This window comes from Lithobates pipiens, unplaced genomic scaffold (genome assembly GCF_037356315.1).
Source record: "Lithobates pipiens isolate NorthernLeopardFrog02 unplaced genomic scaffold, aLitPip1_a1.2 Scaffold_10, whole genome shotgun sequence".
Lineage (NCBI taxonomy): Eukaryota > Metazoa > Chordata > Amphibia > Anura > Ranidae > Lithobates > Lithobates pipiens.
Genome location: NW_027507686.1, coordinates 215520704 through 215641399, shown reverse-complemented (window position 1 = coordinate 215641399; position 120696 = coordinate 215520704). Strand labels below are relative to the sequence as shown.

The following is a 120696-nucleotide window of genomic DNA, read 5'->3' as shown; positions in this document are numbered from 1 at the left end:
ATAATTAGTAGTCTATAGGCCCTGTGGGCTCATTCACAAGTGTAGCAGCCCTTGCCACACCTCAGAAAAGCAATCGACAATAGATCACTTATTAGATGTGTTTGACAGACAGTGAGGAAGCTTTTCACTGGCTGATGTAAGGCAGATCTTGCTTGCTCATGCAGATGCTGCTTTCTAGTATCTCTCTTAGTTCAGCAATCAAGTTACCTACATTGATTCACACAGGAAAGCCTTATTTTTAATCCATTCAAGTTTCACGTTTTAGCTGAAGCTCTGATGAAGGCGAAGTGTTTGCCCCAAAACGTGTTGGATGTTTTTTAGTGCAAATAATTACTCTGGACTCACTTATCATTATCATTTGGTCTGGTGCTCCTCCCATTGGTGCATGTTTTTCTGGTAATCTGCTGGGTACCCAATGGTGAGGTCTCTGAATGTATTTTTCTTCTCACTACATTGTATGAACTCACATCAAAGTCCCAGCACCTTTTGGATGCTTTATTCCTCATTGGAGCCTTTGTTTGATTAGCCTGCCTTAACCCAACACATGAGGACAATAAACAGTGAAAGGGTCATTTGGGTTACAAGCAGTACAGATGGCACCTGAGTGTGATGTAATGAAAATGCTGGCCCAACTCTGTATATATGTATTTACTCATTAGATTAGCATTTTGCCTAAGGAATCTTCCTGTTTACAGGAAAACTCCCTATTTAGTTTGTGTGTTCTTTCAATAAAAAGTGCAATATTACAAGTATGTTGTGATGTTTTTTAGGTAGATTTATAATGATTTTCACCAAAGAGTGACATATCTTTCCTGTTGAATCTTAGGTGAAAATGTGTGAATCTTGAATGTGTGAATCTTGGATATAAGTTGTGTGGATCTTGTGTAAAAACACTGATATATAGACTCCATGTGCATTGCAAATGTATTAGTGAGTAAAGAGCAAAAATCCAGGCTAGGAACCAACCAAAGATCTTAAATTCAACTCCACCTTTGTGAAAAATTTGGCACACATTTTAAAAATACATAGTTAATAATTTATCTGTAGACCTCAGCAGACATTTCATTCGATAACATAGGGGCTCAGGCTATAATTATCAATGAAAAGATCAACAAAAATTTATTTATTTAAGGAAAATATTCTTAGCATGAAAAAGTAAAGCAATGCATCTACCTTATGTAAAAAATGGCTAGCTGCAGTATATTATTTTTGTTCTTGGCCAGTGAATGATAACACAAAAACTTTTCTTTCACTCATGGTTAGTGTTTGGCTGAAGCCATTTATTATCAATCAACTGTGTTTACTCTTTTTAAATCATAATGACAACCGAAACTAGCCAAATGACTCTGATCAAAAGTTTACATACCCCAGTTATTAATACCATGTATTGCCCCCTTTAACATCAATGACAGCTTGAAGTATTTTGTGATATTTGTGGATGAGGCTCTTTTTCTTCTCAGATGGTAAAGCTGCCCATTCCTCTTGGCAAAAAGCTTCCAGTTCCTGTAAATTCTTGGGCTGTCTTACATGAACTGCATGTTTGAGATCTCCCCAGAGTGGCTCAATGATATTGAGGTCAGGAGACTGAGATGGCCACTCCACAACCTTCACTTTATTCTGCTGTAGCCAATGACAGGTCGACATGGCCTTGTGTTTTGGATCATTGTCATGTTGGAATGTCCAAGTACGTCCCATGCGTAGCTTCCTGGCTGATGAATGCAAATGTTCCTTCAGTATTTTTTGATAACATACTGCATTCATCTTGCCATCAATTTTGACCAAATTTCATGTGTGTTTGTAGCTCACACATCCCCAAAACATCAGCGATCCCCCTCTGTACCTTTCATCGTAGGCTTTGTTGACTCCTCTCAAAATGTAGCGTTTATGGTTGTGGCCAAAAAAATTAATTTTGGTCTCGTCACTCCAAATGACTTTGTGCCAGAAGGTTTGAGGCTTGACTCTGCGCTGCTTGGTGTATTGTAAGTGGGATACTTTGTGGCATTTTCGTAGTAATGGCTTTCTTCTGGCGACTCGACCATGTAGTCCATCTTTCTTCAAGTGCCTCCTTATTGTGCATCTTGCAACAGTTGTTCACATTTTTTCAGAGAGTCCTGTATTTCACCTGAAGTTAATTGTGTGCTTTTCTTTGTATCCCGCATAATTTTCCTGGCAGTTGTGGCTGAAATTTTAGTTGTTCTACCTGACCATGGTTTGGTTTCAACAGAACCCCTCATTTTCCGCTTCTTGATTAGAGTTTGAACACTGCTGATTGCCATTCTCAATTTCTTAAATATCTTTTTATATCCCTTTCCTGTTTTATACAGTTCAACTACCTTTTCCTGCAGATCATTTGACAATTCTTTTTGCTTTCCTCATGGCTCAGAATACAGAAATGTCAGTGCAGCACTGGATGAAAGATGCAAGGGTCTGTCAGGAGTCCAGAAACTCACTGACCTTTTATACACACACACTAATTACAAGCAAACAGATCACAGATGAGGATGGTTACCTTTAATAGCCATTCAAACCCCTTTGTTTTAACTTGTGTGCATGTTATCATGCCAAAATCAGGGTCATCTGGGTAGTTTCTGTTTTAATTATGATTTAAAAAGAGTAAACACAGTTGACTGATAATAAATGGCTTTAGTCAAACACTAACCATGAGTGAAAGACATGTGTTTGTGTTATCATTCATATTCTCTGAAATATTCTACAAAATGGCCAAGAAATCATAAATTCTGCCAGGGTATGTAAACTTATGAGCACAACTGTGTATCTTCTTCCCTCTCTATTTGGATTCCAAAATAGTGACTGCTGTTACCTAGCTCTTTAATTCCAAAGCTCTGTTTCAGCTTGTAACCGATCTGATTGTATTCTCCTTCTTGTTCAAAACAGGTTATAATGTCATCAGCATAAATTAGGATATATACCCATCTAATAATTATATAACAGTCATCGCATCCCATATTACTTTCTACCAATATAATATAAAATAAAAAATGTGTTGCTAGCTATAACACTGTGAGCTGATTCCACAACACCCTCTCTAAAGAATACATTTACAAAAATTTTGTGAAGCGCAGCACTCTTTTACATCAATTCATTTTTTAAAGCTAAAAAAACTAAAATGTGATTATCAGTCCATGCATGAATAAAAAAATCTTAAAAAAATATGTAAACAGTCCAGCACCCCCAAGTGCGATAAGTGACCGACTTTCTTTACTTCTCCAAGTGACCTGTGCACCTCTACCAACCAGGTGAAAAACCTGCTCACTTCAAGGAAACTCAAAATGGGCTCATCTGTATCATCCAAATGGCAATAAGCCCGAACTCAGCAGACCCTCCACAGTTTTTCTCAGACTCATGGTGGATAAAACCTCCGGTTCCAAATACGCTCATGAGGCATCAAACATAAAACATATGGAACAGAAAGGCAAAAACATAGTGCTCTCCACTAACCACTTGACCTCTGAAAGATTTACGCTCCTTCATGACCAGGCCTTTTTTGCGTTATGGCACTGCGTTACTTTAACCACTTCCAGACCAGCCGCTGCAGTTTTACTGTGGCAGGTTGGCTCCCCTGCGCTAAACCACATTACTGTACGTGATCTCCCAGGGTCCGGATAGCAGGCATGCGCACCTGCTGCACAGCGGGGGTGCCAATGCTCGTGGCTGGTGGTCACAATGACCGTCGGCCACGAGTGGTCGTGACCAGGAGACACAGAACAGGGATGAGTGTAAACACACACTTTCATGTTCTGTTCTGTTCTGACAAGAGTGACAAATCGTGTGTTCCTATTAGCTAGGAACCACAATCTGTCACTTCCTGTAGTTAATCCCTCCCCCTTCAGTTAGAATCATCTCCCGGATTACACAGTTAACCTCTTCACCGCCCCTAGTGTTAACTCCTTCACCCTTCACTGCCAGTGACATTTTTACAGTAATAAATGCATTTTTAATTCGCTGATCGCTGTATTAATGCCAATGGTTCCAAAAATGTGTCAAAATTGTCCGATGGGTCTGACATAATGTTGCAGTCCCGATAAAAAAAAACGCAGATCGCTGCCATTACTAGTAAAATAAATAAATAAATAAATAAAAATGCTATAAATATATCCCCTTTTTTGTAGACACTATAACTTTTGTGCAAACCAATCAATATACGTTTATTGCAATTTTTTTTACCAAAAATATGTAGAAGAATACATATTGGCCTAAACTAAGGAAATTTTTTTTTATATACAGTCAGGTCCATTAACCACTTTCAGACCGGACCATTTTGCTGGTCAATGACCAGAGGTCTTTTTACAATTTGGCACTGCGCTGCTTTAACTGGTAATTGCGCGGTCATGCAATGTTGTACCCAAACAAAATTTGCATCCTTTTCTTCCCACAAATAGAGCTTTCTTTTGATGGTATTTGATTGCCTCTGCGATTTTTATTTTTTGCGATATAAACGTAAAAAGACCGCAAATTTTGAAAAAAAATGATATTTTCTACTTTTTTATTAGAAAAATCCAATAAACTCAATTTTAGTCATACATTTAGGCCAAAATGTATTCAGCCACATGTCTTAGGTAAAAAAAAAGTCAATAACTGTATATTTATTGGTTTGCGCAAAAGTTGTCACATCTACAAACTAAGGTACGTTTTCTGGAATTTACGCAGCTTTTAGTTTACGACTGCCTATCTCATTTCTTGAGGTGCTAAAATGGCAGGGCAGTACAAAACCCCCCCCAAATGACCCCATTTTGGAAAGTAGACACCCTAAGGAAATTGATAAGTGGCATGTTGAGCCCATTGAATATTTTATTTTATTTTTTGCCTCAAGCGATTGAATAATGACAAAAAAACTTTTTTTTTTTTTTACACAAAGTTGTCACTAAATGATATATTGCTCACACATGCTATGGGCATATGTGAAATGACACCCCAAAATAAATTCTGCTGCTTCTCCTGAGTACGAGGATACCACATATGTGGGACTTTTTGGGAGCCTAGCCGCGTACGGGGCCCCGAAAACCAAGCACCGCCTTCAGGCTTTCTAAGGGCGTAAATTTTTGATTTCACTTCTCACTACCTATTACAGTTTTGAAGGCCATAAAATGCCAAGATGGCACAAAACCCCCACAAATGACCCCATTTTAGAAAGTAGACACCCCAAGCTATTTGCTGAGAGGCATGTTGAGTCCATGGAATATTTTATATTTTGCCACAAGTTGCGGGAAAATTACAAACTTTAATTTTTTTTAATTTTTTTTTCACAAAGTTGTCACTAAATGATATATTGCTCACACATGCCATGGGCATATGGGAAATGACACCCCAAAATAAATTCTGCTGCTTCTCCTGAGTACGGGGATACCACATATGTGGGACTTTTTGGGAGCCTAGCCGCGTACGGGGCCCCGAAAACCAAGCACCGCCTTCAGGCTTTCTAAGGGCGTTACAGTTTTGAAGGCCATAAAATGCCAAGATGGCACAAACCCCCCCCAAATGACCCCATTTTGGAAAGTAGACACCCCTAAATTTAGGGGTACACTAGTGAGACTAGGTAATAAATGGCAGGTGCCCTGAAACTATAAAAAGAAACTAACCAATCAGCGTCACCTGTAACAGTTATATGGTGATCACTGGTGAAAGGGTTAACTAGGGGGCAATCAGGGGGCTTTATGCGGTAGTATATGGGGGTCCCTGGCGCTATAAAAAGCTGCGGCGAACCAAAATACCTACCTGCCTAACTAGCGTCACCTGTGACACTAATACAGCGATCAGAAAAACGATCGCTTATTAGGCTGGGTTCACACTGGAGCGATGCGGGAACGCCACGAATCCGCGGCGGGTTCCCGCATCGCATGCCTCCCGGCGGCAGTTCACACTGCCCTATGCGAACTGCTGGGAGTGTCAGTGAAATGTTAATGACACCCCCAGATCAGTTCGCATATCGCAGTGCGATCTGCAAACTCGGATCGCATGGTGTGAACACCCATGCGATCCGATTCTGCTGCGGACCAAAAAAAGGGTCCCGTGCGAGTTTGCGGCGGGTGCGGCGCGAATTCAGCCATACTATCTGTATGGCTGAACTCGAATCGCACAGAGATCGGATGTGATTTGCACTGCAGTGCGGTGCGAATCACATCCGTTCTCATAAACCGCTGCAATGTGAACCCAGCCTTAGTGACACTGGCGACGGGGGGTGATCACGGGGTTAAACCTTTATTGGGGGGTTAGGGGGGTACCTTAGAACTAAAGGGGGCTAACCCTAACTGCCCTAACAGTTATTACAGTCACAAATGACACCCGCCGGGTCATCAGGGGGTTAAACCTTTATTAGGTAATAAATGGCGGGTGCCCTGAAACTATAAAAAATAACTAACCAACCAGCGTCACCTGTAACAGTTATATGGTGATCACTGGTGAAAGGGTTAACTAGGGGGCAATCAGGGGGCTTTATGCGGTAGTATATGGGGGTCCCTGGCGCTATAAAAAGCTGCGGCGAACCTAAATACCTACCTACCTAACTAGCGTCACCTGTGACACTAATACAGCGATCAGAAAAACGATCGCTTATTAGGCTGGGTTCACACTGGAGCGATGCGGGAACGCCACGAATCCGCGGCGGGTTCCCGCATCGCATGCCTCCCGGCGGCAGTTCACACTGCCCTATGCGAACTGCTGGGAGTGTCAGTGAAATGTTAATGACACCCCCAGATCAGTTCGCATATCGCAGTGCAATCTGCAAACTCGGATCGCATGGTGTGAACACCCATGCGATCCGATTCTGCTGCGGACCAAAAAAAGGGTCCCGTGCGAATTTGCGGCGGGAGCGGCGGGTGCGGCGGGTGCGGCGCGAATTCAGCCATACTATCTGTATGGCTGAACTCGAATCGCACAGAGATCGGATGTGATTTGCACTGCAGTGCGGTGCGAATCACATCCGTTCTCATAAACCGCTGCAATGTGAACCCAGCCTTAGTGACACTGGCGATGGGGGGTGATCACGGGGTTAAACCTTTATTGGGGGGGTTAGGGGGTACCCTAGAGCTAAAGGGGGCTAACCCTAACTGCCCTAACAGTTATTACAGTCACAAATGACACCAATGCAAAAAAAAAAAAAATGCAATTGGTGTCACTGTGACTGGGGGGGGCAGGGGTGATTGGGGGGGTGATCGGGGGGTGAAGGGGGGGTGTGAGTGTGCCTGGCATGCTCTACTGTGAAGTGTCGTGTTGGTGCAACTCACCGATCCTCTCTCCTCGGTGCCGGAACGAAAAATACAGACACGGAGGAGAGATTACATCACTTCCTCTCCTGTGTTTACATTACAGGAGAGGAAGTGATGTCACGCCTCACTTCCATTCGTCAGGAGCGATCGAGAGGGGGTGGCCGTGAATGAATGGCCGCCCCCTCATCCCGGATCGCTTCTGAACGAAAACCGACCGCCGCTGGCACCGGGGGGGGGGCCCGATCGGGCCCCCCACCCGCGGGAAGGCAGGGACGTACAGGTACGCCCATATGCCTGCCCGTGCCATTCTGTCGACGTACATCGTCGTGCGGCGGTCGGCAAGTGGTTAATATTGGGACATCTACACAATTCTAATCTTTTTGGCTCTATACACCACCACAATGGATTTGAAATAAAACAAACAAGATGCAGACTTTCAGCTTTAATTTGAGGGTATTTACATCCAAATCAGGTGAACGGTGTAGGAATTACAACAGTTTGTATATAATGTGCCTCCCACTTTTTAAGGGACCAAAAGTAAGGGGACAGATTAACAGTCATCCATCAAACTTTCATTTTTTAATACTTGGTTGCAATAGAGCACATAGACATCACCAGACGCTGAGTTTCATCCCTGGTGATGCTCTGCCGGGCCTCTACTGCAACTGTCAGGAAGGGCATGCCAGCACCCAAGATGGCTGCCGAAGAAGATGACCTGTTACCTCTTCATGTCAGGAAGGGCATGCCAGCACCCAAGATGGCTGCAGAAGAAGATGACCTGTTACCTCTGCCCCTGTCAGGATGCCATTGGTGTGCACGCACCATGTGACAGCTTTTGCTGCCCAAACAGGTTATTTAAACTCAGCCAGTTTCCAGGCTCAGTGCTGTCTGCTCTACAGCGTTCCCTGTGTAACCTGCAATTACTTACCTGCATTCTGTTCCTGTTGTGACCCGGCTTGCTTCCTGACGTTCCTGTTTCCTGCCTGCATCCGACCCCAGCTTGGCTTGTCCCCCACTCCGCACCTGCCTGCTCCTTCTGTCACTCTGCTGCCAGCCTGTTGACGACCCACCCTGTAATCTGATTCTTCTTCTGTTTCAGCCCCTGTTCCTGACGTGCCCCTGGTGTATGACCTAGACTGCCTGTACATGCCTTCTCTTCAGCCTTGAGGGTGCCACCATCCCTTCTGCTGCATCTGCACTCCTGCCTGTGGGGACTGGTTGTCTACTTGTTCCAGCTACCTGCCTACCACTGCTCTGGGATTTCTACAGACACCTCTACAGCCCGGCCGAGTGCTCCGAGCCAGCTCCAGGTTCAGCGATCCCGCCAGGCACTCGTGCGACTCTGCATCTCGGTGCTTCCTGTCAGCTCTATCAGGAGCCCCAAGTCAGAGTTGTAAGAGAGGCCATCCTCTGCATATCAGGCTCCATCACCAGGTACATGACAGTAGCAGACAGCCATGTCTGCGCCTGTGCGAGGACCCTCTCCTATGGAGGAACTCTGCCAACGCCTAGCCGGATTAACCCAAGCCGTAAAGGACTTACAACAGGGTTATACCCAGCTGGAAGGCCAAATACAGACCTTGTCTGCCTCTGCTCCTGCTCAAGCACCTTCCACTTCTGGGATGCCAGCAGCCCCCGCAGTTGTTATGCAACCACCTGACCCCAGAGTTCCAACTCCTGAAAAGTTCCAAGGAGAACGCAACAAGTTCAGAGCCTTTCGCAACGCATGAGAACTCTATTTTGCGCTACAACCACGCACCTTCTCCCTGGAAGCCACCAAGGTCGGGTTTGTAATTTCCTTGCTTCAGGGGGAACTGCAGGCCTGGGCCCACCGGTTCCTTGAACAAAAGGCCACATCTCTGACGGACTTAGCCTCTTTTTTTTGGAGCCATGGCTCAGTTATATGAAGACCCCCAGCAAACCGCTACTGCGGAAGCTGCTCTTCACACGCTTCGGCAGGGTCACAGGGCCGTGGAGGACTATGTTTCTGAGTTCAGTCGATGGAGTTCCGATACCAGCTGGAACGATGCTGCCCTGTGTTACTAGTTCCGCATGGGCCTTTCTGATCAGCTCAAGGACGAGCTAGCACGAACAGGTGTCCCTTCCACCTTGGAGACACTTATAAATTTGTCAATCCAGATTGACCGTTGCCTAAGGGAACGTAGGTCGGAACGAGCCACCGACCAGTCACGGCCAGTATGGATGCTTCCAAGAGTGCCTGGTTCTTTCAGTCCCGCTTCACCTGCTCCTGCCGCATCCGCTTCAGATGCATCTGAAAACATGCAGCTTGGTCTCCTCCGCCCTCCTTTGACTACGACAGAACCATTAAGGGCTTCTACGCCTAGATGCCATTGCCTCCCCTCTGTTCCCAATCATTCTGGGTATGCCTTGGTTAAAAGTTCATAACCCTCACATTAACTGGGTTACAGAAGAAATCAAGTTTCTTTCCCCCTATTGCCTTCAGCATTGCTGGCAAGAGAATCACCAGAACCTGCTGTGCATCGATGTGGAGTCTGAAGCTCACCAAGTTGTTGCAGTGGCATACCACGACTTTTTGGATGTTTTCAGCAAAAAGGGGGCAGAAACGCTTCCTCCTCACAGGGCCTATGACTGTCCAATTGAGCTCCTCCCTGGGGTTGAGGCTCCTTTTGGCAGGATCTTTCCTCTATCTGAATCTGAACTTGTTGCTTGGAAAGACTACATTGATGACAACCTTAAAAAGGGGTTCATTCACCCTTCCACGTCTTCTGCCAGTGTGGGATCTTCTTTGTAGAAAAAAAGGACCACTCATTACACCCCTGTGTGGACTACCGTGAACATAATAAGATCACTGTAAAAAAACGTCACCCTCTTCCACTTGTGCCTGAATTATTCCAGCGACTCGGTACGGCCACTATTTTCACGAAATTGGATCTTTGGGGTGCTTATAACCTGGTTCGCATACGAGAGGGGGATGAATGGAAGACGGCGTTCCGCACACGGTTTGGGCATTTCGAATACCTCGTAATGCCCTTTGGACTTTGCAATGTTCCCGCTAATTTTCAACACTTCATCAACGATGTCTTCTGAGATTTCCTGGATCTTTTTGTTGTTGTTTATCTTGATGATATACTAATCTTCTCTCCCTCTCTAGATCACCACCGTAGTCACGTCAAGAATGTATTGAGTCGCCTTCGACAACACGGACTTCATATCCCCATTACAAGTTTAACCAAGCAAGGTGCAAGATTCTCTTGGTCTCCGGAAGCTCAGAAATCTTTTGACATCCTAAAAAGACTTTTCACATCTGCATCAGTCCTGAAACACCCAGATCCAGCCCTGCCCTATGTCTTGGAAGTAGACGCCTCAGAAACAGCGGTCGAAACAATATTATCTCAGAGGCAGGGAGCTAAGGCTCTACTGCATCCAGTTGCTTTTTTTCCCGCAAGCTGTCAAATGCTGAAAGGAACTACAACGTCATGGACCGTGAACTTTTGGCCATCAAAGCCGCTCTGGAGGAATAGAGGTACCTGCTAGAGGGGGCTGCACATCCAATCTTGATCTATACAGATCATAAGAACCTTGAGTATTTAAGAACAGCAAAAAGATTGAAACCCCGACAAGCCAGATGGGCACTATTCTTTTCTAGATTCACTTTTCACTTAACATTCAGGCCCGGATCGAAGAATACAAAACCCAATGCGCTATCACACATGTTCAGCAAATCTGAAGAAATCTCATCTCCCGATACCATTCTATCCCCTGGGAACTTCATGTTGCTTCAAGGAGAGTTAATAAAACAAATTAAACAAACTCTAGTAAGGAACCCTTCACCAGCCGGGGTCTCTTTACTGGCAAAGGATGGGCTACTTTGGCACGAAGACAAGGTCTTTGTGCCGGAAGACCTCCGAATGGCCATCTGGGGCGATGCCATGATCATGTGCTGGCAGGTCACTTTGGCATTGGTAAGACAACTGAATTAGTACAACGGACATTTTGGTGGCCGGGGGTGGAAAAAGATTGTAAGAAATATGTGGAATCTTGTACCACTTGCATCCGCAATAAAACCAGCAGATCCAGAGCCTGGGGTCTGCTAAAACCCTTAACAGTCCCCAGTAGACCTTGGAAGATGATCTCAATAGATTTTATTGTAGAACTCCCCCCATCTGAGGGCCACGACACCATTTTTGTAGTTGTCGATAGGCTATCTAAGATGGCACACTTCCTGCCTGCCCATGAAGGGCACACCATCTGCTCGAGAAATAGCTCAAACCTTTGTTAAGGAGATCGTAAGGCTTCACGGGATTCCGGCCAATATTGTGTCCGACCGTGGGGTGCAGTTTACATCCAGATTCTGGAGAGCCTTATGTGATTCACTCGGGATTGAACTTTCATTTTCTTCTGCATATCACTCACAAACGAATGGGCAAACAGAGAGGACTAATCAGACCCTCGAACAGTACCTGCGATGTTTCTCCTCATTTTCTCAAGAGGATTGGGCTTCTCTGCTTCCCCTGGCCGAGTTTTCTTATAACAATTCAGTACACTATGCTACAAAGCAATCTCCATTTTTTGCAAACTACGGTTTCCACCCTTCTTTTTTGTCTAATACAATTCCAGATTTCCCTGTACCAGCTGTTTCCAAAACTATAAATTTCTTCATCGCCAATAACAAACTGCTACAGGAAACAATGGCCAAGACACAGGCATACAATAAGGACGTTTTTGACAGGAAAAGAAGGGGAGAATTGATCTTGAACCCTGGTGACCAAGCGTGGCTAGCAACTACTAATTTGATACTGGCCTGTCCCTCGAAGAAACTGGGCCCTAAATTTATAGGACCCTTTCCGGTGAAGAGAAGGATCAATGAGGTTGCGTATGAATTAGAGCTGCCTGAGTCATTTAGAATCCACCCTGTGTTCCACATAACCTTGTTGAAACCTGCCATTCCTGACCCCTTTCCAGGACGAAGTTCCGGCCCGCCTGAATCTGTAATTATTGACGGGGAGGAAGAGTTTGAGGTAGAAACAATCTTAGACTGCAGGAAGAGAAGAAACCAGATCCAGTTCCTGATAAAATGGAAAGGATATGGGCCAGAGGACAACTCCTGGGAACCCAAAGCTAATATCCATGCCCAAGATTTGGTTCAAGCTTTTAAGAACTCCCATCCTGACAAGTGGGCCAAGTTGGGCATCCGGAGGTTGCCCTTTGGGGAGGGGCAGTGTCAGGAAGGGCATGCCAGCACCCAAGATGGCTGCAGAAGAAGATGACCTGTTACCTCTGCCCCTGTCAGGATGCCATTGGTGTGCACGCACTATGTGACAGCTTTTGCCGCCCAAACATGCTATTTAAACTCAGCCAGTTTCCAGGCTCAGTGCTGTCTGTTCTACAGCGTTCCCTGTGTAACCTGCAATTACTTACCTGCCTTCTGTTCCTGTTGTGACCCAGCTTGCTTCCTGACGTTCCTGTTTCCTGCCTGCATCTGACCCCGGCTTGTCCCCCACTCCGCACCTGCCTGCTCCTTCTGCCACTCCGCTGCCAGCCTGTTGACGACCCGGCCTGTAATCTGATTCCGCTTCTGTTTCAGCCCCTGTTCCTGACGTGCCCGTTGTGTATGACCTGACCTGCCTGTACTTGCCTTCTCTTCAGCCTTGAGGGTGCCACCATCCCTTCTGCTGCATCTGCACTCCTGCCTGTGAGGACCGATTTGTATACTTGTTCCAGCTACCTGCCTACCACTGCTCTGGGATTTCTACTGACACCTCTACAGCCCGGCTGAGTGCTCCAAGCCAGCTCCAGGTTCAGCGATTCCCGCCAGGAACTCGTGCGACTCTGCCTCTCAGTGCTTCCTGTCAGCTCTATCAGGGGCTCCAAGTCAGAGTTGTAAGAGAGGCCATCCTCTGCATATCAGGCTCCATCACCAGATACGTGACAGCAACTGTCTTCAGTTCCTGCTTGTTCTTGGGGCATTTTCCCTTCAGTTTTGTCTTCAGCAAGTGAAATGCATGCTCAATCAGATTCAGGTCAGGTGATTGACTAGGCCATTGCATAACATTCCACTTCTTTCCCTTAAAAAACTCTTTGGTTGCTTTCGTAGTATGCTTCGGGTCATTGTCCATCTGCACTGTGAAGCACCGTCCAATGAGTTCTGAAGCATTTTGCTGAATATGAACAGATAGTATTGGCCAAAACACTTCAGAATTCATCCTGCTGCTTTTGTCAGCAGTCACATCATTAATAAATACAAGAGAACCAGTTCCATTGGCAGCCATACATGCCCACGTCATGACACTTACCACCACCATGCTTCACTGATGAGGTGGTATGCTTTGGATCATGAGCAGTTCCTTTCCTTCTCCATACTCTTCTCTTCCCATCACTCAGGTACAAGTTGATCTTGGTCTCATCTGTCCATAGGATGCTGTTCCAGAACTGTGAAGGCTTTTTTAGATTTTGTTTGGCAAACTCTAATCTGGCCTTCCTGTTTTTGAGGCTCAGCAATTTTTTACATCTTGTGGTGAACCTTCTGTATTCACTCTGGTGAAGTCTTCTCTTGATTGTTGACTTTGAGACACATACACCTACCTCCTGGAGAGTGTTCTTGATCTGGCCAACTGTTGTGAAGGCTGTTTTCTTTCACCATGGAAAAAAATCTTTGGTCATCCACCACAGTTGTTTTCTGTGGTCTTTCGGGTCTTTTAGTGCTGTTTAGCTCACCGGTGCGTTCTTTCTTTTTAAGGATGTTACAAACAGTTGATTTGGCCACACCTAATCTTTTTAGTCGGATCCTGGTCGCCTGAGGCAGTCGCGCTGCAAGTCGTGCTGCCTCAGTGTGAACCGACTCTTAAGGTATGGACACCACAGCACAACCACACCCCTGTACATCATTTCTAATGATAGAGAATGAATATATGATGTTTTTTCACTGTTGTACCAATGAGAATGTAAAATAACAATGAATCATACTCACCTAGGTGGATGCAGCATCAGTCCAATGCTCCATCTTCAAGAAAGAATCTGATAAGTCCCAAAAGTCCATCGAGGTAAAGCTATACTGCCCTCTTGTAAGTTGCCAATTTGTTGATTCTTAGTAAAAGTACCTTCATACTACCCTTAGTAGGCGTTGATTCCTCTTTTTGCCTGCCAATGCTGCATCTGTCTCCTGCCACCTCTAAGACTGAGAACTGAGCAATCAAAAACCACAGATGGCTCAGTTCTCAGTATGCAGTGAGCCGGTAACTGTCAGTCACCAGCTCTCTGCTCTGCCCCTCCAGCACTCACTGGAGCTCTGGGCTGTAGAAGGGGCTGAAGTGGCTGGCTCAGGCTCTCAGCAACTCTCTGAGAGGTGAACTCTCTGAAGTTCTGCCTCCTTGCTTCAAGGGTCTATACGACTATAAAATAAGCAATGACAAAATGTATAATGTTTTCTTCATGTCTTGCTGTGTAAATAAGAACACAATCGTCTAAATGTCTTTTACATGCATGCTGTTATCGTTGGATCCGATTGTTATCTATGATTTACAGTATCATTGTGATAATCACTCTTTGTATCTTTCTATCTTAAACCTAATAAATTTCTTGTAGAAAAAAACGTGTGTTTATGATGCACAGTGCTTTAGCAAACTACATTATATATATCAATCAGTTAAGGTTTATATCAAGAGTGTCTAAAGTCTGGCCTGTGGTCCAGTTTCATACGGCCCCACTTGTAATTTCCATATATATATCTTTTGTGGTCCCCAACAAATTCAGATTAGTTGGGGGGGCCACAAAAGATATATACTGTATTTATCATTCCTCAGAGGGAACAGGGAGGGGGCAGGATGTGTGCCTTCAGATTACATACAGAAGAATCTCCTGTTTACTCAGCGGCCTCTGTAATAGGATGTCCCGTCTCCTGGGCTGGCATTGGATGACTGTTCTGTCTATTATAGGAGGTGGGACTTTGTATTAAAGAGGCCACCGAGTAAACAGGAGATTTTCCTGTATGTAATCTGTTGGCGCCTCCTCCGAGGCTGCAGGTGAGCATTGATCAGGCTGCACTGATGGCAATGGTGAGGCTGCATTCAGAGGCTGCATTCATGGCGATGGTGAGGCTGCATTCATAGCAATGGTGAGGCTGCATTCATGGCAATGGTGAGGCCGCATTCATGGCAATGGCGAGACTGCAGATGGGCACTGATTAGGCTTCTTTGATGGGCACTGATTAGGCTTCTTTGATGGGCACTGATTAGGCTTCTTTGATGGGCACTGACCCTTATTTTGCTTCACAGTTCTTTATTTAACATTTTTGTTTTTTCCTGAAAATTCCCTCTTAAAGTGAAGGTACATGTTATACGCCTGTGCCGATAAATACAGTATATCCAAATAACACTCCTGAGCTCATCCTTAGAATCTTCGTCAGACATAGCCACAAAGAGAAGAAAATTCTTGTTGGACAGTGTATTAGTTCATTTGCATTTAATTTTAATGGTATAAAGACTGTCAGGCAAAATGGTCGGCGCTCATGCATGTTCACTTCATCAAATCTGGTCCTCTTTGAACACCCCTGGTTTGTATACTGTATACTTAATTACTGAATATTATGTTGCCATGTGCAAATGATTGTTCCTTGTTGCACAGGAATGTACAGGATTAACACAGATGCAAGTTTATTGTTTTACTACCTTTTATGCTGTATAGTGACAGGAAAGCACTGATAGTTATGTTATGACACCTGTTATATGTCTGTGTAAAACTGCTATTACCTTCCCTTTTTCTGAGTTGAATTCAGCTGCACAGACTGAAAACATAAAATCTATACACAAACGTCATACATCTATGATAATAATAATCTGAATTAGGTATCTTTTGTCTATATATTTATTCATGTATGAGTTATTTTAATGCAAATTTTAAAGCAAAATACAATATAAATATATACAGTATCTCACAAAAGTCAGTACACCCCTCACATTTTTGTAAATATTTTATTATATCTTTTCATGTGATAACACTGAAGAAATTACACTTTTCTACAATGTAAAGTAGTGAGTGTACAACTTATATAACAGTGTCAAATTGCTGTCCCCTCAAATTACCTGGCAACAAAAGTGAGTACACCCTTAAGTGAAAATGTCCAAATTGAGCCCAATTAGCCATTTTTCCTCCCCGTTGTCATGTGACTCGTTAGTGTTACAAGGTCTCAGGTGTGAATGGGGAGAAGGTGTGTTAAATTTGGTATTATCACTCTCACTTTCTCATACTGATCACTGGAAGTTCAACATGGCACCTCATGGCAAAGAACTCTCCAAGGATATGAAAGAAAGAACTACTGCTCTACTTAAAGATGGCCTAGGCTATAAGAGGATTGGCAAGACCCTGAAACTGAGCTGTAGACCATACAGCGGTTTAACAGGACAGGTTCCACTCAGAACAGGCCTCGCTATGGTCAACCAAAGAAGTTGAATGCACATGTTCAGCGTCATATCCAGAGGTTGTCTTTGGGAAATAGAGGTATTAGTGGTGCCAGCATTGCTGCAGAGGTTGAAGGGGTGGGGGGGTCAGCCTGTCAGTGCTTAGACCATATGCCACACACTGCATCAAATTGGTTTGCATGGCTGTCATCCCAGAAGGAAGCCTCTTCTAAAGATGATGCACAAGAAAGTCCGCAAACAGTTTTCTGAAGACAAGCAGACTAAGGACATGGATTACTGGAACCATGTCCTGTGGTCTGATGAGACCAAGATAAACTTATTTGGTTCAGATGGTGTCAAGCGTGTGTGGCGGCAACCAGGTGAGGAGTACAAAGACAAGTGTGTCTGCATATATTCATGCATGGTGGTGGGAGTGTCATGGCCTGGGGCTGCATGAGTGATGCCGGCATTGGAAAGCTACAGTTCATTGAGGGAACCATGAATGCCAACATGTACTGTGACATACTGAAGCAGAGCATGAACCCCTCCCTCCCTTCTGGGTCGCAGGGTAGTATTCCAAACATGATAACGATAATGACCTCAAACACAACTATATGCATCCAGTATATATATATATATATATATATATATATATATATATATATATATATATATATATATATATATACTTCTCTTCTACCACCAGCACAATCTTGCTTGTAGAACTACATCTCCCAGGACCAGCTATCACTGACAAATTGATCCAACACAGACAGTCAGATCCAGATCCATTGCCCTTTGCAGGCAGGAACTGCAGCCCCTATGGGTAGTGTAGCAGAAAAATAGGTCTTAGCTGTCCTATTCCTGGGACTACTGTTCAGGCAGTGCCAGCACACTTGGCTGCAGCTGCCCTTTTCACTAGTCCTTCTGGCTACTTCAACGGAGTCCTCCCAGACTGACTCTGCATCCAACCCAGACTGCTTTTACCCAGTCCCTTCAGGCTGCCTCTCAGTCTTCTAACTGTAACACTCACCAGCCCTCACCAGCCCTCATGGCTGTCTTTCTCTCTGTGTTCTTCTGTTGTCCTCTCCTTGCTCCTGTGCCTCCTGGTCAGGATCCCTCCTTGTACCATAAGAAGGGATGCCTCCACACCCAAGCCCAGGCCCGAGGTCACCATCCCCCCACCCCCCAGACTCGGGGCTCCCTTAAGGGCCACGATAGCCTAACACTCCATCTCCATCTTCCACCCAAACTCCACACTCCCCAGCTGGGCTGACCCTGACCATTTCAGGGGGCCTGCCCGCTGCCAGCCCAACTGTTGGGGATTGGTCGGAGCCCTCAGAATACTCTAGGCAGCTCCTCCTCCCAGTGGCATATCCAGGGTATGGCACATATGGCAAATGTCATGGGCGCCATATGAAGGGGGCCCTCGTGAGTGGGTGGTCAGCAAGGCACTGACTTACCAGGTTCTCTTCTTCCCAGGGCCAGATTAACGTAGGAGCTATTGGAGCTGTAGCTCCAGGCACCTACCATAATATCGGCCTAATACAGAGATCCTACACACAATTACCGGCTGCCAGCCGCTACATTGCCTTGCAGTCTTGCCAGACAGCTGAATTATAGGCCCAAGACAGCGAGCCGGCCCGCCGCGGCAGCCGCTATATACATTGCTTTATAGAGACTGCTGCCCTGCATAGCCTCTGTTCTAGTGCGCTGAGGCTGAGCGTGCTCCTCCCTTTGATGTCCCAGATGGCATGACGTCATCCAGAGGCCGGCCCGAGAGGCTGATGGGAAAGGAGTGTGGGGCAGTGCCTCTGCAAGCAAGGAGGAGGAAGCGCCGTACAAGTACAAGAACAAGTAAGCTCTGCCTCTGCATGGGGCTGGGGAAGTCAGGCAGATAAGTGCAGCTCAGTGTACTGGCTCTGGCTGAAGTGGGTTAACTGTTTGGGAGTAGGGATGAGCCAAAAACCCCCTGGTTCGGTTCCCAGCAGAACGTGCGCACAGGCAAAAAATTTGTGCGAACACTGTTAAAGTCTATGGGACACGAACATGAAAAATCAAAGGTGCAAATTTTAAAGGCTTATATGCAAGTTATTGCCATAAAAAGTGTTTGTGGACTCGGCTACTGCCTTGTGCATCAATGCAAAAAAAGTGCAAAAAAAGTTTTTTCAAACTGCCATTTTTTCAGGAGCAGTGATTTTAATAATGTTTAAAGTGAAACAATAAAAATGAAATAATCCTTTAAATATCGTGCCCTTAGCTTGCCTGCAAAGTAGCGCATTTTCCCATGTTCATAACAGTCCCGCAGCAACAATTTAAAATTGCTCGCGGGTGTAATGTATTGCCGGATCCTGGCAATATACATAAAACAAACTATGAAAAAAACTGTATGGATATTAAGGGGAACCAGACAAAAATAAAAAATAAATGGCGTGCCCCCCCCCCCCCCCCAAAATCCATACCAGGCCCTTCAGGTCTGGTATGGATATTAAGGGGAACCCCGCACCAAAATAAAATTCAAAAATGGCGTGGGGCCCCTCAAAATCCATACCAGACCCTTCAGGTCTGGAATGGATTTTAAGGGGAACCCCGTACCAAAATAAAAAAAATGGCGGGGGGGGGGCCCACAAAATCCATACCAGACCCTTATCCGAGCACGCAACCTGGCAGGCTGCAGGAGAGGGGGGTGAGAAAGCGGCCCCCCTCCTGAACCGTTCCAGGCCACTTGACCTCAACAAGGGGAGGGTGCTTTGGGGTCTCATGCCCACAACCACCGGGCAAGGGTTGTGGGCATGAGGCCCTTGTCCCCATCAAAAATGGGGACAAGGAGCCGTAAGGAGTCACAGCCAGCTTCTCACTGTAAACATGCTGGCACCAGGGATCCAAAGACCAACCTAGAACCTAGTCGGGTGAGGAGAGTGTTGGACCCCTGGACAGGTAAGTGTCCTTTTGTTAAAAGTTAGCAGCTACAGTATTTGTAGCTGCTGTTTTTTTGTTTGTTTTTTAACCATTTACTTACTAGGCACTTTTACCATCCTGCCCAGGCCAATTTTCAGGTGGAAGTGTTTGGGCGGCCCCTCTGCTATGTATCCTGGGGTCCACTTGCCCATCTTCAGGGCCGGGACTGGCACTGCGTAGGGAAAGAGAGGAGAGAAGATGCATGTCCGCTCTCCTCCCCATCTTGTGCCTGACACAGAAGCAATGTGTATGATATCACTTCTGGATCCCCGTTGACAGTTTCCCTGGCTGCCATGGCTGGGAAAGAATTTAATGCAGTGCGATTTGCACTGCATTACATTCAGTGGAGCACAAGGGAGACCCCACATGTCTCATTAAAGCAAATCTGTCACCAAAAAAGAATCACATGGGGCCCCCCCACCCCCACATATATGCACACATAGGGTCACATGAAAACATTGATTGCAAAACACGTTACATATTGCCACGCACGCGCAAAAACTGGCTCCTGATTTTTTTAACTGTGTCGTAGATTCAAAGCAAATTTGTCAAGCCCTGCTTTAGTAACATTTTGCCACATGTCATAAAAATGACATACATTTTGGTGCTGGTTATTGTCTCCATCTCCTCCTCCACATGGGTAGAAGGGAGTGGAGGGGGGCACAGTTTGCCATCTTCACCTTAAGCACTGGATGACCTTTCAGCACTGAGCACATATAAGGTCAGATACTGATGTTGATCAAGAAGACCAGGCTCACCTATAGCATTCCAGTTCACCCCAAAGGTGTTCAGTAGGGTTTAGGTCAGGGCTATGTGTAGGAAACTTGAGTTCCTCCACACCAAACTCAATAAACCACGTCTTCATGGAGCTTAACTTTGTACACGTGAACTAAATAATTTGGAGGGGTATATACTTTTGGCCATATAGTGAGACTACCTAACTACAAAATTTTAATTTTTGTATATTTGTAGATATATTTAGTAGCTCTAATTAAAACGATGTTCTTTGATGTTTAGTGGGCCTTTAAATAAATATAGACAGCTATGAGTCAACCAACTCTCTCAGGAAACATGTACAATAGTAACACCTTGCTAGTACCGGGTTGGACCCGGGACCAGGTTACTGGGTTGGTACCCTTTTGCCTTCAGAACTGCATTAATTCTTTGTTTCAAAGATTCAACAAGGTGTTGGAAACATTTTTCAGAGATTTTGGTCCATATTGACAGGATAGCATCACGCAATTGCTGCAGATTTGACGGGTGCACATCTATGATGCAAATCTTCTGTTCCACAACATCCCAGAGGTGCTCTATTGGATTGAGACCTGATGTCCATGGAGGCCATTGAAGTGCAGTGATCTCATTGTCATGTTCAAGAAACCAGTGGTGAGCTTTGTGACATGGTGCATTATCTTGCTTGAAGTCGCAAACAGAAGATGGGTACACTATAGTCATAAATGGATGGACATGGTCAGCAACAATACACAGGTAGGCCTTGGCATTTAAAGTAACGGTGCTCAATTGGTACTAAGGGGCCCAAAGTGTGCCTAGAAAATATCGCCTACACCATTACACCACCAGTCTGAACCGTTGATACAAGGCAGGATGCATCCATACTTTCATGTTGTTTATGCGAAATTCTGATCCTAACTTCTAAATGTCACATATGAAATCGAGACTCATCAGACCAGGCAATGATTTTCTAATCTTCTATTGTTGAATTTTGTGGCACCCGGTGTGGTCTTCTCCTGCTGTAGCCCAACTGCTTCAAGGTTCAATATGTTGTGTGTTCAGAGATGGTATTCTGCATACCTTGGTTGTAACGAGTGGTTATTTGAGTTACTGTTGCCTTTCTATCATCTCAAACCAGTCTGCCCATTCTCCTCTGATCTCTGACATCAACCAGGCATTTTTGTCAACACAACTGCCGCTCACTGGATATTTTCAGTTTTTTGGACAATTCTCTGTAAACCCGAGAGATGGTTGTGCATGAAAATCCCAGTAGATCAGCAGTTTTAAAAATACTCAGACCAGCCTGTCTGGCACCAACAACCATGCCACATTCAAAGTCACTTAAATCCCCTTTCTTCCCCATTCTGATGCTCGGTTTGAACTTCATCAAGTTTAGCAAAAATAAATAAACTATCTTACATTATATACATTGTACTTGTGTGTATGTAGATAAAGGAACCCAAAAAACTCACACCCTCTAAAAGAAGCAAAAAAAATTATATTTTGACACCCCTTTAGATTACATACATCTGTCAAGTACAAATGCAGACAAAAAAAAATAGGATTTTTATATACAGCTTACCTGTAAAATCCTTTTCTTGAGAAGTACATCACGGGACACAGGAGCTCATTACATAGTGGGTTATATAGACACCTCTGGTGATTGGACACTGGTTGACCCCAATTAAGGAGAATTCCTCCCCTATATAACCCATCCCATATGGGAGGCACCTCAGTTTTGTAGCAATAGGAAGCCACGTAAAACCCAAGAGGGGCGGGAGCTCTGTGTCCCGTGATGTACTTCTCAAGAAAAGGATTTTACAGGTTAGCTGTATATAAAAATCCTATTTTCTTGATCATACATCACGGGACACAGGAGCTTCATTACATAGTGGGATGTCCCAAAGCAATGCTCAGTTTGAGGGGAGGGAGACACAGATCAGAATTACAGACCGCCATGGACTGGAGGATCTAAACTGCAGCCTGCAGCACACTGCACCCAAAGGCGATATCCTCTTGCCCTCTGACATCCACCTGATAAAATCTGGTGAATGTGTGGACTGATGACCAAGTTGCAGCCTTACAGATCTGAGCCAGGGAGGCCTGGTGATGCACTGCCCAAGAAGTACTTATAGCCCTCGTTGAGTGCGCTTTCACTTGAAAAGGAGGGATCTTCCCCTTTACACTATAGACCTGAGAAATAACCTGTCTAATCCACCTTGAGAGAGTGGATTTTGACACCGCCTGGCCCTTCCTAGGGCCTTCCGGCAAAATAAATAAGCAATCGGTTTGTCTTATCTGGGCAGTTGCCTGAAGATAGATACTGATTGCCCTTACCACATCTAAAGTGTGCAAAGATTCTTCTTCTGTGGACTGTGGGTCCGGGGAAAAAGGATGGTAGGATTACATCTTGATTCAGATGGAATCCTGAAACCACCTTAGGCAGAAAGGACCTGTTGGGACGCATTACCACCCGGTCCTTATGAATAATTAGATACGGTTCCTTGCTGGAGAGAGCTGCTAGTTCTGACACTCTTCTAGCCGAGGATATGGCTACCAAGAAAACCAATTTTTTAGTCAAAAGAACTAATGAAGCCAGATGCAAAGGTTCAAATGGTTGCTCCTGCAAAGCCGAGAGAACCAAATTCAGATCCCATGGGCATACCGGAGGTTTGACTGGTGGCCTTAACCGCATAGCCCCCTAGATGAAAGCCCGTACCAGGGAATGCGATGCAAGTGGCTTCTGGAAAAATACTGACAAGGCCGAAATCTGCACCTTGATAGTGCTTACGGCCAAATTCATTTCTAGACCTGACTAGAGGAAGGCCAAGACCCTGCTAGTGACATACTTTCTAGGATGCCATCCCCTGGGTTCACACCAGGAAACATATGTCTTCCAGATTTTGTAGTAAATAAGCCTGGAGGCCGGCTTTCTGGCATTGACCAGAGTAGAAAGGACTGGCCCTGAAAGCCCACGATCTCTCAGAATGTGGGTCTCAGCAGCTAAACCGTCAAATTCAGACTGTGTAAAGCAGGATGGTAAATTGGACCCTGTGAGAGCAGATCTGGCCGGAGAGGGAGGATCCATGGCCTGCCTACTGCCAACTTCATGATCTCTGCGTACCAAGGTCGCCTGGGCCAAGCCAGGGCCACCAAAAGAATCGACTTTGATTCCCTTTTGACTCTTCCCAGGAACCGTGACAGAAGCGGGCACGGGGGGAAGGCATAAATCAGATTGTACTGACCTGATCGCCGCTGGGGTCACAGAGCTGAAGAACGAGGAGAGATCCGAGTAGACAAACCTCTCCCCGTGCTTCCTACTGTGGCTGTCACCGATCGGAAAGACAATCAGTGACGTCACATGCCAGGCCACGCCCCCTAAAATAAAAAAACACATAACGTCATACATAACACCTACACTGCCCCTTAGTGGTTAACACCTTCCTGCCAGTGTCCAAAAATGTGTTAAAAATGTCCGATGTGTCTGCCCAAATCTCGCAGTCACAATAAAAATAAAATAAAAATCGCTGATCGCCGCCATTACAAGTAAAAAAAACAATGATTTTTTTTTACCAAAAATATGTAGAAGAATACGTATCGGCCTAAACTGATGGAAAAAAATGTTTTTTTCGATATTTTTGGGGGATATTTATTATAACAAAAAGTAAAAAATGTGTTTTTTTCAAAATGGTCGCTCTATTTTTGTTTATAGCACAAAAAATAAAAACCACAGGGGTGATCAAATACCACAAAAACAAAAGCTCTATTTGTGGGAAAAAAAGGACATAAATTTTGTTTTGGAGCCACGTTGCACGACTGCGCAATTGTAGCGACGCAGTGCCAAATCACAAAAAGGGGCCTGGTCCTTTGGCTGCAAATTGGTTTGGGGCTTAACTGAGATGGATTAATAAAGAACCTAATATGAATAATTTTTTATATGCATAAAATAAACACCAATCACACATTTTTAAAGCCAAACAAAAACTTTATTTTTTTTATTTAAAATATTACTGAAATATAACTTTTTCTGTTATAACTTTTTCTGTTCGTTTGTTCGTTTTGCACATATACAGCTCAACAAAGAAATAGAGCTAACGTAGCTCATAAACCAAAAAAAAAAATTAGAGGCGATGGAATGTTTAGGAGGAGTTGACTCCCTCATTGGGTGTATTCACCACATTCATTGCATGGCCATATTGTGACCAGGTGGAGGTAGAGGGATTCTTTCTCATTTTGCTGCCAATTAGAAGGTGGTGGTGGTGTTGGCAGAGGAAAGTAATTTGAAGGTGGTGGTGTTGGCAGAGGAAGGTAATTAGAGGGTGGTGGTGCTGGCAGATGGGGCGGGGGGGGGGTGATTTGCATAGGGACCATAAGGTGGCGGAGGCTCTGAGGACCTATATGTGGCGGTTGGTGGAATAAAAGTCACAATATAGCATATGGTACTTGCCAACATGTCTGCCTGGAGTTCTGATGGTACCTTCTCCATCAGACATTCCAGACATCTTGCAGAAACCTGCACATGAGACCTATTGTTGTTCATTTTTTCAGATACTGGCCATAATGTCCAGCATGCGGTTGAAGTCAGGTTCAGGAGCCCTCCTTTTTTTTTGCTCTAGCAGGTACACGAGCAGAAATGGATGGTGGGGACTCCTCATCTCCCACAGGTGTCTTAGATGTAGACCGTGCTGGAGTCGACAAATGGCTCTCTAGATCTCGGCCTGCTTGATCATTGATGCTTGGCTTGCTTGCTGACTTTGATCACCTGATGCTTGGCTTGCTTGCTGACTAGCATCTGTGTCCAAATCATCATTTGGAGTGCTGTCATCCCAGCAGTTTTCAGTCCTGAAAATAGAATTGAATTATTATAACTTTCTCTTTACATTTTGTTTAATGATATTCGTACAGATGATAGCTTACCGCCCCAAAGCCAGCAATGGCCGAAGGAATTCCATTTCTTTTGCATGCAGATATTCTCTCGGAGCACATTCCCCAGATCCACTCCTAAATTCCCTTTGCAGTCTTAGATGTCGAGTGTAGGCATCACGTATACTCTTCCACTTTATTTTGAGCATGACCAGTGTAGTTCAGAGGTACCCAACTTGCCTCTTACTGCTATACCACTTGTACTCCACCATCCCCATTTCTTACCCTTCTAAAATGATGAGACCACACCTTAATTTTGGAGTATAAATGGCCATAGCAGCCTATTTATTATTCACACCATATAAATAACTCCAATATCAAATATATACCAAAATATCACCTCCGTAACAACTTGTTCAACTCCAGTCTGTTGGTCTTTGACGGCACCCCAGAACTCCAACACATATTCCACCAATACACTGCGGGACCTTTTTCCACACGATAGGCCTCCAGCGGATAATAAGCTCAGAGACAACCCCCTTCCCGCAGTGCAACCATTACAGTATTCCAGCTAACCTTTCGCTGGAATACACCGGAGGGGCACATACTACCAATGAGCCCCCCACCCCTTTCCATCACATATGTTTACTGCCACCGTCAAAGACCAACAAAACACTGCCAATCCACAGCTGCCATGACGACCATCTGCCATGCTCCTGAAAGAAAGAAAACACATAAACCAACAAACACAGACAACATATAGGGAGGGTGGGTGGGCAAAACTGCCTCCTCATTTCTTTCTCCACAACTTTCTGTTTCCCAGCCCAGCCCCGCCTCCTCCTTATATATTACCACTCCCCCTTGGACTTTTCTCACTGTCCCCTCCCCTCTAATCTCTTCATATTAAACCATGCATTGTCTCCCCTAAACACATGGTCATGCCCGGCCCTGCACTACTTTTTCTTTTCTGTCTTTTCCGTTTCGGGCCTCACTGTTTAACTGTTAAAAAAACACATTAAAATATATATGTTTATTTCTTTGTAGGTACCTAGCAACCGGACAATCTATATCGAGTTTACACTATGCCTTTCGTGTTGGAAAATCCACAGCAAGTTACATAGTTCGTGACACTTGCTCTGCTATTTATGATATTTTAAAGGATATTGTTTTCAAAAAACCTACAGCGGAAGATTGGTCTCAGATCTCAGATGTTTTCTGGCAATGCTGCAACTTCCCCAACTGCGTTGGAGCCATCGATGGGAAACATATTCGTGTCATAAAGCCCATGGGTAGCGGAAGCCAGTATTTTAATTATAAAAAATATTTTTCATTTGTGTTAATGGCAGTGGCTGATGCTAACTATTGCTTCAGCTACATTGACATAGGATCATATGGCAGCAGCGCTGACTCTGCTATTTTTTCCCATTCTTCATTTGGACACCTGCTGCATAACAATTCTCTGGACCTTCCAGAAAACAGCCCACTCCCCGGCACAAATGGCCCTCCCCTACCCAGTGTTTTTGTGGGAGATGAGGCCTTTGCTCTGAGTGAGCATCTTCTATGGCCTTACTCGGGGCACAACCTGACTGTACAGAGGAGTGTGTTTAACACGTCGTGTTGTCGAATGTGCATTTGGCATATTCGCAAACAAATGGCGGGTACTGCACACTCCCATTGTTCTGAACATGCAAAATGCAGTCTGTGTTGTTAAAGCTGCATGTGCCTTGCATAATTTTGTTCGGCAGCGGGATGGATTTGACTTTGAGGACCCAGTACATGAGAACATGGAAAGAGCTCATTGGACCGGTGTTCGTGGAAGCAGACAAGGGACACAGGTCAGGGATCAATTTGCCTCCTACTTCATGTCTCCAGCAGGGCAGGTCCCATGGCAGCTTGAGGCAATATAATAAATTAAAAACTTTAGTTCTTTGTAAATACGACCATATACTATGCTGTACTGAATTATTGATAAAAATGCTTGATGTATTGATAAGAAGTCCCATGTTTTTTGTTTTTTTAAATATATATTTATCTTTGTGTGCAGTATCCTTACAATATCAACTAGAGGTCAGAGTGTGTGATCATGTATTTATGACATTCTGCTAATACTATACTCATACTCCTATGCATAGGCTCCTTTCACACTGAGGCATTGTTCAGGCGGAGCAGTGAAGGAGCGGTGTATTCACTAGCTAGTACACCGCTCCAGTGTGAAAGCCCTCCGGCTTTTACAATGGAGAGAAAGGAGCCCGTATAGCACCTGAAAAAGCGACTCCTTTCACTCCACTGTGAAAGCAGGAGTGCTGGAGCGGTGCGCTAGCAGGACGGTAAAAAAAGTCCTGCTAGCAGCATCTTTGGAGCGGTGAATACCGCTCCTACCCATTGAAATCAATGGGCCAGCATGGCTATACCACCGGCAAAGCGCCTTTGTGTGCGATATTAACCCTTTTTCGGCCGCTAGCGGGGGTTAAAACCGCCATGCTAGCGGCCGCTAAAACGCTGGCAAAGCGCCACTGCAGCAGTGCTTTGTGTGCGATTTTAACCCCTTTTCGGCCACTAGCGGGAGTTAAAACTGCCCTGCTAGCGGCCGCTAGAACGCTGGCAAAGCGCCACTGCAGCACTGCTTTGTGTGTGATTTAAACACACAAATCCACATCCTGTCAGGGGAGAGGAGAACCGACCCTATGTTCCATGTATATAGGAACACTGATCGGGCTCCTCCACTCATAATTCCCCTCCCCCCCACAATTAGAATCACTCCCTAGAACACACATTTAACTCCTTCAGCACCCCCTGGTGTTAACCCCTTCCCTGCCAGTGACATTTATACAGTAATCAATACATTTTTATAGCACTGATCGCTTTATAAATGTCAATGGTCCCAAAATAGTGTCAAAAGTGTCCGATCTGTCCACCACAATGTCACAGTCACAATAAAAAAATGCAGATCACTGCCATTAGTAGTAAAAAAAAAAGTTAATAATAAAAATTACATAAATCTATCCCCTATTTTGTGGATGCTATAACTTTTGTGCAAACCAATCAATATATGCTTATTGCGATTTATTTATTTATTTTTTACCAAAAATATATAGAAGAATACATATCGGCCTAAACTGAGAAAAAAATATTGTTTTTCAAAAAAATAAAAAATTGGGATATTTATTATAGCAAAAAATTAATAAATATTGGAGGTTATTTACGAAAGGCAAATCCACTTTGCACTACAAGTGCAAAGTGCACTTAAAATTTAGCTTGCACATGATTGGATAATAAAATCAGCAGAGCTTCCCCTCATTTCAGATCTACCCCTTATTTTTACAGCGACTGCACTTTCAAGTGCACTTTCAGTGCCATTTTAAGTGCACTTTGCACTTGTAGTGCAAAGTGGATTTGCCTTTCGTAAATAATCCCATTTTATTTTCCAAAATTGATGGTCTTTTTTTGTTTATAGCACAAAAAATAAAAGCAGCAGAGGTGATCAAATACCACCAAAAGAAAGCTCTGTTTGTGTGGGAAAAAAATGATCAAAATTTAATTTAGGCACAAGGTCGCATGGCCGTGCAATTCAAAGTGTGACAGCGCTGAAAGCTGAAAATTGGCCTGAGCAGGAAGGGGGTGAAAATGCCCTGTATTGAAGTGGTTAAGCAATTACAGCAATGTTTTTTTTTTTCTTCTGGGATTAACGTTTTACATAAATGAGTTAAAGCTGATTATTGTAAGCACTCCTGTCAGTGGTACATGATTTGTCTCAAACCTCTTACTACTGCTTTTGCTGCACAGCTTGGTACTTATAAAGAAAGTTGAGAATCAACAGACTTACTGGCCAAATGACCAGGTGAAAATAAAAGGAAAAAGAAACTAAAAAATAAACATAATTCAGCCATCACATCTAAGAATTTATGAGCTGACCTACAACAAGTAGACAGGTCCAAAAATTTAAATAGAAACATAGAAAACTGACAACACAAAAAAGTAGCCCATCGAGTCTGCCCGTATTTTTTTTTGTTTGTTTGTTTTTTGTCTTTTGTTTTTTTTGTAAACTTTTTTTGTTGAGTATAGATCTGTGCTTGTCCCAAGCATGTTTGCAGCTATTTACTGTTAATCGTCTCACTACCTCTTTCCTTTAGGCAACTTTTAACAAACTATCAAAAACATAATTTTATGTTCAGAAAACTGCATTGATTTTGCTGTATGTCTAAAAATATGTAATAAACTCTGAAGCAACTGATATTGTTTCCTTCATTTTATGTATTTTAGAATTAGCTGTAGATCCACTGGAAATATGCTTAACCACTTCAATACCAGGCACTTTTACCTTCCCGCCCAGGCCAATTTCCAGCTTTCAGCGCTGTCACAATTTGAATGACAATTTGCGTGGTCGTGCTACACTGTACCCAAACTACATTTTTATAATTTTGTTCCCACAAATAGAGCTTTCTTTTGGTGGTATTTGATCACCTCTGCAATTTTTATTTTTTGCCCAACAAATAAAAAGACAGAACGTTTTTCTTTGTTTCTCTTTAAAAAAATTGTAAATAAGTATGTTTTCTTCTTCACTGGTGGGCACTGATATGGTGGTACTGACAGGCTGTACTGATGGGCATCGATGAGGTGGCATCAATGATGTGGCACTGATGGGCACTGATGATGGGCTCTGATAGGCAGCACTGATAGGTGGCACTGATGGGCAGTGATAGGTGGCACTGGTATGCGGCACTGATGGGCACTCATAGGCACTCAAAGGCGGCACTGATGGGTACTTATGGGTGACACTGATTACACTGTTGGGTGGCATTGCTGGGCATCACTGATTTTATTAGTTCTATAATGGTGGCAGTCAGTGACCATTTGTGGGCACTGATTGGCATATGTTGGGCATAAGTTGGCACATGTGGATGGCCATGGGGGATGTACCTGGCCATCCACATGTTAGGGGCTTCTCTGGTGGTCCTGGCGGCTTCCCTGGTGGTCCAGTTTGGGCATCCAAGGGGGGGTCTGCGCTGATAAAGAATCAGTGCAAACCCCTCCTGTCAGGAGAGCCGCATCTGTCAGACGCGAGTGAGGAAAAGCCGATCAACGGCTCTTCCTATTTACATTGTGATTGGACACGGCTGATCATGTGGTAAAGAGCCTTAGTCGGAGGCTCTTTACCGAGATCGGCATAGTGGTGTGTCAGGCTGACACACCACACCACCGATCGCCGCGATGCGTGCCCCCACAGGCGCTCGGCGGCTGTTATCCTGCTGGACGTCATATGACGCCCAGTCAGGATAACTGAACCACCGCCTGGCCTTCATTCTGCTATAGGCCGGGCGGGAAGTGGTTAAAATGCTTAAAGCGGTGTTCCGCCCAAAAAAAAAAAAAAAAAAATTTAAAACAGCAGCTACACATACTGCAGCTGCTGGCTTTTTAATAATAGAACACTTACCTGTCCTGGAGTCCAGCAATGTCGGCACCGCAGCTGCTGTTCTCATCAGCTGTCGGGTGCTGCCGCCACCATTGCAGGTAAGGGTACCCAGCAATGTAGCCTTTTGGCTTCACTCCAGGAACCCTACTGCACATGCACGAGGCCCTGCTCCTCTCTCCTACTGGCCCGGCGGCCGGGGGAGGGAGGAGGAAGCAGTAGGGAGCCCCACGCTGATGTCACGGGCCGCAGCCCAAACTCCCGTAAGTTGGAAAGTCCCCCCCCCCCAAAAGGTGCCAATTGTGGCACTGGAGGGGGAGAGGAATCCGATGAGTGTAAGTTCCACTTTTGGGTGGAACTCCGCTTTAAAGTGCCTCTGTCACCAGAGGATTGCTTGTATCCAAAACATACCTGCCGAGTGAATATATTTAACTCTCTAATGGCCTGTGTTTTAAAATGCTGCTGCTTCGCTGCTTCTTGACCACTGGGTTGTATATCTGTTTTTCCCAACACATGCTGTGGTCCCTTCCACCGCCTTTTGTATCCTGTAAAGCCTCATGCACACGATCAGATTTTCTCCGGACAAAGCATAGGACTTTTGTGCAAAGGGCGTTGGCCATGAACTTGTCTTGCATACAAAGGGCAAAGAATTGTCGGCCAACAAACACGAAACTACGTGTTTTTTCAACTCTTTAGTGCCACCTTTTGGACAACTTCTGCTAATGTTATCTTAAGGTTAGCATTGCTTCTGAGCATGCGTGTTTGTACTTTGGAGTTTTGTCCAAAGGATAATCCAACAACACATTTGTTGGCAGACAATTTTAAAGCATGCTATCCAACGTTTGTTGTCGGAAAATCCGACAACAATTGTCCAATGGAGCATACAAACAGTTAGATTCCCAAAAACAGCCTGTCATCACACAATTCCCGTCGGATAATCCGATCGTGTGCCCTGCGGCCCAGTCTCCTAAGGGAGGGGATCATGCTCTGCTTCAGTATGTCACAGTACATGTTGGCATTCATGGTTCCCTCAATGAACTGTAGCTCCCCAGTGCTGGCAGCACTCATGCAGCCCCAGACCATGAGATTCCAACCACAATGCTTGACTGTAGGCAAGACACACTTGTCTTTGTACTCACCTGGTTGCCACCACACACGCTTGATACCATTTGAACCAAATAAGTTTATCTTGGTTTCACCAGACCACAGGACATGGTTCCAGTAATCCATGTCCTGAGTCTGCTTGTCTTCAGGAAACTGTGGGCTTTCTTGTGCATCATCTTCTGGGATGACAGCCATGAAGACCAATTTGATGCAGTGTGTGGCTGTCAGGAAAGGTTCCCTCCGCTGGTAATATCAATCATTTGGCATGCAGTACTGCGATCCACCAGCAGGTGTCTCCTGCTGGAATTATGTCATCTTTGGTCCGCAGTACTGGTGTCCACCAGCGGAGGGATCCTGGCAGTATGGAGCAGGTATTGCCTTCTGCAGTCAGGCGTCACATGACTGACAGCAGCCATTATAAATACCCGGCAGGTGCACACACACCTCGCCTTGGTATTGTTCCTTGTGCCCTGACCTGCTGCTTGTGATCCTCATTCTGTACCTATTCCTGTGCCCTGAACCTGTGACCCGTGGTTCTGATCCTGTTTCCCTGTCCTGGTCCCTACCCTATCCCACCTGTTACCATTATCCCTGTCCTGCAGTCTGATCCGTCCATCCTCTCCCTGTCCTGTGTTCCTTACCCCATTTGCTGATCTCCCCGTGTATGACCTTGGCCTGACTTGTGACTCTGATTCTGGACTGCCCTTGTTTATTTGCTGATCCTCTGTGTATGACCCTGGCCTGCCTATCGTTTACGGTCCTTGCATTTCCCATTTATTGTACATATCTGTCTGTTGTTGTTTGGGGGTCTTGTTGGTTGGTTTATTGCACTGTGGTTGTATTTATATTATTCACTTTCTTTAATAAATCATATTTCACTTATACACGTTTGGGTTTCCTCTGTTGCAGTCCACACAGTTCTGGTCTTATCTGATACGTAACACAAAACCAAGGCCATCCCTGACCAGAAGTGGCTACACAGAGGACCCATCTTGGTTCAGGTTGCTTACAGAAATGAATTTAGAAGTGATTCGTTATTATGCTTTGTTGGCGTCTGAGAGTAGTGAGTATCTCCGCCAGACACTGAAAGGGTGGACCAGTGATCAGCTGTTGGAAACCATTCGTTTAGCTCACTCATGGGTTGATCAGGGCTGTATGTTGTTTGGGGATGTTCAGCCGTTAATTCAAATCTGCACAGAGCTGGCCCTGCCCTGCATCCCAGGGGGCCAGGATGATTTTTCTCCCCCTTTCAGTATTAATCAAGTCACATCACTGGTATGGCTTCTGGAAGATGATTCCCCTTACTTTTTTGAGCATTACACAGCCTGTTCCCAACAGATGATAATAGAATGTGTTGATTCCGTACAATCCCTTGTCAGACAGGCAGTATGTAACCCGCAGTTTGTACAACCACTACTTTTAGCATGGTCTGGTATTTTGCAATCAGCCACAGCCAGCCCACAACAAACCATCTCTGCTACCAAACACCTGCCTGCTCAAGAGTCTCTTCCTCCATCACCTATGGCAACCTCAGTTTCAGCCCAATATACTGTACTCCCCACCAAATATCAATACCCTGTTTCTTCCTGCTGCACATATCCTGCCTTTAATCCAACTGCCTCTTTCCCATGGCCCACTATCCCTCAAGAGCTTCCCCCAGCCACTGTTACCTCTTCCCTGCCATATTCCAACCCTTCTCTCCAGTTTGCTTCATCCCCTACCTATAGATCTGCAGCTACCTACAGGCCTTCAGTAGCTAAATCTAAAAAGAGACGGAAGTTCTTTCCTACCCATTTGATCCTGCCAGTAACGCAACCTGCCTCCACATCAACCAACCTGCTCCAGCCTGACGCCTTGCAGCCTGATGTCCCGGCCTTCCAGCCTGACGCCTTGCAGCCTGATGTCCCGGCCTTCCAGCCTGACGCCTTGCAGCCTGATGTCCCGGCCTTCCAGCCTGACGCCTTGCAGCCTGATGTCCCGGCCTTCCAGCCAGACGCCTTGCAGCCTGATGTCCCGGCCTTCCAGCCTGACGCCTTGCAGCCTGATGTCCCGGCCTTCCAGCCAGACGCCTTGCAGCCTGATGTCCCGGCCGTCCAGCCAGACGCCTTGCAGCCTGATGTCCCGGCCGTCCAGCCAGACGCCTTGCAGCCTGATGTCCCGGCCGTCCAGCCAGACGCCTTGCAGCCTGATGTCCCGGCCTTCCAGCCAGACGCCTTGCAGCCTGATGTCCCGGCCTTCCAGCCAGACGCCTTGCAGCCTGATGTCCCGGCCTTCCAGCCAGACGCCTTGCAGCCTGATGTCCCGGCCTTCCAGCCAGACGCCTTGCAGCCTGATGTCCCGGCCTTGCAGCCAGACGCCTTGCAGCCTGATGTCCCGGCCTTGCAGCCAGACGCCTTGCAGCCTGATGTCCCGGCCTTGCAGCCAGACGCCTTGCAGCCTGATGTCCCGGCCTTGCAGCCAGACGCCTTGCAGCCTGATGTCCCGGCCTTGCAGCCAGACGCCTTGCAGCCTGATGTCCCGGCCTTGCAGCCAGACGCCTTGCAGCCTGATGTCCCGGCCTTGCAGCCAGACGCCTTGCAGCCTGATGTCCCGGCCTTGCAGCCAGACGCCTTGCAGCCTGATGTCCCGGCCTTGCAGCCAGACGCCTTGCAGCCTGATGTCCCGGCCTTGCAGCCAGACGCCTTGCAGCCTGATGTCCCGGCCTTGCAGCCAGACGCCTTGCAGCCTGATGTCCCGGCCTTGCAGCCAGACGCCTTGCAGCCTGATGTCCCGGCCTTGCAGCCAGACGCCTTGCAGCCTGATGTCCCGGCCTTGCAGCCAGACGCCTTGCAGCCTGATGTCCCGGCCTTGCAGCCAGACGCCTTGCAGCCTGATGTCCCGGCCTTGCAGCCAGACGCCTTGCAGCCTGATGTCCCGGCCTTCCAGTCTGATGCCCCGGCCTTCCAGTCTGACGCCTTCCAGTCTGATGCCCCGGCCTTCCAGTCTGATGTCCCGGCCTTCCAGTCTGACGCCTTCCAGTCTAATGTCCCGGCCTTCCAGTCTGATGTCCCGGCCTTGCAGTCTGATGTCCCGGCCTCGCAGTCCGATTCCTTCCAGTCTGATGTCCCGGCCTTCCAGTCTGATGCCTTCCAGTCTGATGCCTTCCAGTCTGATGCCCCGGCCTTCCAGTCTGATGCCCCGGCCTTCCAGTCTGATGCCCCGGCCTTCCAGTCTGATGCCTTCCAGTCTGATGCCCCGGCCTTCCAGTCTGATGCCTTCCAGTCTGATGCCCCGGCCTTCCAGTCTGATGTCCCGGCCTTCCAGTCTGATGCCTTCCAGTCTGATGTCCCGGCCTTCCAGTCTGATGCCTTCCAGTCTGATGTCCCGGCCTTCCAGTCTGATGCCTTCCAGTCTGATGTCCCGGCCTTCCAGTCTGATGTCTTGCAGTCTGATGTCCCGGCCTTCCAGTCTGATGTCTTGCAGTCTGATGTCCCGGCCTTCCAGTCTGATGTCTTGCAGTCTGATGTCCCGGCCTTCCAGTCTGATGTCTTCCAGTCTGATGTCCCGGCCTTCCAGTCTGATGTCCCGGCCTTCCAGTCTGATGCCTTCCAGTCTAATGTCCCGGCCTTCCAGTCTGATGTCCCGGCCTTCCAGTCTGATGTCCCGGCCTTCCAGTCTGATGTCCCGGCCTCGCAGTCTGATGTCCTGGCCTCGCAGTCTGATGTCCCGGCCTCGCAGTCTGATGTCCCGGCCTCGCAGTCTGATGTCCCGGCCTCGCAGTCTGATGTCCCGGCCTCGCAGTCTGATGTCCCGGCCTCGCAGTCTGATGTCCCGGCCTCGCAGTCTGATGTCCCGGCCTCGCAGTCTGATGTCCCGGCCTCGCAGTCTGATGTCCCGGCCTCGCAGTCTGATGTCCCGGCCTCGCAGTCTGATGTCCCGGCCTCGCAGTCTGATGTCCCGGCCTCGCAGTCTGATGTCCCGGCCTCGCAGTCTGATGTCCCGGCCTCGCAGTCTGATGTCCCGGCCTCGCAGTCTGATGTCCCGGCCTCGCAGTCTGATGTCCCGGCCTCGCAGTCCGATTCCTTCCAGTCTGATGTCCCGGCCTCGCAGTCCGACTCCTTCCAGTCTGATGTCCCGGCCTCGCAGTCCGACGCCTTCCAGTCTGATGTCCCGGCCTCGCAGTCTGACGCCTTCCAGTCTGATGTCCCGGCCTCGCAGTCTGACGCCTTCCAGTCTGATGTCCCGGCCTCGCAGTCTGACGCCTTCCAGTCTGATGTCCCGGCCTCGCAGTCTGACGCCTTCCAGTCTGATGTCCCGGCCTCGCAGTCCGACGCCTTCCAGTCTGATGTCCCGGCCTCGCAGTCCGACGCCTTCCAGTCTGATGTCCCGGCCTCGCAGTCCGACGCCTTCCAGTCTGATGTCCCGGCCTCGCAGTCCGACGCCTTTCAGTCTGATGTCCCGGCCTCGCAGTCCGACGCCTTCCAGTCTGATGTCCCGGCCTCGCAGTCCGACGCCTTCCAGTCTGATGTCCCGGCCTCGCAGTCCGACGCCTTCCAGTCTGATGTCCCGGCCTCGCAGTCCGACGCCTTCCAGTCTGATGTCCCGGCCTCGCAGTCCGACGCCTTCCAGTCTGATGTCCCGGCCTCGCAGTCCGACGCCTTCCAGTCTGATGTCCCGGCCTCGCAGTCCGACGCCTTCCAGTCTGATGTCCCGGCCTCGCAGTCCGACGCCTTCCAGTCTGATGTCCCGGCCTCGCAGTCCGACGCCTTCCAGTCTGATGTCCCGGCCTCGCAGTCCGACGCCTTCCAGTCTGATGTCCCGGCCTCGCAGTCCGACGCCTTCCAGTCTGATGTCCCGGCCTCGCAGTCCGACGCCTTCCAGTCTGATGTCCCGGCCTCGCAGTCCGACGCCTTCCAGCCTGACGTGCCGCTGCCCGCCTTCCAGCCTGACGTGCCGCTGCCCGCCTTCCAGCCTGACGTGTCGTTGCCTGCCTTCCAGCCCGATGTGCCAGCTTCCTGGTCCGATGTGCTTCTGTCTGCTGCCCTGCTTGAAGTGCCCGTTACCCAACCTGATGTAACTTTGCTCATAGCCCAGCTTGACGCAATGGACTTTCCCCAGCAACTGCTAGTTGGAGCGTCCGGAGGTCGCTCCTTTGAGGGGGGGTACTGTCAGGAAAGGTTCCCTCCGCTGGTAATATCAATCATTTGGCATGCAGTACTGCGATCCACCAGCAGGTGTCTCCTGCTGGAATTATGTCATCTTTGGTCCGCAGTACTGGTGTCCACCAGCGGAGGGATCCTGGCAGTATGGAGCAGGTATTGCCTTCTGCAGTCAGGTGTCACATGACTGACAGCAGCCATTATAAATACCCGGCAGGTGCACACACCTCGCCTTGGTATTGTTCCTTGTGCCCTGGCCTGCTGCTTGTGATCCTGATTCTGTACCTATTCCTGTGCCCTGAACCTGTGACCCGTGGTTCTGATCCTGTTTCCCTGTCCTGGTCCCTACCCTGTCCCACCTGTTACCATTATCCCTGTCCTGCAGTCTGATCCGTCCATCCTCTCCCTGTCCTGTGTTCCTTACCCCATTTGCTGATCTCCCCGTGTATGACCTTGGCCTGACTTGTGACTCTGATTCTGGACTGCCCTTGTTTATTTGCTGATCCTCTGTGTATGACCCTGGCCTGCCTATCGTTTACGGTCCTTGCATTTCCCATTTATTGTACATATCTGTCTGTTGTTGTTTGGGGGTCTTGTTGGTTGGTTTATTGCACTGTGGTTGTATTTATATTATTCACTTTCTTTAATAAATCATATTTCACTTATACACGTTTGGGTTTCCTCTGTTGCAGTCCACACAGTTCTGGTCTTATCTGATACGTAACAGTGGCGTATGGTCTGAGCACTGACAGGCTGACCCCCCCACCCCTTCATCCTCTGCAGTAATGCTGGCAGCACTCATACGTCTATTTCCCAAAGACAACCTCTAGATATGACGCTGACCACATGCACTCAACTTTGGTCGACCATGGAGAGGCCTGTTCTGAGTGGAACCTGTCCTGTTAAACTGCTGTATGGTTTTGGCCACCATGCTGCAGCTCAGTTTCAGGGTCTTGGCAATCTTCTTATAGCCTAGGACATCTTTATGTAGAGCAACATTTTTTTTTTTTTTGCAGATCCTCAGAGAGTTCTTTGCCATGAGGTGCCATGTTAATCTTCCAGTGACCAGTATGAGAGAGTGAGAGCGATAACACCGAATTTAACACACCTGCTCCCCATTCACACTTGAGACTTGTCACATGAAAAGATAAAATAAAATATTTACAAAAATGTGAGGGGTGTACTCACTTTTGTGAGATACAATATATATTATATATATATATTTACAAATCATAAATAAAACTTGAGAAAAGCTGTCTACATTAATAACTACAATAACTATGTTATGTACAAATATTGGCCCATTTATCAAGGATTTCACCTGACATTCACTTACTCAAAATTCACCAATTGTTTACCACACAAGATTCAGTTAGAAAAAAATGGGTGAAACTTATGTTCGGACTTTGTTACACATGCTTGCTTTTTTCCAAATTTTTATAAAAGCAATACAAAGGTATCTAACACCTTAAAGTGGAACTTCACTCTCCTAATCAACATTGATTATTTCTAATCCTTATGCTACTAGCATTAGTATCTAGATAGGAAAGCAGTGGCGGCCTGTCCATAGAAGGTGCACGGGCACCGCCCCCCTCTATCCATTCGTCCAGCCCCCTGATCTACATATCAGGGTTCCCGGACTATGGATTCCAATGGGGGTGGGGTGTTTTTTAAAGTACCTGATTAGAACTAGAGGCTCTAATAGGCTTCAAAAAAAGGGTGGGCTCAGGGGTCAGAGCACTGCGCTCCGAGCCCACTATTTTCACACTAAAGTTCCTCCCCGAGACCTGTTTCCCGATTGGCCAAAGCGTCAGGTGATCCTATTGGATGCCTAGCGCTTAGGAGGAACAGAGAGGAGACACATGGCAGAGGAAGCCATGAGAGGAGCAGACACCGGAGCTACTGCTTGCACCCCAGGAGAGTAGGAGAGTACACCACATTCCGCCAACCCTAGATAGGGTAGGTGGGGTGGGGTGCTTGTTTTCTGCCCCCCAAAAGAAAAATCCACCAGCAGCCACTGTAGGAAAGTATATCATATTCACTTGTTTTAAACTCTATTTTTACATTTCTTCAGTTACTTCCTGGTTTCTTGCCTAGGCAAATGATGTCATGCATCCCAGAAGTCTTCAGGAGAGGAGGAGGGGTTTTCTCAGCTAAGCACACTCTCTTGCATGCATGCTTGAGCTAAGGGCAAATGGATTCCAGGAAGTAAATGTTACATTTGCCCTTACTCAAGATGGCCATGGGCAGAATTTCTAGGGGGGGGGGGGGGTGTTTTTTAAAGTGCTTTCTACAGCAGGAAGACAAGTATGGATAGGGGAGTTTGCTTTCAATATTAAAAAAGAATAAAATAGTGTTTTTGGTTAGTGGTGCTGAGATACAGTAAAGATCCACTTTAAAGGGGGTAATGGAGAATCCATCATTTCGGACATGAAGGACTGCACATATAATTTAGTGTGATTTGCAATTTACTTTCTGATCTTTCCCATTTAGAGAAGCAATGCTGATCATAAAACAGTAAGGGTGACCTGAAATTTCAGTTGGTGTACAGATCATAAAGGAAATTGTCATTTATACAGCGATCAGTGCTATAAAAATGCACTGATCACTGTGAAAATGGCACTGGCAGGGAAGGGGTTAACCATTAGGGGGTGCTGAAGGAGTTAAGTGTGTCCTAGGGAGTGATTCCAAGTGTGAGGGGGCGTGGCTACGAGTGACACATCAGTGAGCTCTGCTCATGATCAAAGGGAGCAGAGATCACTATCTTGTCACTAGGAAGAACAGGGAAATGTCGTGTTTACATCAGCATCTCCCTGTTCTTCCTCTCATCAAGTACCTGGGACCCTCGTGAGTGAGCACGCGGCAGGTGCACGCGCCTGCTGGGCGGCAAATTTAAACAGACGTACAGGTATGCCCATTTGCCTGCCCATGCCATTCTGCCAATGTGTATCGGCATGTGGTGGTTGAGAGCAGTTAACTTGCACCATATTACGCCGTCACCGTCTGTATGGATGTATTGGCTACAATAGTGTTACAATTAATGTAATAAAAATTATATATGGCAAGCATACTGTATGTGTTGGCCTATTGCAATATTTACAGCACATAAATCATGTGAAATGTTTTATCTCATGTAACAAATTGCTTCCTCATTCGATATGAAATTCACTCTAAACGCATTTATCAGTGGAAATGTCATTATACATTATGATATTATTATTGTGGGAATTTCTCTCCCAGCACAAAGATAATAAGCCATTAATCTGTCAATGAGGTATTATACAGTGTATGTGTATATATATATATATATATATATATATATATATAAGTTTGGTGCTGCATCAACAAGTAGACTCAGATGAACAGAGATGGGGGGACGAGAAGTGTTGATTCTCTGTGTGTCGGTCATCAATGCTGTACTGGGGTCCCACATGCAGGGTGGGTCTATGTCATTCAGAGCACTTGAGAAGTATTCAAACGGATGGGTGGTAAGATTTCCTGATTTTTATAAATATATGTATAAGATTTTCACATTTTAGAGGTTTAGACTAGGTTCACACTGCTGAGAATTCTATTACGAATTTGAGCTGCTGCGATCGCTCAAATTCGCAAGTCACTTTAATAACATAGTTTTCAATGAGTGCCGTTCACATCAATGCGTTGCGAATCTAAGCTGCGTAAAAAAAAATGGTCCTGTCCGAGTTTGATCCGTGTGCGATGCGAATTCAGCTCCATAGACTGCAAAATTTGCAGTAGAATCGCAAGTACACATAAAGAATTTGCAATGCAAATTCGCAAAGGCAATTGGATCAAATTTGCACTGCAGCAGTGTGAACCCAGCCTCACAAAAGATAAAACTGTCATCTGTTTTACCAGACCAACTGTCATTTGGGGAAGTTTGGATTGCTGGCTTACCCACTAGCTTCAATTCCTCCTGGAATCCATATTCTTATTAGCTCAGTATTGAAGTAAGTGGGTCAGCATGACAGCCAGTCAAGTAGCATTTTTAGAAAGAGGGGTCAGTAACGGCAACATCCATGTTTTTCGTGGGATAGGTTTCCTTTATGTAGTTGATTTTGGAGTAAGAATTTTAATTTGTACCAATAAATAAATTTTAATGCCCTTTTCCTACTTGTACAATAGCTGTTCCATTTTTTTTTTTAAATGAATGTACATCATGTGCAAATTTTTAGCTTCTTGCTTAAAGGTGAACTAGCACTGGACACTCCCGCCACCCCCAGGTCCTTGCTGTACTTACCACTGGGGGATGCTGAGCTGGTCCAGTGGTCAGGGGATTTTAATTTACTGCTCTTCTCCCTCTTCTTCGTCAGCGCTTTACGGACTGACCTGATCAATTCTGATCGATCAGTGCCATCACTGTGAAACAGTAAAGTAAAATGACTGTGTAACACTAATAAATATGTAGCATGGTATGTACTTGTAGTATGTAGAAGCATATGCGGTTTTCCCCATTTACACAAGGAAAATCCTATACATAAAGACATGGATGAGCGAGTTTGGAGAGGAGGAATTTGACTGACCTGCACAGAGTCCCGACCTCAACCCAATAGAACACCTTTGGGATGAATTATGCCTCGTACACATGACCGGACTTTTCAACATCAAAAGTCCGACGGAATGATTCCGCCAGACCATTCGATCGTGTGTGGGCTGCAGCGGACTTTTGATTTGCAAAAGTCTGACAGACTTTAGAAATGGAACATGTTTCAAATTTTTCCGCCAGAACTCCGCCGGACCCAGTTCCTACCGAGAAATCCGCTCTCATATGCTAGTCCGACGGACAAAAACCGATGCGAGGGCAGCTATTGGCTACTGGCTATGAACTTCCTTATTCTAGTCCAGTCGTGCGTCATCACGTTCGAATCCGTCGGACTTTGGTGTGATTGTGTGTGGCCAAGTCCGTTCATTCGGAAAGTCCATCAGAACTCTGTCAGAACTCCGTCAGAACTCCGTCGAAAGTCTGTCGGACCTAGTCCCTCGAAAAGTCCGGTCGCGTGTACGCGGCATTAGAGCGGAGATTGTGAGCCAGGCCTTCTCGTCCAACATCAGTGCCTGACCTCACAAATATGAAGCTGCTATAGCTGCAAAGTGTGGGCAAACTCAATATTGAACCCTGCGGACTAAGACTGGGATGCCATTAAAGTTAAAGCGGGAGTCCACCGGGACTCCGCGTTTTTTTTAAAAGCCAGCAGCTACAAATACTGCAGCTGCTGACTTTTAAATAGTGACACTTACCTGTCCAGCGCGCCCGCGATGTCGGCACCCGAAGCCGATCGCTCGCTCGGCTGCCGGGTCCCGCCGCCATCTTGGGTATGGGAATCAGGAAATGGAGCCTTTCGGCTTCATTTCCCGGTTCCCTACTGCGCATGCGCGAGCCGCGCGGCGCAATCCGGACGGTCCCCGCTGCCTCTGGGAGCTGTGTGTTTCCCAGCATGCAGCGGGGCACTTGCTGAAGGGGGCGGGCACTTGCGGAACGGGGGGGGGACCTACGCTCGTTCCGCAGAGAGCTAGCCCGGAAGTGGGTGCAGTTACCTGGATTATCCAGGTAACTGCACCCCCCTCCCCCCTGAAAGGTGCCGATTGTGGCGCCGGAGGGGGGGGGGATTCCGATGAGCGGAGGTCCATTTTAGGGTGGACCTCCGCTTTAATGTGCATGTAAAGGCAGGTGTCTCAATACTTTTGGTAATATAGTATATATATATATATATATATATATATATATATATATATATATATATATATATATATATACACATATATAAGTATATATTTACAATATAATTGAAGTATACATAAGTATCAAAACACTAAAGCAGATTATGCAATTTTCTTTCCTTCCTCCATTAATATAGTTAGTGTTGATGAACTAGTGGGAGCCTTCCCTTTTGGCAGAACATAATAATCACTGCCGGCGTTTTATAGCCTGCATCAAAAAATCCATCAGGCTGATTGCACTGAAGTCGATTGATGTATCAACTTCAGTACAACCAGCCTGTCTATTGTCTGTACTGAGGGGTTAGGCTGGGGGAGGGTCTGTACTGGGGAAGGTCTGTATTGAGTGGATTTGTACTGAGAGGCTAGGATAGCATGTCTGTATTGAGGGTTGTCTGTACAGGGGGATGGCTGTGCTTGGGGGTGTCTGTACTTGGGGGTTTGTAATATGTTGGCAGAGGGGATCTGTACTGGGGAGGTCTGCACAGTGGGATTAAGCTGGAAAGGGGGTCTGTACAGGGGGATGTCTGTACTGGGGGATGTCTGTACAGGGGGATGTCTGTACTGGGGGATGTCTGTACAGGGGGATGTCTGTACTGGGGGATGTCTGTACTGGGGGATGTCTGTACTTGGGGGTTTGTAGTAAGGGGTTAGGCTAGGAGGGAAGTTTGCTCTGGGGATGTCTGTACTGTGGATATTTCTACTGAGGGGTTAGTCTGGAAGGGTCTGCACTGGTAGTGTCTGTACTGGGGGTTAAGCTGAGTGAGGGGTCTTTACTAACGTGTGTGGGGGTTGGGTCTGTACTAAGGGGTTAGGATGGGAGGGGGTTCTGTACTGAGGGATGTCAGTACTGGGGGGTGGAGGTCTTTACTGACGGGATGAAGCTGGAAGGGGATATCTATATTGGGTGGAGTCTGTATAGGGGGGGTCTGTACTGAAGGGTTAGGCTGGAATTGGGGACTGTCCTGTGAGAGGTCTGAATTGAGTGGGTCTGTTCTGAGGGATTAGACTGCAATGGGGGGTTTGTATTGAGGTGTTAGACTGGGGAGATCTGTATTGGGGGGGTTTCTGTACAGGGGGGTCTGTTTTGAAGGATTAGGCTGGAAGGGTCTTTAGTGGGTCAGTCTGTACTGAAGGGTTAAGATGGGAGGGAGGATCTGTACTGGGGAGGTCTGTACAAAGTGGGTCTGTCCTGGGTCTTGTACTGTGAGGGGGATGGGCAGGAGGTGGTCATTTGTGGTTGTATAGAGCGAGTTGGCTCATGATTTTGTATAACCACGGCCCTTTAAGCCCCTCCCATTGTTAGCGCAATTTGGATACAATTTGGTGTGGCACGCTGCACATACCACTTTTATTTTATTTTTATTTAATGTGTGGTAGAGCGATGTTGAAAAATGATTGGCCCTGGGTGGCAGATACTGTATGCCAGGTATGCCACTGCCAGTAAACTCAAACACTTGAAACAGGGGACCTTTGGTGGCACTCCCGTCACTGCTTTAAACCACAAACTGTATTTAAAAGGAGCTTCTGTCCTTGTGACATTCTTTTGGTACATCTGCATACAGTATGTTCATTAACCAACAGTAAAAGGGATGACCAACACTAGCAGCTCGTTAGGCTGTGCTGTTGTGCAAATCTACTGACCAGGAACATGCTGACAGGAGGATAGAGAAGAGTGAACAGATTGGAACTGAATATTTCTGTTATGCTTTTTTTTAGGTTGATTTAAAATACAAAATGGCATTTACTGACCCATCATATAGATTTTCCTGGCGCTGTAATTCTGGAAATTGTGGTAGTGAGTTTCAGAACACCATTATTCCTATGGAAAACAGGACCTCCAGCCCCAGCCGTTGGTACCAGAGCGAAGGGTATATGAAAAGACGTGTAACTATCGACAAACCCTTCCAACTTAGGTAAGATCTGTGCTGTTGAAGTTTAACTCAGTTTTTTTTACAATCTTAGTTTTGAAAGGCAAAGCCGTGTGATATTAAATTCTATTAGCATTACCTCTTTGGTTTCATTTTGCTGTCAAAGTGTGAGTACCTACTGATCCAAGGGTAAATCAGTTTGCAAAGAATGCTGAGCTGCAGGGCCGGGACAAGGGGTGGGCAGGAGGGACGGCTGCCCCTGGCACAATGGTTTATGGCAGGGGTAGGGGGCACCCTGACCCTAACCCTATGGGAAAGGGGGAGCAGTTTGGCATCTTTGCCCTGGGTGCTGGATGACCTTGTCCCAGCACTGCTGAGCGGGGGGACATATTTAGGAACATTTGATGACATCACAGAGATTTTATACAGGTAAATTGATGGCTTTCAGTGCCAATAATTAAAAACTGAAGACAGGATCGATGCATTAATTTAGAACAGCAAGGAGTGCAGGCTCACCTTCATTGAGTCCAATCACAAAAGTAATTAAAGGAGCCTTTGTGGAGGGTAGTATGAATCATCTCCCAGTCTTCTGCTGTCAGTTCTACCCCCAGGTCTCTTTCCCAAGGGTGTGCCGCTTCGGTTAGATATCTTTTTTTTATCAGAACTAGAGAATAAACACATTTTAAGACAGTTTTCACAGGGAAGGTGTGCTTGGAAGGGAAGGGAGTCAAGTAAGGGTCAGATAGGAGGCCTACCCTGGGGTGGGATCTTCTGGGCTACGCTAGACACCTTGAACACGGTCACTGCCTTAGGCCCCTTTCACACATGCGGACAGTATGTCCTTATTTCATCCATCCGTTTGCGGATGCAAAACGGACATACATGCATTCCTATGGGATATCGGGTATCTGCGGATGAACATCCGCAGACACCCGATATCGTCCGCCTCCGCTATTGTCCGATTCTGCAGAGGGAGGAAAATCCTATTTTTCTATCCGTCTGCAGAGCGGATCGGATGAACACTGACAGATGGTCCGTGTTCATCCGATCCCCCATAGAGGAGAGCGGAGAGCTGAGAGAATGGTCCCTGCACAGTGTGCAGAGACCGCCCTGTTATCCGCCAGCTCAGCGGGGACAACGGAGCGAGCAAGCGGATCATCACGGGGCGGATCATTACTGATCCGTCCCGTGTAAAAGGGGCCTAACATCTGGGGTAACTTTACTTGTACAGATGACTGAACTCTAGTAAACTCTCTTGATGTTAAAGAGGTTGTAAACCCTATAAAGAAAAACAAAAAACTGTAATGCTGTGTACACACGAGCGGACTTCTCGTCGGACTGAACTCCGAAGGACTTTTCAACAGAGTTCCGATGGAGTTCCGCCAAAACGGACATGCCTTCACACGATCACACCAAAGTCCGATTATTTAGAAAGCAATGACGTATGACGGGACTAGAAAAAGGAAGTTCATTAGCCAGTAGCCAATAGCTGCCCTTGCGTTGTTTTTGGTCCATCGGAACAGCATACAGACGAACGGTTTTCTTGATAGGAACTGGTTCCAGCGGAAAGACTTGAAACATGTTCTATTTCTAGGTCTGTCAGAATTTTAGAAAGAAAAAGTCAGATGAAGCTCACACACGAGCGGAATGTCTGACAAAATGATTCCGTCTGACCTTTTCTGCCGGAAAGTCCGGTCGTGTGTACAGGGCATAAGACAAAGGCTTAATGAGCTAGTATGCATTGCATTGCATACTAGCTCATTATGAAATACTTACCTTAGAACGAAGCTCTCTCAGCGGTGACTGCACACCTCTGAGACGGCTGACATTTTCCCCATGTGTTTCTGTTTGCGGGCTCCGTCGCTGTGATTGGCTTGGGAGCCACTGGTCACGGGACAGGGCCCTACAGAAAAGGCACGGATGGCCATTTCCTCAGAGCGCATGCGCCAATGGCGTTCGCGTATATAGTAAATAGCTCATGAACAGTGCTAGTTTAGGAGATATTTACAGCACCTACGGGTAAGCCTTACTATAGGCTTACCTATAGGTTAAATTAAAAAGGAAGATTTTACTTCCTCTTTAATATACACATAGGAGGAACATGCAGAGCCAATGCCCTCTCCACCTGTCTAGCTTATCACTGCGATCTATGTCCCAGTAATGGTATGGTGTCATGTCGTTCACGACTCAATGTGTACACTTCACTTAACTCTTCCTCTTCCATACCTGTGCACAAGCTGATCTGCTCACGTTGCTATGGGAGACAGACCTTCTCATGGAGAGAGTGCTGACAACAACTCCTCCTGCAAGAGGCTATCCCTCTTGTCACATGTACACACTTACGACAGGCTGCTAGAAAATCCTTCATTACCCTTGGTAACACTTGTATCTCTCTGTTGTACTGCTGTCTCCAATGTGCTTAGCTGACCCAAACTGTGGACTATGTGTGTTGGTTACTTGCATTACACCCCATTGAGTAACTTTAGACCAGGCAAAGTTTCAGAACCATTACTTTAATAACGTGGCATGACAGTCAAACAAAGGAAACTAGTCCCTAACTCAGAGTTGTGGCTGCCCCAGCCTACCTGCACTAAACAGAGTCCATAACTGACTGGGTCCATGATGGTAATATCCAGGATTGGCATCTTCAGGGGGAACTGCAGGTCCCAGCAATCACCCTAGACTGTAGAAGGATCCTGAAGGCAGATGTTCATTAGTTGGCACTTCGGTCCCGGCATGTTCAGCAGGCTAGCCGGACGGACTCTGGCAACAGTAACAGCAACAACCGCTCTCGCTTGTTCTCAAGCTCCCCTTGGTCCAGACCCCCGTCTAGGGTTGCCACATCATCCCTTTTATCCAGGACACATATTAATTACACAGGTTTTGAAGCTGATTTAATGCAGATAAGGTACCAAGTGAGTTTAATTACCACCGTAATCAGCCACAGAACCTGTGTAATTTATATGTGTCCTGGATTAAAGGGATGATGTAGCAACCCTACCCCCATCTCTTTTATAATACACAGAACCAGTGGGTCTGACACAAAAAAGCCAGCCAAAAAAGAAAGGGTAACTTCATTAACACTAACCCACCCTAATGGGGCAGCAATAAACGCTACATGCCTACATGCTCAGCATTCCTTCTCCAACTCTGTTGCAGTAACAATCATTAATGTTGGATTTCCCACCATGTTCTGTTATGATGACAATAGTCCCCAGGAGAAATAGAGAATGAATATACCCAGTGGAGACAGCAATAAAAAAAAAAACGGTTGGGATTTCTAACCCTTCAAAGCTAAACTTTAAGGCAGGGATATGCAATTAGTGGACCTCCAGCTGTTGCAGAACTACAAGTCCCATGAGGCATAGCAAGACTCTGACAGCCACAAGCATGACACCCAGAGGCAGAGGCATGATGGGACTTGTAGTTTTGCAGCAGCTGGAGGTTCACTAATTGCATAGCCCTGCTCTAAGGTGAATCTTAATATTATTTATAAATCATAGGGGTATTGATCCCAGTGTAAATGGCCGGTGGTGCACTTCCACAATGTCATTTCATATAAACCAGAAAGGATTAGTTGCTACGTTTGCCCCCCTTTCTTTACAATAAATCTTGGGACTAAAGAGGTTCTTGGTGTGTTGTTCAGTGTAGTGTCTGTGCAAGCAGGATTTGTGCATTCCTCTGATACTGGTTATAATTTTGCTACAAATACAGAAATAACAGCAAGCAAATGCTATTTCACAAAATACCCAACTGTAAGTGTAACACCCTCTAGTAGTGTGCTAGAAAGTATACACAAATTTTAACAGGCCTGTTTGTTTCCATTCTGGGTTGGGAGTGTCTCAGAGTAGTGCTAGGTGACTCACAGTAGACATCACTAGGACCTCCTACTTCTTTCCAGAAGGTTCTAGTGCTTTCTGAAAAGAGAGGCTGGAGGGGAGGTGGAGTCACCTGGGGTGTTTTGGGGAGCCCTGGCCAATCCCTAACTTGGATTGGCAAGGGGCAGGCCTCCTCAAATACCCAGGGTCAGCCCAGCAAGGGAGGAGTTGTCGGGAGGAAGAGCTGGAGTGAGAGAGTGCTGGGAGGGGGGGGGGGGGGGGTTGCCACCGCTCCAGGATTCACCCAGACAGTCCAGGTTTTGAATCATGTGTCTGGGTTTCAGGTGGACTGAAACCCGGACACATTATTTAGACTGGGCTGTAGCTCCCAAAGTCACCAAGATAGTCACACCCAAATCTGCTGCTGTGTGGGTGCTGCAGGCGGCTGTCTTGAGGCAGGTTTGGCCATCACTGAGCAACAGCGATGATGTCAGCAAGAGCAATCTGACCACACCCACTGTTGGCTAATGCACACTATACGCACCACATTACTACTATCCTTGGACCCAAAGGTGTCCCAGGCAGCTAAAGTGTTCGGGTTTGGCTTGAAGAAAAGGTGGCAACCCTGGGGGGGGGTGACCTTGGGCCTGGGCGCGGGTGCAGTCAGGACCATTTCCAAGAACACGTGAAAAGGTCCTGGACTGGAGGCCTAAATAATATACAAAAAAAACAAAGTCACTGACTGCTTTATGTCACGGAGTACCTGGGAGTGAATGCAGGGCTGGACAGGGTGGCAGACAAACCACAACACTTAGCAGCCCCTACGGGCATACCACTACATAATACTCCATGCACAGTAGCATTTTTCATAAGCTCAAAAAAGTTAGAAAAAAAACGCTGTATGAAAAATACTGATAATAGCATTTTTGTGCCAGCTGCTAGCATTTTAGAAGCACTTGGGCTCCATGCATTTTTTTTTAAGCTCCTAGAAGCAGTTATTAGCTTTTTTTCTGCTCCTAGAAGCAAAATAGTGTTAGCCTTTGTGTCCATGCACATTACTTAAGGCTATTAGTGTTTTTTGAGCTTTAGCATTTAGGAGCAGAAAAAACTTTTTTTGTAGAGTTTCTCAGAGTGTTTCTCCAGCAGAAAAAACACTGAATGCTTCTAAATGCTCCCAACTGTTTCTAAATGCTACTAAAATGTTACTAGCAGCTTTTTATTTATTTTTTATTTTTTTATTCATGTACTGCAAAAATGCTAATAAAATGCTAATGCTCCTAAATGCTACTAAAATGGTACTAGAAGCTGGCACAAAAATGCTACTATCAGCATTTTTTTCTAGCTTTTTTTGAGTTTATGAAAAACACTAGTGTGCATGGAGCCTTAGAAGCATTTAGGAGAATTAGCATTTTATTAGTGTAGCACTAACCCCCGAAAGAGCTGCTGGTTAGACTTGGGCTTACCATTACCTTTACCTTCTTCTTCCTCACTTCACGTCTAGGGGTGTCCCGTGGTAGATGACCCAGTAACTCGAGAGACTGACAACAGATCCACTTGAATGAATTTTATTTGCAAAACGTAGACAATGAACAGTCTCTTAACATGGGATCAGAGGGTTGGAAAGGAAGTTCAGGTACTCTTAGTGTCAAAGTCAAATGTTGAAGAACTTGCTTACTTTGACTGCATCCAGAGAATAGCCATTCACAACTGGATGTTCACTCAAGTTGGACAGTCCCTCTCTCACAAGGCCTAACAGCCAACAAGGTGCTTACTCAGGAACAAGTCTCTGCCACAGACGTTGTAGAACATACAAGAATAAGTCTCTGCCACAGACGTTGTTGTAGAACACGTAGGAAACTAAACTTGTAGAACACTCGTGTGATACCTGGATCTTTCAGCCAGCTTGGCGATATCTACGAGACCGGATTCTCTTGGGTACTTGAGCTCCTTCAGGCTCTTCCTAAGAAACCAACCGCTACGTGGCCTTCATCTGAAGAGTCCTCCCCTGGATAGCAAGTCACTGGGTCTCTCCAAAACCGGAGACGGCACCCAAACACCTCAGAATCCTCCTTTAGTTTCCTTGCCTCGGGCTAGCCAGCCCCGAGACAACAAGATTGGGTGGATCCGCACCCCAGTCCATAGCCTTCCTGGGGGCTAGTCAGGAGGACCAGGACCATGAAGTCAGTACATTCTTCTGGACCAGAAAACCGCTCCTCGTGACATCCGCATCTTAAATACCCTCTCCCAGAAAGCACAGCAAGAGCACCACTCCCACTGGGTGGGCTCAGAGAGAGAGTAACTTAAGCACCCAATCAGACCACAGTTCCATACCTGCCAGAAGAGACAGTGCCCCCTGGCGGAACATCTCATAGTCCAGTCAGACTGATGCTGAAGTCCAAATTTAGACAATTGTACCCAAACCAAACTGCAGTTTAGGTATAACCTTAACTTTGAAAAAACGCATAGCGCGTGCTCTTCAGGAGCCGCCGCTACATTAGCGTTTTTACAGTACATGAAACAAAATTAAAAAAAGATTTAAAAAAGCCGTTAGTAGCATTTTAGTAGAATTTAGAAGCAGTTGGGAGCATTTATGAGCATTCAGCATTTTTTTCTGCTGGAAAAACGCTCCAAGAAACTCTACAAAAACATTTTTTTGCTGCTCCTAGACTGTGTAGTAGTGTGCATGGGCACAAGGGATAATCAGTGGTGGCTGGTGCTCTATTTTTTGGCGGGGGGGGGGGAAGCTCAGTCGATCGGCAAACAGCTTGCTCACCCATCTGTCTGCCCATCAGTCCGGCACTCACCCCATCCAGGTCACGGCAGCTTCGGCAGCTTCCCCCTGCATCTCCCCCTTGGTGCCCCCCCCCCCCTGGTCAATTGGGTCTTAAGACCTGCATCCTCATTGGCCAAGAGAAGAAGCAGGAAGACAATATTGAATATTAATTTGCTAAAAAAAATGCATTGGAATCCATGCATCCAGTGCCCTGTATGTAGATTACGGTTTGGGCACATGAATTAGCGGGGCACCACTGAGGATAACAATATTTAGCTTCTAGAAGCAGAAAAAAAATTGCTAATAACAGCTTCTAGGAGTGTAAAAAAAAAAATGCTAGTGTGCATAGAGCTTGTGACGCTTGGTTAAACAGAGCTACATTCTGTGTTAATATTATTGAGGTAATAAACTCAAAGCACCTATGTGCCTTAACCACTTCCCACCCGGCCAATGTATATATACGGCCGGGTGGGAGCCGCCTGCTCCTGATAGGACGTTCAGGAACGTCATTCAGGAGCAGCGGGATTGCGCGCGCGCGCGCGCCCGCGCAGCGGCGCGATCCCGATGTGCTCGTGTCACCCGGACACGGCACATCTCAGATCGGCAGGAGGGCTCTGTGATTGGCCCTCCTGATCACATGACGGCCGTGTCCAATCACGGCCGTCATGTGATGTAAACAAACAGCCGGTTGCTAGGCAATCGGCTCTCCTCTCCTCACACGGAAGTCACCGCTGAGAAGAGGAGAGCAGAACGCTGCAGCCGGCTGATGATCAGTGAGTATGGGCTGCTTTTCACAGCTTTTTACTCACTGATCATCAGTCTAGTGTCAACACACAACACACCACACAGTGAAAACACAGTCCCCACATATGTCCCCAAAACACACATGTCCCCAAAACATACATGTCCCCAAATAATAAAAACACATGTCCCTAATAATAAAAACATGTCCCCCACATATGTCCCACTAAAATCACATGTCCCAATGATTATCTGCACACATATGTACGTGATCACCTGCACACATATGTACATGATCATTTGCGTACATATGTCCGTGATCACACAAACCAATTATTATACACTTAACGGAATTTTTTTTACCAAAAACATGTAGCAGAATACATTTTGGCTTAAATTTATGACAAAATTTGATTTTATTGGATTTCTTTTCAAATAGAAAAAAGAAAATATTGTTTTTTTCCCAAATTTCCGCTTTTTTTGCGCTTATATCGCAAAAAAAAAAAAACGGAGTCGTGAATAAATAACACCAAAATAAAGCTCTATTTGTGCGAACAAAATGATAACAATTTCATTTGGGTACAGTGTAGCATGACCGCGCAATTGTCACTGAAAGCGCTAGAGCGCTGAAAGCTGAAAATTGGGCTGGGAAGGAAGGGGGTGAAAGTGCCCTGTATTGAAGTGGTTAAGAATATGTGTCAATGACTGCTGCTACACCCATATACAATAATTTGTCATACTCACTAGTGCTACTTTTTATCTCTATACATAGAGAGAGCAGTTGCTGCTGGGTATATAACGTTTACACCGAAGGAGGATGGGAACTTTTAACAGCAGTGGATTTAGGAACAAGATCTGATACCAAGAAACCCAACAGCTCTCCTGTGACTACTATCATTCCAATTTTAAGGTACAGTACCTCATTTACAGAAAACTATATATAAGAAATCTCAATGCTAAATTATATGTCAATATATTGCTAACATTTGTTCCAAAAGATCAGAAAATTTTAAAATGTCAAAAACCTGGGTGACTCTTTCACTGCTAGCTAATATTTCTAGATAATCGCAGCAGTGACATCTGCAGTGGCGGCTGGTGCTCAAAATTTTTGGGGGGGCGCAAACAAACTGAAATTGCAGCCACTGTGCCATCAAACGCAGCCACTGTGCCCATCAACTGCCACCACTGTACCATCAAACGCAGCCACTGTGCCATCAAATGCAGTCACTGTACCATCAAACGCAGCCACTGTGCCCATCAATTGACGTCACTGTGCCCATCAATTGACGCCACTGTGCCCATCAATTGTCACCACTGTACCATCAATCACAGCCACTGTGCAATCAAACGCAGCCACTGTGCCCATCAATTGCTGCCACTGTGCCCATCAAATGCAGCACTGTGCCCATCAAACACAGCCATTGTGCCATATGAAATGCTCCCACTGTGCCATCAAATGCTGCCACTGTGCCCCATCAAATACAGCTACAGTGCCCATCTTATGCAGCCACTGTGCCCCATCAAATGCAGCCTCACTGTGCCCCATCAAACGCAGCCTCACTGTGCCCATTAAATGCAGCCTCACTGTGCCCCATCAAATGCAGCCTCACTGTGCCCCATCAAATGCAGCCTCACTGTGCCCCATCAAATACAGCCTCACTGTGCCCCATCAAATGCAGCCTCACCGTGCCCTATCAAATACAGCCTCACCATACCCCATCAAATGCAGCCTCACCGTGCCCCATCAAATGCAGCTTCACTGAGTCTCATACTTACCATACAGGCAGCTCCACTCTGGAGAAACCGTGTGTTCCACGGAGCTATCGATGTCACTTACAGTTTCCATCTCGAACAGGGAAACCGGAGGTAACCTCTTAACTTGAACAACAAAGCTCTCGCCCGTAGTAATACTAGGGGCGGAAGCTGTTCGGCGCTTTGGAATGCGCCACAAAGCAGGTCAAAAGCCTGCAAATGCAGTGCCTTGTCTGCAATCTCGTGATTGCATGGTACTTCCCATAGTGCACTGTGTCGAGCGCCCGAACACAGTACACGTAAAGAACATTTAAAAAAAATATTTTTATTTATTTCAATTTTTTTGTTACTGCTGGGTGGGGCGGCGCCCGTGTGCCCCCTATGGACGGGCCCCCACTGGTACAATGCCTTTAAAAGTCATTACAAAAAGTAAGGCAGTTTTCATGTAAAATACCTAGTTGCTGTTGGTCACAAGTGGACTTCAATTGAACAAATGAATCCAAAATAATGCCACCTAGTTCTAAGGTATTGTCAATCAATAGTGCTGCCCTCTTCAGATGGGCGAATCTTTCTACCAAACAATAAGATAAACAAGAGGGTGCAAAGGTCTAGTGCAGCAGTTGCCAACCAGTGGTCCATGGACCACTGGTGGTTCACAAGAAAATGTCGGTGGTTCCAAGGGGTTTTGTTGCAAATCAACATTGTGACAGATGTATGCTGCCAAATGTTGTTTGCAGTGTTGTTCCCGATGTCTCCTCTGCAGTTCTGGCTCCTGTGAACTCAGAAGGAGGCGCTGGGAGTAGTGCAGAGAGCGGGAGGTGAAGGAGGAGGGGACTTCCACTGGCAGTGCTGATCACTAGGGCTGCTCCAATACCGTTTTTGTGCTGGCAGGTACGAGCACTGATACTTTTCGGTCAAGCACTCACTGGTACTGATACCTTTGCAGTGCAATTTGAGTCCATATAGAATGAATGGGCTCAAATCGAACTGCAAAGAATGGCATGCAATTTGAATGGGAATGTGGTGCCATTCCTGTCCGAAACACATGTGATTTTCCTTACCGCTCCTGTGTGGTCCCAGTTTAGAAAGACAGTGAAGTGACATCTAAGAAGTGCAGCAACGGGCAAAAAATATATATCAATGTCAAATCCAAACCTTGGCTGCTTGCGCTGCTCACAGGGCTGGAGGAGATGTCAGCTTGGGGTGGACTGCCTATACATCTCCTCCAGCCCTGTGAGCACCACAAGTGGCCGTGGTTTTGGATTTGGCATGCAATATATATTATGTACTTTTAACATGTAAGTTATGATAACATTTTCTATTAAACAGTTTGCCCATTGCTGTACTTCTTAGATGGTGCTTGCCTGTCTTTTTATACTGGGATCACACAGGAGCGGTGGGGGATCCGCATGCGATTTGAACAGGAATTGCACCTCATTCTTTGCAGTGCGATTTGAGCCCATTCATTTTGGACACAAAGGCCTGTGGGCCAAATCCGGCCCGCCAGGCCATTTCATGTGACCCTCACACCCAGGACCTTTTTTCAGCCAGAACTCTATTCCGCTACCTCTGCTCTTGCCCACTGCTCCCTGCTCACAACTGTCACTTGTAAACACAGAAGCTTTCTATGATTACATGGACAGTTTTCCTCTCGGCAGCTCTCATTGCCTGCCCTGCACTCACAGCGGGGACAAGGGAGAATGCAGGTGCAGATGCACTGTGGTCATAGGTGGGATTGGGCATCACGTGTTAGGCTGCACTGATCCCCATCTGTGCGCAGATGACGACCAATGATTTTGCTGCATCGAAATACTAGAGCCTTGCCAGGTAATTTTAGAAAAGGTAAGATGCAAAGAAGGGGGAAGGAGATGAGGTCTGTGGAGGGAGATGTGTGCAGAGGTGGGGGCAGGGCTGGTGCAAGGATTTTTGACACCCCTGACTCCACCCCATTTGCCCTGCCCATGTATACCCCACCTTTTTAATGAAGTGCCCATAAAATACAGCCTCACCAGTGCCCATCAATGCAGTCTACCAGCGCCCATCAAATTCAGCCTCACCAGCGCCCATCAATGCAGCCTCACCAGCGCCCATCAATGCAGCCTCAGCAGCACCTATCAATGCAGCCTCACCAGTGCCCATCAATGCAGCCTCACCAGTGCCCATCAATGCAGCCTACCAGCACCCATCAATGCAACTTACCAGTGCCCATCAATGAATGTTTGCTTGCTTCCATTCATTCGGGAATCGGGGAACACAGATACAGTGCTCCGCTGCCGCTGCGCCTCTGAGACCATGGGGTTGATTTAACAAAACTGGAGAGTGCAAAATCTAGTGCAGCTGTGCATGGTAGCCAATCAGCTTCTAACTTCCGCTTGTTCAATTAAGCTCAATAAAACCTGGAAGCTGTTTGGTTTCTATGCAGAGCTGCACCAGATTTTGTACTCTGCAGTTTTAGTAAATCAACCCCTATGTGCGAACAAAGCGGCGGCTGCCTGCTAATACTGAGACTTAGCTGCTTGCCCTAGGCAGCAGTATGCCCTAGATGGCTGCCTAGTTTGCCTAATGGTAGCACTGGCCCTGGGTGGGGGATGGAAAGAGTGGTGCAAAGGTCAGAGCTAAGGAGGAGTGGAAGTGAAATGTGGCAAACTGTAAAAGAGAGCAAAACCCTGCACTCTGTAAGTAACACATCCCGAAACCTTGCACTCTGTAAGTAGCACACCCCAAAACCCTCCACTCTGTAAGTAACACACCCCAAAACCCTGCACTCTGTAAGTAACACATCCCGAAACCTTGCACTCTGTAAGTAGCACACCCCAAAACCCTCCACTCTGTAAGTAACACACCCCAAAACCCTGCACTCTGTAAGCAGCACACCCCAAAACCCTGCACTCTGTAAGCAGCACACCCTTGAACTCTGCACTTAGTTCACCCTTGAAGGCCGCACATAACACACTCCTGGCATTTATTGCCCCTTTAAGATTCTTCTACTGTTGGTGCAATTTGCCCACACCTGCCATTTGGTGTGGAGGGGGATGCATTGTTGAGATCCTGCATCTATTCTCAAAAAAAAAAATCCCTGGATACATTTATATAGCCTTACAGATACAGCCAGCCCTTTGAGTGTAACATAATACTGATGCGGCCCCCGAATAAATTGAGTTTGACACCCCTGCTCTAGTGCATTACCTGATTAAAAGTTTATTGAAAACAAAAATGTATCAAATGCAAACTTACAATAAACTAACGGCAAAAGAGTGTTGTATGAACAGAACAGAAGAAGATATGGATACATATTGCCAAGACCTAGACATCACGCAGATGTACATGCTGATGTGTTTCAAGGGACAGACACTCAGAGGATAGTTCATCTGTATGTCACATCACCTTTTAGATATTCTAATGCCCCATACACACGGTCGGACATTCCGACAACAAAATCCGTCTGATTTTTTTCGACAGATTTTGGCCCAAACTTGTCTTGCATACACACGGTCGTACAAAGGTGTCGGAAAAATCTGATCGTTCAGAACGCAGTGACGTAGAACACGTACGACTGGACTATAAACAGGCCAGTAGGCAATAGCTTTTGTCTTGTAATTTATTCTGAGCATGCGTGGCACTTTGTCCGTCGGAATTGTCTTCACACGATCGGAATTTAAACAATCGGATTTTGTTGTCGGAAAATTTTAGATCCTGCTCTCAAACTTTGTGTGTCAGAAATTCCGATGGAAAAAGTCAGCTGGAGCACACACACGATCGGAATTTCCGACAACAAGATCCGATCGCACATTTTCCATCATAAAATCCTATCGTGTGTACAGGGAATAAAAGCTGAACCTCAACCACACGACCTATGCTGGGCTGGCGCTCCACAATAGGGGAGTCCACACGATTGTCCACCAGAGCCAAACAGAAGGTTTGAACATCTCCAAGGGCGGTTCCACTGGATGACATAACCAGATGACCTCGTCCCGTCTAACGTCACATGACAGTGGCCCCGCCCTTGCCTATATAACAGCTGGACTTGTTCTATAATCCGGGAGAAATTTAGCAGCCCCATGGGTAATCCAAGCACTTTATTCCAATCATTTTGGAATGTATTATGGCTGATGTTGATTGTTAAATATCAGCTTGTGGGGTGTGAAAATCTGTGGAACCAACCTATTCTAATTATCTATAATCAAATTCTTTGGTGCCGGAAAGACAAAAACATCTTCAATATTACAGAACAATTCTAGCTGAATGTGACTAACTACTACAAGCTATACAATGACCTAAAGAAACGAGAACCTTCCAAGGCATCATGTAAAATAATTTGCAGTGCCTTGAAAAAGTATTAAAAGTATTCATACCCCTTGAAAGTTTCCACATTTTGTCATGTTAAAACCAAAAACTTCAATGTATTTTATTGGGATTTTATGTGGTAGACCAACACAAAGTGGCACATTATTGTGAAGTGGAAGAAAAATGATAAATGGTTTTCAACAATTTTACAAGTAAATATGTGAAAAGTGTGGGGTGTATTTGTATTCAGTCCCCCTTTACTCTGATACCCCTAACTAAAATCTAGTGGTTACAATTTCTTTCAGAAGTCACCTAATTAGTAAAAAGAGTCCACCTGTGTGCAATTTAATCTCAGTATAAATACAGCTGTTCTGTGAAGCCCTTAGAGGTTTGTTAGAGAAACTTAGTGAGCAAACAGCATCATGAAGGCCAAGGAACACACCAGACAGGTCAGGGATAAAGTTGTGGAGAAGTGTAAAGAAGGGTTAGGTTATAAAAAAAAAATATCCCAAGGTTTGAACATCTCCAAGGGCTGACATAACCGAATGACCCCGCCCCATCTCAAGTATGACACAGCCACCCCGCCCTTGCCTATATAACACCTGTCACAGTCAAGAGACAGCAGTCGCCGGGAGGCCTCCTATCGAGGAGGACCTTTTTTTTCCTATTTTTCGGGTCCGTTAGGCGGCATGATTGAAGATTGATGGACATTGCGGGACACTTTTTTTTTTTTCTTTTTTAATAAAGGAATAGTCAAAAACTGTCTATTGTGGTTTTGACTTTTTGAAATTTTTTTGGGTGAATGGGTAGGGGTACAATGTACAATGTACCAGATACCCATTCACATGGGGGGGCAGGATCTGGGGGCCCCCTTGCTAAAGGGGGCTTTCAGATTCTGATAAGCCCACCCCGCCCACAGACCCCAAAAACCAATGGCCAGGGTGATCGGAAAGAGGCCCTTGTCCCCATCAATATGGGGCACCCAAAGGCACCCTTCCCATGTTGAGGGCAAGTGGCCTGGTATGGTTCAGGTGGGGGCACTTGCCCGTCCCTCCCCTTTCATGGCCTGCCAGGTTGCTTGCTCAGATAAGGGTCTGGTATAAATTTTGGGGGAGACCCCACGCCAATTTTTTTTAAAGTTTTGGCATGGCGTTAACCTTAAAATCTATGCCAGGCCCAAAGGACCTGGTATGGGTTTTGGGAGGAACCCCACGCTGTTTTTTATTTTTTATTTTGGCGTGGAGTTCCCCTTAAAATCTATACCAGGTCCTTTGGGTCTGGTATAGATTTTAAGGGGAACTCCATGTCAAAATATAAAATAAAAAACAGCGTGGGGTTCCCCCCAAAACCCAAAGGGCCTGGTATGGATTCTGGGGGGGCTCCCGTGACGTTTTTTTCTTAATTCTATCACACAGCACTTCAGAAGTTACAATACAATACAAGAGGGTCAGAAGTACACTGCTCATGAGAGCTTACAATCTAATAGCAGATGGGTATAGACATATATGGGTCCATCCATATTCTGAGGCTGGAGACATGTGGAATACAGCCTTATACATGTCTGTAAGCACTCATGGCCCAGGCAAAGCAGACAGCAGAGAACCTACCTCTAGTCTAAGCCCAAATCTTTGACTATTCAGCTTTATGCAAGAATATAATGCACTTGCCCTTTTCTAATGATGTTGAAAATAACAGTTTATACTGTTTCTATTTTAAGGATTCCACAGAACTGCGCAACCACTATTACGTTATTGGCCCATGACCCCGATGGAGACCTTGTAACCTGCCGATATGGATATTACTATGGGGAATGTGGATTATGTAATCACTATTTTTCTGTAGATCAGGCAAGTTTCTAATCAGCACAATGGAATAGTTGCTAATCATCTGATTTATCTCCTTAAAGTTTCCAATTGATATTATATTATTTTGCTATTTGTACGTTTATAAAATGCTTCTTTTATATATTTTTATATTGCTTAGTAAGCACTTTATTTTACAAATACACATTTAAGCATGCTGCTTCTTTAAAAAAAATGGTATCAATTGCATGGAATTAAAGAGGAACTGCAGTCTGTTCACATTCTTTGCCATTCTGAAGCTTCCCTCCAACCACTTTGCCTATTATTTTATATATACTGTGATTCTGTACTTGCCAAATATGCTGTAGAATTCTCCCTCCACTGAATTTGGCTGCAACCATTTTAACTGTGGGCAGCTGAAGATGCTGCCTGTTCACGTCCTGGATTTACACACACACCTCCAGCTTTGCAGGTCTCATTGGCCCTCTTATGACTCATCCCTCCCCCCCTTCCTGGCAAACTCTCATGACAGTGAGAGAGAGAGCTGTGCATGATGTCATAAGCCTAGGCTTATTTCCAGACAAGGAACAGGAAGTGGGCTGTATAAGGTATTTCCTGGCAGTATAAGGTATTTCCTGGCAGAAAAAAAAATGTTTTACTATCCAAAGTTAAAACAACAAGGGCAGAAGATTTAATAGATGGAAAGATAAAAAAAAATGACTGAAGTTTCACTTTAAGGTTGAACAGAACATAATGGGTTATATTTTAAGGAAATTTAGTACAGTGGAACCTTGGATTGCGAGTAACGTGGTTAACGAGTATTTTGCAATACAAGCTTTTTTTTTTTTTTCAAAATCCTGACTCAGTTTGCGAGTGCTGTTGGTACCACATTTGGCCTGAGGTGCGGGGGCGCCAGTGACACTCGGAGCCGTTCGGAGCCAATAACCAGTTAGAGTAGCGCAGTTCCGAATAGCAAAAAATGGCCTGGTCATAAAGGGGGTAAAAGTGTAAAAGTGAAAAAATAAATAAAGAGTAAGATTAGACAAACCAAAAGGTAAAATCATCACCTTCACAGTAAATCAAATAACTTATCTATATTATTTTGTACTATATTTTTTGGTACCATATACATTATCTTTTCATTGCACTGTTTTGATCTCTTTTTCGTACATAGCCCTCTTTGACAGTATGACTTATTATGGAAAGTCTTCACATTTATGTCCTTATATATGTTTGTCCCCTAGCATTTGTTCGAATAAAAAGTTATTTGACTCAAATAACTAATCTAAAAAATGAACTTGTATGTAATTCAAAAAGAATGTTGTTTTATGCACACAGAAAACTGAAAATACAGATTCAGAAAAATATCAAATACGAATTGCTTTCTTGACTGGTAACAATCTGTTTAACTTTTTCTTTTCTAGAGGCGCTGTATTATATCTTTTCCATCAGGGATGCGCACAGGTTCCTATGTCTTGGAAATGGTTTTGGAAGATTTCCCCAACAAAAACATTCACCTTACCTATTATGACCGGACAGTGGTCTACAAAAATAGTCTTTACCATCGCAAGGCCCGAGAGGCACCAAACAAATCAGACAAGTATTGGTACTGGGATTATACAAGTGAAGAAACATGGACAGGTTCATATGAATCCACAGACTCCGTCACAGATTATCCAGAGACTGAATTTTTAACCACATTTACAGAGGACACAGAAAAAACAACTGAGATTTACGATGTTCCCGAAGACACTACTCATCTTACAGAAACTCCTATAGATAATACTACACCTTTTCAACTCCCAGAAACTACTAAAGGCACTGTTGCAGAAACAACTACTGAATATGTTGAGGAAACTACTGCTGTTCAAGAGACAACTCATCATATTTCCACTGACATTGGGGCCATCTCATATGAAACTACTGTAGGGGATTACTACAGAACCACAGAGCATCCTTATTCTGAAGTTTCGAGTCATCTCCCAGAAACTACTGTAGGCTCTACTGTGGAGACATCTACAGAATATTTTGAGAAAACCACCGTTGTACAAGAGACAACTAATCAAATTTCCACTGAGGCTGTGACCACCCCATATGAAACTACTAGAGGGGATTTCTACAGAACTACAGAGCGTCCTTATCCTGAAGTTTCGAGTCATCTCCCAGAAACTACTGTAGGCTCTACTGTGGAGACATCTACAGAATATTTGGAGAAAACCACCGTTGTACAAGAGACAACTCATGAAATTTCCACTGAGGCTGTGACCACCCCATATGAAACTACTGGAGGGGATTTCTACAGAACTACAGAGCGTCCTTATCCTGAAGTTTCGAGTCATCTCCCAGAAACTACTGTAGGCTCTACTGTGGAGACAACTACAGAATATTTGGAGAAAACCACCTTTGTACAAGAGACAACTCATCAAATTTCCACTGAGGCTGTGACCACCTCATATGAAACTACTGGATGGGATTTCTACACAACTGTACAACCACCAATCTATACAAACCCCTTGAGTAGAATACCTCTGCAGTTTATAGTAGAAGGTGAGTTAAGAGACAACGGTCAATATCAAACCAAATATATTTAGTGAAATACTCTGAAAGGTGCATTATTTCGGTAAAGCAGCCATGAAAGTGGTAGACTCTTGGTCCAGGAGTGTTTCCATTCAGGGGGACATTTTGTTGTTTTACAAACACAGTGTACTTCTTTCCTTTGTATATCACAATAATGTAATGGAGTTAAAGTGTAGGTATAGCTAAAACCTTTTGTTTTAGCTTAAAGCAGAGTTCCAGGCAAAAATTTAACTCCTTTTAAAACATAAGCACCCCCCTCATTTTTTGGATAGTTTTTATTGATATCTTTTTGGTATGTTTTCCTCTGGACTTCCGTCATATGGCACCACGGCGAGGTACGTCACTTTTTTTGTGTGTGCCCTCCTTCTTCCTCCTGTTGCCTTCTTGGACCTGTTTATGTCCCAGAAGATGACGGGATCAGAATGCACCATACGACTCGCGCATGCGCAGTAGGAAACTGGCTGTGAAGCAACAAGGCTTAATTTCCTGTTTCCCTTAGTAAGGATGCTGGCGCCTGCACCCGGAGCCGATGGATGGGTTGGCTTTGGGTGCCTACATCGCAAGCTCCCTTAACAGGTAAGTGTCCTTATATTAAAAGTCAGTAGCTATGGTATTTTTGGCTGCTGAGTTTTAATTTTTTTTTTTTCACCCAGGCTGGAACTCCGCTTTAACCACTTGCCAACCAAACCAATTCTGGCATTTCTCTCCTACATGTAAAAATCTTCATTTTTTGCCAGAAAATTACTCAGAACCCCCAAACATTATATATATTTTTTTAGCAGAGACGCTAGGGAATAAAATGGCACTCGTTGCATTTTTTATGTGACATAGTTATTAGCACAGCAATTTTTCAAATATTTAAATTTTTTTTTTTTAAACACTTTCATGAATAAAAGAAAAAAAAATACTATCTACCCCAATTTTTTTTATAATGTGAAAGATGATGTTACACCGAGTAAATAGATACCAAACATGTCTCGCTTTAAAATTGCGCACGCACATGGAATGGTGTCAAACTACAGTTGGAATGGAAACAAAGTGTAGCGCTAGTAGTATTCAAAGAAACATCTCAGACATAAATCCGGATGCAAACCACATCTAGAAAAGTGATAAAACCATCAAAAAAATATATATGGATAATGATGGTGAAACCTATATACATATATATATCAAAATACATTCAAAATATGAATAATCTAATGATGGTGATATTACAACCTATATAGGTATATACGTTCGAAGTGTGAATAATCTATTGAAGTAAATGTATAAAGTGAAGTTCAACACCCAAATCACACCAAGTGTGATACTGTGCGATTCGCAAATTGCTAAAGAATCTTATACAAATTATACAAAAATTGTGCAGTATGTAATGAATGTAGAAACGAAAAATGTGCAAAAAATAAATATGTGAATATCAAATGAAGTCCACATCAATGTAAAGAAAGTTCATGTGCCTCAACCAGAGTGTTCAAATCTCTGCGTGACTGGTAGGTATGTTTTAATAGGCATCCAGCATTCTGATGGACATCTTCATACTGTAATAAATAGTGATGGACGAACGTTTCGCCCGGCGGTCGTTTCGCGGCGAATTTCCGACATTCGCGGTCCGCACGTTCGAACGCCTTTTTCCGTCGTTCGCCGCGGCGGACTTACGTGTTTAATGTATACAAGAACTTTAACCTTTGGTGACACGTTTATCATGTGATACAGGACAGCCAATTGAGACATGACAGCACATGGACACTTGGACATTCCCCCTAACCTATAAATACACCCGATCCGGTGGCCATTTTACATTCTTTCTTCTGTTACGATAGGGACAGGTTCCTGTGTGGAGTAGGGAGAGATAAACCACTAGCTATTTGGTACACAAAAGTTCTTTTCAGGACTGGTATAGGTGTTAGGTGTTGATAGGTTTGCTGTGCTGCTGATTCTTGCAGCAGCCTGAGTGTCTTTTGTTAGTTTAGAGAAAGGGAAAGGACGGTGTATGCTACAGGGACAGCCAGATTAGTCTTTCATCATCATCATCATCATCATCATCATTAGCTGTTACTATCAAGGTCCACAAAAGAGCTGTTCCAGTAACCACTAATCGTTCTCTTTTTTTGCCAATTTGTATAGGGACAGGAAGGAAGCAGTGTTGTCAGGCAGTGAGGGTAATTTTAAAGACTTGCTGTTATTATTAGTTCCACAAAGGTTCTTTTCAGGACTGGTATCAGTGGTACAGTAATAGGCTTGTACACGTATAATATTCTTTCTTCCAAATATAGAAAGGATATTATACTTGACTGCTGCCCTTCTGCTGCAGTCTGCTAAACATTCACAACTCACTTGTTCCACAAAAGTTCTTATAAGGACTGGTAACTTGGTATAGGGTGCTACGGTACATAGGCTTGAGTGCGGTACAGTCTGCTGTTCTGTAAGGACCGCTATCGGTCCACAATAGATAGGGTTGACGTGCACCACTGCTGACCGCTGCCCTATACTGCAGCAGTCCTTCAGCGGTATAGGGACTGACGTACAGTCTGCTCACTTCCTTGACCCAAAAAAGCACACCGTACTATATGCCCCTACCCTCCTCTTTGAAGAGGTTGAGCGGTGTCATATTTCTACTGGGGCTGCTTATGATATCCCTGTGCTGTGCTGACTTCCTCCTGGGGGTTCTTATTATGAAGGGATCACACTATCCCTGTGCTGTGCTGACTTCCTCCTGGGGGTTCTTATTATGAGGGGATCACACCATCCCTGTGCTGTGCTGACTTCCTCCTGGGGCTGCTTACGGTGCTGCTGTCAGTGCTGTATGTCACGGTGCTGCTGTCAGCGCTGTATGTCACGGTGCTGCTGTCAGCGCTGTATGTCACGGTGCTGCTGTCAGCGCTGTATGTCACGGTGCTGCTGTCAGTGCTGTATGTCACGGTGCTGCTGTCAGCGCTGTATGTCACGGTGCTGCTGTCAGCGCTGTATGTCACGGTGCTGCTGTCAGTGCTCTGTATTACGGTGCTGCTGTCAGATGCCTCTATCACGGTGCATGTGTCATTCCGGTATGTCACGCTGCTGGTGATCATCTCCTGCACCCTCTTCTTTGCCTACCCTGGTCCCTGACCTTCCCTCTCCTCCATTGCCTTCATTAGCTCCATAGTCCTGAATTGTTAGAACAATTTCCCAAATAAAATAAAAATGCTTGTAGTTATCGATCCCAAATTCACCTCATACATGTATTATGTCATTGTCCAGATGGTGGGACTACGTTTTACCCCCTAATAATTACCACGTGGCCGCAAATTCGACATGAAGGTTTGCAAAGTTCGCCTCCCATTGAAGTCAATGGGGCCCGCGGCGAACGTTCGGTTTCGCGAACGTTTGGGTCCGTTCGCATTTCGCTTTCGCGAAACGTCCCGTCGGAAGTTCGTCCATCACTAGTAATAAATAATAAGGTACTCTTACCAATGGTGATGGACTCCAGACCAAGGGCCGTGAGTCAGACAGTCATACCCCAACAAGGTTTAGCCACAGCATCACGAGTGTTCTGAAAGATTCTCTCACGATTCTCGCTGCGTAAAATCTTTCGCATTATACAAAAAAAAAAAAAAAAAAGGGCTAACTTTACTGGTTAGTTTTTTTTTTTCTTGTTTTTTTTTAATTCATTAAATCGTTTTTTTTTATTATTGCATTTGAAAGACTGCTGTGCAAATACAGTGTGACATAAAATATTGCAATAACCAGCATTTTATTCTCTAGGGGGTCTACTAATATATATATATATATATATATATAGGGGTTCTAAGTAATTTGTAGCAAAAAAAAAAAAGATTTTATCTTGAAACCAACAAATGTCAGAAAAAGGTTTAGTGTTTAAGTAGTTAAACTTTTTTCACTTACACACTAAGCCCCTGTACACGCGGTCGGAGATTTCCACAACCAAATCCGTCGGATTTTGTCCGTTGGATCTTGTCCGAAACTGTTGCATACACATGGTCGGACAAAGTTAGCGAAAAAATCCGATCTTTCAGAACGTGATGACGTAATTTCGTTACGATGGGACTACATTCAGGCTAGTAGCCAATAGCTTTGATGTAGGAATTTGATCTGAGCATGCGTGGCACTTGGTCCGATCAAAATTCTCTACACATGATCGGAGTATGTCCGACCGGGCCAGTTGGTCGGGAAATATTTCCAACATGTTGGAAAATTGGGTCCGACGGATATTCCGATGGAATCAGTCCGATGCATACCACACACCGTCGGATTATCCGACGACACGGTCCGATAGGACACATTCCGACAGATTCTCCGACCGTGTGTACAAGGGCTAAGTCTATTCCATTGACAAAGTGTTACAATGTTTATACTTAAGTTCAACTGATAAAGAATGTTTGGATTCTTGTCAGACTGCCCAGTTTTTCTCTTCCTTTCTTTTGAGGGCTGTGGCTTCAGAAGAGCAGAGAGAATTCTTTGCATAGAAAGAATTGTGAAACACTTTAGTCAAGATCACGATAATGATTCTTGATGATTAATTGTGCAGCTCTATATATTAGTAAATGTATTTTTAAAATTTCAAGTAGTGTAAGGACCTAAATCTGAGCTGCTGTCAGCCTATTGCAGTCTCTGTACAGTAAGGATGGAGTGTGATAAGAATAAGCAGCACAAGCAGCCAATCAGTTTATGTGCTAACAAGAATGCTGTTAGGAGAAAACAGCGTGAAAGATTAACTCATTGCTGTGTTGCTTCTCTTTTCACTGCCCAAACACAGGGGGGTCCAGGGTGATCTGGGCTCAGAAGAAGTGGGTTGAATGATGCTAGGCATCAAACTCAGGTCATTTGTGGCAGAAAAGACGTACTACAGGGGAAATTCTCTGGATTGAAAGTGAATATTGCTACAAAAGCGGCTTCATTTTTGGCCGAAGTTTTTCCTAAAACCGGAGTTCTACCCATTTAAAAGTCAGCAGTTGCAAAAAGTGTAACTGCTGTCTTAGTAATCAGACATTCATTGGTCCCACAGTCCAGTGATGTGGATGCAAGAAGCCTCGCTCCTCTCCCCCTCCTCTCTGCAGGGCCGGCATTCTGTGGGCACCCAGCTGTGGTTATGACTAAGGCCGCGTACACATTGATTGTCTGCCCAACTAAGTTCGGCAGACAATCCGACAGACAGTCCGTTCAAAATTAGCATGAACGGACTTGACCACACACGATGAGCAGACAGTCCGCTGAAAGCGTGCGTGATGACGTGTACAGCACGTACGACGGGACTAGAAAAACGACGTCCTATACACTGCAATGCAACCTTCGGCCGTGTAAACCCTTTCTGAGTATGCGCCATACTTAGTCCATCCAACTTGCCTACACACGAGCGGACTGTCCGCTGAAACCAAGTTTGGACGGACAAAACCAAGTTTGAACGGACTGTCTTACGGAAATTCCGTAAGACTTTGTTCGTCAGACTGTCCGCTGAAAAAGTCCGCTGAAGCCCACACACGAGCGGATTGTCCGCTGAAACACTGTTCAGCGGACTAAGTTGGACAGACAATCCGCCCGTGTGTACGCGGCCTAAGGCCTTATAGGCTGAAATGCGTCAATCTTTCTTATTTGCGTTTGGTCGCTGTGGCTTGTTAATATATACTACATTTTTTTAAGAGCAATCACCGGAGTGCGGATCATCTTTTCCTCATTTCCCTACTCAGCCAACAACTGTGGATCGTGTACCCGGGAGCTCTGCTTTCTATGTGATGTACGGGTAGTGCATGCACAGAACACAGCACACACAGATTCCGATAATAGCCGAGGATGAACGGCGCCTGCGCCGTGAGTCCAGGTTCTAGCCCCACCATCCAAGTGGACATAGAGTTGGAATAAAAAGAGCTGAGCGCAGCGAGGCCGAGCCTGAAGCGTGGTGAGCGAATTTTGCCAGCCTTATGTCCACTTGGATGGTGGGGCTACCACCTCGACTCACGGCACAGGTGCCGTTCATCTTCGGAGATTTTCTGAAGCTTCTTCTGCTCCGTACTGCGCAAGCGCTGCGCATGCGCGGTACGGGGCGGACAGTATCCGATGGCAGGGCACTATATGCCAGAACACCGGGAATAATGACTTTGCCCAGGTACAGATGGGGAGGGGCTGACCGGAATGAGGTGGGAGGGGTCTATGTCTCTATATTATATTATATGGAATAATAAGATGGGAATTATGATGTGTGGTGAGGGAAAGATGTGGAGAAGGCACTCAGTCACCATCACAAATACTTTATTTATAATCCACATTCAGCAGGCCTTTCCTAGTGCCTCTGGGTAGATGTGATCAGAGAAAGTGATGTAGTATGTTCCCAGCACTATAGGGGGCAGTGTGGGGATTTCTGCCATAGAACATATAGATATAGAGTGTCTATACCCCAATCCTACACTAACCCTAAGAGGTCACCTGGGGGGCAGTAAAAGCAGGCCGCTGATTTATGGATTTCTGTATTTATTGCGTTATATTTGACACGGATCGGGCTCAGAGGAAGCGGAGATTTCGCTGCTCAGGAAGAAGTGAGAGTCGTAGGGGAGAAATCCGGGAAGATCTCATTATAATAAATATTATAGTGTCTGTAATCCACTAAGTTCATGACATCCCCCTCCCCCAGGACAAGTAACAATAGGACCAGTTTTTTTACTCAGAACTCCCCTCACCCCGCCCATTCCTTTTATAATATAAACTACCCATCCACCCCTTCCATCCATCTTTCCCCCTCTCCACTCTGCCCCCCACCTCCATCTTTCCCTCTCTTCACACTGCCCCCATCTTTCCCCCCTCTCTACTCTGCCCCCTCCATCTTTCCCCCTCTCTACTCTGCCCCATCTTTCCCCTCTCTCTACTCTGCCCCCATCTTTCTCCCTCTCTACTCTGCCCCCCATCTTTCCCCCTCTCTACTCTGCCCCCATCTTTCCCCTCTCTACTCTGCCCCCCATCTTTCCCCCTCTCTACTCTGCCCCCCATCTTTCCCCCTCTCTACTCTGCCCCCTTCCATCTTTCCCTCTCTCCACTCTGCCCCCCATCTTTCCCCCCTCTCTACTCTGCCCCCTCCATCTTTCCCTCCCTCCACTCTGCCCCCCCTCACCTTTTCCTCTCTTCACACTGCCCCCCTCCTTCTTCCCCCCTCTCTACTCAGCCCCCATCTTTCCCCCTCTCTACTCTGCCCCCCTCCATCGTTCCCCCTCTCTACTCTTCCCCCCATCTTTCCCCCTCTCTACTCTGCCCCCTTCCATCTTTCCCTCTCTTAAATCTGCCCCCCTCCATCTTTACCCCTCTCTACTCTGCCCCCACATCTTTCCCTCTCTCTACTCTGCCCCCATCTTTCCTCCCCCCTCCAAATTTCCCTCTCTTCACACTGCCCCCCCCCATATCTTTCCCTCTGTCCACTCTGACCCCCCTCCATCTTTCCCTCTCTTCACACTGCCCCCCCACATCTTTCCCCCTCTCTACGCTGCCCCCTCCATCTTTCCCTCTCTCCACTCTGACCCCCCTCCATCTTTCCCTCTCTTCACACTGCCCCCCACATCTTTCCCCCTCTCTACGCAACCCCCTCTATCTTTCCCTCTCTCCACTCTGACCCCCCTCCATCTTTCCCTCTCTTCACACTGCCCCCCACATCTTTCCCCTCTCTACGCAACCCCCTCTATCTTTCCCTCTCTCCACTCTGCCCCTCTCCTTCTTTTTCCCTCTCTTCACACTGCCCCCCTCCATATTTCCCTCTCTCTACTCTTCCCCCCCCACATCTTTCCCTCTCTCCACTCTGCCCCCCTCCATCTTTCCCTCTCTCCACTCTGCCCCCTCTCTACTCTGCCAACTGCAGCCTCTCTGCAATGGTTAATCACTAGTTTTGCCTAGGAGAGGAGGAGAAACCATTGTACTTACCTGATCCTCCTCTCCTCCCCCATACTATCCCCCAGTGGACTGTTCTTTGGCGTCCTGACATTCAATGCAGGACTATGGACCCTGCTCTGGTCTTGATGCCATCAATAACCTTTGGAGCGTTGGGGTGCAGATGCTGCAGGGACCAGTCCAGCTGCGGGGAGGAGGATCAGGAAATTAACTCTTCTTCTATTGTTCCTCTAGACATAAATGACCCATTGACCCTTGCAGTTAATGGGACTACAAGGGATCTTTTTTTTTTTATTCGCCCGGGGTTGGGCTCTCCTCTCTCTCCTTCATTCCCCCTCTCCAACCTCTTCTGTTTTACTTTCCTCTCCTCTTCCACTCACTCTCTCTTTCTTAACCACTTGACTCCCCCAGACCAATTCAGATGTAATAATCTATATATTTTTATTTTGCTAGCAAAATAGTTAGAATTCCCCCAAACATTATATACTGTTTTTTTAAGCCGAGGCCCTAGAGAACAAAATGGTGGATGGTGCAATTTTTTTATGTCACGCTTTATTTTCGCAACAGTTTTTTAAACGCAATTTTTGGGGGTAAAAATCTACTTTAACCACTTAACTACAGGGTACTTTCAGCCCCTTTCTGCCCAGGCCAATTTTCAGCTCTCAGTGGTGTCACACTTTGAATGACAATTGCGCAGTCATGCTACAAAAGAAATTATTTTTTTCACACAAATAGAGCTTTCTTTTGGGGCTATTTAAGTGTAAGTCCATGCAAAAACTAAAATCCTTGTATCTGTAGACACCACCGATCTAACACTAACCTTTCTAGCCCTGTAAACAGGGCTCAAGTCCTGCGGGAACGCATGGGAATGGAGTTCCTGTACTTTTTCCACAACAGGAACTCAGTTCCCGTTAGCAGCAAGACTTTAAAGTATGCGAGCTGTGTGGCAGGTGCCACCGACACAGCTCGCAATAGTAAGTGCCGCACACCAGGGGCGGACTGACCATTCAGGCATTGTCAGTAGGGGGCCCCATGACAGCTTCCTTTTCGATCTACCTGTCAATCACAGCTAGCTGATGGGTAGATCAGGTCCCTGTTGCTAAGAGATTGTATTTAGTCAGACCTCTCAGCTCCTCCCTGCCTGCCCCTCCTGATTTTCTGTCTCCTCATCCTCCCCCCCCCCCCAGTCTGCTGCATACTTGGTCTGTGTGTCCCGCTGAATCCCCCCCCTCCTCTATCTTCAGTGACATATGATGAGAGAACCCAGAGGAGGAGCACAGCTATTCTGCTCACAGGACATGCAGGGAGAGAGGTGAGCTGAGGGAGGAACATCAGTTTGGGATGGTAAGCTGAGCACAATACCTGGCAAAGTTTAATGCCCAGAGGGAAGTTTATGTGGAAATATGTGAAGGGTTGGAATAGCAGCGAGTGTGTGTTGGAGCCCTGCAGAGTTTGCAGCCCCCCCCAAGCTAACATACATCTCCTAAGCAGGAACACATCACTATCTCCCCAAGCATTCTGTCCAGATAATGATTATGTGCAGTTCATTTATGACCTTTCCGTTTAACCCTGTGTTATCCAAACTCTGTTCAATGAAAAGTGTAAACTCACCATATAAACACTCTATATACAAAATAACATTCCCCAATAAAGATCAGAACATTTATTATTAACAGATTATTCAGAGAATTACCGTATTTATGTTTATTGAGGATTTTTTTATGTACTATTTATTTTTTTTGGTGGGGGAGTGGATCTTGGGTGGGAGTTCCCACACTTTTTTCCCCAGGACTTGACCCCTGCCTGTAAATAAGAAATCAGTATACATACCTTTTTTTTTTAACCCGATTCGACCTCCAGCGGCAGAAGCTCTGCAGAGGACACGGCCAACAACGGCTGTAAAATGAATGGGAAGTGACGTCACCCATAGACTTACTATCGGGCTTCTGTTGTCGGCTGCCTCCTCTGCACCCGCCCACACAGCGAAGGCGAGTGCAGACAGCTCAGCATGGGATCAGGTCGGATCGGCTGTAAAAAAGACATGTATACTTTTTTTGTCTTAGGTTAATGCTACAGATAGCCCGCAGGCAGGGCCGATCCTGGGTGGGTGGCAGCGGCTGGGAGCTTTCTCTCTCTGATCCTCCCATCGCCCCACCCACCTGTTCTGTCGAGAAATGCCCCCATCGAATAGTGCTCAGGCTGAAGGCGCATGCGCCATGCGTAACATCACAACACCTGATTTTACCATCAGCTGTTGAGACGGTGCAGGCACACAATAGCCGACCGAGTTTTTTTTTTTTTTTCTGTCAGATTGTGCTCCGCGCTCACCCGTGAGTTCATATCCATGATGGGCGGAATTCTACACGTTGTGGGCGGATTTATGGGCACATGGGGGCTGATTTACATGGCCAGTGCTGAAAATCTTTGTGATGGGTGGATTTCTCCATTCTTGTGGGCGGATTTATGGGCACTTTGGGTCTATATGTCCTGAGCTCCTTGACCGTGGCTGCGGGACCAGCGGACCTGATCGCCGCTGGTGTCCCGTGATCGGGTCACAGAGCTGAAGAACGAGGAGAGGTCTGTGTAAACAAACCTCTCCCTGTGCTTCCTAGTGTGGCTGTCACCAATCGTCTGTTCCCTTTTATAGGGAAGGACAATCAGTGACGTCACATGCCAGGCCACGCCTGCCTACAATAAAAAAAACACATAACGTCATACATAGCCCCTACACAGTGGTTAACTCTTTCACTGCCAGTGTCATTTACACAGGAATCAGTGCATTTAAATAGCACTGATTGCTGTATAAATGACAATGGTCCCAAAAATGTGTCAAAAATGTCTGATGTTTCCACCAAAATGTCGCAGTCACAATAAAAATCGCTGCTCGCCGCCATTACTAGTAAAAAAAAAATTAATAAAAATGCTATAAAACTATCCCCTATTTTGTAAACGCTATAACTTTTGCGCAAACCAATCAATAATCGCTAATTGTGTTTTTTTTTTTACCAAAAATATGTAGAAGAATACGTATCGGCCTAAACTGAGGGAAAAAAATGTTTTTTTTTTTTTATATATTTTTTGGGGATATTTATTATAGCAAAAAGTAAAAAATATAAATTGTCGCACTATTCTTGTTTATAGCGCAAAAAATAAATACCACAGAGGTGATCAAATACCACCAAAAGAAAGCTCTATTTGTGGGGGAAAAAAGGACCTCAATTTTGTTTGGGAGCCACGTCGCACGACCGCGCAAAAATGTCAGTTAAAGCAGCGCAGTGAATCGCAAAAAGGGGCTTGGTCCTTTGGCTGCAAATTGGTCCGGGGCTTAAATGGTTATAACATCACCTCCTCACTGCCTGCAAATCATCTCTGAAAAGCAATCCAAACGCTGATTGTTTATCAGAGGATCAGTGAGTTCAGACACGTGTCTAAACCTAGTCTATATGTTTAGAACCCCAAGAGCCAGTTTACAATAAAGCTACCATGAACCATCACCAGTAAAGCAGGCCATGAATTATGTAATTTTCTTGCGTTTCACTATGGGTTAAAGGAAATAAAATTGCTCGACTGTACACTTACACTGGCTGTGTTGATGGGGGAGAGCCCTCTCACAGCGTTATTGTGTTCTGCCAGTGGGGAGCCTTTGCTACCAGCAGAACACAATGATCACTGCTGGCTGCTATAGTCGCTCGCTGGCAGTGATCGCATGAAAAAAATCAGACAGGCTGGTTGTACTGAAGTGATGAACTGACATCAGTACATCCAACCTGCCCATAGATGGATCAAATCTCTAATCTCTGCTGGTCACAGCTGAACTGTCTGAGATTCGATCCATCTATAGCTGGCTTAAGTCAGTTGGTAAACACAATTTTCTTGGCCTCTCTTTTACTCTTTTTACTTTTTTTTTGTAAAATGGCTTTTAGGTAGAACAACAGGCTACTTACTGGAAAGCTTAAAGCCACCTGATAAACTTTTATTCAACGAGCATAATCTTATGATCTCTGCACATGTTACTGAGCTGATTTATTAAGGGGATTCTCTCCAACAAGTAAATGCTATTACTGTGAATGTCACTTTTTATTACGTGACGGGTATGCCTTATCTTCATTTTTATTGTATTTTCATTTGATATATGCTGTGATTAATCCTGTTCTAACTGGGACACTGGATGTACCTCTAAACTCTTGTTATTTCTTTGTCTCTTCTGTAAGATTTACTGCCTTGCTTATGTACGCAATAAAAATGTAACTTTAAAAAAAAAACATTTACCCAACGGAGGTTCTCATCATCTGCTATAGATAAATGTCCCCCAAACACAGCCCGATTATCATCTGTATCAAAAAAAATCTAATTTTTAACCAGTCTACTAAGCACTAAGACAGCGGCTTAGTGGTTAGCACTTCTGCCTTGCAGCACTAGGGTTCTGCATGGAGTTTGCATGTCCTCCCTTTGCTTGCATTGGTTTTCTCCAGGTTTCCTCAAACACTCCAAAGACATGCTGGTAGGTTAAAAGTACCGGAATCAGTTTTTTTTTTCCAGATTTATACTTAGCTAGGTGAATGCAGCATCGGCCCAATGCTGCATCTGTCCCCTGCTGCCTCTGCACCGAGAACCGGAAGATCGAACATCGCCGATGGCTTGGCTCTCTCAGCTCTTCCAGCTGTCAGTCAGCAGCTCTCCTCTCTGCTTCGCCATGCTCATTGGAGCGCTGAGCTGTGGAGCTGTGAAGGGGGGCAGAGTGGCCATCTCAGGCTCTCAGCAGCTCACTGAGAGGCTGAGACGGGCATCAGTCCAGGCACCTGGTGGATCCAGACTTTATTGTCGGGATGACGCGATGCCTGGACTGATCTGTTTGTCATCAGCAGACAGCGGACTTCACACCTCTGTCTGCTGAAAACGGCTCACAGGAGTGCAATTTGTTTTTGCACCTATAGGAGAAGCCCAGCCAAACAAGCTCATGCTGGACTCCTTTAATTGTCTCCGGTCTACATTAGTTCTAGTATGTGTATGTACTGTATGCATGTCAAATATGTATCTTAGATTGTAAGCTCCTTGAGGGCAGGGACTGATGTGAATCTACAATATGTAAAGTGCTGAGTAAATTGTCAGCACTATAAATAAATCTATGTGAATCATTAGTTCAGAATAGTCAACTCTTTCCTTCATAAATAACAGTTACAATTTTTTGAATTGTACAGCCACTAGTCCGGCTCCAACCTGTTCATTTGGCGAATACAGACCAAGATTTCTTTCTCCAACTCCCAGTCATGGAACAAAGTTGCTGGTCAACGCTGGAAAAAAATTCCAACTTCACCTTACTGCGCAAGCAGCATATGAAAGGTAAATCACACATCGCATGTATCCAGGACATGTCCTAAATTAATTTGACATTTAAGGCTCATTTACACTTGCTTTGGCTTCAACACACATGAACAGCTAGTTTACACTTGCTTCAAAACATGGCTTCAGACAGGCTTTGTTAAAGCTTTCTGAGTGCTAGTCAAAGCCCCCCGTCCCTAAATAAAATGGTTAGCTCACAGATGACCTCCAAACTCATCTCTATGCAGGCATGTACTGGCCATCGGGACTACAGGGAGTTTCCCGGTGGGCCGATGGCTCAGTGGGCCATTCTGATGTAAGGGGGCTGCTGATGGGACACTCTGATGTAAGGGGGTGCTGATGGGACACTCTGATGTAAGGGGCCTGCTGATGGGACACTCTGATATAAGGGGGCTGCTGATGGGACACTCTGATGTAAGGGGGCTGCTGATGGGACACTCTGATGTAAGGGGGCTGCTGATGGGACACTCTGATGTAAGGGGGCTGCCGATGGGACACTCTGATGTAAGGGGGCTGCCGATGGGACACTCTGATGTAAGGGGGCTGCCGATGGGACACTCTAATGTAAGGGGGTGCTGATGGGACACTCTGATGTAAGGGGGTGCTGATGGGACACTCTGATGTAAGGGGGTACTGATGGGACACTCTGATGTAAGGGGGCTGCTGATGGGACACTCTGATGTAAGGAGGTGCTGATGGGACACTCTGATGTAAGGGGGCTGCTGATGGGACACTCTGATGTAAGGGGGCTGCTGATGGGACACTCTGATGTAAGGGGGCTGCTGATGGGACACTCTGATGTAAGGGGGCTGCTGATGGGACACTCTGATGTAAGGGGGCTGCTGATGGGACACTCTGATGTAAGGGGGCTGCTGATGGGACACTCTGATGTAAGGAGGTGCTGATGGGACACTCTGATGTAAGGGGGCTGCTGATGGGACACTCTGATGTAAGGGGGCTGCTGATGGGACACTCTGATGTAAGGGGGTGCTGATGGGACACTCTGATGTAAGGGAGTGCTGATGGGACACTCAAAATGTAAGTGGGCCGGTCTGGATGAAGTCCAGTGCCAAATTTCTGTCCCAGTCCAGCCCTGTCTCTATGTGAATATCTTCTAATCCAATGAGTTGTAGGCCGGGTCATTCCTCACCCCATATCACACATAAACAAAGAGGGGAATGCTGGTGACACCAGTGCCCTTGCATGGACACATCATATTTAGTCAATGACATCACTAGCATTCTGCCCCTTTGTTTATGTTTGCTGCGGGGTGGGTAATAACCCGACCCACAGATCATTGGATTCAAAAATAGCTGAAATGAGTTGAGAGGATACCCAAGCCCAGAGAAAGCTCAGGATCCCACATCTTGCAAGGAGATGCTCCAGCGGACCAGCACTCTGCGTGAAGGCCTAATGCCATCCTCATTATCTAAGCAGGATGAAAATCAGAATAAACTGTATATTTATTTTACATTTTGATTCAAGCATTTTATTACTTTCACCATAGCTCCCAACTGTCCCTGATTTCGAGGGACTGTCCCTGATTTGGAGCAAAGTCCCTCATTCCTCCTCATTTGTCCCTCATTTTGGTCTGATCTATATATATATATATATATATATATATATATATATATATATATATATATATAGTGCCTTGCGAAAGTATTCGGCCCCCTTGACCTTTTCAACCTTTTGCCACATTTCAGGCTTCAAACATAAAGATATAAAATTTTAATTTTTTGTGAAGAATCACCAACAAGTGGGACACAATTGTGAAGTGGAACGAAATCTATTGGATTTTTGAAACTTTTTTAACTAATAAAAAAATTAAAAGTGGGGCGTGCAAAATTATTCGGCCCCCTTTACTTTCAGTGCAGCAAACTCACTCCAGATATTCAGCGAGGATCTTTGAATGATCCAATGTTGTTGACTGATGGTGATAAATAGAATCCACCTGTGTGTAATCAAGTCTCTGTATAAATGCACCTGCTCTGTGATAATCTCAGGGTTCTGTTGAAAGCGCAGAGAGCATCATGAAGACCAAGGAACACACCAGGCAGGTCCGTAATACTGTTGTGGAGAAGTTTAAAGCCGGTTTTGGATACAAAAAGATTTCCCAAGCTTTAAACATCCCAAGGAGCACGGGATATATATATAAATGCACTTTTTATCTATCAAAAAGTTTTCCCAGCGCTAAACTTTTCATCTGATTTCAAAATTGCTGCATTTGTAAATTCCAAAAGCCAATATAAAGGAATAATAGTTATAAAAAAAGCACTTGTGGGTTTAACTAATCTTATTTTTTTGTACAATTCTCCTTTAAGGGGGTGTGGCAAGGGGTGTGACCTATGCCTGCATACTTTTGCTGATAGGTGTCCCACATTCCCATCTCAGAAAGTTAGGAGGTATGCAATCACAGTTTGGGAAAGTACCAACAGCATAAGCAGACCTTGCATTTGTATGCATGGTCGGCTTGAAAGAAAGCACTGGCATTTCAGTGACCTTGCTTCTCTCTACGGGAGTAAAGCAATACAGCTTGGTCACCTCTCAGACCCCAGCCGTTGAATGCATAGTGAAAAGTTTGTTTTAAAATGTAATATTAAACTGAACTAGTATAAGAACTTTTTATTTTTATTTTAGACACAGAGTGGTAAAACCAGGGCTTTTTTTCTTGGAGAATAGGTGCAGGAACTCACCCGTCGGAGTCACCCCTTGTCTCTGCCCCCTACCCACCTCTGACCACCGTCCCTTGATTCCACCCCCTACTCACCTACCATGACTAGTGTAGTCTGAATGTTCCCCTTATACTATTCCTTATCTATTAGAAACGAGACCACACCATAGGTTGGAGTAAACTGGCCACAACAGCCTTTATTAAACATAACTCAAAATTACTCCAATAACTTGTAAATATGAAAATATATAAATATATAAATATATATATAAATATATAAATATAAATAACTTTATTAACATTAAACCACATTTAAATTAACATTAACTGCCCATTCTGGTGATCTCTGACGGTGACCACACTTAAGCCAATACCCAATCACTGCGGTACACCTGACCAACTTCCCAAAGGCCTCCACCTGTGACCGGTCGGAGACAACTTCCGCCAGTGAACATAACCGTATTCCCTCCAACGTTCAGGAATACCCAGAGGGGCCGATCGTTAGATGAGCCCCCCACACCCTCAGATCCCTTCTGAGTACCTGTCTACCGTCAGAAACCACCAGAAAACACACCGCCAACACGAAAAACTTTCAGCTGCCGTGACAACCGATGAAACCTGCAAAAGAAGAAAAAGACCAGCAACAAAACACCACAAAACAAACACATAACAATAGGGCGGGAGGGTGGGAAAAACTGCCTCCTCTGTGTCACACTGGGCTCCGAATGATTCCTTAAAGCCACACCTCTCCCTTTTATGTGACCCCTCCCCTACACTGAACTTGTTTCCTGCAAACCTTTTCCTGAACTCCACCCATAAAGCTTAACCCTCTGTGTCCCTCATCCACACTGTCATGTCCAGCACTCCTTATATCATTGCATTCATAATCCGTGCTTCTCTTGACTAGTGTAGTCTGAATGTTCCCCTTATACTATTCCTTATCTATTAGAAACGAGACCACACCATAGGTTGGAGTAAACTGGCCACAACAGCCTTTATTAAACATAACTCAAAATTACTCCAATAACTTGTAAATATGAAAATATATAAATATATAAATATATATATAAATATATAAATATAAATAACTTTATTAACATTAAACCACATTTAAATTAACATTAACTGCCCATTCTGGTGATCTCTGACGGTGACCACACTTAAGCCAATACCCAATCACTGCGGTACACCTGACCAACTTCCCAAAGGCCTCCACCTGTGACCGGTCGGAGACAACTTCCGCCAGTGAACATAACCGTATTCCCTCCAACGTTCAGGAATACCCAGAGGGGCCGATCGTTAGATGAGCCCCCCACACCCTCAGATCCCTTCTGAGTACCTGTCTACCGTCAGAAACCACCAGAAAACACACCGCCACAGCCCGAAAGGGTGACCCCCTCAACCTTGAGGGCCGCCCCACACCCGAAGAGCTTTCTGTATGCCCTCCTGTAAGCCAAAGGACCAGAGGTCAATCCCCACATCCGATAGATGAACGCCATCCCGCCTAAGATAAAGCCCTACATTCACCTCCAATTCCCTGTGTCTTACCACAATGCCCCCGTTCTTCACTACAAACCGCCCAACAACCTTATTAACCCTAATCCTGGTTTTCTCAAGGCTGGCTAAAGACCTGGCCCCCCGCCACACCGTTCTGGCCACAATGTCTGACCACACCAAAATGGTGCCCGGGAAAAGGACTCGCATGCGCAACACATCAGCCTTGATATCCGCCAAAATGTCCTTCACTTTTCGAACTCCCAGGTCATTGCCCCCCGCATGAACGACCAGCACATCCGGGGGCCTATCCCTCAAAGCGAAACGCTCCACCTCCCTCATGGCACGCTCCCACCTCATGCCCGGGAAACCCAACCACATCACCCTAGCTACCTCCCTGGGGATACCTAATTGCCTGCCTGCTGGTAGAGAATCACCTCTCCTGGCCCCCCAGCAGACGTACGAATGCCCCAGGATCCAAACGAGGCGTTGAGAACCTCCATCTGGAATGAAAACAAGAGAAATAACACAACAACCAAAGGAATGTTACAAGCACAGTCCTCCCCCCCATAAATCCCACAGCAAACAACCCCCAGCCGCACCATCCTTACCCCAGTAGCAACTGCGGCCGGACATAGGACCGGAACCTCCGGGACTCCCATCTACCAATCCGGCGAACCACCGCCTCCTCCAGCCCACATCGAGCCGCCTCCGTGGCCGCCCCAATCCGAAAAGAGTGGGACGCGTAGTCCCGCTCATCCAAACCCACCGCCCTCAGGCATTGCCGAAAGACCGACACAAACTGAAAACGGGATAGAAAAGAGCCCTCCTCGTGCACCAAAAAGGGGCCCGCCCTCCCAGGCCGCACCGCCCGGAAAGCCCGTACCGCCGCCACCGGGCACACTACCGAGCCCGGCAGGGCGAGCAGCGTAATCGCCACTCCCTTGCCCCGTTGATCAGTCTTAGACCTACGCAACCGTATACTCACCCGATCCGCAACCACCTGCACGTCCTGATCCAACAGACCCCCAGCCACCCGTTTTGAGCGACACACCAACTCCCCAATCCTAAAAGCCCCATAAAACGCCAGCGAAAACGCTGCCGTAAACAGGACGGTCTCGTAAGCAGACGAGCAAACGTCCACCAGCCGAGAACAAATTGCCACCAGATTGTCAAATGACACCGGCCGGCGCGCATCCCTACCCTTCCAATCCCTCCTGTACCCCTTCAACGTTTGCCTCACCCAAAAATCCTTCGTCCCGTCCGGCTCCCCCCACAGTTTGAACAAAAAAGGCCAACCCCGCCAGCTTCCGCTCAATAGATGCGGGAGACAGGCCCGTCTCAATGTTCCGGGCAACCCAGTACAATACCACCCAGCGCCGGTCGGAGCCCCGACCAGCCACTCCAACCTCCCGCAGGAACGCCCACCATTCCGCCCACACTCTAGAGTAAGCGGACCATGTAGCCTCACTCAACGACCTTTTTAACCAACCTGCGGCGATTCCAAGGGAAGTTCCCACATCCACCCGGGGCATGGCGCCCCCGACTCCTCCGCTCCCGGCGCCAGCTGCCGGAACTTGTCCCACTGAAAACGAGAGAGCGAGTCAGCCAAAGAATTCTCCACCCCAGGTATGTGCACAGCATAAACGTAAACATTGAGCCGCAAACATCGAAAGACCAGGTGTCGCAGCAGCCGGATGACCGGGGGGGAAGAAGCAGTCATCCGATTGAGGACCTGGACCACCCCCATGTTATCGCAATTGATGCGCAACTTCAAATTACGAAACTCCGCCCCCCATAACTCCAATGCCACCACTATCGGGAACAATTCTAGCAAAACCAAATTGCCCAACAACCCCGCAACCTCCCATGAGCGTGGCCAAGGTTCCGCACTCCACCGACCCCGGAAAAATGCCCCATAACCCGTTGAGCCAGCCGCGTCAGTAACCAACTCCACATCGAAGTTGCTCACTGGCCCCGACATCCACATAGCCCGCCCATTATACGACTCCAAAAATTCATGCCAAGCCCGCAGGTCCTCCCGGTGTTCCCTTCGCAAACGCACGAAGTGGGTAGGGGTGGTTACCCCGGCAGTGGCCCCCGACAGCCGTCGGCAGAACACACGGCCCATAGGGATGATCCGGCAAGCGAAATTCAGCTTGCCCAACAGGGACTGCAGGGCCCGAAGCTGAACCTTCGGCCGGCCCTGCATGCCTGCCAACTCCGCCTGCAGATCCCGTAATTTATTCTCTGGCAATCGACACTCCATTGCCACAGAATCAATCACGATTCCCAGAAAACTCAATTCCGTCACCGGGCCCTCCGTCTTATCCCCCGCCAACGGCACCCCGAACCTGCCCGCAATGTGCTGCAACGTGGACAGAAGAATCGCACACACACTGGAGGCAGGCGGGCCCACGCACAGAAAATCATCCAAATAGTGGATGACCGACTCCAGGCCCGAAACATCTCTCACCACCCATTCCAAGAATGAACTAAAAGCTTCAAAGTAGGCGCATGAAATGGAACAACCCATGGGCAGGCACAAGTCCACATAAAACTTGCCCCGCCAATGGCATCCCAACAGCCGGAAGCTGTCCGGGTGGACCGGCAGAAGGCGAAACGCCGATTCCACATCCGCCTTGGCCATGAGAGCCCCACGACCATACCGCCTGACCCACCGTACCGCCGCGTCAAAAGAAGTGTAGGAAACCGTACACGCCTCCGGGTCAATGAAATCATTGACCGACCCCCCTTTCGGAAAAGACAGGTGATGAATCAAGCGAAACTTCCCCGGCTCCTTCTTAGGAACTACACCCAACGGGGAGACCACCAGGTCCCCCCACGGCTGCACTTCGAAAGGGCCACCCATCCGGCCCAGCGCCACCTCTTTACCCAATTTTTCATCCACAACCCCCGGGTGCTCTAAAGCCGATCGCAAATTCCTGGCCAACGGCGGCACCCCTCCCAAAGAACAGGGAATCCTAAAACCGTCCCGAAAACCCAGAATTAACCCACGCGCCGCCGCACCATCCGGATACCTATGTAGGAAAGGAAGCATCCTTCCCAGGTTCACCGGCGTCATCCCTTTTGTGACCGGCGGCACTGGCACGCTGACCTTTTTTGAAACAGCGAGACAGGGGGTGGGTGCCGCCGCACCCGGAGCACTCATGCTTGAAGCGGCACGCGCCTCCGAATTTACAAGCCCCTTCATTAAAGGGCCAGCACACCCCCCACTTCTTTCCGGCCGGCAGTCCCGAGGAAGACGCACTCCCGGCCCCCCCCTGAAGAAACGGAGTGGGGGCCCGCGGAGCAGACATAAGCCTCATCCAGAGGCTTATGTCCTTGTGATCCCACCGCAGGTCAGCCCGCACTGCCTTACGCTGACGAAACTGCTCATCATAGCGCAGCCAAGCCAGCCCTCCATACACTCGGTGAGCCTCCCCAATCGCGTCCAGGTAACAAAATAACGCCGAGCAATGCTCGGGGTTCTTTTCCCCTATCACGCTAGCCAATATAGCGAACGCCTGAAGCCAATTTGCAAATGTGCGCGGGATCAGCCGATACCTACGTTTTTCCTCGTCGTCCTTCTTGGAACTGTCCGGCTTAACCCTGTCCAAATTAAATTTCTCGAGGGGGAGCAAGGAGAAAATCTCCACATACTCACCCTTGCCGATCTTGTCCCGCACCTCCTGCTTCAAATGCGCCCCCAATGGGCCTTCGAAACAAACATAGACTTCGCACCGGGCAGCATCCGCGATCCTAACCAGGTCAGACCGCGCCCCCGGGTCCGCGGGCACCGGGGGGACCCCCGGGCCCACAGCCCCCGCATCCGTGCTCCCCGACACCGCGGCAGGCGGTGCATCCCGCGCAGGAATGACCTCCGCCCCCCCGGCCCCCCCCACAGTACCCATCCAGGGGGCCACCTGAGGCGACCCGGAGCCCCCAGCAAACTTACCAACCAGGGCCTGCAGCCCCCCCAACAGCTCCTGCAACTGACCTGACGGCCCCCCCGGGGCCACAGGCCCCGCCCCCTGCGCTGAACCTGCCGCAACCCCCCCCACTACATCCCGGGATCCCGTGGGCACCGCACCCCCCTGCGCCACCCCCATCAGATCCCGCAAGGCATCCGCCAGCAATGTAGACTCCCGCAACTTACCCGGGCCCCCAGGGGCCTCGGCGACCGGTACCGGTCCGGGTGTAGAAAAGGACCCCTCCTCCTCCTGGGACAGCTCGCTCTCCGAACCGACCTCTCCAACGCGCACCGGGGACGCGGCAATCCCCCTGTGCTCCGCGCGGTCCATCCGGTCCCTGCGATCCGGGACTGCAGGCAATGTCCTCCTCCCCCCGCCGCCCCCGGCATGCCGGCGTCTAAAACCAGCCCTGCCAGGCACCTTGGCAGCCTTCTGCGACCCACCCTCCCCCCCCTCCGGCACGCGACCCCCCCGGAGCGCCCCCCTCCCCCCCACCGCGCGGATGCTGGCCCCAGACCCAGCCTGCCGCAGATCCCCCGCCACGTGCACCCCCCCCCCTTGGCCTGCCGACCCAGAGCCATCCACACTCCCCCCCACCTCCACCGGGCCCCGTGCGGTCCCGGCGCCATTTGCATGCGGCCGTGAAGCCCCGCCCCCCTCCGTTCGGCGGCGTAACGACCGCCCGGACCGGGGGGAGCCGATAACCTGTCGTTTTGCCGGGGGGACCGATCGGTCCACCCCCGGGCTCCGGGAGTCACGAGGCGGCCGAGGAGTAGGCCCAGGAGAAAAACGCGCCGGAGGCCGAGACCTCCGCGCGCGCAGTGGAACCTCACCTGTCCCGCCGCCGTCCACATCGCCGTCCGTCAGGTCACCCACACGTTCCCGCAGCCAGTCCGCACCGTGCACCTCCGCCGCCCGTCGCAGCCGCGCGAAGAGTCCCTCGAGGTCCGCCATAGCAGAGGAGCAGCGAAAAAACTGCCTCCTCTGTGTCACACTGGGCTCCGAATGATTCCTTAAAGCCACACCTCTCCCTTTTATGTGACCCCTCCCCTACACTGAACTTGTTTCCTGCAAACCTTTTCCTGAACTCCACCCATAAAGCTTAACCCTCTGTGTCCCTCATCCACACTGTCATGTCCAGCACTCCTTATATCATTGCATTCATAATCCGTGCTTCTCTGTACTGCTGCTTTTAGAGAATACAGAATACAGAACCAAGTATCATTTTGTGGTGCCAAATTATATGTTTGGAACATGTTACTGATAAAAATAAAAGCAGTAAAATAGATCCCCTGCAGCCAGCAACAATCCCCACACAACAATAGACCCCTTCAGCAACAATGGACTCCACCCAACAATAGATTCTCTGCAGAAACAGTGAACTACCCACAATAAAATATCACACCCAGTAACAAAATATCCACCCAAGCAACATTAGACCCCCCCCCCCCCCAGCAGCCAGTAAAAATAGACCTCTCCCTCAACAGTAGATCCCTTCCAGAAACATAAGACCCCCCCAGCAACAATAGATTCCCCATCAGCAACAATAGACCCTCACACAAAATCAGATCCCCACCAGTGACAATAGATCCCCCAGCATCCAACATCAATAGAACCTCCAGCATACCCCACACCCCATTCTATTACATACATTCAGTGCTGGAGGTGCTGGAGGTGCCGGAACTGTGTTCCTCCGCGTTCCTGATGAAAAAAAGTCCTGTGTAAATCATTGCATTTTTCTGCTTTATAGAATTTTAGACTTTAAAGTCAGTGGGATTCCCGGTATGACCAAGACATTTACATCCTCATCTAAATCTAATACAAGGAGTATGGTCGTGCAATGGACACCAAAGGAAGATAATGTAGGAGAACACGTGCCTGTTTGCTTTGTGGCAGAAACTACAAATGGGTCAGTATGATGCTGCTGAGTCTAAATTCAAATTGTTTTATGATGATTTTTTTCTTCTTGTAGCAATTGATGAACTCACTCAACAACTAATGTTAAAAGAGTGTGTATATCCAACATTTTATATTCCTCATATGTGCCTGCAGTACCATGTACTTGTATGAACAAGTAACCTGTTTTCTTTGTATTACTTTATGTGAAATCCCTTGTGTTCCTGCTAGTCTCTCTGCTTTCCTATTAAAAACTAACCACACTAAGCAGGTGAGCACAGTCTGGTCAGTTATCTAGCTGTGCTGGGAACTCAGCCTGTTCTCCTCCAATGATCATATTTGTCCTGACACCCACCCAAACCCCCTCCTTTAATAGCCATTCATTGGGAAGTTCATTGTGCTGCTGCCTCTCCTCCCCCAGATGTCTGTTCTCAGCTGCATAAGGAGCTTAGAGGGCATGTGATCACTTATAAAGCAGGAAAAATAAGTATTTATAATGTTTTTATTTCTATCCACAAATGTTTTGCCTTTCATTTCTGTTTTAGCCCTTGTTCACATTGGAGCGACTTGTTATGCCATTTGACTCTGCAGTGTTGCATCAATTTGAAAAAGTAGTTCCTGCACTACTTTTGGCGATTTCGAGTGCCACTTGCATAGACCTCTATGCATGAAGCCACATAGATGTCTTCCAAGTCGCATCTTAAGTCGCAAAAACATGCGGCTTTGAAATTGTTCAACTTCAGAAGAAGTCAAACTATTTCAAAGCGGCATTCAATGTCAACGAGGGCTTAAACTAAATGAGCTGTTCTACAAGGTGAGGCTTTACATATACTTTAAGCTAACCATAAACAGTTAGCCCTTGTACACACGGTCGGAGATTCCGACGGAATGTGTCCCATCGGACCGTTTTGTTGGATAATCCGACTGTGTGTGGTCTCCATCAGACTGTTTCCGTCGGAGTATCCGACAGACCAAGTTTTCCAACTTGTCCATAAAATTTTACGACAAAATGCTCCGATCGGACATACTCCGATCATGTGTAGCCTACTCCGACGGACAAAGTGCCACGCATGCTCAGATCAATTTCCTAGACCAAAGCTACTGGCTACTAGCCTGAACGTAGTCTCGTCTAATGAAATAACGTCATCACGTTATGTACAATCGTATTTTCCGACAACTTTGTCCGACGGTGTGTATGCAACAGTTTCGGACAAAATACGTCGGACAAAATCCAACGGATTTGGTTGTCAGAATGTCCGACCGTGTGTTCAAGGGCTTAGATTTCTCTTGTTCAGATTTTCAGGCCAAACAAGGGAAATCATTTGATTCTCTCATCCATGTTAAACATTACCAGGTATGGTATTCAGGCAGCTGCAGCTGTCTGAATCCTTGAACAATGACTACATTTTATTGGATGTAGCAGCTTTTTCGGCCAGCAATTTTTTACCCGACATCTTCATTTTGTACTTAAAGTGTGTTGAGCATGGTGATGCCAGGGCCACCCACAGCTTGAAATTCAAGTATTGTATAGCTAGCAATAAGGTCTGGATATACTTTGAGTGAGTTATATTTTTTAACAGGTATTTAAGGGGATTATTTGGGTTGGTCCTCAGACTCCTCACATTTCATAGTTCTTCGTCATTTCTGTCATTCTGACAAATCAAGATCTATCAAGAAGGCGAATTAGTGGCCTGGAATGTTTAATTGGTACCAAGAATACAAATAACTCAATTAAAATTTGAAATGTTTATTAATACAATTTCTTAAAAGAGACAATAGTTTGCAACACATTAAAAGATAACAAAAGAAAATGTATATAGATTCAAAACCACCATATATACTGTATACTGTAGAGGGGAGGTGAGGAGGGGAAGGAAATGGAGTACAAATAGGGAAGGTAGTTGGAAAAATTTAAAGCGTCGCCTATGAGGATTTTTAAATACCAATGTTTGGCGCCATTCCACGAGCGTGTGCAATTTTGAAGCGTGACATGTTGGGAATCTATTTACTCGGTGTATCTTCCTCTTGCACATTATGCAAAAAAACTGGGCTAACTTTACTGTTTTTTTTTTTTTTTAGAGCATGAAACAGTTCTTTTTCTCAAAAAAGGTGTTTAAAAAATTGCTGCGCAAATACCGTGCGAGATAAAAAGTTGCAACAACCGCCATTGTGTTCTCTAGGGTCTTTGCTAAAAAAACTTATATAATGTTTGGGGGTTCTATGTAATTTTATAGCAAAAAAAATTATGAATTTTACATGTAGGAGAGAAATGTCAGAATTGGCCTGGGCGCTTATTTTTTATTATGCACAGCTACATCAGATTCTTTGTGCACCAGTTTTTGTAAATCTTCCCCATTATGACTGTTTTGTCACTGGGAGAGGAAGTGGAGGAAAATCTCCCCAATGGGACACAGACACAAAAAAAAAATCTGTCTGAGTTCTCCAACTCTTCCAAACTCATCTCGATGTAAAAGAAACAAAACAAGTTTTGTCTAGAGATACACTTTAAGATTGCAATGTACATGGCATGAGTGTCTAGTCATAGACAATGTGGTAAAAGGCAGGGAAGAAAAGTGTTTTTTATGTCCTTGCACAGGTGACACGTGGTACCACTGGCAAATTACCAACTTTTTGTATCATCTTTTTTCTTACAGGTACCAGTCAGAACTACGATGTGTCGTGGTAGTGATAGGACCCTCAAAATTAGGTAAAATCCTTTATTATATTTTTGCAGCTAAAACATTAACTAGCACGTTTCAGTTCTTATAATATACATTGTACCTCGAAACACTATTTATAGATTCACCTGCCTCTTAGAAAGTCTCCTGCTTTTGGTGGGTTGTGAAGAAGATGACATTGTGGTTGTCTCTCTATCATGGTGGAATCTTTCAGTTGTAGTCTCTCTGTTATGACATTGTCTTTGAGATGTTAGTGTCTCTCACATAGCTGACTCTTGGCTTCTGGCGCCTATCAGCCTCGCTCTTAAAAAAAATCATTTTTGCCCTTTCTTGTGAAAAGGCTGCCCCGGGCCAATGAAAAAAGGGAAATCTTTCTAACAGAGCCTTGGACCACAATAAAACCTGATAAGTGTTTCATTCCTTCCACATTCTATTCAAAACGAAATAAAAAGTTTTTGAGTTGTCTCGTCTACGAGTTTGGGACACTATGGTCTGCAGATACGGTATCTCTTCTTTTCCCAGTCGCATGATGCTAATGGTGGGAAATCAATAAATTATTGACTAGGTCGTACAGAACTCTGTCAATTGCTCACATGATAAAGCCCTCCATCCCTACCAATGCTGGAGATGCAGAGAGCCAAGTGGTACACATCCCCCATCTGTGGTTGCCCTGTCCACAAATTCAACCATTCTGGAAGACCATTTTTAGGTTAAGTCACCTAATCACAGGTAAGAAATGGCTTAAAATGACAGTGGTGGCCTTTTTAGCCATCATCCCGGAGTTTATCAAAAAAATCAAGCAAGGCCTTTTCCAATTTCTTCTTTTAGCTGGTCGGGCTTTAATTTCCAGACACGGGAATTCAGCCACTGTCCCCTCAGTTAGGGAATGGGTCATGGTATCAAACCACTTGGTGAGATTGAAGAGTTAATGGCTGTTGGGTGGAAAACTACAAGAAATTCTGGGACCTATGGTATGAGCGAATGGAATTTTCCACATCGCCTGAACTATTACTCTTTCTCAGATAGTAGACGCCCTCACATTTCTTTACTAAGCTGTGTTGATCACCTCCTCCCACCAGAAGGGACCTTTCCTTTTTCCTTCCTCTCTTCCCCTCCCCACCACTTTGTTAAAATGGTGGCACCGTATTGTACTTATCCTAGACTCTAGTAGACCCTTTCTCACAGGGAAACATATCCCTAACTCCACTACTCTGGAACCCAGCCTGAACCCTACCAGTTCCCCCCTGGCTATGCCCATTTTACTACCACCTATGCCATTGTTCAGTTGGACATTTGTACCTGAAATTGCTCACTGTTGGACTGCAGTTCCTATTTTACCTGCTTTGACATTTGGCAATATTTATTGTCTAAAGTTGCACAAGTATGCGACTTGTCCATATATTGATTTGGTTCTGTAAGCCCTTGTACACACGGTCAGACATTCTGATGGACAATGTCCGATAGGAGGACCGTGTTGTCAGATAAACCCGTGTGTGGGCTCCATCGGACTGTTTCCGTCGGAGTATCAGACGGACCAAGTTTTCCAGCTGGGCAATAAAATTTTCCGACAACGTGATCCGATCGGACTTTGTCTGATCATGTGTAGAGAATTCCGATCGGACAAAGTGCCATGCATGCTCAGATCAAATTCCTAGACCAAAGTTATTGGCTACTAGCCTGAATGTAGTCCCGTCCTAACGAAATAACGTCATCACGTTAAGTACGATCGGATTTTCTGACAACTTTGTCCGACTGTGTGTATGCAACAGTTTCGGACAAAATCCGTCGGAATGTCCGACCGTGTGTACAAGGGCTAAGACCCGCCTGTACCATTTATTGCCTTTTGTGCCACTGACGCAATAAAACTTTATTCTTTAAAAAAAAAAAAAATGATGCTTTGAGTAGAGAATATATCAGGCCCTATTCACACCTGAGCATCGTGTTACTTGAGGGTTGAAGCTGTAGCTCAAAAAAGTTTTATTTTCTTAAAGTTTGAAGAGTTTTTGGCCCGAATAGACTTCAATGGGAACACCCCTAAAAAACAGAATTGGTAATGTTTCCCCTATTAACTAGCTCCCATTAGCTAGAAATACTTAAAAAAAAGTCTCAGACACCCTCAAAAAGTGCCTGTGCAAATGCTGAAAATAGAAAGTGTAAAATGACCAAAGATGCTCAACTCAATGTAGCATAATAGTTTAATTTTAACACCGCAGACCTTGCAAGACTATAATGTGATACAATATATTATTATTTATTAATTAATTATTAGTTATATATGAGAAAACGTTTCCTGAACAAAAAGAAGAGAAAGAAAGGACAAACAAACTAACGTGGCACTACATATATTTTTTTAACAGGTATTAGTACTACATATTTAATTGTGAGATGATACAATCTTGTGTTGCTCTCATTGAAAAAGCTTTGGAAAATACTTTAGAAAGCTTTATCTGAATGAGCCTGTAGCTTCATGTAACACTTTACTCTTTCCTACCCTGCAGACACCTCCTTGATATGCCATGATAACACCATGACTTTGGTTATTGCTACATCAGCAAATGATGAACTTAATAACATTCAGTTACGCCTGAATGATCCAAAGTGTCTGGTTAGCTCCAACAGGACCCACCTTATAGCCAGTGTTGGATACAACTCCTGTGGGACAGTGATTGAGGTAATGTAAAGGAGTCATTATGCTTAGTAGGATAGGACTTTCTAGGTATCATCGGTACTGTACTTGTAGCTGAAGGCAATTTTTTTTACATTTTAGCTCCTCACCCCTTTAGATGCATGAGCCTTGTGTACTGTTTATTGTTTCCTGTAGTAGAAGCAGGTCTTCCATTATGCATTCTTTCAAAATGGTACCCATACCAGATACAATTATTTAGTTAAGATAAATGGTGTATAGTAGTCACCTTAAAGTATATGGAAACTTCTTCACTAAAATGTCATATAAACATTTACATGTTAATGTCATTTCAAAAGTAATTTTCAATCTTATTAAACTGCAGAATTCATTAAAATAACAGGAGATCCTGCCATGAAAGTCCTTGTTCAGGCACTTTCTGTTATAAGGGGATAAGGACACCAGTTGCGCATCTAGATCTTCTCCTGCGTTGTCACCCACACATTGGCAGCAGACTACAAATGGTCAATGCTCAATAGTTGTCCCCATTGTCCCCACTGGTCCAAATAATTTGGTGGAGGGGTATTATGGTGTGGGTTTGTTTTTCAGGGGTTAGGCTTGTCCCCTTAGTTTCAGTGAAGGGAGCTGCTAAGGCGTCAGCATACCAAAACATTTTGGATAATTTCATGCTCCCAACTTTGTGGGAACAATTTGGGTATGTCATGTTCTAACATGACTGCGCACCAGCACACAAAGCAAGGTCCATAAAAACATGGATGAGCGAGTTTGGGGTGGAGGAACTTGATTGGCCGGCACAGAGTGCTGACCTCAACCTGATAGAACACCTTTGGGATGAATTAGAGTGAGGTAGGCCTTCTTGTCCAACATCAGTGCCTGACCTCACAAATGTGCTTCTGGAAGAATGGTCAAACATTCCTATAGCCACTTGCTTACTGGGCACTTAAACACCCTTCCTGACCAGACCAATTTTCAGCTTTTGGTGCTCTCACACTTTGAATGACAATTACTCAGTCATGCAACACTGTACCCAAATTAATTTTGTGTCCTTTTTTTCCCACAAATAGAGCTTTCTTTTGGTGGTATTTGATCACCTCTGGGGTTTTTATTTTTTGCGCTATAAATGAAAAAAGACCGAAAATTTTGAAAAAAAACACATATTTCTTTGTTTCTGTGATAAAATTTTGCAAATTATAATTTTTTTTTCATAAATTTTGGCCACAATTTATACTGCTACATATCTTTGGTAAAAATAACCCAAATTATTGGATATTATTTGGTCTTTGTGAAAGTTAGAGAGTCTACAAGCTGTGGTGCGAATCGCACAAAATTGATCACATCTGATGTACTGGTGGCCTATCTCATTTCTTGTGACCCGAACAAGTCAGGAAAGTACAAATACCCACCAAATGACCCCTTTTTTGAAAGTAGACATTCCAAGGTATTTACTAAGATGCATGGTGAGGTTTTTGATGTTGTCATCTTTTTCCCACAATTCTTTGCAAAATGAAGATTTTTTTTTTTTTTTTTTCTCACAAAATTTTTAACGTAATTGGTTATTTCTCTCACATGGCATGTGTATACCACAAATGACACCCCAAAATACGTTCTGCTACTCCTTCTGAGTATTACGATACCAAATGTGTGAGACTTTTACACAGCCTGGCCACATACAGAGGCCCAATATTGAAATAGCACCATCAGGCGTTCTAGGAGCATAAATTACACATTTCATTTCTCAACCACCTATTACAGTTTTGAAGGCCCTGGAGCACCAGGACAATGGAAATGCCCACAAAGTGACCCCATTTTGGAAAGCTAACACCCCAACGTATAATCTATGAGGCATATTGAGTCGTTTGAATGGTTCATTTTTTTTCCAGAAGTTTTGGGAAAATGTGGAAAAAAAATTAAAACGCATTTTTTTACGCAAAGTTGTCCATTTATAAGATATTTACAACACATAGCATGTACATAGCAAAAATGACACCCCAAAATACGTTCTACTACTCCTCCTGAGTATAACGATACCAAATATGTGAGACTTTTACACAGCTTGGCCACATACAGAGGCCCAGCATGCAAGGAACACCATCAGGTGTTCCAGGGACACATAGCATGCACATACCAAGAATTACACCCCAAAATACATTCTACTGAGAAAAGAGTAAACAAAAGATTACCTGTGGTTTTAGCAGCGCAGTTGTCCACAGGATGATAGCACTGGTCCAGGCAGCAGGCAGGGACTTGGTCAACAAAAGTGAACACAATTTTCCAGGCAACAGGCAGGTATACTGTCCATAGTCATTATTGGCAGCAGGCAGGGATACTGTCCATATACAGTCCAAGGTCAGTGCAGGCAGAGATCGTCAGCATTGCCAAAATATTGGTCCTGGTAGTAGGCAGGAACATGGTCCATCCATGTGCTGTGGTCAGTTCATGCGACAGGCAGAGGCATGATGGTATAGGTCCTACAGGCAGCAGGCAGAAGTAGGGCCTTTTTCAGGACAGAATGGGGATAGGGGTAGAGGCTTCTCCCACCCAAATCTCTTTGAAGCCTCCGAGTCTCCAGACCCTAATCTAGGAATGAGAAAACAAGGGAAATTGTCTTCTTCATCCAAAAAAACTATTCTGGAGCCCCTCACATATGTGAGACCCCTGTTATGAATCCCACTAGTCCACAGAGGGTACAAGATCAGTCCAAGAGGCAGGCAAAAGGCATGGTCAAACAGTCCAGGGTCAGTTCCAGATCAGGCAGAGGTATGTACAGAATCAGTAGGCAGAAGCGTGGTTGAATAACAGTCCAGGGTCAGTTCCAGATCAGGCAGAGGCGTAAACAGAATCAGTAGGCAGAAGCGTGGTCGAATAACAAGCCAGGGTCAGTTCCAGATCAGACAGAGGTATGTACAAAATCAGTAGGCAGAAGCGTGGTCGAATAACAAGCCAGGGTCAGTTACAGAGCAAGCAGAGGCATAAGGGGTTTGAAGGTAAATGGCAGGAAGTGAGGGTTATGGTTACCATACTTCACTAATAATTCACTAAAGTATGGTAACGGCGGAAACAGTCACCTATGCAGAGGCCTGGTTGGGAAGGGCATTGGGCACAGTGATAAGTGGTGTCTCTTCTCACTCCTCGTTTGCTGCACACCCGACATTTTTTCTGATGTCTTCGGCCTGTTGGTTTGGGAGGGATTTTGTCAGGAAAGTGGCGTTCAGAGAGTCTGCTAATTACATCGGATCGAATGTTTTGTGGTGGGCCGTTGGGGTATATAAGGGCAGTGGTGATTTCCTCCTGGTAGCCAAGGAAGGGTATGGGTCTTTCTGTGGACTTACGATAAATGACATATGTGTTGTATATGGCCAAATTAAAGAAATAAATTGCAATTTTTTTATACCACTTGTATGTTCTTCTCGTGGCAAGATAGGGTTCGAGCATCTGGTCGTTCAAGTCGACACCCCCCATGAACATGTTGTACTCATGGATACAAGTGGGTTTTAGTATTGGGCCATCCCTCCTGGTGATCTCAACAAAAGTGTTGTTGTGGATCGAAGAAAGCATGTAGACATCCCTTCTGTCCCTCCACTTCACAGCCAAAATTTCCTCGTTCCGTAAGCTCGCCGCTTCGCCTTTTCTTAGCCTTTTGTTGACGAGGCTTTGAGGAAAGCCCTTCCGGTTCGTTCTTACGGTGCCACATGCTGGAGTTTGCATTCTATGGAGGTTGCGGAACAGGGGTAAACTTGTATAAAAATTGTCCACATAGAGATGGTAGCCTTTCTCCAGGAGTGGGTTTATGAGTTCCCAAACAACTTTTCCACTCGATCCGATGTATTCGGGGCAATTAGGGGGATGTAGCTGGGTGTCCTTCCCTTCGTATACCATGAAGGAATATGTATACGCTGTGGCTCGATCACACAACTTATACATTTTCACCCCATAGCGGGCCCTTTTGGAGGGAATAAATTGCTTTAGGCCCAGCCTGCCAGAAAATTTGATCAGGGACTCATCCACACATATGTGTTGGTCTGGGGTAAACAACTGGGGGAAAATATGAGAAAAATAATTTATTAGCGGCCGAATTTTGTAAAGTTGATCAAAATTTGGGTCATTCCGGGGAAGGCATTGGGTATTGTCATTAAAGTGTAGGAATCTCATTATCGTTAGATATCTGGTCCGGGACATTATTGAGGAAAAGATGGGCATGTGATAGATGGGGCGGGATGACCAATATGCACATATTTCATTTTTATTGTTTAGTCCAATACAAAATGTGAGGCCCAAAAAAAATTTAAACTCCTCCACTGTTAGGGCTCTCCACTTGTAGGGACGGGCATAAGAGGACGTTGGGTTGCTTTCAATAAATTGTTGGGCATATAGGTTGGACTGGACCACAATGGATTCAAGCAAGTCCTCTGTAAAAATTAGGTGGAAAAAGTCCATCAGGGAAAAATTGTGTGTGTCCACCTGGACTCCTGGGTTGGCAGTGAAAGGGGGAACGTTGGCTTCTCCTGAGTTAGAAGGAAGCCACAAGGGGTTCTGGAGGGAATAGGGAAGGCTGGCATGGGACCTAACCCTTTGGGGCCGAGTTGACACCCCACTTGTACGTGGCCTTTGCCGAGGTACTGTGGTGCCGGTGGATGGCACTGGGTTGCCGGTGGATGGCTCTGCGGTGCTGGTGGATGGTACCGCCTCCTCACCAGTGTGCCTTCGTCTGACGGGCGGACTATCATCTTCCTCCTCTGAGGCTGTCATGGTACCGCTGCTGAGGACAGGCTCGTAGTCCACGTCAGACTCAGAATCTGAATATGAGGAGGAATCCGAAGCGTAAACCTCCCCGTTGCTCTCGTCGGCTGCAAGGATATCATATGCCTCCTCAGCTGAATACAATCTTTGTGACATTTTTATTGATCAAAAATGGCACTGACAGGTGACGCTGATCTGGCAGATGACACTGACAGGTGACGCTGATTTGGCAGATGACACTGACAGGTGACGCTGATTTGGCAGATGACACTGACAGGTGACGCTGATGTGGCAGGTGACACTGACAGGTGACGCTGATTTGGCAGATGACAATGACAGGTGACGCTGATGTGGCAGGTGACACTGACAGGTGACGCTGATGTGGCAGGTGACACTGACAGGTGACGCTGATTTGGCAGATGACACTGACAGGTGACGCTGATGTGGCAGGTGACACTGACAGGTGACGCTGATCACAGGTGACACTGACGTGGCAGGTGGCACTGACAACACGTGGCACTGACAAATGGCACTGGAGGCAGATGGCACTGGAGGCAGATGGGGCTGACAGATGTCGCTGACAGATGTCGCTGGCAGATGTCGCTGACAGATGTCGCTGACAGATGGCGCTGGCTATTTGCTCTGGCAAATGGGGCTGGCAGATGGCGCTGGCAGGTGGCACTGGCAGGTGGCACTGGCACTGGCGGCACTGGCACTGGTGGCACTGGCACTGGCGCTGACGGCACTGGGGCTGACGGCACTTCGGCTGAAGGATGGCACTGGCGTTGGCAGGTGGCACTGGCAGGTGGCACTGGCAGGTGGCACTGGCACTGGCAGGTGGCGCTGGCACTGGTAGGTGGCACTGGCACTGGCGGCACTGGGGCTGACGGCACTGGGGCTGACGGCACTGGGGCTGACGGATGGCACTGGCAGGTGGCACTGGCAGGTGGCACTGGCGCTGGCAGGTGGCGCTGGCACTGGCGCTGGTAGGTGGCACTGGCGGCACTGGCGCTGACGGCACTGGGGCTGACGGCACTAGGGGCTGACGGATGGCACTGTCGCTGGCAGGTGGCGCTGGCAGGTGGCACTGGCGGCACTGGCACTGGGCTGACAGATGGCACTGGGCTGACAGATGGCACTGGCACTGGGGCTGACAGATGGCACTGGGGCTGACAATTGGCACTGGGGCTGACAATTGGCACTGGGACTGACAATTGGCACTGGTACTCAATACAGATACAATGTTGCACTCACAGATCCTCTCTCTCCTCACACGCTGTCTCTGTGTGAGGAGAGAGAGACACGGCAATGGGAGATGATCTCATATGTTTACATTTGAGATCATCTCCTATTGGCAGCTTAGATCGCTCTGTGAACGGCCGCTTTGATTGGCCGTTCACGGCGATCTGTATTCGCCTGTCTCCGGGAGACACGGCGAGTACAAAACTTCCGCGATGCGCGCCCCCGGCGGCGCGCATTGCGGAAGTAAACACCTGGCCGTCCAGGGACGGCCAGGCGAAGGAAGCCGCCCGCTCTAAGGCCGTCATTCGGCTATAGGGCGGGCGGGAAGCGGTTAGACACACTCCTAAACCTTTTGGATAGCCTTACCAGAAAAGTTGAAGCTGTTATGACTGAAAAGGGTGGGCCAACTCAATATTGAACCCTACGGACTAAGACTGGGATGCTATTAAAGTTCATGTATGTGTAAAGGCAGGTATCCCAATACTTTTGACTATATATATATATATATATATATATATATATATATATATATATATATATATATATACATATATATTAATATACACACATTATATTTATTTATTTATTTTCCACCCTCATGCACACTAAAGTTTAGCTTTCCAGAGATTCCAGAATTTTCATACAGATGGAAGACGCAGGCGAACGATCCAGCCCTGTTGCTGGCAGCCTGTAAAACTCTATGAGAGGCCCAAATCTGCTTCGGATGACAGTGCATTAAGTGGTTAGGACAGTATGCAGACTTCTTGCATTCAGCATATTGGGCCCTGAGCACATTCTGCTCTAATTGTTTGTAACACTCAGTGCAGCGAGGTTGTCAGAGGTGGGGCTGGATGATGTGCCTGTGCCTTCTGTCCACACTTAAACACAAGAATCTCATGCAAAGAGGCTAAATGCCCAGTAAGGATGTCATTCTGATAACCACTGTAATATAGGCATTCTGTCCACTGACCACCAATGTAAGGGGCATTTTCCCACAAAATAATTTTAGTAGGGGTTCCCTAAGACCTAAACTTTATTTTAAGGGTTCCTCTGGGGTAAAAAAAAAAGGTTGAGAAAGGCTGTGCTAGATAAAATGATGACTTGATGTTGGCAGAAACAAAGAAATTACTCCTTTAGTATGGCCGAACATTTTATTTTTTTCTTTGAGATACCACTCTCCATACAAAAACCCTAGAAAATCATTACATTTAGGTAAATACGTAATATTTATTAAAGATGGAAAGAAAGTGCCAGTCATTTGCAGGGTTGTGTATACTGTATATCTATTTCTTTCAGTGTTTGTCATTGCCTATTTTGCGACTCACCTTGTAATTGCCTATTTTGCTTTTATATTTTATAGGAAACGGAGGAAAATATAGTGTTCAAAAACATAGCCACCAACCACGACACGTCTTCTACAATCACAAGACAAAATGGGATTTCTATCCCCTTTAACTGCTCCTTTCCTAAAAATAACAGAGTATCGGCTTCATTCCGTGCCCATAGTTCAGATTTCATATTTACTGAGGCCGGCTTTGGTAATTTTACCTACAAGATCCAGTTCTTCACAGACAGTCGATTTGTGGAGGTGAACACACGGTCTCCTCTGGAGGTCGTACTGAAGGAGTTACTGTATATGGAGATTCAGGTTTCTTCATCGGTGCCCAATATAGAGTTATTTGTGGAGTCCTGTAAGGCCACACCACATGACAATCCGTCCGATCCCATCTTCTATAACATCATCGAAAACGGGTAAGTTCTATTCCTTTTTTTTTTATTATTGATTTTTTAAAAATAGACAAAAATTGTATAATATACAAAACAGTTCTATTCCTTTTGACTTAAATTACAGATTTTATTATTTGTCATCACACTGAACTAATTAGCATTGTAAATAGTGTCTTTTACAGTATTTATCTTGTTCTGCTAGCTCTGTACAGGCTTTGGAGGAATCCAGTGAGCCAAAAAAGAAGAAAAGTCCAGTTGTTGCTTGTTGTCAGAGGAAAGCTACACACATCTGTGACAATCTATCAAAGGAATACTCTCACAGACACAGCATTTCATTGCTACATATCCACCCTGGCAACAAACAACACTTGAACGTTGGCCACTGACTACAGTTCTTGCTTCAAATTTGTTGTCCGGACACTTGAAATCCTGACGCAGGTGATAACTTGCAGGGGACAGAATTGCTACAGAGAGCAGAAAAGTACTTGCCTATTTGTACAATGTTGTACTCTTGCTGCCAAGATTAGCAGGGTGCCAGTCACTAACTGGTGAGGGAGATTCTGCAGTGACAGGGCAATGCCAACGACAGGAATACAAATGTGGCATGCATGCACTTCTGGGGTAAAATTAGTTATTTTCTGGTTAACATCTGTTATCCTTGCTCTGTCTAAATGCAAGCTCAAACTGAGTTTCCAATAAAGGAAGAGTGACTCCACTGCCTCATAAACTTATTTATTTAAATTTCAACTTGAGCTACTGACCTATGTAAGCAACATATATGTATATGTTTATTTACCAAAGGTGCTAAGAAGATAGAGAAATATGACAGAAGGCAATAAAATATTCATATGCATTTTTTTTATATTTCTTTAGAAAAAAGCACCAGTATAAACATTAAACTACCCATACAGTTCGACAACACAACTGAGGTTTATTAGTTTTATACAGAATAATAAGTGTGCATATAATTTATCAAATCATAAAGTCATCCAATAAAAAGCGCATCAATAAATAATATTTACATTCAAAATAATATGCGCATACAATGTGCATACAATACAAGAAACCACCCAAAATTTCTTAATAGGAAATTAATAATAAATGTATATAAAAAGTCCACAAAATCAATCTAAAGTCCACAAAGTAAATTAAGGTGCTTTTAGTGACATTGAAAGCCATATAAAGTGCTTCAGACGCTGCTCCTCCATGCACAACTTCTTACCAGAAATTTGGAACTCAAAGATATCAGTTTGTACTTTTGCACAACACTGGGGTCCAGGCAGCCAGCTCCTAGTTAATGACACCAATGGATATTTCTCATGGGCACTTTATCTCACTCTTTAACCATCACAGTACTCCACAGACAGTATTCAGATAACACAATGGAGGAGCCTCCTGGTGCAGTATGCTTACAACTTAATTATTATTTCAAAGGAACATACCCTCACATGACAGTAGAAACAATCAAGCAATATCAATAAGCAAGCACCACTGCGGGACCAGCTAGCATGCAAGATGATGTCACAAAACTGCTCCGACCGATGCGTTTCTCCTAAAAAGGCATCTTTTGTATAGGATTTTTAATGTCCTGTATTCAGATATTTTAAATGCTGCAGTCTCATGCCACACCAAGCACAAGTATATCTCTGTTTTTTTTTTTAAGTTTATTAATGATAGGATTATATTTGTGACACATTAATAAGAAATAACAACAGCAAAGATATTTTGAATTATTAAGAATAGACAAAATATCCATGCATTTTCCACTTGTCTGGACCCCAGAAATAGCTCTGTGTTGTAACTTATTACAAGAGAATACGTAGCATCTTACAACTGTGCTGTCCTGTTCAAATCGATTTTCAATAGGAAAGGGAAAGGGGGTAATTGGGATACAATAAGGGGTCTTCAGTGTAAAATATCTGATCCATTTTTAGGGTGCCCTAATGGGAAATAGTTTTTCATACTTTTATAATTAAAAAAAAATAAGCAACAGTTTTTGTACTGACTACATTGAAAAATCAACTTTGCGCACCATAAACAAAAAACAAACAAACAAAAAATAACCCCAAATTTTTCTATTTTGGTCAGTATTTAAAAAACAGTTATAGCATAAATAAAAAGTATACATTTAATTCTACAATTTGTCCAATTTAAAATATCTAAATTAGGATTCTGGTACAAAGCATTGCAATTGCAATTTTTTAACTTTTGCTTTTTTTTTATTGTGAGAGTAGAAAAAAAGTAACAAAGAAAATTAATAAAATTTAAATATATTTAAATGTTAAAGGATAGAAAAATGGAAATACCAAAAAGGTATCAGCAGGAAAATAATTACTTAGAGGAGAATGGAAAGTAGTTAAAATGGAAGTCTATGATAAAAATAAAATCCCTGCATCTATAGCTACCAACATTCTAAGCCCTTGTACACACGGTCGGAGAATCCGTCGGAATGTGTCCTATCAGACCGTGTTGTCGGATAATCCGACTGTGTGTGGTATGCATCGCACTGATTCCATCGGAATATCCTTCGGACCCAATTTTCCAACTTGTTGGAAATATTTCCCGACCAACTGGGCCGGTCGGACATACTCCGATCATGTGTAGAGAATTTTGATCGGACCAAGTGCCACGCATGCTCAGATCAAATTCCTACATCAAAGCTATTGGCTACTAGCCTGAACGTAGTCCCATCGTAACGAAATTACGTCATCACGTTCTGAAAGATCGGATTTTTCAACAACTTTGTCCGACCGTGTGTATGCAACAGTTTCGGACAAGATCCAACGGACAAAATCCGACGGGCAAAATCCGACGGATTTGGTTGTCGAAGTCTCCGACCGTGTGTACAGGGGCTTACACTAACCTTTCTAGCCCTGAAAAGAAAAACTCGCTATACATACTTTTTCTACAGGCGATCCGACCCGATCTCCAGCGGCGGAAGCTCTGATCCCACGCTTCGCTGTCAGCTGCGGCTTTGCTGTGTGGACGGGTGCAGAGGAAACGTCCGTCAACAGAAGCTCCATAGTAACTCTATGGGTGACGTCATTTCCCATTCATTTCACAGCCATTGTCGGACGTTTCCTCTGCAGAGCTTCCGGCGCTGGAGATCGGGTCGGATCACCTGTAGAAAAGGTATGTATAGCAAGTATTTTTTTACTTTTCAGAGATAGAGAGGTTAGTGTTAGAATGTTGGTGGCTATAGATGCAGGGATTTTAGTTTTATCATAGACTTCCACTTTTAGAGTTGATTTGGGTAAATTGAGGGTTAAAAAGGAACACATCATATGCAGATCAAAGCTCAACCCTTTGATCTGGAGACGGATGAAACAGAGTAGATACATAAAGTAACCATGGTACTTTGTATCTCTGTCTTGCCTCTGTGCTGTACATTGTGTCAGAAGATCCAGTTTTTGACAGCAGGTGTTGCATTTTCACAGCAACTCCTTATTGTCATTTTGACTAGATAATACAAGGGGGAGTATCAGCAAGGCAGAAGGACAGGGTGTAACACACATGGCCTGAATACTTCAATTACGTTTTATTTTGGGGTGTATTTAGCACACTCAATGTCCACAACTGGTTAATATTAACATCAACAATTCAGTTCCATTATTATTGGTGTTGCAGGTGTATAAAGGATAACACAGTGGTGGTTTATCCCGGATCAAATACAAAGTACAGATTTGCAATGGAGGCCTTTGCATTCATTGGAGATTATCCAGAGGTAAGCACACTGTATATATATATATATATATACTAACACCACTGTTATATAACACCAGACATTAGCCCTGGAAAGCAGGTATTTTTTCCACGTTATTTGGGTTGTGGTCCATTTAAGTGGGAAAATTTGAATCTCAGGGGCTCTCATCCCTGCAGGGTGAGGGGTTCCGGGGTGGGCCAGTTGCAGAGGAGAAAATCTATTTACAGTTCTCTCAGGATTAGTAAGTCCTCTTTTGGGACCTGGAATTCGGAGGTTTAGGGAGGCTTTAGGTGGGAAAGAGCCTCCAGCCTTGATTGCAGGGACTTAGGTCCAGAAGACAGCATTCCCCTGCGGGAGAGGCCTGAAAAAGAACAGAGAACTGTTAGTAGGGGTCTGTGAGGCCACTCAATAAGACAATTGTATATTGGCAGAGAAAAAAAAATAAAACTGAGCTAAAGACTTTTCTTTAGCCCAGGAGCATATTCTGATGTCACACATACATTCACAACCTCAATGCCAGCTGACCCTAACAAAGTTGAAAGCCTGGAAAAAGGCCATCTTGTCTATGGCTACTTACCTAAAGCTGAACTCTAGGCAGATATAAAAAACACAAATGAATGTACATAAAGTAAAATTCCAGCTTTAACGTGACTTTAAATAGTTTGTTGCGGCCAAGCTGGCCCCATCAAACTATTTTTGTTACAGAACGATGCACCCACTGTTTGCAATAATGAACTGTTGTAGAATTATCAACCTACACCAACACAGGTTGAACTAGATAGACTAGTGTCTTTATTCAACCCTACCAACTATGAAACTATACAGCATATATGACCAAAAGTTTTGAGAATGACCCAAAAATTTATTTTCACAACGTCTGCTGCCTCAGTTTTTATGATGGCAACTTGCATATACTCCAGAATGTTATGAAGATTGATCAGATAAATTGCAATTAATTGCAAAATCTCTCTTTGCCATGAAAATGAACTTAATCCCATAAAAAACATTTCCACTGCATTTGTGAAGAAGGTTTCAGGGCGCCCAAAAATGTCCAACATGTGCCAGGATCATCTCCTACAGTTGATTCAGCTGTGGAAGTGGGTCACCACCAGTGCAGAGCCTTCTCAGGAATGACAGCAGGTTGGTGTGAGCATATCTGCGCACACAGTGAGGCAAAGGGGGTTATTTACTAAAGGAAAATCCACTTTGCACTGAAAGTGCGCTGGGCAGTAAAGTCGCTGTAGACCCGAGGGGGACATGCAAGGAAAATAAAAAAACGCATTTTAGCTTGCACATGATTGGATGATAAAATCAGCAGAGCTTCCACTCATTTCAGATCTACCCCTTATGCCCCATACACACAATCAGAAATTCTGCCAGCAAAAGTCTGATGTGAGCTTTTGGTCAGAAATTCCACCCATGTGTATACTCCTTCGGACTTTTGCTGGCAGAATTCCAGCCAGCAAAAGATTGAGAGCAGGTTCTCTATTTTTCAGTCGGAAAAAGTTCCTATCCGGAAATGCGTTCGTCTGTATGCAATTCGGATTCGCAAAAAAAAATCACACATGCTCGGAAACAATTTTAAGCATTGAACTTCATTTTTGCAGCTCGTCGTAGTGTTGAATGTCACTGCGTTCTTGACGGTTGAAAGTTCAGAGAACTTTTGTGTGACCGTGTGTAGGCAAGGCAAGCTTGAGCGGAATTCCGTTGGAAAAACCATCCAAGTTTTTTCTGACGGAGTTTCTGATCGTGTGTATGGGGCATTAGATTTAGAGTGACTGCACTTCCAAGTGCACTTGCAGTGAAAAGTGGATTTGCCTTTCGTAAATAACCCCCAAAGTCTTTTGGAGGGTGACCTGGTGTCAAGAAGGGCAGCAAAGAAGCCACTTCTCTCCAGGAAAAACATCCGGGGAAGACTAATATTCTGCAAAAAGTACAGGGATTGGACTGCTGAGGACTGGGGTAAAGCCATTTTCTCTGCTAAATCCCCTTTCCGATTGTTTGGGGCAATCTGGAAAAAATCTTGTCCAGAGAAACAAAGGTGAGCGCTACCATCAGTCCTGTGTCATGTCAACAGTAAAACATCCTGGGGCCATTCATGTGTGGGGTTGCTTCTCAGCCAAGGGAGTGGGCTCACTCAAAATTTTGCCTAAGAACACAGCCAAGAATAAAGAATAGTACAAAAAACATCCTCCGAGAGCAACTTCCCCCAACCTACCAAGGACAGTTTGGTGATGAACAATGCCTTTTCCAGCATGAGTTGATTGGCAGCATGCCAGGGCGAAATGTAGAGGTCTTGAAAAAGAAGGGTCAACACTGCAAATATGGACTCTTTGCATAAAATGAATGTAATTGTCAATAAAATCCTTTGACGCTTATGAAATGCTTGTAATTATACTTCAGTATACCATAGTAACATATGACAAAAATGTCTAAAAACACTGAAGCAGCAGACTTTGTGACAATGTATATTTGTGTCATTCTCAAAACTTTTGGCCACGGCTGTACTATAGTATTTTACAGCGCACACAGCGGTCACATAGATATGTAATAGAAATAGTTAATTTGGGACATCTTGGCCAAACAAACCATTTAAAGTCATATTAAACCTGAAATTCCACTTTAAAGTGTATCTAAAGCCAATATTTTTTCAGTTTCCAATGACGTGGAGAAAGGTTAGAGTGATCCAAATAAAACTTGCAGCGCCACTGTAATCTGAGACAGAAATCTCCCCACTGGTCGCAGTGAAGGGAGCTGCCATCAGTGCATCATTCAGAAGTACAGGAGCATCATCAAAGAGAAGAAAAGTATATTACCATGCCGCTCCAGCCTCCCCCCCTGACATGTTTCGCCCCGCTCACCAGGGCTTGGTCACAGAGGTGACAGAACCCCCAGTTGAGTTTTTATAGCTTTCTCTCTTCCCTCTCATGAGCATTGCTCTTTTGCTTTGTCCTGGTGACTACTATCACTGAGCAAAAAAAAAAAAAGAAAGAAAATAAAATTTTGCACTGCCACCAGAATAGGAAAAAAAATAAAATCTTCCAATAGGGACACTTGTTCTGGTGGCAACTGTCTAACAGGGCACTTTTTTCATTTTGAATAGATTTCCTATTGCTTTTTATTGTTTCAACAGGGCAGGAAGACAGGAATCTACAAAATAGGGCAAAAAACTGCCGTTTTAACCAGTCTCGACTCAACTTAAAAAAAAAAAAAAAAAAAATTATCTTTAGATATTTATCAGATGTGTTTTTTTAAAGCAAACAGTGCAAGTACCTGAATTAGACCTACTGTCAGATTCTTGCTGTCCCTGTACAGCAGTGCTGAAGTGTAAAAGGAAAAAGCAGCTCATGGCGCCAACCAGTTCACGCGCTGCAAGAAGCATGCTGAGAGGCTGAGAGGAAAACTAAAGTCGCAATGGGGAAATCTGTGAATATTGCAGAAAAAGCTGATTTTGTTAATTTACCTTTTTAATAGGCTTTTAATGTTTATCATGATATTTTTGGCTGAAGTTCTAATTGCTTTCAGGTTTACATAAACTGCATTGTTATCTTATGTAAGACGGGGGCTCCAAATACACGTTGTACCCAGGGCTGTATCACAAAATCAATGGAAGCTTCCAGCAAATACAGACACAGACGATCTTTAATATCGGAGTCTCAGCAGCACTTTATCTCTCAGGGCCCTGTGAGCATGAAAAGAAAGACTCTCACTGAAAAAGGTAAAGACAAGCTTAAAGCCTAAGTGTATCTAAAATGAAAACTGATCTTTACTGTATCTGAGCACCACAAACCAAAAACACTATTTAATTAATTTTTACTATTCAAAGCAAACTCCCCCATCTACTCTTCTATCCATCTATGTCTCCATGCTTTATTTTGTTGAGAAAGCACTTAAAAAAAAAAAAAACACCCACCTAGCATTTCTGGCTGTGGCCATCTTGAGTAAGGGCAAATGATTTATCTAAAATTTACTTCCTGGAATCTATCTGCCCTTAGCTCAGGCATGCATGCCAGAGAGTGGGGTTAGCTGAGAAAAACCCTCCTCCCCTCCTGAAGACTCCTGGTATGTATGACATCATTTTCCTAGGCAAGACAGCAGGAAGTAACTGAAGAAATGTAAAACAAAGTTCAAAACAAGTAAATAAAATATACCTTCCTATTTACTAATGCTAGCAGCATAAGGCATAATCAGTGGCGTTGCTACGGGGGGGGGGGGGCAGGGGGGGGTTCCGCACATGGGTGACACCCGCCCAAGGGATGACACCATCCCGAGGGTGACAAAAGCCCTGGCTCCCTTTGGAATTTTTTTTCTTCCAGCGCTGCTGTGTCTTCATCCACCTACTTCGCTGCTGAGCCTGTCACTATCTCAGCTGCACACTGTCCTCTACTCTCCAGCTGCTGCCCGGGCATACCATTTACCTGAGCCGCCCTGGCCCCCGAGCTGGTATGGTAATGGGCAGGGGGGGGCTCGGCTTGCGATGAGGAGTGTCCGCCGGAGCGGGGACCACTGAAATACATGGATTTTGACTTGTCATGCGACTTCAAATGTGTCAAGTTGCACAATAATTCGCAGTAGTCGAAACAGAGCCTAAATCCTTTTTTATTGTTGATTTAAATGTCAGTCTAATGCCGCGTACACACGAGCGGACTGTATGGCGTACTTAGTTCATCATACAATCCGACGGACAGTCCGTTGTACTTTCCACTGAACGGACTTGACCACACACGGATACCCAAACAGTCCGTCGAAAGCTTGCGCGATGACGTGTACAGCACGTACGATGGGACTAGAAATAGGAAGTCCAATACACAGCAAAGCACCCTTCCGCCGTGTAAATCCTTTCTGGGCATGCGCCATTCTTAGTCCATCGAACTAGCCTACTGACGAGCGGATTGTCCGCTGAAACCAAAGTACGACGGACAGAATTTTGAAAAATCCGAAATTCTTAGTACGCCGGACTGCACGCTGAAAAAGTCCGTTGAAGCCCACACACAAGCGGACTGTCCGCTGAAATGTGTTTCGACGGACTAAGTACGCCATACAGTCCGCTCGTGTGTACGCGGCATAAGTAATTAAATTCAACAACTGTATTTTCAGCTACAGGCAGCTTTAATTCCATCATACGAATAGCTGACTTGGATTTGGTGGTCACTTAGGCCATCTTCTGGTTGATCCTTGAAATGCAAAAGACTTTTCATTTAATATCCCAGCCAGCAGATAAAGTATGGGCAGAACTGCAATGATGTACCCACCGTGCATGTGTGCGGAAGCCCTCGGTTGCGGCACGGTGCTCTGAAGGTCTGTCACAGTACCTTCAGAGCGAATGCGCCGGTGACGCCAGGGGCTGCATCTAGTGTGAATATCTCCTAAATGGTGCCCGTTTAGGCGATATTCATTTTAACTACAGGTAAGCCTTAATATAGCAAATCAAATTTGCTAGTTGCTTGATTGTTGTTAACGACACTACTATTGCCAACAGGGCCGTCTTTAAGGCAGGGCAAAAGGGGCAGCTGCCCTGGGCCCTGTCATTGTTGTAGGGCCCAAAGCAGCTGCCTCATACTTGCCAACTACCCCAGTTTAAATTCCCTTGTTCCTTGAAGTTTTAGTCCCGTGCTGTATCCTGATATCTCAGTGCGAAATGCTGCTACTCATGCTGCCCAGCTCTGCCCTATGTGTACAGATGACTCACCAGCAGACCCTGTGTTTACATGTAAATAATCGTCATTCATATGTAAATAGCAGCAGCATTTTTATGTAAAAGATTGAGGCTGGCTGCATTGATATGTAAATAAAGGTAGCATTCATATGTATATCATGCCCCTCTGCAGTGAGGAGATGATGTTCTGTAACCTTTAGCAGCCAATCAGTGAGCAGTATTACTGTGCAGTAATCTCTAGCAATCAATCAACAAGCAGAAATCATGTGCTGCAACCTCTTGCAATCAGGCAGTAAGAGGTAATGATATGCTGTAACCTCTGGCAACCCATTACAATCGCTGCCTGATCTGATACAGTAAATTGATTTTAAGTCTAGCTGATATTTATTGTATGTCTCAGAGCATGTGGAGAATGAAATTGCATGGGGGGGGCCCAAGAAATTTTTTGCCCAGGGTCCAATCATTATCAAAGACGGCCCTGATTGCCAATATATGCAGTGTTCTATGTGGAAAATTTATATGGGGTGACACCAACCCTAGTGACACCACTGAACAGTAAAGTTCCACTTTAAAAATAAAAATCCGTTCAAGAGATGGTACTTATACGAAAAGTGTCCCTTGCTCTGGTCATTGGTTGTTTTGTTGAAATCTTTAGCCCTCTGCCCCCCATACCCCCACAGCATCCAGTGCTGTGTGGGTCAATACAGCTGCTGGACCTGTCATAAGCACTCATCCAGGGCTGGTGCAAGGATTTATGACACCTTGGCGAAACCTCATTGCCCATCAAATGCAGCCTACCAGCGCCGATCAATGCTGCCTACCAGTGACCATCAATGAATGTTTGCTTGCTTCCATTCATTCGAGAGTCGAGACACAGACACAGTCTGACACTATGTGCGAACAGAGCGGTGGTTGCCTGCTGATGTTGAGACTTAGTTGGTTGCTGCAGAGAGGGGGGGGCTATCCCTGCCAGGAGAAGGCAGTGATTATAATCGCATGTAAGATCCAGCAGGCTGGTTGTACCCAAGTTGATCGATTGATCAACTTGGTACATTCAGTTTGCCTATTAATGGTTTGAATCTCGGCCAGTTCAGCAGGATATTCAAACTGTCTATGGATGGCTTAATTGTTCCTGACAGAACTCTTCACAGAAGAACTCCGTATGTTACACAGCTGCAAGTGTACGGCTCATCTGTATGCCAGGGCTCCACCCTAATGTAGACTTTCACATAAATGTGCCTTTGCCCCCCAGATCTGGGAAATGATGGGTGTGTGATTGAGAAGAGAGCAACACACACACACACACACACACACACACACACACGCTTTTACCAAAGTTTAGGACCAGCGGAATTTAGGGGCGATAAAAGGCAGAAGAGTCACGTTTAGAAAAGGAGTGTTTTGGCGGAAAGATGCCAAACGCGGCAAAAATGTGCGTTAATGCTAGGCACATTTAGTGCTTGGGCATTTTTTCATTTGAATGACCAGAATAAATTATTTATTCTGGCCAATGAAATGAATAAACGCCAAAGTGCTTGACGGGTAAACGCAGCTAAGCGCAGTACTCATATTTACCAGCACCAAGCGTTTGTTTGCTGTCAGAAGAAAAACGTCCAGGGTTATCAGCATCCAGTGTGCATGAGGACTAACTGGTGACAGATGGCTGTGTTCTGATTCTCTCAATTAATGTGACCCCCAGCATTAGGAAAAATTTGTGGAAAGGGGCATACTTGGAAAATAAGCAAATAAATAACTACCTTGCCCTCTGATCCAGTCAGAAAAAGTCTTTCTATGACACTTTCTGAATGTCAGTCTCCTGGTTCCCCCACAAATGTTACTGGCACCTCCTCCTGAGCTCCATGTCACTGATGTATCTTGTAATTCGGTGGTCTTTAAACTTTCTAAACAAAGGGCCAGCTTACTGTCCTTTGGACTTTGAGGGAACCGAAATGTGGCCAGTAGAAAATGCCCTGGCATCAATGGGAGTAAACAATACCTCATCATTGGTATTAAAAGGAGGAACAGTGCCCCATTGCTGCTATCAGGGGAAGAAACTGTGCCCCATGATTGTTGTCAGTGAGAGAAATGATGCCCCATTGTTGATGTCAGTGGGATGAATCGTGACCCCTCATTGTTGTCAGTGGGATAAATGGTGACGCCTCATTGATGTCATTTTTTTGTTGTTCAAAATGAACAGACTTTACTCCGTGTGCGGGCAAGTCCGTTCATTTCAAAAGTCCGGCGGACTAGCACACAGATGGGCGGATTGTCCGCGGGACTACAATTTCGAGTCAAGACTTCTTTCTAAGTCCGCCGGACTTTTGAGAAGAAAAAGTCAGGCGGAGCCCACACACGGGCGGATTGTCTGCCGGACTCTGGTCCGCCGGACTATGTCTGCTGGATAGTCCGATCGTGTGTACGCGGCATTAGAGGAATGGTGCCTTGTATCAATGGGAGAAATATTGCCCCAAGGGCTGTATTAAGGGTCGCATCTGGTACTCGGGTCACAGTTTGGAGACCACTGCTGTAATAAATGGAGGTCAGATAGATAAACACACAGTGAGCTATCAGCTTTATTATGTCTTGTGCTAATGTACTGCAGAAATTAAAAGAATATATCTGATTGGTTGGAATGTTATATTGTACAGCTCTTGAACTAATAATTGTGCTGTTTTGGTCTCTCAAAAACGGTAGCAGCCAATTGAATTTCAGTCGTCAGAACAAAGAAGGGTCGTTTTTAAGAGCCTCCTGTGGGATACTGCATATGGCTCATTTCTTGGTTAAATATGACTGTATCTTCTGCACTACAATTTCAAAATGTCCATCCTTTTTGCAGGTGAAGAGAAAACCTTTGCGGTGAATGGAAACACGTTGGTGATTGCACTATCAGTAATGGCCACTGTGGGGATGATCTCAGTAACGCTAAATATCTTCATGAAGAGAGCCAGGACTGCCAGTTATCAGAGACTTCATACACAAGATTTCTGATCCCTGTAGAAGCAAAATGACCTGCACTAAAACATCACTGAGTTGTACATAATTATTAAGATCAATAAGAAACCAACATTTCTTTGGGCATTGCTGGAGCTTAGATTGCTATTCCCGTGTTTAAAGTACTCTGGTACTTAAAACTTTCAACTTTCCATCTATTAAATCTTCTGCCCTTATTGTTTTAAGTTTGGATAGTAAAACATTTTTTTTCTGCAAGTAAATACCTTATACAGCCAACTTCCTGTTTCTTGTCTGGTCATTAGCCTAGGCTTATGACATCATGCACAGCGAGAGAGAGAGTTTGCCAGGAAGGGAGAGGGGATGAGTCATAAGAGGGCCAATAAGAGATGCAGAGCTGCAGAGCTGAAGGTGTGCCTCTGCGTGTCTGTGTAAATCCAGGAAGTGAACAGGCAGCAGATTCAGCTGCCCACAGTTAAAATGGATGCAGCCAGACTTAGTGGAGGGAGATTACTGCAGCATATTTGGCCAGTACAGAATCACAGTATATATAAAATAATATGCAAAGTGGTTGGAGGGAAGCTTCAGAATGGCAAAGATGTTTATATTACAAATTATGTAAGCAGACTGCAGCTCCTCTTTAAACTGGTTCATATTCTCTTTGTCTGAGAACTGACATATTTAGCCAAATGCCAATCACAAAAACGCACTGGGGTTGATTTACTAAAATTAAAGAATGCAAAATCTCCTGCATCTGTGCAAGGCAGCCAATCAGCTTCTACCGTTGGCTTGTTCAATTAACCGTTGACAATAAAAACTGGAAGCTGATTGGTTTCTTTCTCTTTTTTTTTTTTTTTTCATTGAAAATGTATTAATGATTTTAAGTTATACAAGGATATCAAAATGTTATCAATCACAGATACAATAAGAAGAACAAATGTAGAAGAATTACACTAAAGCATCCAATTAAATCACAGAAAGGTAGCCATTTGACAAGTGTGGGGGATTAGAGTACAGCATAGTACCAGAGAACAAATGAATATAGCGTTAACCTCCAGCTTGACAAACCTTCCTTGGTGAAAAAAAAAAAAAAAAACAAGGAGTACTAGGAAAGGGGAAGGGACACCATTGGTCAGTAGACTAAGGAATCAAACAGCAAAGCATTATAGGGGTAGTTGAACATAAGAGATAACTATCTATCATTCTGGGAGGGACCTTTCTGGACAGTAGTTGAAGTCTTCCCAGACTCCCCAAATTTTGCTAAACCATAAAACAGAGAGTCCTCAATAGATGCAGTCAGATATTCCATCCTACGGATGTCAGCTATATTGGATAGAAGCTGAAAGCTAGTAGGGGTAGTGGTGGACAACCAACATGGTATTGCTCTTTTAGCTGCTAAGAGTATAAAGGCCATCAGTTTCTGTGCTGATTTTGGAATACCCAGGAGAGGTAGTCCTAACAGGTAACATAAAGGGTTTAAGGGTATAGTCATGTACAAAAGGTCTTGTAAAAGGATCTGGACATAGGCCCAGAAGGGTCTGATGAGGGGACAGTCCCAATAAACAATGATAATGGGAGCCTATCTCCTCGTCACATCTCCAGCACATTCGGGAGGCCTCTGGATTACGGACTAGTGTGTGTGTATCATTAGTACTTGTGTATTGTGGGTGCACAGTGGTCTGTGAGTACCTGTGTACTGTCTTGTTGAGTATTAGTGTCAGAAAGCTAGTTGTTATGTAATTTGGACTGGGTATAATCTCTAATCCTCATTAAATTAATAGGTACAATGACTGGCGGGTGTGGAGAGGCGACTCGGTGTACATCTTGCGGCATGTATGCGTTCCTTGATCATCTGATCGAGGGTGAATACTGCTGTGCAAAATGTAAGCACATTGTTTCCCTGGAAGCCCAGGTTCTGAATCTGGGGAAGCAACTGTCAGCACTGAGAGGCCCCTCCACCCTAAATGAGAACCAGGATAGTACACGGCAGGTGCCGGCAGGGGCCAGCACAGAGGTGGGTGGAGACAAGGAGGTGCAGGCAGTAGCAGAGAGTAGATGGGTGACAGTCAGGAAGGGTAGAGGGGCTAGTGCCAGGGAGGCCGATCCAGGGCTGGAGCATCCCAATAAGTACGCTCCATTGAGTGACATTGGTGATCCCAGTCAGGGACCAGCACTGCTGGAGCTGAGGGATTCTCCTAGCTGCCAGGAGAAGAACTCCTCCAGTGAGAGTGGGGGGGGGGAGCGAAGGGAAAGGAAAGACAGATTCTGGTGGTAGGGGACTCAATTCTTAGGAGGACAGAGAGGCCAATCTGTAACAACAACCTGAAGTGCCGAACTGTATGTTGTCTGCCGGGCGCTCGGGTTCAGCACATCACGGATCTGGTGGACAGATTACTGGGAGGGGCTGGGGAAGACCCAGCTGTCATGGTGCACGTTGGCACCAATGACAAAGTCAGAGGCAGATGGAGTGTCCTAAAGAATGATTTTAGGGACTTGGGAGCTAAGTTGAGGAAAAGGACCTCCAAGGTAGTATTCTCAGGAATACTACCAGTACATCGAGCCACACCAGAAAGGAAGAGGGAGATTAGGGAAGTAAACAAGTGGCTCAAAAGCTGTTGTAGTAAGGAGGGGTTTGGGTTCCTGGAGGACTGGGACGACTTCTCAGTCGACAACCGTTACTATAGAAGGGATGGACTGCACCTAAATGAGGAGGGTGCAGATCAGCTGGGATTGAGGATGGCCAAAAAGTTAGAGGGTTTTTTAAACTAGGTGATGGGGGGGTGGGTTCAGAGATAGAGATAGTCAGCGTGGAGCATATTCCAGAGGGTAATATTAGGGGCATTAGTGGTGGGGTAACCGAAGCACATAAACCCAAGGTAAATATAGTAGCAAGTCCTAGTTGTAATCTTGGAACACCCAAGAGGATAGTGTGTGACCGGTCAAAATATATTAATACATTAAGATGTTTGTTCGCCAATGCCAGAAGTCTGCCAAGCAAAATAGGCGAGTTGGAAGCTCTGGTGCATCAGGAGAGCTATGATGTAATCGGTATTGCTGAAACTTGGCTTCATTCCTCACATGACTGGGCTATTAATATTCCTGGCTATGCACTCTTTCGGAAAGACAGAGTAAAAAGGAAAGGTGGAGGGGTCTGTCTGTATGTGAGAAATAATCTCAAAGCGAGTGAGAAAGAGGACCTGGTGGGCGGAGAGTGTGATGAGTCTGAGGCATTATGGGTAGAACTGCATACAGATGCGCGTAGTTCAAAGTTAATCATTGGAGTTTGTTATAGACCACCCAATGTTAATGAGGAGGTGGAGACTCAGCTCCTTGCACAGATAGAAAGGGCTGCAAGGGCTGGGACAGTGATAATAATGGGGGATTTTAACTACCCAGAAATTGACTGGGGTAATGGCACTGCTGGGACAGTTAAAGGGCAAAAATTTGTAAACCTATTACAGGACAATTTTATGGTACAGTTTATTGAGGCCCCAACTAGGAATGATGCTCTGTTGGACCTGGTAATCTCAAACCATGCAGAACGTATTACTAATGTTCAGATAAAGGAACATCTGGGTAGCAGTGACCATAACATGATTTCACTTGATGTTAGCTGTAAGCAAAAATCACATACGGGAAAGATAAAAACACTTAATTTCAAGAGAGCAAATTTTCCAAGGATGAGGGCTGCTCTCCAGGACTTAGACTGGGAGAGAATATTGGCACCAATGGGAACAGAACAGAAATGGGAATTCTTCAAAAAGCTTGTTTGTGATCTCACGGCAAAGTATATTCCCATGGGCAATAAGTTTAAAAGGTTCAAAATAAAGCCGATGTGGCTCACGGCCAAAGTTAAAAAAGCTATAAACTATAAAAAAAGAGCTTTCAAAAAATATAAAAATGAAGGAACACTAGTGTCATTTAAATGTTACAAGGAATTTAACAGAATATGTAAAAAGGAAATCAAGGATGCAAAAATTCAAAATGAAAGACAGATTGCAAAAGACAGTAGGACAAACCCCAAAAAATTCTTCAAATATATTAATAGTAAAAAGGTTAAGTCTGAGCATGTAGGCCCTTTGCAAAATAATCTGGAGTGGGTGACTGGGGACAAAGAGAAGGCTAACTTATTAAATACTTTCTTCAGCTCTGTGTATACAAAGCAGCATGGGGGAGCTCATGTCCACAATGGGGGTGGTACTGACGCAGCCCCTAATCCACAATGGCTCATAAGTGATATGGTCCAGAAATATTTGGACAGAATAAAGGTGGAGAAAGCACCTGGACCTGAAGGCATCCACCCAAGGATCCTAAAAGAATTGAGCTCTGTAATTTCAAAGCCATTGTATCTCATTTTTAGGGACTCATTAATGACAGGAATAGTACCACTGGATTGGCGCAGGGCCAATGTGGTGCCTATATTTAAAAAGGGAACAAAGTCTTTACCAAGTAATTATAGACCCGTTAGTTTAACTTCTATAGTTGGGAAGATACTGGAGGGATTAATAAAAGACCACATAGATGAGTTCTTGCAGGAAAAAAATATTTTGAGCAACAGACAGCATGGATTCATGAAAGACAGGAGTTGTCAGACAAACCTGATTTCTTTTTATGAGGTGGTAAGTAAAACCTTGGACAGAGGGGTGGCGGTGGACGTGATATATTTGGATTTTGCAAAAGCGTTCGATACTGTTCCGCACATACGGCTCATGTGTAAGGTAAAGTCTACAGGTTTGGAAACATCAGTTTGTAGATGGATAGAAAACTGGCTAAAAGACAGAATTCAGAGAGTAGTGGTTAATGATTCTTACTCTGAATGGTCTAAGGTTATGAGTGGTGTACTCCAAGGTTCAGTGCTGGGACCCTTACTTTTTAATATCTTTATAAATGATATTGGGTCTGGGATCAAGGGTAACATTTCCGTCTTTGCAGATGACACCAAGCTATGCGGTGCAATAACGTCCTTACAGGATGTCACCAATTTACAAGCAGACCTCAATGCTCTGTCTAATTGGGCGACTATGTGGCAGATGAGGTTTAATGTTGAGAAATGTAAGGTTATGCACTTGGGGGCTAAGAATATGCATGCATCATACACGCTAGGGGGAGTACAACTGGGGGAATCCATAGTGGAGAAGGATCTGGGGGTTTTGGTAGATCATAAGCTCAATAATAGCATGCAATGCCAAGCTGCGGTTTCCAAAGCGAGCAAAGTCCTTTCCTGTATTAAGAGAGGTATGGACTCCAGAGAGAGAGATATCATTTTGCCCCCGTTCAAATCATTAGTAAGACCTCATCTGGAATATGCCGTTCAGTTTTGGGCACCAGTTCTCAAAAAGGATATCGGGGAACTGGAGAAAGTGCAGAGAAGGGCAACCAAACTGATAAGAGGCATGGAGCAACTCAGCTATGAGGAAAGATTAGAGGAACTGAATTTATTCACTCTTGATAAGAGGAGATTAAGGGGGGATTTGATCAACATGTACAAATATATAAGGGGTCCATATAGGGAACTTGGTGTCGAGTTATTCACTTTAAAGTCAACAAAGAGGACAAGGGGGCACTCTTTACGTCTAGAGGAGAAGAGATTTCATCTCCAAATACGGAAAGGTTTCTTCACAGTAAGAGCTGTGAAAATGTGGAATAGACTCCCTGCAGAGGTGGTTATGGCCAGCTCAGTGGATTGCTTTAAGAAAGGCCTGGATTATTTCCTAAGTGTACGTAATATAACTGGGTACTAAAATTTATAGGTAAAGTTGATCCGGGGAAAATCCGATTTCCTCTCAGGGGATCAGGAAGGATTTTTTTCCCCTGCTTTAGCAAATTGGATCATGCTCTGCTGGGGTTTTTTGCCTTCCTCTGGATCAACTGTGGGTATAGAATTGGGTATATGGGCTTCTATATGTATATATGTATGTATGTGTGTGTGTATATATATATATATATATTTTTTTTTTTTTTTTGGTTGAACTGGATGGACTTGTGTCTTTTTTCAACCTGACTAACTATGTAACTATGTCAGGAGTCCTGTACCAAAACATGATTTTGTAGGCTCCTTCTGCACCATGCAGAGTGATACCTTAGAGGAAGATTCCCAAATGTTATCCTAGTTTGACAGGGAGATGGTTTGTTGGAGAAAACAAGCCCATTTACTCATATAAGAGTGACTGGATTCAGTCAAAGTGACAGCCTCCTGAAGAATTTTGTATATAGCCAATATTAAGTGGGGTTCATAAGGGCCTTGAGTGTATAGGAGTTCAAAGCTAGTGGGTTTATCTAATGAGATACCAGGGGATTTAACAGATATCAAATGTTTCATTTGCAAATAGGAGTTAACCACTTGCTGCCCGCCATGTAGCAAAATGACGGTGGCAAAGTGGTTTTAATATCCTGACCGGACGTCATATGACGTGATCAGGATATTAAGCCGCTGTGCACTCCCGGGGGTGCGCATCGCGGCGATCGTTGTTGAGGTGTGTCAGTCTGACACCCTGCAACTACGATCTTGGTAAAGAGTCTTCGACGGAGACTCTTTACCACATGATCAGCCGTGTCTAATCACGGCTGATCACAGTGTAAATAGGAAGAGCCGGTGATCGTCTTTTCCTCACTCACATCTGTCAGACGCGAGTAGAGGAGAGCCGATCGGCTGCTCCTCTGACAGGGGGGGGTCTGTGCTGATCGATTATCAGCACAGCCCTCCCGAGTATGCCCACACTGGACCACCAGGGACGCCACCAGACCACCAGGGATGCCCAGCACCAGGTATGCCCCCCTAGACCACCAGGGATGCCAGTCAGTGCCCATAATGAATGCCAATCTGTGCCCATCATGGATGCCAATCAGTGCCCACAATGGGCATCACTGATTGGCATGCATTATTGTTTGGCACTGATTGGCATCCATCCCTACAATACTTTACATTACAATGCCGCCTATCAGTGCCCATCCATGCTGCCTATCAGTGCCCATCCTAGCCGCCTATCAGTGCCCATCCTAGCCGCCTATCAGTGCCCATCCATGCCCATACGTGCCACCTATCCATGCCCATCCATGCCGCCTATCCATGCCCATCTGTGCCGCCTATCCATGCCGCCCATCCATGCCACCTATCCATGCCAATCCGTGCCACCTATCAGTGCCTATTTGTGCCACCTATCAGTGTCTATCTGTGTCGCATATCAGTGCCACCTATCAGTGCCGCCTATCAGTGCCACTTCATTGGTGCCACCTCATCGGTGCCCATCAGTGCCACCTTATCAGTGCCCGTCACTGCAGCCCCACCAGTGCCTATCAGTGAAGGAGAAAACTAACTTATTTACAGAGTTTTGTAACTGAAACAAAAAAAAAGGTTTTTTTTTCAAGATTTTCGTTTTTTTTATTTGTTTAGCAGAAAATACAAATCCCAGAGGCGATCAAATACCACCAAAATAAAGCTCTATTTGTGGGAACAAAATGATAAAAATTTAATTTGGGTACAGTGTAGCATGACCGCGCAATTGTCATTCAAAGTGCGACAGCGCTGAAAGCTCAAAATTGGTCTGGGCAGGAAGGTGTTTAAGTGCCCGGTATTGAAGTGGTTAAAGAGGGATTTTGGAATCTGGAGTTTAGACTGTAAATCTGTAAAAGACAAATGCGCACGGGTAACGGGGTGCCCCAAATGGCACAATTGAAAAATCCCACCTTGAGTCCAGGGGAGCATACTGGTTATATGATAGACCGTCCGGAATATCCGGGTTAAATAGCACATTCAATAGTGGAAGGCATGGAGAGGAAAGGGAGTATGTCACAGAGCATCTTTTCCAAATGGACAATGTAAAGCAGATAGGTGCCAGACAGAGACTTCGCAGCTGAGGCATAAGTCTGTCCAAGGACACCCATAACATAAAACATGGGTGTACAGGGGAAGTAATTCCCATTTCAATCTCGGACCATCTGTTTGGGGCATAGCGAGATGTCCAAGAAATGACAGCCCGTAAGTGAGTGGCGTAGTAATACTCTCTGTTTAAAAAAAAAAGCTACATGTCTAATGCATGTGTGTATGGAACAAACATGTGGCCCTAAGGGGCACAGTGGCTCAGTGGTTGATACCTCTGACTCGCAATCATGGGGTCCCCCCAATCCAAATATCAGCCTAGAGATGATCTGCATGGAGTTTGCATGATCTTCCTATGTTTGGGTGGGTTTCATTTAGAAATGAATGGGTCATGGATAATAGCTGTATGACTCTTAAGCCCCATACACACTATCAGTTTTTCTGCTGAGCTTTTCCTTCAGATTTACCAAAACCATATAATATGAGGTCAAACCTTAGGAGTTTCAATTTGTATGCAATCAGGCAGGCCCTTCTACTACATGGTTTTGGTAAAACCTGAAGGAAAAACTCAGAAAAACTGATAGTGTGTATGGGGCTTAAGATGAAAACATTGATAAATAGCCCCTGAGCCTCCTTGTAAGCCTTTCCTTTTTTCAATAAAAGATTGTCGTATATATTGAGGGGGGGTTTTGGCAATAAAAAGGACATATTACACATATTTTTTTTTGGGGACAATTTATCAATGTTTTCAAGATTCACACATACTTCTAGTTAAATCTTGGGTAAAAGTTGTGTAAATCCAGATAAAAATTGACAAGCAGACCCCAGTGTCTTGTGAATGCATTAATAAATAAAGAACAAAAATCCAGGTTGGCAAACACCCACAAATTATCACTGCAATGAACAAAACTATTTTCTCAATAGTATTTAAAGTAAAACTATATGTAACACTTTTTTTTAAACACTTTCTTACTGGGCACTTATACCCCCTTCCTGCCCAGGCCAATTTTCAGCGCTCTCACATTTTGAATGACAATTGCGCGGTCATGCAACACTGTACCCGTATGAAATTGTTATAATTTTTTTCACACAAATAGTGCTTTCTTTTTGTGGTATTTAATTACCGTATATACTCGAGTATAGGCCGACCCGAATATAAGCCGAGGCCCCCAATTTACCCCCAAAAAAACTGGCAAACTTATTGACTCGTGTATAAGCCGAGGGTGAGACATGCCTGTCCATCCCTGTGTGTGTGTCCGTCCATCCCTGTGTGTCCGTCCATCCCTGTGTGTCCGTCCATCCCTGTGTGTCCGTCCATCCATCCCTGTGTGTGTGTGTGTCCATCCATCCATCCATCCCTGTGTGTGTGTGTCTCCATCCATCCATCCATCCATCCCTGTGTGTGTGTGTCTCCATCCATCCATCCATCCATCCATCCCTGTGTGTGTGTGTCTCCATCCATCCATCCATCCATCCCTGTGTGTGTCTCCATCCATGTGTGTGTGTGTGTGTGTGTGTGTGTGTGTGTGTGTGTGTGTGTGTGTGTGTGTGTGTGTGTGTGTCCAGCCTACCTTTGTCCCGAGCCTCCGTCCCGTGCCTTGCCTCCTTGCCTCCGTCCCGTGCCGTGCCTTGCCTCCTTGCATCCGTCCCGTGTCGTGCCTTGCCTTGCCCCCGTCCCGTCCCGTCCCGTGCCGTGCCGTCCCGTGCCCTCTTCGTCGGCGGCCATTGTAAAGTTCAAAAGCTGCGCCGCCGCCTTCGCCTGTGATAGGCGGAACACTGAATTTCCCAGCAGCCTGTGTTCCGCCTATCACAGACGTCGTATCATCCTCGTCCGTAGTACGAGGATGATACGACGTCCGTGATAGGCGGAACACAGGCTGCTGGGAAATTCAGTGTTCCGCCTATCACAGGCGAAGGCGGAGCCGGAGGCGCGGCTTTTGAATAGAATGGCCGCTGTCTGTCTGCTCGACACGCTGATCGAGCGGGCAGACAGCGATGACTCGAGTATAAGCCGAGGGGGGCACTTTCAGCCTCAAAAAAGAGGCTGAAAATCTCGGCTTATACTCGAGTATATACGGTACTGCTGTTTTTTTTTTATTTTTTGCTAAACAAAAAAAGACAGAACATTTTGACTAAACAAAAACAAAACTTTTTTTAT

General features: G+C 45.5%; 1 protein-coding gene across 1 annotated transcript; it reads left to right on the top strand.

Moving 5' to 3' along the window:
- Nucleotides 1-40146: 40146 nt before the first annotated feature.
- On the top strand, nt 40147-111001 carry LOC143939278 (uncharacterized). The gene is made up of 13 exons (XM_077460955.1): nt 40147-40287; nt 44252-44448; nt 52508-52645; nt 59489-59618; nt 60998-62120; nt 75206-75347; nt 85240-85398; nt 88040-88092; nt 90562-90734; nt 98047-98438; nt 102042-102138; nt 105643-105835; nt 110610-111001. Exons 1-13 carry the CDS (start codon nt 40168-40170, stop codon nt 110759-110761), a joined length of 3069 nt encoding a protein of 1022 aa, XP_077317081.1. The 5' UTR covers nt 40147-40167; the 3' UTR covers nt 110762-111001.
- The last annotated feature ends 9695 nt before the right edge of the window (nt 111002-120696 follow it).

What these genes read in the sequence shown, in the direction of transcription:
- LOC143939278 (XM_077460955.1), top strand. Translation starts at nt 40,168, where the DNA reads ATGGGGGGACGAGAAGTGTTGATTCTCTGTGTGTCGGTCATCAATGCT. An exon ending in ACTATTTTTCTGTAGATCAG is followed by an intron (nt 59,619 to 60,997) that starts GCAAGTTTCTAA and finishes TTTCTTTTCTAG; the next exon opens with AGGCGCTGTATTATATCTTT. An exon ending in TATAACATCATCGAAAACGG is followed by an intron (nt 98,439 to 102,041) that starts GTAAGTTCTATT and finishes TTGGTGTTGCAG; the next exon opens with GTGTATAAAGGATAACACAG.